At 44.8% G+C, this 144,179-nt stretch overlaps 1 protein-coding gene across 3 annotated transcripts; it reads right to left on the bottom strand.

Moving 5' to 3' along the window:
* Positions 1 to 36,566: 36,566 nt before the first annotated feature.
* On the bottom strand, positions 36,567 to 111,771 carry NXF1 (nuclear RNA export factor 1). Of its 3 annotated transcripts, none has more exons than XM_044269418.1 (21): positions 111,409 to 111,771; positions 83,462 to 83,657; positions 69,711 to 69,852; positions 69,354 to 69,437; positions 69,155 to 69,259; positions 67,699 to 67,776; positions 67,488 to 67,557; positions 67,319 to 67,407; positions 65,721 to 65,828; positions 57,179 to 57,288; positions 54,263 to 54,299; positions 54,049 to 54,117; positions 53,909 to 53,964; positions 50,959 to 51,069; positions 50,830 to 50,882; positions 50,611 to 50,726; positions 50,331 to 50,370; positions 49,389 to 49,461; positions 47,849 to 48,031; positions 47,664 to 47,724; positions 36,567 to 36,643 (listed from the first exon to the last, which is right to left on the bottom strand). In XM_044269418.1, the coding sequence occupies exons 1-21, from the start codon at positions 111,434 to 111,436 to the stop codon at positions 36,605 to 36,607; spliced, it is 1,848 nt and encodes a 615-aa protein (XP_044125353.1). In that variant the 5' UTR covers positions 111,437 to 111,771; the 3' UTR covers positions 36,567 to 36,604. The 3 variants fall into 3 exon arrangements, with proteins under 3 accessions (XP_044125353.1, XP_044125352.1, XP_044125350.1); XM_044269417.1 differs by having other exon boundaries at positions 50,830 to 50,885; positions 111,409 to 111,770; XM_044269415.1 differs by having other exon boundaries at positions 50,830 to 50,888; positions 111,409 to 111,765.
* Between the last annotated feature and the right edge of the window lie 32,408 nt (positions 111,772 to 144,179).

The raw sequence follows: 144,179 nt of genomic DNA, 5'->3' as shown, positions 1-144,179 counted from the left end.
TGCGTTTTTTTTGTATCTTATGTTTAAGGATCCACCTAAAGTAATCCACATGTCCGATTGTATATATCTGGTTGCATTTGGATCCTATATACATAATTACATCCAGTTTCATATATTAATAGAGACACAGTGTTTATTAAATATAAAAAATATATAAAAAAAAAAATATACAAAAATACACAATGTAAACTGAAATCCTTTATTAAAATCTATTGTATAATAAGGAGCTACTGTTTTAGGTCTAAAAATATAAAAATTATAAGATTATAAAATAATAAAATAAAATGCTTGTTTTTCGGTACTAGCTCTGTATATTATGGGGGTCATCCCCTGAGATGGTTCGGGCAGAATATATAGAAGGATGGTATAGATGGTATGGGGTCGGAGATCTCCTGCGCAGGGGGGGTCATAGTGCTGCTAAACAGCCCAACTAGTACCCCCCGTGGGCCGAAGACACCCGACCCATCACAGGAACCCAAATATTTCTAGCTCGGCATTTAGCCCTGCTGGGGCCAAACTGCCGAATTCGAAAATCTTCCTAGATTCTGCCCTAGACATTCGGGCATGTCTAGGGCAGAATCTAGGAAGATTTTCGAATTCGGCAGTTTGGCCCCAGCAGGGCTAAATGCCGAGCTAGAAATATTTGGGTTCCTGTGATGGGTCGGGTGTCTTCGGCCCACGGGGGGTACTAGTTGGGCTGTTTAGCAGCACTATGACCCCCCCTGCGCAGGAGATCTCCGACCCCATACCATCTATACCATCCTTCTATATATTCTGCCCGAACCATCTCAGGGGATGACCCCCATAATATACAGAGCTAGTACCGAAAAACAAGCATTTTATTTTATTATTTTATAATCTTATAATTTTTATATTTTTAGACCTAAAACAGTAGCTCCTTATTATACAATAGATTTTAATAAAGGATTTCAGTTTACATTGTGTATTTTTGTATATTTTTTTTTTTTATATATTTTTTATATTTAATAAACACTGTGTCTCTATTAATATATGAAACTGGATGTAATTATGTATATAGGATCCAAATGCAACCAGATATATACAATCGGACATGTGGATTACTTTAGGTGGATCCTTAAACATAAGATACAAAAAAAACGCATATTTGTATAAAAACCGCAGATATACCGCAGGAATACCGCAACACATGATAAACTTATCTACAGAATCCAGATTTTTAGGATCCATTTCGGGTTTAACCAGAAGCCCTTTGATTGAAAAATGGATAAAAAGCCGGCAAGTCAGTCAGATCCAAATTAACCACTGAGGAAGAAGGCAGTTCAGCCTTTGAAACGCGTCTGGTGAGGAACAATTGGACCTGACAAAAATACTGGCTATAACTTTCATTATCTACTGGACTAAGAAAGCGCTTTCTAAAGGACAATTGAATCACGGTTTCCAAAGCCAATCCGAACCACAGCGTCTGACGGGTGAGATCTTTACCACCAAGTACTAATTCAGACAGGTGGAACACCCATTCCAATTAAAGAAATCAGATGTGGATTTGCAGCGTGATACAGCTAGTACTCCCGTTTGCAGTCGGGTGCACACAGCATCGCTATTAGACAACGAAGCAGCCTTGGAGTGCGCTACCTAAAGACAAGTCTATTCTGAATCTATACCACGTGGGACGCCACGGTGGGAGCAGGACTGTACGTGAGTAAATCAATTCGGCTCCGCTACATTTGAACTAGCGCAACATTGGTAGATACATTTTGCACTATTGTCTAACCACTTTGCTGTGTTCGCTGTGGTCGGCTGGTCTGGGCTTACAAAAGTTGCCAAGGCAGATATCTGCTGAAGATTTTGTGCACCATTAGAGAATTGTGCAAATATAACGGACTTCTCAGATCATATGTCCTATTATTAAAGAAAGACTGTATTCCAGGAATAGAAATATCAGTGGGATGCAGCAATATTCACAATATTGTTGAATCTCCAGAGACACTTTCTTATTTAATTATCTCATAATCTACTTCACCCCGATTTATTATATAGGTATCACACCATACACTTATTATTGTTTTATATCACTATTGATTTAACTGTTATTCACTCCATTCACTCTAGTTTAATATCTCTGGGGAATCATTTGCTGTTAGCCACTGTTTTAGATAATAGTTACTAACCGATCTACATATTGTCCCATTATTGTAGCTGGACCGGATCTCTGGTTTTTATTAGCTATAACAGTGGATTATTTCATATTTTATGTGAGTTTTATTCATCTTATATTTAAATTAGGGATATAGCTCTGTTTAGGTTACAATATCAATTGTATATGGTAACATTATTGTTATTTATCTGTCCATATACGCTGTTATAATAAATTAATCTATCATTGTACACTGTCTGGGTCGCTTGCCTACTTTGTGAACCAGATATATGAGTGCCCATTCTTATTATATTACTATTGTTTTTGGTGATTGGGTACAACATCAGTTTGGTGCACCTTGCCATCTTAACTCAGAGGTGAGCCGTCCTTCATTTTTTCATATACCAAAAGAAGGACTTGACAGGCTCAGAAAAGTCAAAAATAGTGAGATATCTTGCAGAGGGATGCGGCACTCTTAAAATGGCAAAGCTTCTGAAGCGTGATCATCGAACAATCAAGCATTTCATTCAAAATAGTCAACAGGGTCGCAAGAAGCGTGTGGAAAAACCAAGGCGCAAAATAACTTCCCATGAACTGAGAAAAGTCAAGCGTGCAGCTGCCAAGATGCCACTTGCCACCAGTTTGGCCATATTTCAGAGCTGCAACATCACTGGAGTGCCCAAAAGCACAAGGTGTGCAATACTCAGAGACATGGCCAAGGTAAGAAAGGCTGAAAGACGACCACCACTGAACAAGACACACAAGCTGAAACGTCAAGACTGGGCCAAGAAATATCTCAAGACTGATTTTTCTAAGGATTTATGGACTGATGAAATGAGAGTGAGTCTTGATGGGCCAGATGGATGGGCCCGTGGCTGGATTAGTAAAGGGCAGAGAGCTCCAGTCCGACTCAGACGCCAACAAGGAGGAGGTGGAGTACTGGTTTGGGCTGGAATCATCAAAGATGAGCTTGTGGGGCCTTTTCGGGTTGAGGATGGAGTCAAGCTCAACTCCCAGTCCTACTGCCAGTTTCTGGAAGACACCTTCTTCAAGCAGTGGTACAGGAAGAAGTCTGCATCCTTCAAGAAAAACATGATTTTCATGCAGGACAATGCTCCATCACACGCGTCCAAGTACTCCACAGCGTGGCTGGCAAGAAAGGGTATAAAAGAAGAAAAACTAATGACATGGCCTCCTTGTTCACCTGATCTGAACCCCATTGAGAACCTGTGGTCCATCATCAAATGTGAGATTTACAAGGAGGGAAAACAGTACACCTCTCTGAACAGTGTCTGGGAGGCTGTGGTTGCTGCTGCACGCAATGTTGATGGTGAAGTTCGGTGAACAGATCAAAACACTGACAGAATCCATGGATGGCAGGCTTTTGAGTGTCCTTGCAAAGAAAGGTGGCTATATTGGTCACTGATTTGGTTTTGTTTTGTTTTTGAATGTCAGAAATGTATATTTGTGAATGTTGAGATTTTATATTGGTTTCACTGCTAAAAATAAATAATTGAAATGGGTATATATTTGTTTTTTGTTAAGTTGCCTAATAATTATGCACAGTAATAGTCACCTGCACACACATATATCCCCCTAAAATAGCTAAAACTAAAAACAAAGTAAAAACTACTTCCAAAAATATTCAGGTTTGATATTAATGAGTTTTTTGGGTTCATTGAGAACATGGTTGTTGTTCAATAATAAAATTAATCCTCAAAAATACAACTTGCCTAATAATTCTGAACTCCCTATAGTGTGCGGTATATATTGCATGGCAGGAAAATGGACATGCTATGTGCATGTGACAGATATTTATCTGTTGTCCATACATACATGCTACTGACATAGTGCTGTGAAGTAACAAGTGCACCAATCAGTAGTATCTACTTTTGGGGGGGGCAGGCGGCGGAGGAAAAATAAAATAAAAATGTTTTTGTATCAATGTAGTTCTTATTCGCATACACAAATTTTTAGCAACACTCAATCTACATATAAATAAATTATACGTAGATCGAGTCTTGCTAAATATTGTTCTGCCATGCATGCAATATGAAATAAAATACAGTGCTGTATTACAATATTACTTACAGTGAGAATAACTTCTTTTAGAAATAGAATTCGCCCCATTTTCGATAGCCGATTTTACTTCAGACAGACTGCCAAACTCCACTTGTAGCAAAACCGAAACCAGGGCACATGACACGTGACACGATTACGTCACTCATAAGATCGCATCCTCACGCGATCATTCATAACGTTCCCGTTTTTTAGCTAAAAATCAGGAATTTGAATAACAAGATTGATTCCACCCTGCTTCTTTAAATATAGTGAATATTCGGAAAAACTAATGTAGAATCGATCAATTTAGCTAATATAGTGGTATAATCTTCTTTGTCGAATAGTTGTAACTTTTTTCTCTTCTAAACTTCAGATTGAAAAAAATTAAGACTCTAAAAAAAAAAGATTATAGCACTATATTAGCTAAATTGCTCTGTTTGTATTTTACAAATATTCGCTAAATTGCTATATATTCTTATTTTAGAATATGACGAATATTCAAAAAAATAATAATATATAGCAATATAATATATATAATTTTTTTTCAATATGAAAAAATGATTCCTTTCAGCTTAATTTGCTTGTGGGCCAATGACTCATTGGCCCACAAGCAAGAAGCAGTGAGGAATCATGTTTTCAGGTGTTTAAAAATCACGAATATTCGATATAGCGAATATATAGCACTATATTTGAAATATTAGTAAATTCTCAAAGTTGTGATATTCACTAAAAATATTTGTTATTCGAATATTCGCGCTTAACACTATTTAATATGACTTATGCGTTGACAGCACAGGCTGCAGATGGCAACACTATTGTCAGCAGCTGACATGTTAAAAAAAACAGCCCACACTGCGGAACCATGTGCAGGCGTCCTGGGAGCGCCAGATGTGACAGTGCATGGTGGATGGCTCTAGATACATTTGCAGTCCGCTTTTTGCCTCCTGTGCACTGCGAGTTCTGCCTGCTTCTCTTCCTTCTCCTCCCTATCTGCTGCTCTGTCTCTCCCTCTAAACTCCCCTCCTTTTCCTCTCTTGTGGGCACCCACGTGACATCCATCGACACGTCATCATTGTCACATTCACCACCGCTTACATTAGAGATCTCGGAGTAGGTAGCAACAGCGGGGACCACCCTCTTTAGGCTGATCTGGGTACTGTAGTCAGACCGCTGGGTGGCGGCCAGTGCTAACTACTCTTCCTCATCCGATGCCAAGAAAGGCTGTGCATCGGTAATGTCTGGGAATGGATGGGAAAAAAATTCCTCTGACTTGCGTGGAGGGGCTATGGTGGGGTCTTTGGGGTGCACACAGCAGAGTATGAGGAGGGTGCTGATACAGAGGATGAGGAGGGTGCAGAGGCGGAAGGCTGAGTGAGCCACTCAACCAACTCTGGTGCGTCCTTGGACGTAATGGCAAGCACCTTCTCCAACTTCCCACTTAGGCTCCGGCCTGGGGCACCTGCCTGACCCCTACCACCCTTGCGGAATCGCCTGCCTCTTCCTCTGCCTGTCATTTTCAAAATGAACCTGTGACAAAGTCCCTATAGAAGAGCAGTATTTGTAGTGCAGGTATATTGCACTATTGCAGGTATATCGCAGGCCTCAATAAATATTTTGTGGACTCCAGTATATCAATCCCCTCTATCAGTATTTTGTGGAAACAGGTATATAGAACCCAATAATGAGTTTTTTCTGGAAGCCGGTAAATCAAACCCCTTAAGGACTCAGCCCTATTTCACCTTAAGGACTTGGCCATTTTTTGCAAATCTGACCAGTGTCACTTTAAGTGCTGATAACTTTAAATTGCTTTGACTTATCCAGGCCATTCCGAGATAGTTTTTTCGTCACATATTGTACTACACTGGTAAAAGAAAGTTAAAAAAATCATTTTTATTTATAAAAAAATACCAAATTTACCCAAAATTTGTTAAAAAGTTTCAATTTCTCTACTTCTATAATACATAGAAATACCTCAAAAAAAAGTTATTACTTTACATTCCCCATATGTCTACTTCATGTTTGGATCATTTTGGGAATTATATTTTATTTTTTGGGGATGTTACAAGGCTTAGAAGTTTAGAAGCAAATCTTGAAATTTCAGAAATTTTCAAAAAAAAACATTTTTAGGGACCAGTTTAGGTCTGAAGCCACTTTGCGAGGCTTACATAATAGAAACCACCTAAAAATGACCCCATTCTATAAACTACACCCTCAAGGTATTCAAAACTGGATTTTACAAACTTTGTTAACCCTTTAGGTGTTCCACAAGAATTAATGGAAAATAGAGATACAATTTCAAAATTTCACTTTTTTGGCAGATTTTCCATTTTAATAATTTTTTTACAGTTACAAAGCAAGGATTAACAGCCAAGCCAAACTCAATATTTATGGCCCTGATTCTGTAGTTTACAGAAACACCCCATATGTGGTCGTAAACCGCTGTACGGGCACACGGCAGGGCGCAGAAGGAAAGGAATGCAATACGTTTTTTTGGAAGGCAGGTTTTGCTGGACTGTTTTTTTGACACCATATCCCACTTGAAGCCCCCCTGATGCACCCCTAGAGTAGTGACCCCATTTTAGAAACTACGGAATAGGGTGGCAGTATTGTTGGTAATAGTTTAGGGTACATATGATTTTTGGTTGCTCTATATTACACTTTTTGCGAGGCAAGTAACAAGAAATAGCTGTTTTGGCACTGTTTTTATTTTTTGCTATTTACAACATTCATCTGACAGGTTAGATCATGTTATATTTTTATAGACCAGGTTGTCACGGACTGCAATATCTAAAATGTATACTTTTTTTTTATTTATGTAAGTTTTACACATTGATTTAATTTTTGAAGCAAAAAAATAAATAAATCATGTTTTAATGTTTCCATAGTCTGAGAGCCAAATTTTTTTCAGTTTTTGGGCGATTACCCTGGGTAGGGTATGATTTTTGCGGGATGAGATGATGGTTTTATTGGCACTATTTTGGGGTGCGTGTGACTTTTTGATCGCTTGCTATTACACTTTTTGCAATGTAAGGTGACAAAAAATTGTTTATTTAGCACAGTTTTTGTTTTTTACAGTATTCATCTGAGGTCATGTGAGGTCATGTTTAGAGTTGAGCGGACACCTGGATGTTCGGGTTCGAGAAGTTCGGCCGAACTTCCCGAAAATGTTCGGGTTCGGGATCCGAACCCGATCCGAACTTCGTCCTGAACCCGAACCCCATTGAAGTCAATGGGGACCCGAACTTTTCGGCACTAAAAAGGCTGTAAAACAGCCCAGGAAAGGGCTAGAGGGCTGCAAAAGGCAGCAACATGTAGGTAAATCCCCTGCAAACAAATTTGGATAGGGAAATGAATTAAAATAAAAATTAAATAAATAAAAATTAACCAAAATCAATTGGACAGAGGTCCCATAGCAGAGAATCTGGCTTCACGTCACCCACCACTGGAACAGTCCATTCTCAGATATTTAGGCCCCGGCACCCAGGCAGAGGAGAGAGGTCCCGTAACAGAGAATCTGTCTTCATGTCAGCAGAGAATCAGTCTGCATGTCATAGCAGAGAATCAGGCTTCACGTCAGCCACCACTGCAACAGTCCATTGTCAGAAATTTAGGCCCAGCACCCAGGCAGAGGAGAGAAGTCCCGTAACAGAGAATCTGGCTTCATGTCAGCAGAGAATTAGTCTGCATGTCATAGCAGAGAATCAGGCTTCACGTCAGCCACCAATGCAACAGTCCATTGTCAGATATTTAGGCCCAGCACCCAGGCAGAGGAGAGAGGTCCCGTAACAGAGGATCTGGCTTCATGTCAGCAGAGAATCAGTCTGCATGTCATAGCAGAAAATCAGGCTTCACGTCAGCCACCACTGCAAAAGTCCATTGTCAGATATTTAGGCCCAGCACCCAGGCAGAGGAGAGAGGTCCCGTAACAGAGGATCTGGCTTCATGTCAGCAGAGAATCAGTCTGCATGTCATAGCAGAAAATCAGGCTTCACGTCAGCCACCACTGCAACAGTCCATTGTCATAAATTTAGGCCCAGCACCCAGGCAGAGGAGAGAGGTCCCGTAACAGAGAATCTGGCTTCATGTCAGCAGAGAATTAGTCTGCATGTCATAGCAGAGAATCAGGCTTCACATCAGCCACCAATGCAACAGTCCATTGTCAGATATTTAGGCCCAGCACCCAGGCAGAGGAGAGAGGTCCCGTAACAGAGGATCTGGCTTCATGTCAGCAGAGAATCAGTCTGCATGTCATAGCAGAAAATCAGGCTTCACGTCAGCCACCACTGCAACAGTCCATTGTCAGATATTTAGGCCCAGCACCCAGGCAGAGGAGAGAGGTCCCGTAACAGAGGATCTGGCTTCATGTCAGCAGAGAATCAGTCTGCATGTCATAGCAGAAAATTAGGCTTCACGTCAGCCACCACTGCAACAGTCCATTGTCAGATATTTAGGCCCAGCACCCAGGCAGAGAAGAGAGGTCCCGTAACAGAGAATCTGGCTTCATGTCAGCAGAGAATTAGTCTGCATGTCATAGCAGAGAATCAGGCTTCACGTCAGCCACCAATGCAACAGTCCATTGTCAAATATTTAGGCCCAGCACCCAGGCAGAGGAGAGAGGTCCCGTAACAGAGGATCTGGCTTCATGTCAGCAGAGAATCAGTCTGCATGTCATAGCAGAGAATCAGGCTTCACGTCAGCCACCACTGCAACAGTCCATTGTCATAAATTTAGGCCCAGCACCCAGGCAGAGGAGAGAGGTCCCGTAACAGACAATCTGGCTTCATGTCAGCAGAGAATCAGGCTTCACGTCACCCACCACTGTAAGAGTCAATTTTCATAAATTTAGGCCCAGCACCCAGGAGGAGGAGAGAGGTCCCGTAACAGACAATCTGGCTTCATGTCAGCAGAGAATTAGTCTGCATGTCATAGCAGAGAATGAGGCTTCACGTCAGCCACCACTGCAACAGTCCATTGGCATATATTTAGGCCCAGCACCCAGGCAGAGGAGAGAGGTCCCGTAACAGAGGATCTGGCTTCATGTCAGCAGAGAATCAGTCTGCATGTCATAGCAGAGAATCAGGCTTCACGTCACCCAACATTGGAACAGTCCATTGGCATATATTTAGGCCCCGGCACCCAGACAGAGGAGAGGTTCATTCAACTTTGGGTAGCCTCGCAATATAATGGTAAAATGAAAATAAAAATAGGATTGAATGAGGAAGTGCCCTGGAGTCCAATAATATATGTTTAAGGGGAGGTAGTTAATGTCTAATCTGGACAAGGGACGGACAGGTCCTGTGGGATCCATGCCTGGTTCATTTTTATGAACGTCAGCTTGTCCACATTGGCTGTAGACAGGCGGCTGCGTTTGTCTGTAATGACGCCCCCTGCCGTGCTGAATACACATTCAGACAAAACGCTGGCCGCCGGGCAGGCCAGCACCTCCAAGGCATAAAAGGCTAGCTCTGGCCACGTGGACAATTTAGAGACCCAGAAGTTGAATGGGGCCGAACCATCAGTCAGTACGTGGAGGGGTGTGCACACGTACTGTTCCACCATGTTAGTGAAATGTTGCCTCCTGCTAACACGTTGCGTATCAGGTGGTGGTGCAGTTAGCTTTGGCGTGTTGACAAAAGTTTTCCACATCTCTGCCATGCTAACGCTGCCCTCAGAGGAGCTGGCCGTGACAGAGCTGCCTTGGCGACCTCTTGCTCCTCCTCTGCCTTGAGCTTCCACTTGTTCCCCTGTGACATTTAGGAATGCTCTAAGTAGCGCGTCTACCAACGTGCGCTTGTACTCGCGCATCTTCCTATCACGCTCCAGTGCAGGAAGTAAGGTGGGCACATTGTCTTTGTAGCGTGGATCCAGCAGGGTGGCAACCCAGTAGTCCGCACAGGTTAAAATGTGGGCAACTCTGCTGTCGTTGCGCAGGCACTGCAGCATGTAGTCGCTCATGTGTGCCAGGCTGCCCAGGGGTAAGGACAAGCTGTCCTCTGTGGGAGGCGTATCGTCATCGTCCTGCCTTTCCCCCCCAGCCACGCACCAGTGATGGACCCAAGCTGCGTTGGGTGCCACCCCGCTGTGACCATGCTTCATCCTCCTCCTCCTCCACCTCCTCCTCATCCTCGCCTCCTTTGTACCTGGCCTCTGCTGTTGCCAAAAACCTCCCTCTGAGTCACTTCGAAGAGACTGGCCTTAAAGTGCTAAAAATGACCCTTCCTCCTCCTCCTGGGCCACCTCCTCTTCCATCATCGCCCTAAGTGTTTTCTCAAGGAGACATAGAAGTGGTATTGTAACGCTGATAACGGCGTCATCGCCACTGGCCATGTTGGTGGAGTACTCGAAACAGCGCAACAGGGCACACAGGTCTCGCATGGAGGCCCAGTCATTGGTGGTGAAGTGGTGCTGTTCTGTAGTGCGACTGACCCGTGCGTGCTGCAGCTGAAACTCCACTATGGCCTGCTGCTGCTCGCACAGTCTGTCCAGCATGTGCAAGGTGGAGTTCCACCTGGTGGGCACGTCGCATATGAGGCGGTGAGCGGGAAGGCCGAAGTTACGCTGTAGCGCAGACAGGCGAGCAGCAGAAGGATGTGAACGCCGGAAGCGCGAACAGACGGCCCACACTTTATGCAGCAGCTCTGACATGTCGGGGTAGTTGTGAATGAACTTCTGCACCACCAAATTCAGCACATGCGCCAAGCAAGGGATGTGCGTCAAATTGGCTAGTCCCAGAGCTGCAACGAGATTTCGCCCATTATCACACACCACCAGGCCGGGCTTGAGGCTCACCGGCAGCAACCACTCGTCAGTCTGTTGTTCTATACCCCGCCACAACTCCTGTGCGGTGTGGGGCCTGTCCCCCAAACATATGAGTTTCAGAATGGCCTGCTGACGTTTACCCCGGGCTGTGCTGAAGTTGGTGGTGAAGGTGTGTGGCTGACTGGATGAGCAGGTGGAAGAAGAGGAGGAGGAAGCCGAGAAGGAGTAGGTGGCAACAGGAGGCAAAGAATGTTGCCCTGCGATCCTTGGCAGCGGAAGGACGTGCGCCAAACAGCTCTCCACCTGGGGCCCAGCTGCCACTACATTTACCCAGTGTGCAGTTAGGGAGATATAGCGTCCCTGGCCGTGCTTACTGGTCCACGTATCTGTAGTTAGGTGGACCTTGCTACAGATGGCGTTGCGCAGTGCACACTTGATTTTATCGGATACTTGGTTGTGCAGGGAAGGCACGGCTCTCTTGGAGAAGTAGTGGCGGCTGGGAACAACATACTGTGGGACAGCAAGCGACATGAGCTGTTTGAAGCTGTCTGTGTCCACCAGCCTAAATGACAGCATTTCATAGGCCAGTAGTTTAGAAATGCTGGCATTCAGGGCCAGGGATCGAGGGTGGCTAGGTGTGAATTTACGCTTTCTCTCAAATGTTTGTGAGATGGAGAGCTGAACGCTGCCATGTGACATGGTTGAGGTGGTGGTGGTGTTGGTGGTACATCCCCTGTTTGCTGGGCGGCAGGTGCCAACGTTCCTCCAGAGACGGAGGAAGAGGCCGAGGCGGCAGCAGCAGAAGAGCCCGAGGCGGCAGCAGCAGAAGAGGTAGCAGGGGGAGCCTGAGTGACTTCCTTGGTTTTAAGGTGTTTACTCCACTGCAGTTCATGCTTTGCATGCAGGTGCCTGGTCATGCAGGTTGTGCTCAGGTTCAGAACGTTAATGCCTCGCTTCAGGCTCTGATGGCACAGCGTGCAAACCACTCGGGTCTTGTCGTCAGCACATTGTTTGAAGAAGTGCCATGCCAGGGAACTCCTTGAAGCTGCCTTTGGGGTGCTCGGTCCCAGATGGCGGCGGTCAGTAGCAGGCGGAGTCTCTTGGTGGGGGGGGGGGGGTGTTCTGCTTTTGCCCACTGCTCCCTCTTTTGCTACGCTGTTGGCTCAGTCTCACCACTGCCTTTTCCTCCGAACTGTGAAAGTCAGTGGCACGACCTTCATTCCATGTGGGGTCTAGGACCTCATCGTCCCCTGCATCGTCTTCCACCCAGTCTTGATCCCTGACCTCCTGTTCAGTCTGCACACTGCAGAAAGACGCAGCAGTTGGCACCTGTGTTTCGTCATCATCAGAGACATGCTGAGGTGGTATTCCCATGTCCTCATCATCAGGAAACATAAGTGGTTGTGCGTCAGTGCAGTCTATGTCTTCCACCGCTGGGGTAGGGCTAGGTGGATGCCCTTGGGAAACCCTGCCAGCAGAGTCTTCAAACAGCATAAGAGACTGCTGCATAACTTGAGGCTCAGACAGTCTCCCTGATATGCATGGGGGTGATGTGACAGACTGATGGGGTTGGTTTTCAGGCGCCATCTGTGCGCTTTCTGCAGAAGACTGGGTGGGAGATAATGTGAACGTGCTGGATCCACTGTCGGCCACCCAATTGACTAATGCCTGTACCTGCTCAGGGCCTTACCATCCTTAGAACGGCATTGGGCCCCACCATATATCGCTGTAAATTCTGGCGGCTACTGGGACCTGAGGTAGTTGGTACACTAGGACGTGTGGATGTGGCAGAACGGCCACGTCCTCTCCCAGCACCAGAGGGTCCACAAACACCACCACGACCATGTCCACGTCCGCGTCCCTTACTAGATGTTTTCCTCATTGTTATGGTTCACCACAACAACAAAAATATTATTTGGCCCAATGTATTGTATTCAAATTCAGCTGAATATAAATTTGAGGCCTAGTATTTAGGCGCTGGGTGACCGGTATGGATTTACTGACAGAATTAGACTTGGAAATGCACAGTAGCGTGTGTGTGAAGTTATTCTGAATGACCCTATGTGCACCTTGAATATTATATACCCTTTTAGGGATAGATTTCAAATAGCTCTGATATAGCAGAAACCACTAAATTATGAAATTGCTAAATTGGGAATTGTATTTCAACCCAGAACAAAAAATGTGCTTTGACGGACACTAAATAACTTGCCCAGCCAGAACAGTACAGCGGTAACGACAGATTTAGCGGGATATAAATTTGAGGCCTAGTATTTAGGAGCTGGGTGACCGGTATGGATTTACTGACAGAATTAGACTGGGATATGGGCAAAAAATAACCACACTATTGCTGGTTAAATGCACTTGGTGTGACAGCTTGACCAACCACACTACTGAGGGTTAAATGCACTTGGTGACGGGCGCAGCTTGCCCCTGATGTAGTATATGGCCAAAAAATGAACAGACTATTGCTGGTTAAATGCACTTGGTGTGACAGCTTGACCAACCACACTACTGAGGGTTAAATGCACTTGGTGACGGGCGCAGCTTGCCCCTGATGTAGTATATGGCCAAGAAATGAACAGACTATTGCTGGTTAAATGCACTTGGTGTGACAGCTTCACCCTGATGTAGGCTTTAGCCAAAAAACAACCACACCATTGAGGGTTAAATGCACTTGGTGACAGGCGCAGCTTACCCCTGATGTAGTATATGGCCAAAAAATGAACAGACTATTGCTGGTTAAATGCACTTGGTGTGACAGCTTCACCCTGATGTAGGCTTTAGCCAAAAAACAACCACACCATTGAGGGTTAAATGCACTTGGTCGCAGCTTGTGCTGGCGCACCACAAGACACAAAATGGCCGCCGATCACCCCAGAAAAAAGTGACTGACAAACGGTCTGGGCAGCCTAAAAACAGTGAGCAATTGAATTTCAGCAGCTCAATGATGCACAGCTGCAGATCGATCAATTAATCAAGTCCTTTGGAGGAGTTAATCTGCCTAATCTCGCCCTACTGTCGCAGCCGCAACCTCTCCCTACGCTAATCAGAGCAGAGCAGAGTGACGGACGGCGCTATGTGACTCCAGCTTAAATAGAGGCTGGGTCACATGGTGCTCTGGCCAATCACAGCCATGCCAATAGTAGGCATGGCTGTGACGGCCTCTTGGGGCAAGTAGTATGACGCTTGTTGATTGGCTGCTTTGCAGCCTTTCAAAAAGCGCCAAGAAAGCGTCACAAAAGCGCCAAGAAAGCGACGAACACCGAACCCGGACTTTTACGAACTATACAGTTCGAGTTCGCTCATCCCTAGTCATGTTTAATTAATTAATCTTTTAATTTTTGGTGGAGAAAACTTTTTTTTTTCACTTTGGTTTTTTGTCCCACTTTGGGGCTTGAACTTTTGGGGGTCTAATCCGCTTTACAATGCATTCCAATACTTCTGTATCGCACTGCCTTCCATGCCATCGGGACCCACCTACAGCCGCATGGGGACCCGATGGCATCGCCGCCGCAAACCTCAGGTAAATCCACAAACCGCAGGTCTGAACATGACTCCCCCCTGGCGTTGTGACAGAATGATTTCAGCGGACATCCTGTTCCTATTAACCCCTGCGCCGCAATCTAGTTTTAAAGTTATGACGTACTGGTACGTCATGGGTCCTTAAGGACTCTGGATACATGACGTACCGGTACGTCATAAGTCCTTAAGGGGTTAATATTTGGTGGAAGCTGGTGTATCGAAGGCTTTAATAAATATTTTGTAAAAGCCGGTGTATCACACTCCTCAATCAGTATTTTGAACCCTATAAAAGTCTCCCCGAAACGCGTTTTGCGTGAATCCTGGACAAATACCTCGAATCCAACAAGGAATATAGTGCACTATAATAAAGACGAATACTTTATTTCTCAACTAAGGACCTTAATACGTCACCCCGCCAGCACCTGGAAGCAAAGACTCGTGACCCTCACACAGAACCATCACATGACGAGGTAGCCACGAGATACACGAGGGGCGCCAACAACGCCGCAGCCAAGACGCCGGCATACAAGCGGAAGAAAGATCGGCAAAAAGTCCTATTAAACAGCGGTGCAGGCGGAGGTAAGCCCACACTTGTGGGTAAAATACTATGATACAAACTACCATGATATGAAGAGGTGAGGTGAACGAAAGAAAGAAAGAAAATAACATTATCCACCCACCGAAAGTTTGCGTTTGCCGTTAGTATAATTACAGCATCCTAACGATCGGAAATTGTATACAGCTATTTTAGCAACAGTGGCAATCCCTTACAGAGAATACTGAGTTTGTGGGGCGCTACTATAGAAAGTATTTGCAGACCGGGATATTTGTCATTTGAGATACTAACCATAAATTGTCAGTGGTCAACATCCATTTATATACATACTTTATTATTCCATGTACGTTATAACCCTCTTTTTTAAAGTAGTAACATATTGGATCACCAACCAGTTGACCAATTAATAGTGTATTTTCCATATATGAGTGCCATTCCTATATTTGTATATAGATTGAACTAAAGATTTGAGGGGTGTATCAAAATTGGATTAGAGCACCTATCCTGAGAAGGCGAAGGTGAGCGAATCTCTCTACCTACTATATCATAAGTATATCACACCCCTCTGTATGTCTCACCTATCGATAGCACACTTACAGTCAGGTCCCTAAATATTGGGACATCAACACAATTCTAACATTTTTGGCTCTATACACCACCACAATGGATTTGAAATGAAACAAACAAGATGTGCTTTAACTGCAGACTGTCAGCTTTATTTGAGGGCATTTACATCCAAATCAGGTGAACGGTGTAGGAATTACAACAGTTTGCATATGTGCCTCCCACTTGTGACAAAAGTAATGGGACATAATAATCATAAATCAAACTTTCACTTTTTAATACTTGGTTGCAAATCCTTTGCAGTTAATTACAGCCTGAAGTCTGGAACGCATAGACATCACCAGACGCTGGGTTTCGTCCCTGGTGATGCTCTGCCAGGCCTCTACTGCAACTGTCTTCAGTTCCTGCTTGTTCTTTGGGCATTTTCCTTTCAGTTTTGTCTTCAGCAAGTGAAATGCATGATCAATCGGATTCAGGTCCGGTGATTGACTTGGCCATTGCATAACATTTCACTTCTTTCCCTTAAACTCTTTGGTTGCTTTTGCAGTATGCTTTGGGTCATTGTCCATCTGCACTTTGAAGCGCCCTCCAATGAGTTCTGAAGCATTTGGCTGAATATGAGCAGATAATATTGTCCGAAACACTTCAGAATTCATCCTGCTGCTTTTGTCAGCAGTCACATCATCAATACATACAAGAGAACCAGTTGCATTGGCAGCCATACATGCCCACGCCATAACACTACCACCACCATGCTTCACTGATAAGATGGTATGCTTAGGATCATGAGCAGTTATTTTCCTTCTCCATACTCTTCTCTTCCCATCACTCTGGTACAAGTTGATCTTGGTCTCATCTGTCCATAGGATGTTGTTTCAGAACTGTGAAGGATTTTTTAGATGTTCTTTGGCAAACTCTATTTTGGCCTTTATGTTTTTGAGGCTCACTAATGGTTTACATCTTGTGGTAAACCCTCTGTATTAACTGTGGTGAAGTCTTCTCTTGATTTTTAACTTTGAAACACATGCACCTACCTCCTGGAGAGTGTTCTTGATCTGGCCAACTGTTGTGAAGGGTGTTTTCTTCACCAGGGAAAGAATTCTTCGGTCATTCACCACAGTTGTTTTCCGTGGTCTTCCGGGTCTTTTGGTGTTGCTGAGCGCACTGATGCATTCCTTCTTTTTAAGAATGTTCCAAACAGTTGTTTTGGCCATGCCTAATGTTTTTGCTATCTCTCTGATGGGTTTGTTTTGTTTTTTCAGCCTAATGATGGCTTGCTTTACTGATAGTGACAGCTCTTTTGATCTCATCTTGAGAGTTGACAGAAACAGATTCCAAATGCAAATAGCACACTTAAAATGAACTCTGGACCTTTTATCCGCTCATTGTAATTGGGATAATGAGGGAATACCTGGCTATGGAACAGCTGAGAATACCCTCAAATTAAAGCTGACAGTCTGCAGTTAAGGCCGAATGCACACAGCCATGAGCAGTCCGTGGAACCACGGGCTGGATTCCTGCTGAGCAGGAACGCACGGCGTCATTGGTTACTATGACGCCGTGCGCTCCCTCCTGCCACCGCAATACAGTACTACACTGGTATAGATCATACCGGTGCTTTACTGTATTGCGGCGGCGGCGGCAGCAGTGAGTGCACGGCGTCATAGCAACCAATGACGCCATGCGTTCCTGCTCTCAGCAGGAATCCAGCCCATGGTTCCACGGACCGCTCACGGCCGTGTGCATTCGGTCTAAAGCACATCTTGTTTGTTTCATTTCAAATCCATCATGGTGGTGTATAGAGGCAAAAATGTTAGAATTGTGTCGATGTCTCAATATTTACAGACCTGACTGTATGATAGCAATTATTATTATAGCAGATATTATTGTGAGGATTCCTCCTATTTCTCTTTGTTATATGGACGGTTTTGATTCATGTGTGTGGGTAGCACAGTGGCGTCCTAGGTTTGAATCCGATCAATGACAACTTCTGCATGGAGTTTGTATTTTCTCCCCATGTTTGCGTGGGTTTCCCACACTCCACAGGCATACTGACAGGGAACTTAGATTGTGAACCCCACTGGGGACCACTTGATGCTAATAGGTGTTTTGTGTGTTCAACTGACAGGAGAGAAGCTGAAGGGCGATGAGGGCTCTCCATGATGTTAGACACTTGCCAGGCCAAAATGGGGGCATTTTTTACACCTGTTGAGAGGTATAATAAACTTGACTATCGAGACATCATATGTAGTTGGTTGGTTGCTGCCTATGTGCGCCATCAAAAGAATGTACTTAATCAGCAGTCCGCAAAATGCTGCAGGTCCGTGGAGTGTTGTGGGGTAAATTACACTTTCAAGGAATGTACATAAAAAGTCCGGACCGCGCGTGTCATAAATAAAAGGTATAAAACAGAATTTTTTCTTTTTCTTCCTCCCTTCAAAAAGTAACCAAGGTCTGCAGATCTCCTATTAATGGATATCCTGCAACTTACAAAGAAAAACAATAGGGTAGATCCGTATGGTTGTTCTGCCCTGTGGTACACAGGTTGTACTTACACGGCACTCCAATATCGAGCTTATCACAGGTTTCCTCTGCAGTTTAGGGGCACACCTGACGAAGCTTAAGGAGCGAAACCTGGGTCGGGGAAGGAGTAAAGACGCTGGGATTTTTATGCGATTTTAAGTGCATATTTGTAAGTATGTACTAATAAACCTTTTTAAAATAGCTATCGGAGCTTCACTATGGTGGGAGCAACTTGTATCCACAGAAAATTGTGAATTTAAAGAAGTTGGGAATCCCAGTAGATTCACCAGGCGTATGCGGTAATCAAGACCGTGGTTGAACCCTGTGTAGCAGTGTGTGAACGTGCACCTTCCCTGCGGAGAACCAACTAAACTGCAGAGGAAACCTGTGATACGCTCGATATTGAAGGAGTGCCGTGTAAGTACAACCTGTGTACCACAGGGCAGAACAACCATACGGATCTACCCTATTGTTTTTCTTTGTAAGTTGCAGGATATCCATTAATAGGAGATCTGCAGACCTCGGTTACTTTTTGAAGGGAGGAAGAAAAAGAAAAAAATCTGTTTTATACCTTTTATTTATGACACGCGCGGTCCGGACTATGTGTGCCATCGCCTATCCTCATATCCTGTGATAACTACTGGGGGTGGGGGTGGCAGGAGCAACAGTAGCCCTGTCAGCAGTTAATTGAGTCTCTGATGAGCAGGATTCTTCACCCGCCAACTGAAGAAACCAGTCAGCAGCAGGACATGGGGCAGAACCTGAACCAGCAGGTACTGGGATATTTGGACCCTGTCACAACAGTTCCAAGATCTCTTGGACTACCAGGAAGCAAAACTAGAAATGTAGCCACAACTGGCTGAATTTGTCCTGGGCAGGCTTTCCTCTCCAGCCAGTAGTGTGGCATCAGAGTGGGCGTTTAGTGCGGCAGGGGGCATAGTTACCCCAAAGAGAACTAGACTTTCAACACAAAATGTTAAGATTAACCTTTATAAAGATGAATCAGGTGTGCATCAGCTAGGATTTCCACACACTGGTGCCTGATGCATCAGAATAGATCATTCTGGCAGTAATGTTCTGACTGAAGTATGCTGCCATATCAGAACATATGGCCCTTTACTTCTGGCCATCTGGGTCAACCACTATTCTGATGCTGCCACACACTGCATGCCATCTTCTACTTCTGCCACCATCTTGTGCTGTTACTGCTGTTGCCCGCCCCGTCCCGCCCTGTTGACTCCTCATGCTGTAGCCACCCTGGCCACTTGAAACTGACCAAATAAGTGAAGTGTGAACTGAGCTTTATAGTGACGTATAGACATTCTACATCTAACAGAAGTGATTCAAATATATATGCGTTTGCATTGCCACAACATGGATTCAAAGAATCTTTTTTTTTTCTCCACTACTATATTGGCTCACAGTGTTTTTCCCCCTTTACTAAAAGGCTGCTGTATGCTGTTGTTTTTTTTTTAAATCTAGGGATTAGCTAGGACTGTTTGTGGCCTGCACAACAATGTGCGCTTCAATATACTGACACACGGTAACGGTTTCACTACCAGAAAGGACTATCTATGCATGTTGCTGCAATTCAGTGATGTACACTAAGATATATCCTGGCCTGCAGGGAGAGTGTAACTGATTTAACACATTTCGTGACAAATTAATTCAGAAGAAAGCAATATTTTGGGAGAAATTCAAATTAGAGGCTGAATAAAATTTTTGAAAAATGTGCTCATCTCTAGTGGTAAACTGTTGTATGGCCCCATTGCAGAATCAGGATTAGATATGATGTCAGCTATGTTGTCTTAGGCAGACATCTTGTGTTCTCACTTGAGAAAAGAGTTAGACCTCTTTCACACCAGTGAGGTTTCCGTGAGGGGGCAATGCGTGAAGTGAACGCATAGCACCCCCACTGAATCCTGGCCCATTCAATTCAATGAGTCTGTGCACATTTTCAAGCATCATTTCTGCGTTGTGTGAGAATCGCAGCATGTTCTATATTCTGCATTTTTCATGAATATTGCATTAAAACTATAGTACCCGCATGGAAAAAACTGAAACACTGAACACAATTGGAGACAAAAATGATGTGGTGTGAGTTTCACTGAACGCATCCTGACACAATCCGTATCATTCTGGTGAAAGGGGCCTTAAAGGGAGTCTGTCACCGCCATATGGCCATATACAGTGCTTACATTGTCCTATAGCACGCCTATACATGAATGTAATGGTACCATTGTTATTTTCTTTAGACTTGCAGAAGCTGGAAAAACAAAGTTTAATTCCTATGCAAATGAGCACTCGCAAGTGTCCAGGGGCGGCGTTCACTGTGTTGGAGCCAAGGCTGCTCTGCCTTTTTTCATTGTTTCCCCGCCTCAGCCTCTGCCCACCCTCCTATTCTCTTGCGTCATCCTTCGGTCCGGCCGAGATGCTGTGCACTGCCTCGCCAGGCCAGAGCATGCGCACTGCGATGCCCATTGTAGGCACGGCATCGCTTTAAGTACTGCGCATGCACCGGCAAACGCCACATTGCCGCTGGTTTTGCGTTGTTCGCAGGAGCATGCGCAGTAGTTGCGCTGCCATGCCAACAATTGGCATCGCAGTGTGCATGCCCCGATCCAGTGAAGCAATCGCGGGATCTCGGCCGGACCGAAGGATGACGCAAGAGAATAGGAGGGTGGGCATGTGCAGAGGCTGGGAAACAATGAAAAAAGGCAGAGCAGCCTGGGCTCCAACACAGTGAATGCTGCCCCTGGGCACTTGCGGGGCTAATTTGCATATGAATCAAAGTTGGTTTTTCCAGCTTCTGCAAGTGTAAAAGAAAATGACAAAAGGTACCATTACATTCATGTATAGGTGCGCAATGTAAGCACTGTATATGGCCATATGGCGGTGACAAACCAGGGCTGTGAAGTCGGTAGATAAATGCTCCGACTCCTCAGTTTTTGGTACTTCTGACGACTCACCGACTATTTAATATGCAAAGGTATTTTATACATTCCTTGAAGGAAAGAAAGGCAACATACATGTCATTACCACAGAACTACTGGCCAGGAAGCTGCTGCCTTCTCCTTTGTGTGCTGATCTTCTGCTGAAGACAGGGCAGTGGGAGGATCCAGGAAGGGTCAGGGGAAGGGCCTTTATTTTAAAACATGATTTCCCTAGTAGAATCCCATAGTCATGTTTAAAGTTTAAGCTAACAATCTGCATTTACAAGGTTTTATAGCCTTAGCTGAATGACAGCAGTTTTTCAAATGGTTTACAGCTTCAGTCTTGAACTATTGACCATCCATTCCCTTCACTTATACATGTGTCTGGTCCTGCAAGAAACATATTTACTTAATCAGTTATCAGTGAGAGGCTAGGTTAACCATGGGCGTTGCGTTCAATGTAACAGCGGAACACAACACAATGGAAAATGTAAGTATTGCCGCTGCTTAACTGTGCGTTGCATGCCAGATAGTGAAGCATATGAAAAGCATGCTTGGTCACTTAACGTGTTCATTTTGGGGTAACGTGACGCACTGCATACATTGGCAATAAAAAAGAGAAATTCTGCTTCGGAGCAAGTCCATAAATGGAAACGGTCTCATAAGTATTATAATTCTTCTTTAATGGAAACAACGTGTTTCGGGGAGTGAAACTTCCCCTTCATCAGGTTTCGTAGTATTACAATAGACATACAAATATAGGTGCAGAACAACAAAAAAGACAACAAAAAAAACGAGCACCCGGGGCCCGCCCCCTAGGGGCGGAGCTACCAACAGGTGTCACTTCAGACATCAGATAAACTCAATCTAATCAAATCTCAGTTTCGTTTATATAAATCTTACTATGGTGTGATCCCATATAATTTTGTGCAAGTTCAATAAAAAACGAGCATCCTAAACATTTATTTCATGTAAAAACGTTTGTGTATTTAACCCATATACATCATGTGACTGCAGGAGGTCACATGATCGGACTGCAGACCGGAGACATGCGCATCCTCTGATGATCGGCTCTCTCTCATATGGAAATGCAGGGGGAGAAGGAGAGAGGCCGATCACCGTGGGCTCCTGTCTCTGTATGTGTGAATACTTTGCTGTCTGCGGGACGCCGCCGGCCAGGGGGCGTGTCGATCTGTGACGTCATGACCATGTGATCGCAACCTTGCGGTCACATGTTGCCAGGACAACGGGAATGCTTTAGTTTCAGGCCACAATTAGGTGATGTGAAAGAGCTCTGCCCGGGTATATCAAGGGGATTCAATAGACCAGGTTATGGCTCTGTATATTGATTTAGGATAACGCTGTATATTATATATGCTTGGAGTGCATACTAAAATCATAGTCACTATAAATGAGGGGGGAAAAAAAAATGAATGAAAGGTTATCAGATAATTAATAGATAATTGATAAATAGGGTGTATATATACAAACCGGATTCCCAAAAAGTTGGGACACTCTACAAATCGTGAATAAAAACTGAATGCAATGATGTGGAGGTGCCAACTTCTAATATTTTATTCAGAAAAGAACAAATCAATGAACAAAAAAAGTTTAAACTGAGAAAATGTACCATTTTAAGCGAAAAATATGTTGAATCAGAATTTCATGGTGTCAACAAATCCCCAAAAAGTTGAGACAAGGCCATTTTCACCACTGTGTGGCATCTCCCCTTCTTCTTACAACACTCAACAGACATCTGGGGACCGAGGAGACCAGTTTCTCAAGTTTAGAAATAGGAATGCTCTCCCATTCTTGTCTAATACAGGCCTCTAACTGTTCAATCGTCTTGGGCCTTCTTTGTTGCACCTTCCTCTTTATGATGCGCCAAATGTTCTCTATAGGCGAAAGATCTGGACTGCAGACTGGCCATTTCAGTACCCGGATCCTTCTCCTACGCAGCCATGATGTTGTGATTGATGCAGAATGTGGTCTGGCATTATCTTGTTGAAAAATGCAGGGTCTTCCCTGAAAGAGATGACGTCTGGATGGGAGCATATGTTGTTCTAGAACCTGAATATATTTTTCTGCATTGATGGTGCCTTTCCAGACATGCAAGCTGCCCATGCCACACGCACTCATGCAACCCCATACCATCAGAGATGCAGGCTTCTGAACTAAGCGTTGATAACAACTTGGGTTGTCCTTGTCCTCTTTGGTCCGGATGACATGGCGTCCCAGATTTCCAAAAAGAACTTCGAATCGTGACTCGTCTGACCACAGAACAGTCTTCCATTTTGCCATACTCCATTTTAAATGATCCCTGGCCCAGTGAAAACGCCTGAGCTTGTGGATCTTGCTTAGAAATGGCTTCTTCTTTGCACTGTAGAGTTTCAGCTGGCAACGGCAGATGGCACTGTGGATTGTGTTCACTGACAATGGTTTCTGGAAGTATTCCTGAGCCCATTCTGTGATTTCCTTTACAGTAGCATTCCTGTTTGTGGTGCAGTGTCGTTTAAGGGCCCGGAGATCACGGGCATCCAGTATGGTTTTACGGCCTTGACCCTTACGCACAGAGATTGTTCTAGATTCTCTGAATCTTCGGATGATGTTATGCACAGTTGATGATGATAGATGCAAAGTCTTTGCAATTTTTCGCTGGGTAACACCTTTCTGATATTGCTCCACTATCTTTCCACGCAACATTGTGGGAATTGGTGATCCTCTACCCATCTTGGCTTCTGAGAGACACTGCCACTCTGAGAAGCTCTTCTTATACCCAATCATGTTGCCAATTGACCTAATTAGTGTTAATTGGTCTTCCAGCTCTTCATTATGCTCAAATTTACTTTTTCCAGCCTCTTATTGCTACTTGTCCCAACTTTTTGGGGATTTGTTGACACCGTGAAAATTTGAACCAACGTATTTTTCCTTTAAAATGATACATTTACTTGGATTAAACGTTTGGTCATCTACGTTCTATTACAAATAAAATATTGACATTTGCCATCTCCACATCATTGCATTCAGTTTTTATTCACAATTTGTTTAGTGTCCTAACTTTTTGGGAATCCGGTTTGTAATTAATAGATATGAATAAAATCCAATAGCACTATTTGAGTAAAAATCAATATGCTCGCCATATAGTGAAGCATATGAAAAGCATGCTTCTTCATGGTCACATAAAGTGTTTGTTTTGCGGTAAAGTGACGCACTGCATGCATTGGCCTTTATTCTTACAGTAGAGAAGTACCGCATTTTTCGCAAAAGTGGAGGAATAGCAGTGTGTCTTATGGGGCGAATGCTATGACCGACTGGTGAATAGGCTGAGAGGGAGGAGGGGCAGGGGGCCGGCGTCTGTTTCTGTAATGGCAGCGGGGCCCAGTGCAGTCACTATTCTACTACACCAGGCCCTGCTCACTGTAGTATACAGTGATCATATCTAACTTGAGGGTATTGTTAAAGTATTCCAATCATATTAAATCTAGCGCTGTACTACTTACTACTAACTTCTTGGCAGTGAGCAGGCCGGGTGGGCGCTCGTAGCGTAGCTCACTACATCACGTGCCTGCTCCGCCCACTTTATGAATGAAGCAGGCATCAGGCCCCGCTGCCATTACAGAAACAGATGCCGGCCCCCATTCACTACACAGGGACACTTATGTTCAAAACCCACCTTTTGGTTCAAAATATATTTTTTTTCTAATTTGCCTCCTCAAAGACCTAGGTGCGTCTTATGGGCAGGTGAGTCTTATAACTTTTTGTGAATTGGGGCATTTAAACTTGCTTTTTTTTAAATTCCAATTTAAATCTGGTAGGAGTCGGTTCATTTTTTGCCGACTCCAGGTACCCAAAATTGCCTCCGACTCCACAGCCCTGTGACAGAGTCCCTTGAAAGCCAAGAAAACTTGGTTAGTAAATTTTATTTTGTTAATAAAATAGAGGTCCTTAAGTATTTGATTAAAATGGTCATTATGTAATGTTATCTTTAGAATGTAGATAATATTTGCATTAGTGAAGGAGGTCTTGGCCAGGATAAATGTACTTATCAATTGAAACTGAAGTAGGCCATTAACAGGTAATGGCTATGAATAGTAAAATATTTTTGAAGTCATATTATGTATATAAAGTTAAAGAGAACCTTTCACCTGTAAAAACAATGTGAACTAAGTAGGCAGACATGGAGAGCGGCGCCCGGGGATCTCACTGCACTTACTATTATCCCCGGGCGCCGCTCCGATCTCCCGTTATGTCCTCCAGTATCTTCCCTCTGTAATTTATAGTAGGCGGTGTCTGCCCTTGTCCTGTGGGCGTCTCCTTCTCCTAGGCTGCAGCACTGGCCAATCGCAGCGCACAGCTCACAGCCTGGGAGAAAAAAACCTCCCAGGCTGTGAGCTGTGCGCTGCGATTGGCCAGTTTTTTGCAGAACGAGTTGCCATTATCATTGGTTCTATACATATCAAATTTTAATCACTTTTTACATTCTCCATTTTAAATGATCCCTGGCCCAGTGAAAACGCCTGAGCTTGTGGATCTTGCTTAGAAATGGCTTCTTCTTTGCACTGTAGAGTTTCAGCTGGCAACGGCAGATGGCACTGTGGATTGTGTTCACTGACAATGGTTTCTGGAAGTATTCCTGAGCCCATTCTGTGATTTCCTTTACAGTAGCATTCCTGTTTGTGGTGCAGTGTCGTTTAAGGGCCCGGAGATCACGGGCATCCAGTATGGTTTTACGGCCTTGACCCTTACGCACAGAGATTGTTCTAGATTTTCTGAATCTTCGGATGATGTTATGCACAGTTGATGATGATAGATGCAAAGTCTTTGCAATTTTTCGCTGGGTAACACCTTTCTGATATTGCGCCACTATCTTTCCACGCAACATTGTGGGAATTGGTGATCCTCTACCCATCTTGGCTTCTGAGAGACACTGCCACTCTGAGAAGCTCTTCTTATACCCAATCATGTTGCCAATTGACCTAATTAGTGTTAATTGGTCTTCCAGCTCTTCATTATGCTCAAATTTACTTTTTCCAGCCTCTTATTGCTACTTGTCCCAACTTTTTGGGGATTTGTTGACACCGTGAAAATTTGAACCAACGTATTTTTCCTTTAAAATGATACATTTACTTGGATTAAACGTTTGGTCATCTACGTTCTATTACAAATAAAATATTGACATTTGCCATCTCCACATCATTGCATTCAGTTTTTATTCACAATTTGTTTAGTGTCCTAACTTTTTGGGAATCCGGTTTGTAATTAATAGATATGAATAAAATCCAATAGCACTATTTGAGTAAAAATCAATATGCTCGCCATATAGTGAAGCATATGAAAAGCATGCTTCTTCATGGTCACATAAAGTGTTTGTTTTGCGGTAAAGTGACGCACTGCATGCATTGGCCTTTATTCTTACAGTAGAGAAGTACCGCATTTTTCGCAAAAGTGGAGGAATAGCAGTGTGTCTTATGGGGCGAATGCTATGACCGACTGGTGAATAGGCTGAGAGGGAGGAGGGGCAGGGGGCCGGCGTCTGTTTCTGTAATGGCAGCGGGGCCCAGTGCAGTCACTATTCTACTACACCAGGCCCTGCTCACTGTAGTATACAGTGATCATATCTAACATGAGGGTATTGTTAAAGTATTCCAATCATATTAAATCTAGCGCTGTACTACTTACTACTAACTTCTTGGCAGTGAGCAGGCCGGGTGGGCGCTCGTAGCGTAGCTCACTACATCACGTGCCTGCTCCGCCCACTTTATGAATGAAGCAGGCATCAGGCCCCGCTGCCATTACAGAAACAGATGCCGGCCCCCATTCACTACACAGGGACACATGTTCAAAACCCACCTTTTGGTTCAAAATATATTTTTTTTCTAATTTGCCTCCTCAAAGACCTAGGTGCGTCTTATGGGCAGGTGAGTCTTATAACTTTTTGTGAATTGGGACATTTAAACTTGCTTTTTTTTAAATTCCAATTTAAATCTGGTAGGAGTCGGTTCATTTTTTGCCGACTCCAGGTACCCAAAATTGCCTCCGACTCCACAGCCCTGTGACAGAGTCCCTTGAAAGCCAAGAAAACTTGGTTAGTAAATTTTATTTTGTTAATAAAATAGAGGTCCTTAAGTATTTGATTAAAATGGTCATTATGTAATGTTATCTTTAGAATGTAGATAATATTTGCATTAGTGAAGGAGGTCTTGGCCAGGATAAATGTACTTATCAATTGAAACTGAAGTAGGCCATTAACAGGTAATGGCTATGAATAGTAAAATATTTTTGAAGTCATATTATGTATATAAAGTTAAAGAGAACCTTTCACCTGTAAAAACAATGTGAACTAAGTAGGCAGACATGGAGAGCGGCGCCCGGGGATCTCACTGCACTTACTATTATCCCCGGGCGCCGCTCCGATCTCCCGTTATGTCCTCCAGTATCTTCCCTCTGTAATTTATAGTAGGCGGTGTCTGCCCTTGTCCTGTGGGCGTCTCCTTCTCCTAGGCTGCAGCACTGGCCAATCGCAGCGCACAGCTCACAGCCTGGGAGAAAAAAACCTCCCAGGCTGTGAGCTGTGCGCTGCGATTGGCCAGTTTTTTGCAGAACGAGTTGCCATTATCATTGGTTCTATACATATCAAATTTTAATCACTTTTTACATAGTTTGTAAGGCAAAAAAAAAAAAAAAAAAAAAAAAAAAAAAAAAAAAAGGACATCCGTCCATCTAGTTCAGCCTGTTATCCTGCAAGTTAATCCAGAGGGAGACCCAAAAACAAAACAAAAAACACCTGAGGTAGAAGCCAATTTTCCTCATTTTAGGGGGTGGGTGGGAGTTCCTTCCCGACTCTAAACAGAATAACTCTCTGGATCAACTACCTCTCTAGAAATCTAAAAAAGTATAACCTGTAATATTACTACTCTCCTCAAATACATCCAGGCCCCTCTTGAGCTCTGAATTCACCGCCACCACCTGCTCAGGCAGAAAGTTCTAGTCTCATTGCTCTTACAGTAAAGAATCCTCTGCTATGTTTGTCCACTCGTCACAGTCATAAATAGATGGGAGAGATCTCTGTACTGACCCAGATATGGTTTATACATAGTTATTAGATCGCCCCTTGGGTCATCTTTAGTCTAAAATGAATAAAATCTTTCAGGGTACTGTAGTCCACCCATTCCAGTTGCCCTCCTCTAAACTCTTTCCAGTTTGCCATGTCTGCCTTGTTCACAGGAGCCAGCCCAGAACTGTACACAGTACTCCATGTGTGATTTGTAAAGTGGCAGGACTATATCATCACCGGCATCTATGCCCCTTTTGATGTGACCCATCATCTTATTGGCCTTGACGGCAGCAGCTGTCCATGGTGGGTGTCAACATTTAGTAATTTTTGTGGACAGCAAACTTAAGTCCTTTTCCATATCAGTGTTTTAGCATTTAGTATGTACGGGTGACTTGCACTATTTCTTCTCATGTGCATAACATTACATGTGTCAGTTTAAACCTCATCTGCCACTTCTCTGCCCGTGCCTCCAATCTATCCAGATCCATCTGAAACCGTATACTGTCCTCTTTCGTGTTAGAGATGAGCAAATTTCATACTTTGAAATTCAATTGCGGTTCGTTTTGTGGTATTTAGTGTATTGTGTTATGGATTCTGTTACCACTGACCATAACACAATTCTATGACTGGAGGCATTCAGTTATTCATTCCGTCATAATAGAAGTCTATGGCCTGCATAACGGATCTGTCCCATTTCCGTTATGCAGGAGAGGACTCCAGCATAACGGGACGGATCTGTTATACAGCCAATAGACTTCTATTATGACGGAATGCCTCTAAAGGAATTCTGTTATGGAACTGCGTTATGGTCAGTGGTAACGGAATCCATAACGCAATTCACTAAATACCACAAAACGAACCGCAAATTTCAATATATTAAATTCTCTTATCTCTAGTGTTAATTACTTTACAAAATTTAGTGTCATCTGCAGAAATTGATATTTTACTGTACACGCCTTCTACAAGTTCATTAATAAAAATATATGACATCCATCAATTTGCCAATGGCAAGTCTTGAACTTGCCTCGTGATTAAATTAGTTTGACAGGACTGATGCCTCGTGAAAAAGTGCTGATACGGTGTTATATGCTTATTTTCACCAAAATACTCAAAGACACCATCTCTTAGAAAACCTTCAGTTTACTCAACAGATATTACTTAATGACCTATAGATTTCAGGCTCCGATTTTGACTCCTTTTTGAGTACTGGCACCACATTTGCTAAGCACCAATCCTGTCTAATGCGCCTTGTCAATAGAGTCCTCAAATATAAGTCTGTCTATGACACTACTTAATTCTCTTAGGATACAGGGGTGTTTGCTATCTGGACGTGGCGATTTGTCCATACTAATCTTTTTAAGATGCTGCTGCACTTCTTCCTGGGTTAGACAGGCCACTTTCAAAGGGGAATTTACTTTAACACTGTCTTATCTGACAGTTCATTTTCCTCAGTGAACACACTGTCTCCAGCTTGGCTTCTTTTATGTTTTTTACATATTCAATTTTTTCAATGCTTCCTCACTTCCCGTTTAACAGATTGAAATGCTTTTTGTCATTTATTGCTCCCTTTACATTTATAGTAATCCACATAGTTTTTTTTCTTGTTCCTCACCCTTTTATTCCCATTAGCTATGTACCTCTCACAATTAGAGTTTAGGATGGTTTTAAAAATGCCCAATTTTGTGGCTGCATTTTTATTCTTGAGGACATTGTCCCAGTTGGTGAGGCAGATGGCCTTTCTTAGCTTGTCAAATTTAGCTTTTTCGGAACTTTGGTATTTTTGTGCCTCCCTTTTTTTTTTTTTGTCTCCCACCCTGCACATCTGTTGTTCTGTCAGGTCTATTGGTTAATACCAAGTCCAGTATGGCTGTGCCTATAGTCAGATCTTGAACCATTTGGGAAAGAGTAATTGTCTTTGGTTATAGCCAAAAACCTGTTTCCTTTACAAGATCTACGGGTTTCAGTTTCCCAGTCTATATCTGGGAAACTTAATATGGTGGATTGTGATCTCTGCAATGGAAACACCCTTTTGCTTGGTTTTCCTTCCTTTGAAGGATATCTGGCTTTCTCTGTGTTGAAGACCCATAACTGGGGCTCCACAGTTTATACTGTTTCCCAGGGAGCTTTGCACTTTGGATTGCTGTGTTGAGACTCTTTAATGAGGCTTCACTGTGTTTTCTTTAGCTGGTCTCCTTAAGAACAGCTATTGTTTTGTTTGAGTAGTCTCCAAGGCATTGCTCCTGGTTAGCCAGAATCCTACTCCAAAACCCCAAAACAGCTGTCTGTGGATGGCTAACCAGCTTAGGTCTTCCCCGTCACATCCTTAAAGCTTGTAAAAGAGCGGGATCTTGACATAGGGGCCACTTAATATGGTGGATCTGGTGATCTCTAATGGAGAAAGCCTTTTGCTTGGTTTTCCTTCCTGAAAACTGAGGCTCCACAGTTATTTTGCACAAGTCTATATCTGGGTACTTGGCGTCCCCAATAATGACCTCATTATTTGCAGACTCATCTATTTCCTTTAGTAGTAGATTTTATGTGGACTGTTATATTAGGTGGCTTATAACAAACCCCTAAGTATAAAGTATTTTATTATTGTTTTTGCCTCAATGTTTTTCTAGCCATGTCTCAGTTATCCCTTCTATGTCATAGTCCTTCTTACACATCACTAATTCCAGTTCCTCGGTTTTATTAGTCAGGCTTCTGGGATTAGTAAACATACAATTTAGAGCTTTTTGCATACTTTTTTTTTTACCCTACACCTTTCCTTATGAACTGTTCTGGTCCTTCCTGCTATTCCTCCCCTAGTTCCATTACCTTGTCCCTCTTCCTCCTTCTATAATGTAATTGGGAAGCAGGATAAAGAAAAGGCAGCGATTCTTCCATTGCTACATGTACATGTGCGGGTAAAATTACATGTTATCTTTTTTCTGCTGGTCAGTAAAATTACAGTGATGCCAATTTGATATATATATTTTTTTTCATCATAAAGCCTTTTTGAAAATAAAATAAAAACATTTCCGCCAATGGTTTGTGTGAGGTCTCATTTTTTTTGTTGGATAAGGCGATTGTTTGATTGCTACTAATTTGAGGTACATATGATTTTTTGTTCGCTCGATATTATGCTTTTTGTGAGGCAAGGTGTCCAAAAATGGCAGTTCTGACAGTTTTATGTGTTCCACTGTAGAGATATATCATGTAATATTTTTATAGAGCACGTCATTAAGAGTCTATTGTCTTATGTATGGGCTCATTTTATGCGGAAAGAGTTGATGTTTTTACTGTCCCCATATTGGGGTACACAATTTTTTGATCTTTCGACATACTTTTTGTGAGGCGCCAATTTAATTATTGTTTTTACAGCTTCAACTGAAAAACGGTAGAGTGATATTTTTATAGAGCATTTACAGTTACAAATGCAGTAATAAAATAAAAAATAGACATTAGTTAATAAAAATAGCTTGATGAGAAAAGGACACTTTTTTTACTCAAAACTATGGGACTTTACATTTTGGGAGTCTGATCTCCATTTAAATGCAGTACTATACATGCTATATTGTACTGCATGGAAACTATCAGTTTCACACTGACAGTGTGCCTATGAGACCCATACTGGGCTTCATAGGCTTCTGCATGACATACCCCAGGGGCCTTTGCAAGGCCTGGGGTTGTCATGGCAGCCAAAAGGTACCCTATCATAGAGCTGGGGGCCGATGGAGAGACAGAGGGACCACCTCCCTCTGCGAACCTCCTATATGTCACGGCCAACACTGACAGAGGTATATAAGGGGTTAATCCGTTGGCATCTGCGTTTACAACGATGCTGGTAGATACAGAGGTGGTCGGCAGTCACAGCCAGGCCCCTGCACCGATCATGTGCGCACAACTACTGTGCCGGCCTCCTAAGCATGATGTACTATTACGTCTATTTGTGGGAAGTCACTTCCCACTGTGACTTAATAGTACGTTAAATTTTGGTTAAGAGGTGTATCCCAACGCTTTTGCCTACAAGATGGAAGTATAGTACAATAGACCTGTGATCAGATAGGAACTGACTGTATGATAAAACACTGCGATGCAGTCAGGTTGGGTCAGGGGATGAAATACGGACCATGTGACCTGGATAGAACACAGTTCTGTGAATCATCCCCAACACAGATATTTGTTTACAGACTTTCACTTCCCCATTAAATAGGAAAAATGGCCATCAAAAGGCTGGAAATCCAGATAGTTCCATCCTATGGAAGTTTAGCCTCAATGTTATCTTCCAGTAGATTCAATTTTAATTAAAGCTTATTCGATCTAGGCTTGCCATGTCTAGAAGTTTAAAATGCTGTAAAAAAAAACACATTTTTACCAAAGGGGAAAAAACAAAATACATTTATTTACAGTTTCACAGTGAGCTAGTTAACTTTATAAAGATCAAAATTGAAATACAAATAATCAAAACTGTTACAATGCTTTGGAAAGGCAGATATGGTGTTGACCATTCTGTAGTTTTGCAGTAAAATACTGAACTATTAGTGAGATCAATACACAACTTGTTGGTGAGAACAATGAACAATTCATCAATGACAGGTGTGGAAGGTGGAACAAGAGTTTCCAAAAAACGGTGTTAAAAAATTATTTTAAAGAGACACCACCATTCTTACCCATAGCAACCAGGGGCCAGGAAATGCAATGGAAAAACTAAAATATAGATTTATTGGTTGCTATGGGCAAAAATGTTAGTATGTCAGAATGTGTTTAATTATATAGCAGGAAAATACAGTCTCTGTAAGAATGGTACACAGCAAAACCCACAGTTTGGAGAATATACTGCTATTCCAGTAGAACAGCCAACTTATTTGTCACACATACATTACTCATGGCAATAAAGGAGATTGAAAAGAGTCAATAGCAGTAATGCAGCAATACAAATTAGGCAAGAAGAAAAAAATATATATTCTGCAGCCTACACTTCAACAAATAACACGCTTCTTACCAAATAAAGTATGTAATACATTTTCTACAATATAACATTTAATCCCTCCACTGGCAAAATTACTAGACTGATTGTCAGGGAAGAAACAAAGCCACTAACTTCCCAGACAGCTCCCCTGTCACATACATGCATTCACACAAACATATTCCTAATAAATCACTGACCCAATTTCACACCCCCAATCATTTGTCTCACTTGACAGACGCCCCACCTTCTAAATACTCATTCAGGCATGCACACCACCATACACATGGCACTCTACTAAACATACAGAATCACTTCGACTCATCCCTCCTAAAGGACACACAACCCGGCATTCACAGCGAAGTATATCAAAAGAGGACAAGGATATTTTGCATGAGAATGGAATAAATGCATATCAGAAACTCAATGTCGTACTTTTGCACAGGCGTACAATACAATACAAAGATCAGTATTTGAAAGCCAAAGCAAGGAGTGGGTCCAAAATACAGAAGAGGCACATATCTTTCATTATACCTTTTTCCCTTTAGGGTCCACTCCTGATTTTGGCCTGCAAATACTGATGCAGCGTGTGAACGTGGCCTTAGATTGGGTTTACATGTACAGATTATGGTCCATGTCAGAAGAATATTACAACAATTATTGGAACACTGGTCCAAGCTGGATATTTCTACACAAGTAAAAAATACATTTAGTATGGAACAAATATTTATTCCCAATTGTCGGGGTCCTCTTTAGCCATTTGTCTACATGCAAATACTATTGCAGATAGAACAACATTTTGTGCAAGCTAAATAATGACTAGATAGAAGAAATTGTATCATTTTGATTGGTCATCTAAATTATACTAAATCAGAGTGATAACAGGTACATGTAAACCCAGACACACACATCTGATATTGTGGGAACATAAATTTAAAAATAGAAAATTAAAACAGTACATTATAGCCTAACACATACATACACTTATATCCCTGGAATTATGGGAAAAAGAGAAGGAAAAAAACAGCTGTAGGCCTTAGGTCTTATTCACACATCTGTGTCCGTGATGAAATCTGTGATAGTCATTGACTCATCCATTAAGATTTCCGTGAAGAATCCGTGTTTGGTCTCTGTCCGTTTTTTGCTCTCTGTGTTCCACAGACGCAGCACAGCTAAATATTAATTTTCAGAACGTCTCGTATAAAAGGTCCTTGAAACACAGGCGAACCACGGATGGCGTACATGTTTGATCCATGTTTTCCACAAACCCATAGAATTTAATGCTTGTGATGAATCCGTAAACATACAAAAACAGGGCATGATTCTGCGCGAAAACGACAGACTGCATAGATGTGTGAATACACACGTTAAAATAAATGGATGTGTGTGCTGCCCGTGGAGAAAACAGGCAGTACAAGTCCATGAATCACTGATGTGTGAATATGGCCTAACACACTCCACAACCACATAGAATGTAGAATAAGGCTGGGGTGCACAGCGACATGTGTCACGTGACATCGCATGTAACATCTCTCACGGTTGTGAAATCACATACAACTGTTGCAAAAAATCCTACACTGTTGGACTTTTGCATACCTAAAATGCGAATCACATGTGACTGCCGTGTATCAGCAACCTGCAGACAGGTTGCACAAAGTTTTGGTTCTTGCGACTTTTTAGAGGCATACTGTTGTGACATATGTTGCTGCGTAGCCCCAGCCATATGCAGACACATGCACACCAAGTACCCCCCTTCAGTACATTGATCTAGATACCCCCACCCCAATCAGCCTGAACACACATGCATTAGTCACTGTCAAGATACACCCCCCTCACCCAACTTTAATCATTTGAATACACCAGTTTTAATAAAAGAAAAATTACTAAAATATAAAAAAAGGACAATTAAAACTAGCTGACATAATAAAAGGGTTTGACACAAAACAAATACTATTGTTGTAGGCAGAACGACTATCTGTAAAGCTAGAGGGCAGAGCATCACTGCAAAAAAGTCTAAAGACACAATGTTCAATATGACATGCAAAGGACTAAGGCTACTTTCACACTAGCGTTTTTACTGGATCCGGCAGGGTTCAGCAAAAACGCTTCCGTTACTGATAATAGCCAAGACAGATCAGTCATGAACTCCATTGAAAGTCAATGGAGGACGGATCAGTTTTCTACTGTGGCAGATTGTGTCAGAGAAAACAGATCTGTCCCCATTGACTTACACTGGGGGTCCGCATCCACAGGATGGAAAGCAAACTACAACATGTTGCAGTTTGCTCTACGGTATGGGAACGCAACTAAACGGAACAGAATGCATTTTGGAGCATTCCGTTCTGTTCAGTTTTGTCCCCATTGACAATGAATGGGGACAAAACTGAAGCGTTTTTTCAGGTATGACAGACCTCAATACCGGAAAACCAAACCCCTAGAGTAAGTATAGCCGAAGGTTCATTGTTTATCGTTCTTAAATATACCTTTTTTTCATTCCATATGCAGTTATAAATAAACAAATTTATTGTAATTAAAAAAATTAAAACAAGATCCATGGAATTCGGTTTGTAGTCCGAAAACTATACAGTACTGCTCCTAGTGTCACTGCAGAAGGTTTCAATCTTGTAGGTCTAGGAGCAGTCTCATCTTTAAGATGAGACAAGAAACAAGTTAATCACAAATGATCAATAATTAGTGCAAATGAAGAGTGCCCAGAAAAACCAACCAGCTTGAATCTGATGAGCTGCTATGGGCTATTCCTTCATTTTTCTTCTGCACTAATTTTCCATGCAAAAATAAATAGGGGGAGTTTTATTAAGAGTGGTGCAAGGGAAAGCTAGCCTACAGCAACCAATGGAATTGATCCTTTACATTTCCAAAGAAGCTGTAAAAAATGAACGGTGCATATTGCTGCTATGTGCAGCTAAACCAGTTCTCCTCTGCCCCACTTTAGGTAACAACACCCCCCCCCCCCCCAAGACTTTATACTATCTAAGCAACAATTACCACTTTTCTTTGTTTTTAAATAAAGTAAAAGTTGCACGTTTTACTTTCATGTCATGCATTGATCCAACCAGTGATATTCCGGACTGAAAAGAAATACAGGGTGTCCTTGCCACTGGCTGCCTTATGTTAGTCTGTCCTGGTATTCCCTGTAAATTAAAAATGTTAAACGACAGGAAATATCCACAATGCAGCCAAAATGCAGCAGGGAGAATTCTGTGAACCATGTGAAAATCTCTCACGTAGAAGAAATGTAGACACCTGTATTCTTCATCTAATCTTTAAATCAATGTGTTAAGAGTCAGGCAAGTAGGCACGACTATTCAGTCTTTCCAGGGGAACAACAGATGCCACTTATCGTTCAAAATATATGTACACATGAAAACTGTTCTGTAGTCGGATGTGGTTTAATGTTCAAACTGGGGATTAATAGCTCCCAGTGAAGTGGGAATTAGACACGCAGTTCCTTGAATCCAAAAATTCCTGTTTATATGGCATATACAGAATTTATATTTTTTACTTTAAAAAGGAGCAAAGATGAAGGAAAGATTAAAGTGGAGAGTCACTTGATGAAGGCAACTTCTGGGATTTTACCCTCTGCCTGTGAAAGGAAATACAACACATTATAGATGTAAAGAATAGGTAAACTGCTATAAACAATAACAGGAAAACAAAATAAAGACCGGGTCAATATTTTTTTGAATATATAGAATATCCCTGCCCAACTGCATATCCACCCTCCCTGGCTTTAAAGAGGACCTTTCACCGATTAGGACACTGAACTAAGAATACAGACCTGTAGAGCAGCGCCCGGGGATCTCACTGCACTTACAATTATCCCTGGGCACCGCTCCGTTTTCCTGCTATGCCCTCCGGTATCTCCGGTCACAAAGTTATGGTAGGCGGAGTCTGCCCTTGTTCTTCTGTAGCGTTTGCCAATCGCATTGCAGAGCTCACAGCCTGGGAGAAAATAACCTCCCAGGCTGTGAGCTCTGCGCTGCGATTGGCCAGCGCTAGAGCAGAACAAGGGCAGACTCCGCCTACCATAACTTAGGGACTGAAATCTCCGCCTACTATAACTTAGTGAGCGGAGATACCGGAGGGAATAGCAGGAGAACGGAGCGGCGCCCAGGGATAATAGTAAGTGCCGTGAGATCCCTGGGCGCCGCTCTACATGTCTGTAGTCTAAGTCCATATTGTAATAATCGGTGAAAAGTCCTCTTTAATAAAACCGCCTTAATACACATTTCAAAGCGACACTAGTGAAATTGAAATTTCCCATATTACACTCAGCCTTCCCTATAAACCTGTGTCTCCTCCAGAGCTGTGCTCCGCTCACTTGCCTCATTCATGCTAACACCCCATGTTTAGGCTTGCTTTCATACAGTTCTTGAAGCCAAAGACAGAAACAGATTACAAACTGAGAACACATATCAAGCAAAGACTGTTTCTCCTTCAAATGCTGCATAAAAATCTTGAGCATGGAAACCCAATCTGACAGTGATACATTTAGAAATATGCACAAATCTCGGAAGCCTTAAGTACATATTAACCTCTGAACTAATTTTAACCATAAGGGCCAGTGAAATTATTTATCAATCCGTTTATTTAATCTATATTTTCAAACTTTTTCATTTTTTTCTATCTAGTGGTATGACATCTTATCAAACAAGATGTTATGCCTAATCCACATGACAGTGTTCGATTGACAGCGATTTTGAGCCAAAAACCAGCCATGAGTAAAAACAATGGTGCAAATATTTCCATCATACCTTAGTATGCTGCCACATGTCAAGACTGACAAAACAATGATCAAAACGTTAACGTGTGAATTAAAACTAAAGTCTGTATTAGACAGGCAGATCAACAAGCGCTTCCCTCCAGGCAAATCGCTTGCTAGGTAGCGGAGGAGACCGATGCCATTACATGCAGCCATTACCTCCGTAACATGGAGAGAAGTGATCACTATGCCATCGCTCATCCCCATACTGCCTAGTGGTTTGTCAGTGGCAAATCACCATTAGACAGCACCATTTGCTGCCGGCAAGTGCTGATTTTTAAGCATGCTTAAAAATCTTAACTGCCTGGAGAACGAGCAGCGGCAGTATTGCACTGGCCTATCTTTTGGCCCATAATTGCATTCTCATGAATTATTGTAGTGTAATTCTGCTGCCGAACATTTATGCAAAAGCTTGTTAGCGATTACTGGCCAAAGTATTGGCCAGTGTAATACAGTCTAAAGTGAGTGCTCCAGGGACAGAAATAAAAAGACTGCGCAGGCACAGAAATGAACTATTTTAGAAATAACTAATTCAGTAAGAGACATAAGTAAGGACCAGGCAAGCAGAAGAAGAAGTACAGCTACCCTCCACAGAAAGTACCAGTATTCAGTGTCTATGGAACTGAATATGGATTTTTACATAGTAATGGATAGCACCCAGAATCTGGTAACTGAATTTATTGCAGAGTACCATCAACTCATGTCAGCCTTACAAAAAAAAAACCAAAAAAAAAAAAACAGTTGCACTTTAATTTGTACTGTAGACAAAATCCTGATATTTTTATATTTTGGATAATTATTTTCCTTTACAATGCGCAGATAGGGGACTAGAGGATTTAAGACATGGAGAGAGGGGACCTTCACAGACTGGGAAAAGTATTTCAATATTTCTCAAAAACACTTTGCCAAGCTTTATTTTCCCATTTGTATTATTATTAGCATTATTATAGGGGATTCCCACAATACAAACATATCACCTATCCAGGGGAACTAAATATCTCAGAGAATGGAGCCCCTTGCACAGTGCCCGATTATTATCAGCAGTCCTTTAACAAGTGAATGGAGCAGTAATGTGCAAGTTCAACCTGCTGCTCTATTCATTTGAGGGAATGGGACCCTTTTATTGTGATAGTTGGGGTCCCAGCTTTAGATATTAACCCTTCCTATGCTGTGGATAGGGCAGGGGGTGGCAACCTCTGGCACTGCAGCTCCCAGTAAGTACACTTGTACAGCTGTTCTTTGAGCTTCTATAGAAGAAGTGAATAGCGCATGCTGGGAGTTGTACTTTCACAACGGCTGGATTGTCTGAGGTTGTGTATCCCTGGCAATATGGGATAAGTCTGCATTGTGGGAAACCATCATTTATACAAGAATGAGGGTAGAAAATGCCATATAATGAAGCGTTAGAAAATATATACAACTACTCACAAAAAGTTAGGGATATTGGCGTGTAGAAGAAATTTCAGGATGAACGTAAAATGCACTCTAACCTTTACAGGTAAACTTAATGTAACTTTCTCTAAACTTCTGAATGCACATGTCTAGCTGTTCAATGTTTCAGGACTTTTTGCACAACTTGCTGTTCTCCAACAAGGAACGTAACAGCAAAATTAATCTGGTGTTTTATCTAGGGTTGGGCGATATACCGGTATCACGATATACCGCGGTATTAAAAAAACGGCGATATGGCGATATCGCCGTTTCCTAAATACCGCGGTATTTTCTGACATCATCAAAGCGGTCAGACCTCTTCTAAACGTGCGTCCGCCCGCCCCTGCACCTTGCATAGCGCTGGGTAATTACTTCCTCTCGCTCCTGGCCTGCCTCCTTCTTGCTCCGCCTCCCTTAGTCAAGTCTCCACCCACCATCTGACGTCGTCATCCACCAGTGCCGGCTCTGTGTGTGGCGAACTGGCGATCCCCTGTGTGAGTACTGGTGTCTCTGGAGAGACTTTTTCTGCGGCTGTCTCACTAGTGTGTGCTCTGTCTGATGACGAAATTATAAACCTACTACTTCCTGCAGCGGCCGCCCTGACTCTCCCTCCTCCTCGCTCCCATAAGACCTTATTATAACGCTCCTTGTGGCCCCCCATACAGTGTAACGCCTCCTTGTGGCCCCCCATACAGTGTAACGCCTCCTTGTGGCCCCCCATACAGTGTAACACCTCCTTGTGGCCCCCCATACAGTGTAACGCCTCCTTGTGGCCCCCCATACAGTGTAACGCCTCCTTGTGGCCCCCCAGACAGTGTAACGCCTCCTTGTGGCCCCCCATACAGTGTAACGCCTCCTTGTGGCCCCCCATACAGTGTAACGCCTCCTTGTGGCCCCCCATACAGTGTAACGCCTCCTTGTGGCCCCCCATACAGTGTAACGACATCTCCCTGTGGCTGCCCCCATACAGTGTAACGACATCTCCCTGTGGCTGCCCCCATACAGTGTAACGACGTCTCCCTGTGGCTGCCCCCATACAGTGTAACGACGTCTCCCTGTGGCTGCCCCCATACAGTGTAACGACGTCTCCCTGTGGCTGCCCCCATACAGTGTAACAACGTCTCCCTGTGGCTGCCCCCATACAGTGTAACGTCTCCCTGTGGCTGCCCCCATACAGTGTAACGTCTCCCTGTGGCTGCCCCCATACAGTGTAACGTCTCCCTGTGGCTGCCCCATACAGTGTAACGTCTCCCTGTGGCTGCCCCATACAGTGTAACGTCTCCCTGTGGCTGCCCCCATACAGTGTAACGTCTCCCTGTGGCTGCCCCCATACAGTGTAACGTCTCCCTGTGGCTGCCCCCATACAGTGTAACGTCTCCTTGTGGCTGCCCCCATACAGTGTAACGTCTCCTTGTGGCTGCCCCATACAGTATAACGTCTCCTTGTGGCTGCCCCCATACAGTGTAACGTCTCCTTGTGGCTGCCCCCATACAGTGTAACGTCTCCTTGTGGCTGCCCCCATACAGTGTAACGTCTCCTTGTGGCTGCCCCCATACAGTGTAACGTCTCCTTGTGGCTGCCCCCATACAGTGTAACGTCTCCTTGTGGCTGCCCCCATACAGTGTAACGTCTCCCTGTGGCTGTCCCCATACAGTATAACGCCTTGTGTTTTTTTTTCTTTTAAATGGGCATTTATCGCGATATATATCGTTATCGCGATAACTTTTTTAATATCGTTATCGTCTGAATATTTTTGATATCGTCCAACCCTAGTTTTATCCACGATTTGCCCAATAAACTTCTTGGTTCAATTAGAATTGGTATTTAAAAAGTCCTCCTCATCATGCTGTTAACATTTTGACATCATGAGACAAAGACAGCACCTAACATTTGATCAACAGTACCTGTCTATTGCGAGGTTTCAAGCAGGATGTTCTCAGATGGAAGTGGCCACTGAGCTCAGCGTGTCATCAGTAGGTTGCAAAAGAGATACAGAATAACTGGTAGAGTCACTGAAAGGGAAGTACTTTGGCCACATCCCACACCAATAACCGCTTTATTGTGAACAATGACCTGAAGAAGCGGATGATGGATGCCATACAACTCCAGGCACATTTAAAAGTGTCACGTCCGACCATTCAAAACTGTTTAAATCCGTGTGGTCTGCTTGCTAGACGACCTGCAAGGGTACCTGACCACACCACCAGGCACAGGCATCATCATCTTGCAATGTCTTGGGAACATCGACTCTGGACAAGGGACAAGTGGGCCTCACTGATGAAAGTCAATTCAAGCCAAGCAGAAATGATGGCCGCCAACGATGTCAAGGCGATCGCTATGCAATTAGCTATTGTCACCTTTGGTGGTGTTTACAGTGTGGGCAGGTATGTCTAGTCAATACAGAACTCCCCTACACTTTGTGAATAGTACAGTGACAAGCTCATACTACCTGAACAACATAATACAGTCATTGTGTCTCTGCATGAACAACACAGGCCCAATTTGATTTTCATGGACGACAATGTGCCAGCTCATTGAGGTTGCATCATTAGGGAACAGCTGCTGGAGACTGGAGTACCTCAAATGGAGTGGCATGCACTTTCTCCAGACCTGAATCCCATTAAAAACCCATGGGATCAGCTGAGTCGCCGTGTAGATGGCTCATAACTCTGTACACCAGAACCTCAATGACCTGAGGGCCGCCCTTCAAAAAGAGTGGGATGCCATGCCTCAGCAGACAATAAGTTTAATTGTCAAGCATGATATGTCATTGTCAAGTTGTAATTGATGCTCAAGGCCACATAAGTTATTGAGACATTGACATTTTTTGTGGGGGTATACCCACTACTGTTCGCCTTTGTTTTAATAAAATTGTTTGAGATTAGAAATCACAATTGCAAGCTTCTTCTTGAATGCTCTACTTTTACAATATATCACTGTAGCGTGAACATTTTGCATAAATTTCACCCAAAAGCCAAATATCCCTAAGGCCTCTTTCAGACGGGCGTCGTGGGAAAAGGTGCTGGCGCGTTGCGGGAACATGTGCGATTTTTCCGCGCGAGTGCAAAACATTGTAATGTGTTTTGCACTCGCGTGAGAAAAATTGGCATGTTTGGTACCCAAACTTCTTCACAGAAGTTCGGGCTTGGGATCGGTGTTCTGTAGATTGTATTATTTTCCCTTATAACATGGTTATAAGGGAAAATAATAGCATTCTGAATACAGAATGCATAGTAAAATAACGCTGGAGGGGTTAAAAAATAATTTAACTCACCTTAATCCACTTGATCGCACAGCTGGCATCTCTTCTGTCTGTCTTCCTTTGCTGTATGCAGGAACAGGACCTGTGGTGACGTCACTCCGGTCATCACATGATCTTTTACCATGGTGATGGATCATGTGATGGACCATGTGATGACTGGAGTGACGTCACCACAGGTCCTGTTCCTGCACAGAACACAGACAGAAGAGATGCCGGCTGCGCGATCAAGTGGATTAAGGCGCGTTACATTTTTATTTTTTTTACCCCCTCCAGCGCTATTTTACTATGCATTCTGTATTCAGAATGCTATTATTTTAAAATAATAATAATGATCGGGTCTCCATCCCGATCTTCTCCTAGCAACAGTGCGTGAAAATTGCACCACATCTGCTTTTGATTTTCACGCAACCCCATTCATTTCTATGGGGCCTGCGTTACGGGAAAAAACGCAGAATATAGAGCATGCTGCGATTTTCATGCAACGCACAAGTGATGCGTGAAAATCACCGCTCATGTGAACAGCCCCATAGAAATGAATGGGTCGGGATTCAGTGCGGGTGCAATGCGTTCAACTCATGCATCGCATCCGTGCGGAATACTCTCCCGTGTGAAAGGGGCCTAACTTTTTGTGAGTAGTGCCTTCTACAGCCTACAGGTTTCATCTACTTCAGGTTTTGCAGACTAGCAAGACTTGTTCTGACAGCTCAATTTGAACCACGCTTGATAGCTCATAATTAAACGTAATCGGTCATCACAATTCTGGACTATTATCTGAAGCAATACATACAGTACAGACCAAAAGTTTGGACACACCTTCTCATTCAAAGAGTTTTCTTTATTTTCATGACTAGGAAAATTGTAGATTCACACTGAAGGCATCAAAACTATGAATTAACACATGTGGAATTATATACATAACAAAAAAGTGTCAAACAACTGAAAATATGTCATATTCTAGGTTCTTCAAAGTAGCCACCTTTTGCTTTGATTACTGCTTTGCACACTCTTGGCATTCTCTTGATGAGCTTCAAGAGGTAGTCACCTGAAATGGTTTTCCAACAGTCTTGAAGGAGTTCCCAGAGATGCTTAGCACTTGTTGGCCCTTTTGCCTTCACTCTGCGGTCCAGCTCACCCCAAACCATCTCGATTGGGTTCAGGTCCGGTGACTGTTGAGGCCAGGTCATCTGGCACAGCACCCCATCACTCTCCTTCATGGTCAAATAGCCCTTACACAGCCTAAAGGTGTGTTTGGGGTCATTGTCCTGTTGAAAAATAAATGATGGTCCAACTAAACGCAAACCGGATGGAATAGCATGTCGCTGCAAGATGCTGTGGTAGCCATGCTGGTTCAGTATGCCTTCAATTTTGAATGAATCCCCAACAGTGTCACCAGTAAAGCAACCCCACACCATCACACCTCCGCCTCCATGCTTCACGGTGGGAACCAGGCATGTAGAGTCCATCCGTTCACCTTTTCTGCGTCACACAAAGACACGGTGGTTGGAACCAAAGATCTCAACTTTGGACTCATCAGACCAAAGCACAGATTTCCATTGGTCTAATGTCCATTCCTTGTGTTCTTTAGCCCAAACAAGTCTCTTCTGCTTGTTGCCTGTCCTTAGCAGTGGTTTCCTAGCAGATATTCTACCATGAAGGCCTGATTCACACAGTCTCCTCTTAAAGGGCTTCTGTCGCCCCACTAAAGTAGTCTTTTTTTGGGGTGGGGGGAGGCAAGTTAAATTCCTTATACTGCGATATGAAAATATAATGCTCTTACTTACTTTCCTTCAGCAGTTTCTTCTAAGGCTGCTTTCACACTAGCGTTCGCTGGTCCGCTCGTGAGCTCCGTTTGAAGGAGCTCACGAGCGGACCCGAACGCAGCCGTCCAGCCCTGATGCAGTCTGAATGGAGCGGATCCGCTCAGACTGCATCAGTCTGGCGGCGTTCAGCCTCCGCTCGCCTCCGCACGGACAGGCGGACAGCTGAACGCTGCTTGCAGCGTTCGGGTGTCCGCCTGGCCGTGCGGAGGCGTGCGGATTCGTCCAGACTTTCAATGTAAGTCAATGGGGACGGATCCGTTTGAAGATGCCACAATGTGGCTCAATCTTCAAGCGGATCCGTCCCCCATTGACTTTACATTGAAAGTCTGGACGGATCCGTACTAGGCTATTTTCACACTTAGCTGTTATATGCTAAAAATAATGCAGACGGATCCGTTCTGAACGGAGCCTCCGTCTGCATTATTATGAGCGGATCCGTTCAGAACGGATCCGCCCGAACGCTAGTGTGAAAGTAGCCTAAAAACGAACTTTATAATATGTAAACGAGGTCTCTACCAGCAAGTAGGGCGTCTACTTGCTCTTCGGCGCTGCCAAAAATCACCCCCCTCATCCTGTTGATTGACAGGGCCAGCCGCGATCTCCTCCTCCGGCCGGCCCGGTCAGCATTTCAAAAATCGCACACTCCTTAGAACTCCCTCAGTGCGCCTGCGCCGATGACATCACCGAAAGAGAAGACGGCAAGCCTCCTCATCTCAGAGCGCCTGCGCCGAATGAACACAGGCGAATGAACACAGGTTCTAGAGATGCGTCTGCTAGAACTCTGTGTGGCATTGACCTGGTCTCTAATCTGAGCTGCTGTTAACCTGCGATTTCTGAGGCTGGTGACTCGGATTAACTTATTCTCCGCAGCAGAGGTGACTCTTGGTCTTCCTTTCCTGGGGCGGTCCACATGCGAGCCAGTTTCTTTGTAGCGCTTGATGGTTTTTGTGACTGCACTTGGGGACACTTTCAAAGTTTTCCCAATTTTTTGGACTGACTGACCTTCATTTCTTAAAGTAATGATGGCCACTCGTTTTTCTTTACTTAGAATTTGTATTATTGCAAGAAAAAAAAGCAGCTAACAGTCTATTCAGTAGGACTATCAGCTGTATATCCACCTGACTTCTCCACAACGCAACTGATGGTCCCAACCCTATTTATAAGGCAAGAAATCCCACTTATTAAACCTGACAGGGCACACCTGCGAAGTGAAAACCATTTCAGGTGACTACCTCTTGAAGCTCATCAAGAGAATGCCAAGTGTGTGCAAAGCAGTAATCAAAGCAAAAAGGTGGCTACTTTGAAGAACCTAGAATATGACATTTTCAGTTGTTATACACTTTTTTGTTATGTATATAATTCCACATGTGTTAATTCATAGTTTTGATGCCTTCAGTGTGAATCTACAATTTTCATAGTCATGAAAATAAAGAAAACTCTTTGAATGAGAAGGTGTGTCCAAACTTTTGGTCTGTACTGTATGTAGTATTGCACAGCAGTACTAACAAAGCATCTTAGTATCGTTTTGAACCCTGAAAGCGGGTCAATGGAGGGCAGTAGGAACATTACAAATAGCAACCTGGACTCTCTATAGCAGGCGTGCTCAACCTGCGGCCCTCAAGCTGTTGTAAAACTACAAGTCCCACAGTGCCCTGCTGTAGGCTGTTCGGGCATGCTGGGAGTTGTAGTTTTACAAAAGCTGGAGGTCCGCAGGTTGAGCATGCCTGCTTTATAGTCTAAGACTGTGGCGACATATTCCTTTTAAAAAGTACCTGCTTATCTCTCCAGAAAAGTGAATTTTAGTAACTACTTGCATCCCCTTGTAATAACAATTTCGAAGCATCTATTCTTATGACTCTATAATGTCCCACTCATTTATTATTGCTGTTAGATGAATTACTTACAGTTTGCATTAAAAAGTCCAGCTGGGTGTTATCAGTTGGGAGTGTGTCTCTGCACAGTCTTACACTATCCAGTCAGTGCTGCCAGTGTCAGACTGTGCAAGGACACACCCCTAACCGATAACACCCATCTGGACCTTAGATTCAAATAGCAGTTGAAGAAAATGCTAAAGAGATGTGAATACCCCTTTAAAGTTCAGAAAGGCAAGAAGCTTAAAAGGGTTGTGAACCCAGATATATCCCCTTTTTTACCCAGGCAGGCCCATTGAGATGAGCATCAGAACATGCTCTCCCTTGCCCTGCGCTGAATCACATGGGGGAAAACGCTTTTTCACTTGATCCGGTGAAGTACCGGGTATCTACTAGGCAGAGGCTTCTTCTAGCTATGCTCCCGGTAACATCACCGCCACTAATGTAAAACAGGCCAGGGCAGCGCTAAAGCTGCCCATTAGTGCTGGTGACATCACCGGGAACACTGCTAGGTGAAGTCTCCGCCTAGCAATGTAAGGCTACTTTCACATTAGCGTTTTTCTTTTCCGGCATAGAGTTCCGTCACAGGGGCTCTATACCGGAAAAGAACTGATCAGGCATATCCCCATGCATTCTGAATGGAGAGTAATCCGTTCAGGATGCATCAGGTGGTCTTCAGTTCAGTCATTTTGACTGATCAGGCAAAAGAGAAAACCGTAGCATGCGACTGTTTTATCTCCAGCGGAAAAAAACGGAAGACTTGCCTGAATGCCGGATCCGGAATTCTTTTTTCCATAGGAATGTATTAGTGCCGGATCGGGCATTCAAAATACCGGAACGCCGGATCAGTCCTTCCTGTCTGCGCATGCGCAGACCTTTAAAAATGAGAAAAGAAGAAATACCGGATCCGTTTTGTCTGATGACACCGGAAAAACGGATCCGGTATTGCAATGCATTTTTCTGACTATTCAGGAATTTTTCAGACTGATCAGGATCCTGATCAGTCTGGAAAAATGACATGCGTTTGCATACAGTTTGGCTCCCGGAATCAAACAACGCAAGTGTGAATATACCCTTAAATAACTAAACCTTTGATGAAAAACAAAGAGGCAACAGCACTAATTAGACGCTCTGTGCCTTTGCCTTTAATTGGATAGGCAAGTACAAATCCATAGAAGGTATATGGGGTCTGTACTCCATATGCTTGAAAAGCCAGACAGAGCAAATGAAAATCAAAAGAGAAACTGCTCTGAGTAGTGCTGCTGCCCATCAAAGGTTTTAGTTACCCTTTAACTTGTGAGTTCTTAAAAATAATTTTATGTTAAGTCCTAAGTGACAGTTCAGTGAAATCACAGCGTCTGTCACCAGATTATGCTGTCCTGTGGGCAGCGTCAAAGGACCTGATGGGTCGAAGAATTTACACAAGACAAATATAGTCTCCCTCAACCTGTACATACCTTGAGCTTCATAAAAATCTGTGCTGCCTGTTCAAAGTCCCAACCATTGTCCTGAAGACACCTGTTAGGACATATGTATGGTTATAAAGTGAGAAAGTATCGAAACACAACTCTAGGGCACATTCAAACAACTGTAATGTAGAGCTGTACATTATGTGCCAGAATAGAGGGAAAATAATTCTTACTTTTGAGACCATTCTGCATTCATTCCTGAGAACAGTGAAAATGCTTGCACCATATCTTGGGGCACAGGTGCATGGACAGGTACTGGGCTGCTGGAAGGAGTAGGAGCTGGTGTGGCAAATGCTTTCCGAATCTCTTCTGTGGTGGCATTCCTTATGAATTGATCATCATTCACCAAGAGGAGCCTGACAACAAAGATACTTGTCAACCAATGTTATCAATAAAGTATCACATTAAGGGTCCATTCACACATCCGTAAGTGTTTTGCGGACCCGCAAAACAAAGAAACCTGCAATGTGCGATCCACAATTTGCGGACCACACATCACAGACACTATAATAGAAAATGCCTTTTCTGGTCCGCAATTGCGGATAAGAATAGGACATATTAAAACAAATATTTTTTTTTATCGGTAACGGAATTGCGGATCTCGAAAATACGGATGCGGATCCCGAAAATGCAGATTCGTATCCGTTACAGCCCCATTGAAAGTGAATGGGTCCGCAAATTGCGGACGTGTGAATGGACCCTTAAGCTGCATATTAAATTTGCATTTCTAGTCTTAAAGTGAAGGCTTATCAGTGTGTCATCACTTTGTAACATGGAAAAAAACACTTTAAAAGGGAGTAAGTCCCTGCCCATGCCAAACTGCTGATGGGAGGGCACTAAAACATACCTTTTGGTGAGTTTTTATCATCAATAGCAGTGTAAAGTGTCCTCAAACAATTCAGTTCAGTTATTCCTGTGCCCCTGTTCATAATTTTTTATAAATTCTCTAGTGAATGGTGTCGGTCTGGCGGCACGGCGAAATAGCGGAAGGACGGACCCGACAGGGTGAACAGCCTGTCGGATCCGTCCTGCCACAAGTGTGAAAGTAGCCTGATATGATGGAAAAGAACTGATGTATTGAATACAATCGCCAGCAAAACCGATTTATCATGCATGCAAAAACATGAGTCTCTTGCTGAACAGACCCTGACATGTTCTGTATTGCTCATGTGAAAGAGCCCTTAGCAATTCATTCACAACTGATACCAAGAATAATAAAGGAACAGTACAATATAGAGGCATAAAACTATATCATAGATTGTAAGCTCTTGCGAGCAAGGCCCTCACTCCTAGCGTTTCAGTTGTATATTAGCCAGTTACGTTGTGATATCTTTTGTTTTGTACATGAACCCCCTGAATTTGTAAAGCGCTGCGGAATATGGTGGGGCTATATAGATAATTATTATTACATACTCCAGAATTGTTATTACATAAGCAAGTTACTAAAACAAATATCAAGTGAGGTGGTCTTTACTAAACACCATGCTAGTGTAAAAAATGGGGTCATTTATCAAACTGGTGTAAAGTAGAAATGGCTTAGGTGACCATAGCAACCAATCAGATATCACCTTTCATTTTCCAAAGGAGCTGTCAAAAATTAAAGGCACAATCTGATTGGTTGCTATGGGCAACTGAGCCAGTTCTACTTTACACCAGTTTGATAAATGACCCCATAAGTCTAAGTTAACATAACTGTTCAGCTGTCCAACTTACCCTCCATCAGTGCCTGGCACAGCTATGAACACCCGTGTAAAAGCACGTACAGGATCACTAGACTGCCCCTCAACTAAAGGAGTAAGAAAAATAGATCAGTACATATTTTTGTTTTTCAGGTGTGTTTTTTTATGCTTCTTTATTAAATTAGACACATTAAAGGGGTTGCAAAATTCAGTAAGTTGCATTTATCATGTAGAGAAATTTAAAACAAGCCACTTAGTAATGTATTGTTATTATCGATATTGCTACTTTCACACTCAGTTGATGCGGATCAGTCATGGATCCGTTCAGATAATACAACTGTCTGCATCCGTTTGCATCACCTTTAACATAGCCATAACATGAACACCACTAAAAGTCAATGGGGGGCGGATCCGTTTTCTATTGTGCCATATTGTGTCAGTTAAAAACAGATCCGTCCCTATTGACTTACATTGTGTGTCAGGACGTATCCGTTTGCCTCCGCATAGTCAGCAAGAAAGCAGCGCTTTGGTGTCCGCCTCCGGAACGGAATGGAGGCGGAGGCAAACTCATGCATTCTGAACGAATCCGAATGCATTAGGGCAAAACTGATCCGTTTAGGACTGGTTGGGAGAGCCCATGACGGATCTCACAAACTGAAACCAAAACGCCAGTGTGAAAGTAGCCTTAAACTACAAGGTTGGAATCATCTTAGTCACCAAAGTGTCAAAAAGATCATAACTGTACCCAAAAGGGGAAGCGTGCCGAATATGCATCTCTCTACCTAGCTATGCAAATGTTTGCAAGGAGCTTCACTCTGGAGATCTACTTCACAAAATAATTACATTTGGGAAATTAATTAGGTATGATGTCAGATGACAGGACATATTACCCTTCTACATTGTGTATTACACTACTGTGAAGTGAATGTGGCAGTACACTTGAATCATCTCTACACTACTGCATGCAAACACTCACCTTTAAATACACCGTTCACCACAAAACACAGTAGTGTGTTCTGTAAGAAGGAAAAAAATATCTAATTAGTGAGCTATAACAAGAAATACAGAGTAACCCTAGACCTGCAAAAACACGAACAAGTGGCTTAAAAAGAAAGTGAAAAGTGGTCTGGGTCAGAGAGAAGGGAAAAATAATAATACTGATAGTATATAGAGGACAGTATCAATGTGATATACCCATCCTCTATTTGGAGAAAAGAAAACAACCTAGAACCCCAAAGATTAAAAAGTATACTCACAGACTGAGCAGTAATGTCTACAACAAATGAATTGAGATCATGCTGTGTACGAGGGAGCTCATTTAAGAAGCTAACAACATTAAGGCGCTTGTGTTTCAGTAGTTTAAAGCGTCGCCCTAAGAAGAAAGGGTTGAAATTAAATGTGTTGTTTTTTACTATAATCTATTCTGACACTTGTTTCACACAGCATTAAATATTGCAAGAAAAGACTACTCCTACCTGGATCACGTAATCTTTTTAGATTTCTGCTGTTGTTAAAATACTCTCCAAGACTGCTTCTGTCAAAATACAAGCCACATCAGAGAAAACAAAAACTGAGGGAGGAAGGGAGGAAGGAGCATCACTCACCTAGAGGGATTCTGTCCTTGCCCACAAGCAATGCTGAGCGAACAGCAAGCCTCATCGTGGTATACATTAAGGAGGCCTTCACGATCTTCACTGTCATAGCACACGTAATATCTGAAAAAGTTAAATAATAAATAAAAGCACAAGTCACACAAAAGTACTGCATAGTCCGCTCATTGCTATAGCAAACTCCGTCCAGCAATAACAGAATCAACCTTTTTCTTGGAGCTGGTGTCTCTAAATGCAATCTAGGTTTACTTCATTCTCCCACACACCGCACCGACCTCTCCTGCTTTACAATCATAAGTATTTTTGTGAGCAAAACTAAAATGGGACCTGGTCACCTGGGACCTGGTCACGTGGTCTCCCAACAAGTTTAAAATGTACCCATCATTTTTCAGTAGTAAATATGCATACACAAGTTTTATCAATATCTTCTTGAGAGGAAAAGTGGCATTATGTAAAACTGAAACAAAATAAAAGTAGACACATTTGATATCTTCGTGTCCGTAACAACCGCTCTATAAAAAGAAATTAGCACATGATCTAAAGCTGTCAGGCGAACGCATAAAAAAATAAAATAAATGCTGTGCCAGAACAGCCATTTTTGGTTACCTTGTCAAAGCAATAAAAAAATCATATGTGTCACCTTATCCAGCAATGGGGGTCACTTTTTGGGAGTCTCTACTAGGGATGCATCATGAGGTCTTTAAATGTCATATGGCAACCTAAATTATCCCAGGGAAATCTGCCCTCTAAATCCTTATGGCGTTCCTTCCCTTCAAATCATAAAGTAAAATGTATTCCAAGAAAACAAACTCAGAATGGTTTGGATAAGTAAAAGCATTCCAAAGTTGTCAAATATACAAAAAACCACCTGGCCCTTAAGGAGAAAAATGGCACGGTCCTTAAAGGGGTTAGCCAATTTCAAGAACCCCCCCCAGAAGTGCCAGGCCCCTCACTAGTAATATACTTTCCCGCACCACCACTGCTTCTCCCTGTACACAGATGAAAACATCCGTTTTTAAATTGCACAAAAATCTTTGCATAGTAAATATAAATAAACTTTATTGACAATGTAAAAATACATACATGAAGATAAAAAAAAAAGGCAGCACAAAGGTGGAACACAAGGGAGAGGAATAGGAGCCAAGGAGGGGCTGGCAGGTCAGCACACCAGAAATCAGGGAAAAATATATTAAAGGGACACTGACAGGCCCAATAAGCATATATATCAGTACAGGTCTTATAAAGTGTATTAAAATCATCTAAGTATCCCCCCTGTCCACCTTATAAATACAGTAAACTGAAGTTTTATAACCTGCTTGAATCGTGTTCAATCTCCACTTGCGCCCAGCCAGCCGCCCCCAACTGCCGTTTTAAAGCGCCGCCCAGCTCATCAATATTCACTTTGCTGGGCGGCTTCTGCTGTCCCCACTCTGAAGCGCTGCGCTGAACAGTGTCTGGCGCATGCGCATAATGCAGAGGCTGAAGCGGCCTCTAAGATGCAGACTGTACGCAGGCGCGATGTGATCCCGGCCAGTGAGGGTGCCGGGCGCATGCGCTGAAGATGAGACAGAGGCCGGTGCCCATAGGATTGTATTGGGCATGCGCCGGATCTTGTGAAGTCGGGGACAGTAGCAGCCGCCCAGCGAAGTGAATATTGATGAGCTGGGCGGCGCTTCAAAGCGGCAGTTGGGGCGAGGCCGGCTGGGCGCTTGTTGGGATGAAACGCCGCCCCTTGGGCAGATTGAAGACGATTCAAGCAGGTTATAAAACTTCAGTTTACTGTATTTATAAGGTGGACAGGGGGGATACTTAGATGATTTTAATACACTTTATAAGACCTGTACTGTCATATATATACCTAAATATGCTTATTGGGCCTGTCAGTGTCCCTTTAAGATAATCAGATGCTGGTCACCAAGACACCTCAAGACAATAAGCCCCAAGCAATGGCAAATTGAGACAAATGTGAGGATAAACAGACTTGGTGATTAAGAGAAAATGATAAGCATACCCTGAGTGGTTTGACGATCTCTCAGCCACCTCCTGACCCAACGCCGTTTCGCCAGTCAATCTGGCTTTTTCTGGGGATGTGAAATAATGAACAAACACTCCCCTAATATACTGCCCACACAGGTGTGTGAAAGGATTAATTAAAAACTTAGGTAACACCCCCATCAGTAGTCGTGGAGCTCCATGACTACTGATGGAGGTGTTAGGAGGTATTACCTAAGTTTTTAATTAATCCTAACACCTCCATGTTTACCTTAATATATTTTTCCCTGATTCCCTGATTTCCCCTCCTTGGGTCCTATTCCTCTCCCTTGTGTCCCACCTTTGTGCTGATTTTTTTTTTTATCTTCATGTATGTATTTTTACATTGTCAATAAAGTTTATTTATATTTACTATGCAAAGATTTTTGTGCAATTTCTTTGGTTATACTATATGTATAGTTTCATTTGAAAAAGGAGACTGGTGATGGTTTGTTGATGTGGACGTATTTTCTCATATGTATGCAAACATTTTCACACTTTTTAATATAGAGAGGGGGGGGGGGGATTCAGTTGCCTCTTTTTTTGCACTTTTTCACTTATAATTCAGGCATCCAAAGGGACCCCAGTTAGAGGAGAACAGTCTCTATATTTTGAGTGCTATGTACTGAGCAAATGAGAAGACAGAAGCAATAATAACCGGCTTCTGCCATCTGTTTGGAACGGGACAAGCTTTAATCTTGTGACGTACACAGTATGTATGGCTTTCCAGATTAAAATCCAGTGCCAGGCTCTGCAAATGTATGGCGATTGGTCACTAAGAGGAGCTGCACTGTGGCTCAATCTGGTCAATACTGATTATGGTAAAAATGACTGGTTCATTTCGAGTAAATGACCAGCGTTTTCACAATGCTCTCTGTCAGTTAATGCTGCCCTACATAGGGCATCTACTCACTGTTGAAGAAATCGCAAAACCAATGCTTTAATATCATCTGTTGCAAGATAACTGCCCTGAAAAATGAAGACAGAAACCAATTATTAGTCATTGATCATAAAGTAGTGAACTAAAGAGAAAAAACTAAGGCAGGACCTTACCTTGCAAGGAGGGAGTGTTGTGGGGGTTTCTACATCAAAGGTGATTGGAGGAGGAAGGTCATGTCCATCCTATTAAAGTGAAAGAATAGAAGATATACCAGGGGTGAAAATTCAAGGAAGAAAGAAGAACACTGTATATTAATATTACTGCCACTAGATGCCAACTATCACTGATAAAACATCTACATATACAGACAATACATAGTGATCTCACCAGTCGCAGGAGTTTGGGAAAACGTTCTCGCAAGGCACTGTCATCCAGGGCAAAATCCGCAGGTCGACGGACAAATAAACAGGAATAAGGAGAATATTAGTTCTGGCAAACAGTAAGCCCAGCCCCACCGTGGCCATGCCTCTACAATACCCTGATAGTAGGGAATGTGGAACTACAGCCACAGCTCTGCTGAAGAACACCTTTGCATGCTCTAGGGTATGTAAACTGTCCCATTTGGTGATTAGCTCTGAACTTGTTTGATTATTCATGGAAGACAATGGCATACAACTTCCAGAAACAGACTATAAAGTGCAAATTATTGACACTTCTTGCTCAATAACCAAAATTATATGCAAAGAAAATACTGCTTTCTAGAATACTACTAGCAAGGTCAGCTAACACTGGACTAAGACATGACAGCAATCCACTAGGCTTCTTCTCAGCAGGGTCCTACAATGAGTACAACACAGGGAGGAAGCACAAGTACAGTGGCTGCTGATATGGTGACTATACCACTGGACATATAACTCCTTTCATCATCTTGGTTTGGTCACTGATTTGCATTACTTATAGTGAGCTACCATACAAAGATAAAAATGTGTTCCTTAAAAAGTGATACGCAAAAACATTTGAGGCAATCTGAAAGGCGACTGGTGGATGAAATAAAACAAAAGAATGTAATGATGAATTAGAAGAAAACCAGCAGAAAAGAAGAAAACAAAAAATGATATATGATGTGCAAGTGGCAATGTGTGGCCTGGTATGGTGAAAAGCAGGAAAATGAAGGTGGCAGAATCGCCAGAAATGAACAGCAAGCGGTGATAACCACGGGTAGATCCTATGACAGTACTGGAAAACCACATGCTGCATGCTGCCCATCCACCTCCAACTCCTCCATATTACATCACTGTTCCACATTTATAAACAGGTTCCAGACAGGGTTGCCTTTTTCACTGCTCAGCCTCGGAGCACTATTGCCAGGGTTTGGAGGCTCATTAGCAGATATTTTTCCTCCTTAACTCTTTAAGGGCACAATGCCCATCCTCCTGGCAAGGAGGGTTCCAGAGACACATGGGTTACACAGGAGGACATGCTTTAGGCTTAACATTTCAACCGCCTCCTTCAGTCTTCATCTTCTCGTGGCTGTTATAAGGTCTGCCTTAGGTTGCTCCCGCCTGGGGAGACTTACCCGTCATGGACCAAGCAACCACAATGTGACACAAAAAATAAAAGCGGACGGAGACAGCAAGTTCTGAATGGAAATGGCTGGCACTGGAGTAACAAGTGACCTTGAGAGACAGCCAATAATGGAGTCCTCCTACCCAAGAATAGGGAGGAGCAAGAGGAAGACAGGGAGAGCAGCACGCACCAATTAATGGATAAAAACTGACAAAGGACATATTTCGTGGCATGAGCGAGCAATGATGTGTCATGGCATAAGAGTAAAATAAAATGGTACTGTAAAAGTAACAGAAAATGAGAGATCAATAAGGGTAAAAGGAGTATACTAAAAGAAGAAAACTGATAGATATGAGTGTTGCAAGTGTGCTTACAAAACAATATATATATATTTTCTAAAAAGATTCATATTACATAGGTAGCTCACATTGCTTTGTCACAATTACTAAATATGGATACTATAAGAAAACAGGTGCACAAGTGATGTATATATGTACACACATAGGATGAATATCATGGGGGGCACTACAAGTGGGTTTACAGTGCTCCCTAAGAGACTAATTATACGAAGGCACCCAAATGAAGCCAGCCAGTAAATGTGCCTCCATCTGCTGGAGTCTCACCAGGGAGCTGCCTCGGCATCCGAAGCCGCAGAAAGCTGACATTCTAGTACTTAAAATAAGAAGCAGATCATTTTCTCCACAACGTGATTAGCATAGGATACCAGCGTGTAATTCCAATGAAACATAATGCGTTACAAAATTTTCTTCTGCCAGTGAAAACCAGAGAATAACACACATCCTTTTTTCTAATCTCTTTTTATATTCCGAGATTTTTTTAATTCTATTTCCTAAACATAATTACGGGGGTCATCTTGTCTGAGCATTAACAGCATTTAGAAAACTGCTTTAAGGCAGCCCCATGGGCCATAGACACAATGGTCAAGAGGGGACCTCACTGACTTTATGGGAGAGTTTTCTGGGCATGCTCTGTGACCTGTGCAGAGGGCATTGTACAAGAAGAGACTAGATGAGACAGGATCCAGCATTCGCAATAGGTGATTGTCAGAGCTGTTCTGTCATCCCAATCCTGCCTGTAATATCACCTCTGTGTATAGATAAGATAACTGCAGTAAAGTGATCTGTACAGACCAAGTAGTGGCACCAATTAGGGTTAGTGGCCAGTGCAGAAACTGCAGGATTTGATAGTTTTGGAAAATTATAATCATCAAAAATATTTTAAACATAAAAACGTGATTTAAACTATAGGTAATTTTCTGATGACACGTTCAAGCAGTAACACTGAAATACATTGGAGACTTAATTAAGCTATTTAAGCCTCTGATGTGGTATTAAAAAAAAAGTCTCAAGTTGTGGCCCACGCCATATAGCAAAATAATTTGCAACTTTTTGAACTCAATAGTGGTGACAAATGGGGCAGAGCTTAGCACCTCCCGTGAGGTTATAGCTCAAATCCGTGCCACTCCGTGGCTTGCATAGATAGCCAAAGAGGCGACTAATATACTAAGAGGCATTTGACTTAACTCAGGTGCATTTTACTCCAGGGCAGAGGGAAAAGGACTGGTGTATGGGAACAAATCCCAACCATTAATTTAAATCAATCATCCAATAAGTTTGTCTGTATGTCTTAAGCAGAGCCGTACATCATTACCACAAAATACCACACAAAATTCTGCTCAATTAGCTTTGTCAAATCGGGCTACAGTGTCAGACTGACCTGATGTATGAAGTTTGGTCTCTGAAGAGTTTGCAGAGTGGATTCCCATCTAACCACAACATTTCCAATTTAAGGCCTTTTATCTTATCCAGGTCCTTTTCAGACCTCAGCTGTACACAGAAAACATAAGAAAGGCAATTTATAAATGGCTCCAAAAAACTGCCCCAGTGAAATCCTTTTAATATGCATACACAACCAGCAATGCTCGATTCCTAGTAGGAAAAACACTGGATTGTATCACTACTACAGAACAAGCTGCCCAAGTCACAGTAGACAAGTGGATGATCAGTGCATCGTGAAAGCATTGCAGAAATGTAGCTGATAGTAGGGGCATTGTGTTGCACCTAATATTTAACATCCTAGTGCATTCTAGTTAACATCCTAAGGCTCCATTCACACGTCCGTAGAGTGTTTTGCGGACTGCACATTGCCGGCACTAATCGAATATGCCTATTCTTGTAAATTTTGTTTTTATTAGCAAGCATAATAAAAGCGATAAAAGCTTACAAGAGTATAGAATGAGTATATAACAATCACCATTACAGATACATGTTTGTGAGCAATATATTCTATTATAAAACAGCAAAAAGATATTGTTTCCTAGTTCTGAGCAAAGAAAGAAAAATCACACGTAAAAAATAAAAATAAATAAAAAGAAAAACCCTTCTACTGATTAACATTAGTGTGTAATCTATTCAAGATTCGTATTCTTGTCCGCAATTGTGGACAAGAATAGGATATGTTCTATTTATTTTTTTCAGGAAGGGAATTGCGGACCCGGAAGTGTGGGTCTGGGCAGCACATTGTGCGGCCCCACAGAAATGAATGGGTGCGCGATTCCGTTCCGCAAAATGCGGAACGAAATTGCGGATGTGTGAATGGGGCCTAACAGCTACCCATAGGAGCACAGTTTTTCTTCTAGTCCAGAAGAAGTGCTGTGTAAGGGATGGGCTATAAAACAGTTGCATCAGTTAAGAGACTACCAACAGTTCTGAGACTGATACATACACAAGTGTGAAGTGAGTGCACATGTATTGTCTTGACTGAAATAAAAAATAAAAAATTAAAAATAAAAGCTCAATGGTGCATTTTTTATGGATATTGCTTTTTCATTAATTAATTTTTATGGAGAAAATACTGTCATATACTGTGTCTTAATGATGGTGCCTTTGATGCAGAGAGACATCGGGAGAGAGGTAAAGTCTTTCCTATAAAATTTCCCTACCTTTAGGGTAACCACATACTATTCTACCATAAATTGCCATGATTTGGCAGCAAGGCTCATTGGAACAGCAATTCATAGTAAAACCGCACATGTTTTCGTTACACAGTTCTTGGCCATGCAGCAAAAAGTGCAGTGTGACTGCCATGTCTGAAAATACAGACGTGTCTTATTTTTACTTTGCACTTGACTCAACATATCCTGAAATGTGTGAAGCGAGTTTACTAGCTTCAGGAAAAAAAATACATTTCGCAATTCCTGTGGGGAAACCCAGTAGGGTGTGAATTGCAGCCTGTCAAGGTTTTTGCCATTGTATTCAATTTGTTTTGGAAGAAATTGGACACATTCAAGAAAATGTAAAGGTGGAAGCATCTGCACACTTAGGGTAAATGCACACGTCCAGGATTTATGTGCGGACAAATCCGCACTGAAATCTACAGGGAAATCCATGCGGTCAATCTGCATCAATAGGTAAGGATTTTACTGTCCCCATTGAAGTGAATAGAGAAAATCCGGATCGGAAAAATAAAATAAACTGACATGTTTAAAAACTGAAAAAAATGTTCATCGCTTGCATGAGAATTTAAAATTCTCAAAGAATACAATTTACACGACCTACGGTGCGGATTTTCTGCACGCAAATTTGCACCCAATCCTGATCATGTGCATTTAGCCTTACCATCCAACTCCATGCTCCTTCAATAAGACACACAAAAGCACCATGCTTTCTTAAATGGCATAATAAAATAATTAAAAGCAGTCTCAAAGGGGGGAAAAAGTGCACAGAAAAGCATGTGTTTTTCAAATATGCCATTTACATGAGTGTTTTAGGCTACTTTCACACTTGGGTTGTTTGATTCCGGCAGGCAGTTCCGTCAATCTGTATGCAAATGGATACCATTTGTAGATGGATCCGGATGCAGATCCGTCTCACAAATGGATTGCAATACCGGATGCAGATCTCTCGGGTGGTCATTAAAAAATGATCTGGTATTTATCTTTTTCCCATTTTTTAAAGTGTTTCCGGAACACAAAGCCGGATCCGGCATTAATGCATTTCAATGGAAAAACGAGATTTTTGTGAACTCACCTTGTAAAATCTCTTTCTCGCTTTATTCATTGGGGGACACAGGACCATGGGTATAGCTTGCTGCTGCCACTAGGAGGCGACACTAGGCTGAAAGCTGTTTGCTCCTCCCCTGCAGGCTATACCCCCTCCAGCCTGGAGAGAGCATATCAGTTTGTGCTTCAGCAGTAGGAGAAACACACCGAAACAAAACAAAACAGGAAGACCACAGTCCAACCAAACAACCGAACCTGACCTCAGTCCCAACCGGTAACTTGGACCACTGGTCTCAGTAGAAACCAACAATGGGTGGGTGCTGTGTCCCCCAATGAATAAAGCGAGAAAGAGATTTTACAAGGTGAGTTCACAAAAATCTCGTTTTCTCGCCGATATCATTGGGGGACACAGGACCATGGGACGTCCTAAAGCAGTCCCCAGGGTGGGAAAACCGCTGACTCCACCTCCACAGTCGAGCCACTACACTGCGGCCTGTAAGATCCTACGGCCAAGAGCCGCATCCGCCGATGCGAACGAATGCACCTTGTAGAACTTGGTGAAGGTGTGCAACGAAGACCAAGTCGCTGCCTTACACAATTGAGACGCCGATGCGTGGTGAAAGTGTGCCCAAGAAGCCCAGACCGCCCTGGTCGAGTGAGCCGTGACGCCAGGCGGAGGAACCCTGCCTTTGGAGCGGTAGGCCTCGTGAATGGCCGATCTAATCCACCGAGCAATCGCCACCTTGGATGCCGCCAAACCCTTCCGAGGACCCTCCGGAACTAGGAACAGAGAGTCCGCTCGCAGAAAGGAGGCTACCGCGGCCAGGTAGATCCGTAAGGCCCGCACCACATCCAGACGATGAAGCGCCACTTCCCTAGGATGAGAAGGTTTAGGGCAAAGCGAGGGGAGGACAATGTCCTCATTGACATGGAACGCCGACACCACCTTCGGCAGAAACGACGGCACCGTCCGGAGCACCACCTTATCCTGATGGAACACCAAGAAAGGCTCCTTGCACGACAGTGCCGCCAGTTCCGACACCCGACGGATGGACGTAATGGCAACCAGGAATGCCACCTTCCACGACAACATGCGGAGGGAGACTTCCCTCAGGGGTTCAAACGGCTCGGACTGAAGTGCCACCAGCACCAAATTCAGGTCCCAGGAATGCAACGGCGGCCGATATGGAACCGCGGTGTGCGCAACACCCTGCATGAAGGTCTTGACGGGCCCCAGCACTGCCAGCGTACGCTGGAAAAAAATGGAAAGGGCCGAAACCTGCCCCTTCAGCGAACTTAGGGACAGACCCAGCTCCAAACCTGCTTGAAGAAAGGCCAACACCGTAGGGAGGGAAAAACTCCTGGAGGGGAGGTCCTTGTCCTCACAGAATTTCAAGAACGACCTCCACGTACGATAGTAGATTCTCGCCGAGGAGGGCTTCCGAGCCCTAATCATCGTTCGAACGACCGCATCCGAGAAACCCCTGTTCTTCAGCAGGAAGGTTTCAATAGCCACGCCGTCAAACGCAGCGTATGTAAACCCTGGTGGAAGACTGGGCCCTGCGAGAGCAGGTCGGGCCTGAGTGGAAGAGGCCACGGCGCGTCCCCCAGGAGCAGAACGAGCTCCGAGTACCAAGCTCGGCGCGGCCAGTCCGGGGCAATCAGGAGCGTTAGAACACCCTCCATCCTGATTCTGCGAAGAATCCGCGGTAGGAGCGGCAGTGGCGGGAATACATACAGAAAATTGAAGTCGCCCCACGGTGCCACGAGTGCGTCTACGTCGTAGGCCATCGGATCCCTTGCGCGAGACAGGAAGCACGGGAGTTTGTGATTCAACCGAGATGCCATTAGGTCCACTTCCGGGCGACCCCACCGGAGGCAAAGGTCCTCGAACACCTCCGGGTGGAGAGCCCACTCCCCCGAATCCACCGTCGTTCGGCTGAGGAAATCCGCCGTCCAATTGTCCACGCCTGGGATGAAGACCGCCGAGACCATCGGGACATGGGCTTCCGCCCACTGCAGAATCCTCGCGGCCTCGTCCATCACCGGTCCGCTGCGCGTCCCCCCCTGGTGATTGATGTAGGCGACCGCTGTGGCGTTGTCCGACTGTATCCTGACCGGACGGCCCCGCAAATCGGTGGTCCAATGGCAAAGGGAGAGGTAGATGGCCCGGAGCTCCAGGATATTGATGGGTAGTCTGGACTCCGACAGAGACCAGACACCTTGGGCTGTCCGAGTACCGAAGACCCCTCCCCAACCGCGGAGGCTGGCGTCGGTCGTAATCACCGTCCATGACACCGGCAGGAACGACTTCCCTGACGACAGGTTGTCCGGAATCATCCACCAGGCGAGAGCCTCGCGAACGGGCTGAGGCAGCGAGATCCTGATGTCCAGTGAATCCCGGGACTTGTCCCAGGAGGACAGGATGAGCCGCTGAAACACCCTGGTGTGGAACTGGGCGAACGGTACCGCCTCGAATGAGGCCACCATCAGCCCCAGAACTCGCATGCAGTTGCGAATCGATACCTTGCGATGCCGGTTGAGCAGAACCACTGCATTCTGAATGCCCAATCTCTTGTCCAGAGGGAGACGGACCACGGCGGCCTCGGAATCCAACGTCATACCCAGGAACCTGATCCGAGTGGTCGGAAACAGGCATGACTTCCTTCGGTTGAGAATCCAGCCGAAGCGAGTGAGCGTGCTCATCGTAATCCGAAGGCTGTCTGCGCATTGCGGCGCCGACGGGGCTTTGACTAAGATGTCGTCCAGGTATGGGAGAAGGGTAATGCCCCTGGACCGCAGAATCCCCAGAAGTGGTGCCAGAACCTTCGTGAACACCCGCGGGGCCGTCGCCAGACCGAATGGTAGCGCGACGAATTGGAAGTGATCCGACTGGATGGCAAATCGGAGGAAACGCTGGTGCATGGTAGCAATAGGTATGTGGAGATACGCATCCTGTACGTCCAAAGACGCCATGTGCTCCCCCTGCACCAACGAGGCTACAACGGAACGAAGGGATTCCATTCTGAACCTCTGAACCCGCAGATAGCGATTCAGAAGCTTGAGGTCCAGCACCGGTCTCACATCGCCCTCCTTCTTGGGGACCACAAACAGGTTGGAATAAAAACCTGTGAAACGCTCTTCTGGAGGTACCGGAGAAATAACCCCCCGCAGAAGTAAGGACTGGACGGCGTTCAAGAAAGCCGCGGCCCGGACGGGATCCCTGGGAGGCTGGGAAGGGAAGAAACGGTTGGGGGGAAGGGACCTGAATTCTATTTTGTAGCCCGAGGAAACTACCTCGAGCGCCCATGCGTCCGGAATGTGGGCGTGCCAAATGCCCTGGAACAGGAGAAGACGCCCCCCCACCTGAGAAGGTGGGGACAAACCTTCATGCGGAAGGCTGCTTACCTGGCGCTGTGCGAGGTTGCTGGGCACGTGGACGCCAAGCCTGCTGGGGCTTAAAGGATGGGCCCTTCCGCCGATCCTGGTTGGGTGGTCCCGCCGCGGAGGTGGGGGCTGAACGGGTGCCCGAGAAACGGCGAAAGGACTGGAAGCGTGAGGACGCAGGCCTGGACTGAAAAGGCCGCTTCGCTTTGGGTTGGGGCAGATGGGTGCTTTTGCCACCCGTAGCTTCTGAGATTATGACATCCAGTTTCGGCCCGAAAAGCCGAGCCCCAGAAAACAGAAGCTTTAGGAGAGAGCGTTTAGAGGAAGAATCAGCCTTCCAGGCCTTGAGCCATAACTCCCTGCGTACCGAGGTGGCGAGAGCTGAGGCACGAGCGACCATCGATCCAGCATCCAGTGCCGCTTCACAGATATATTTTCCCGCATGTGAAATTTGGAGCGCAGACAATTCGAGCTCAGCAGGCGGGAGGTTGGACAAAATGTCCTGGCTTAACCGGACGGACCACTCCGAAACCGCCTTGGCTACCCAGGCGGACGCGAAAATCGGACGCAGCGCCGAACCGCTCGCCGTAAAGATTGACTTGGAGAGCGACTCTACGCGACGGTCCACCGGGTCCTGGAGTGACGAACCATCCGCTACCGGAATGGTCGTAGATTTTGCCAGTCGAGCCACCGGCGGATCCACCTTCGGCGGGGAGGACCACAGTTCCACTGTCTCGCGTGGAAAGGGGTAGAGAAGGTCCAGGCGCTTTGGGATAACAAAACGCAAACCTGGCTGGTCCCAAGCCTTGTTAACCACAATAGAAAAATCCTCGTGCAACGGGAAAGCCTTAGGAGTCTGTTTCGCACGCAGAAACGACACCCCTTGTTGGCTAGTGGAGGGAAGATCCTCCTGAACCCGGAAGGTATCCCTTATTGCCGAAATCAGGCTATCCACCATGGAAGCAATCTAAGAGTGCTCCAGATCCATATCCGCATCAGAATCCCCGAGCTCACCCTCTGACAGTGCGTCGCCTAGCAGGGAGGACGCCTGTGACTGGGATCCAGTAGCAGGGGGGGATGCAGAGGCGTCAGAGGAGGAACGGTTACCTGCTCTGGGGCGCTTACTAGGAGGTCTGCCCCTGGTTTGTGTGCAATGCGGTTGCGCGGATTGCACGGGTGGCGATTTATCTACCAAACGACCCAACAGAGAAAGGGTGGAATGGGAAACCTTAGAGAGGTCCTCCACTGCCCGAGACAGGGACCTTGCCCAGTCTGGTTCCCCCTGAACAGGGCGATCTAAGGCTTCTGTGGGCTGCAGTGTCCTAGGGGGATTGCTCTGCGCGGGCTTCTGACAAGCCGAGCACAGTGAGAGTGACTGGCCCCGAGGGAATTTGGCTGAACACACTGAACAGGCATAGTGAGTGGTCACACAGGTTGCCTGAGGGGGGTCAGTGGCTGGGTCAGACATGGTTTGATATCCTGCTGAACGGGGTATCTATCTCCTACCAGAGTGGAGCGGGAGCCAAGGTCCTGTGTCCACCACGCTGCGCTGAGAGGAAGAGGAAGTTTCAGCAGGGCGGGAGAATAAGCCACGCCCCCTGACAGCCCGGGAGCGGCAGGATAACGAAGAGGGCCGCAAGCGCCGCCCACCCCTGTGCACGTGACCGCAGCCGCGGCCAGCGTGCCTAAGTCCCCGATAATATGGCTGCTCAGAAGGGGCCGCTTCGCTGCAGCAGAGGGGAAGAGCCCGACACCGCCGTGCGGCCGCGAAGATCCCGGCGCGCCGCGAATAGCGCATCTGCCCTGCGCAGTGCCGTCTGCGACCGCACGGAAGACGCTGCCGTGCGCGATGCAGCGGCGAACAGAGGGAGACGGAGCGTACAGATCCGCGACAGGTGCCGGCGGAACTCACCGGGTGCGGGAGCGCGGGCGGGCGGGCAGGCAGACGGGCGGGCGCTCAGGGGCACTGGTGCCGTGCAGTACGGCACGCTGTTATACTGTGAGTGGGGGGGGGAGGCTAGGGGAGACGAGTCACTTACCTATCTTCATCTGTAGACTTCACCCTCAGTTGAAACACCAGCAGGACCACCCTACGACCGCTGGCACAAGGCAACAGGGGTCCGGGCAGAAGAGGGCTGAAGAAAGGGTAGTCCTGTAGCTGGGGGGAAGCAGGGGAGCGAGGCTGCCCTGGTCCGCTTTTTCTTCTTGGGGCGGCAAGGCGGTGGACGAGGTACACCGGCCCGCCTCCCGGGGGTGCAGGGACGCAAGCGACCCTGGACCCCCCATCCGGATTCTGGAAAAAATAAAAAATAAAATAATCAAAGTGCCACCCTGCAAAGCAGGGAGGTCTGCCTCCTACGACACTAAGCTAAAAACTGATATGCTCTCTCCAGGCTGGAGGGGGTATAGCCTGCAGGGGAGGAGCAAACAGCAGGGGAGCAGCAAGCTATACCCATGGTCCTGTGTCCCCCAATGATATGAGCGAGAAATAATGCATACGGCATTCGGGCAAGTGTTCAGGGATTTTGGATGGAGAAAATACCGCAGCATGCTGCAGTATTTTCTCCACCCAAAAACCGTACAGTGACTGAACTGAAGACATCCTGATACATACTGAACGAATTGCTCTCCATTCAGAATGCCTTTGGATAAAACCGATCAGTTTTTTTCCGGTAAAGAGCCCCTAGAACGGAACTCTATAGCGGAAGATTAACACTAGTGTGAAAGTACCCCAACTTTTTTTTTTTTTTCACAACTTTTCCCATTTCAATTTATTCATTCCAAATTTGTATGTGAGGCTTGTCTGCAACTTGTGTAAGCACAAATTAAGGCACAGTGTAGACCTGATCTTAGAGAAATTAAGGGACTCACCATGTTCTCAGACAGGTTAAGAATCTTCAGATTAGGAGCTTTATGATGAATTTCTGACATATGGTCAAGTTTATAGAGTTTGTTGTTACTAAGATCCAAAGACAGCAGCTGTTGTAGAAACAAAACAGTGAAAACATGGAGCTACAATGAGAACCAACTTTTTTCCCTCTTATTTAAAGCTTACATTTTCTTCATAAACATCTGAACTATATTTCAGATAAATCACTAAAATGTTTTCATGTTTTAATCATGGTAAATACAGGTAGGTCCCAACTAAGGGGGTCATTTATTATCCAGAAATACACCTATATTAGGCACATTTCTGGTGCAGCTTGAGGCGCAACTATGCGGCTTTCCCAGCTCACGGAAGGTCTAAAACGCTGGTCTTAATAAATGACCCCCTAAATATCAATGTTTGAACATTTTTTAGGACATGTGCAGTGTTCCTTCTAAGCTGCATGCCCAGGCTTGGACTTATACAGGTGAATACCCCAATGGGCCCATGAGAAAGATGCGCCCCTTGTCTTCCACCCCCCGCACAAGTGGCACATAATCACAAATACAGGGGAGGGACACAGAACTAGGCCTCAAGGCTTGGGAGAGGGAAAGGGTTACCTCCTAGGAAGCACCTAAACATAGCCCTGACTCCTGTCAGTATGTATAGTCCTTGAAGGTGTGAAAATACATATGCCGGAACCTAGACCCTAGGAGGCCTGAAATGCCCTAGGTAGTGGCAGGGAATGAGACTACTGGTTCCTTCCCAGGAGAACGAACCAGCGTCTCCCTGAAGCCTAGTAACAAGCACAGGGGAACAACCAAATACAAAGAGCAGTACAACTTATCTTATAGAAAATGGATGAGCAGGAACACCGGTAAGGTCCACACACCAACTCTTCCAAATCCAAGCAGAGAATATCAACAGCATGGTATGAAGTGTGAGATCAAACTAAGTAGTGAAGCAGTAATGACCTGCCAGCTGCACCTGACAAGAGGTGTGGTCATTACCAAATCACAACACTGAGAATCAAGAGACAGTCAGTCTCTCCAATCTTCTAACCTCTGTCACAGAAGGTACCGTGCCAATAATACAGTAGACTTACTGCACTACATATAGATAGGCAGTGTACAGCACCTCAACCAACCTTAATTCATATAAAAAAAACTGGGTAGAATATAAGAAACGACCTAGTTTATTATTATAGACACGTTCATGTAGCTAAGATAACTTCTAAGCTCAAAGTTACTGCAAGCACCCCATTATCAATCATCTTGTTGTTTCTTGCTGCTGTTTGAACAGGTAATGTTTGGATGTATCCGTACGGTGGGCCCCAAAAATAAAATTTTACTGGTAGGTCCTAGACAGCCCAGCCCGACGCTGTGCGCACCCGTGCAGCATCCAAGGTGCGCCTGCTCATGGCCGCTGGAGGCCGGGCCTGTAGTGCTCATAATGTCAGACGTCAGCATCAGGATATTCTGCGCTGGTGCCACCTCCCCACTCTTGCTGCTATCGGTTAACTTTTACAGACTGCATTTAAAACTAGCTTTGACTTCAAAGCCCTGCTTCTAGTCATATGCAATATACACAAAGAAAATCTCACCTCTGGCACATTCTCCTCAATTATTTGTAGCATGGCCTGCATACAAGCCTTCCGGTTCAGAATGATGTCTACCTTGTTTTCAACTAGGCCTATATCAAAGAAAAAGGAGAATGAGTAATATACGGAATAAGAGACAAAAGTGGAAGAAGAAACCAGTTTTTATTGTTACCTGGATCCAAACGTACGGCCTTCATATTGAGAGCTTGTTGAGCTCCATCATATCGTTTCTGCATACAGTTCTACAGGACAAAAGACCAAATAATAGAAATGAAAGACCAAATATTACAGGACCGGGTGAGCTAAGCCAGCTAAGAAAAACATCTGTGGGTAAAAGGCACTCACAGGTCACACAATAAACAATAACTGAATATCTGAAATACCTTTAAATGTACTATTTCTTCATCTGTCAAACTTTTCGGAAACGAAGGGGGAGGACAAGAATGTGTCAAAATCGTAACCTTAAATAAAAAGATACATAATACAACATTTTATCAGGGTATGTCTATAAGGCCTTATTCACACGTCAGTGATTTCCATCAGTGATTGTGAGCCAAAACCAGGATTGGGTCTACACACAGATCAGGCACACAGGCTTTCCTGCGCCTGTTACATGTTTAGAGCCACACCTGGTTTTGGCTCAAAATCAGTGATGGAAATTGCTGACTGTGTGAATAAAGCATAATACTGTAAGTGTTGTACATATATTTTCAACACGTGTGCGAATAGTCATAGTACAACAAAGAAAATGTTTGGGAATATTTGATTTTCTTTTGCTACATGACCCTTTACCACTTCTAAAGAACAAAAGTCAAGTTTCCAGACAGTTCAGAACTAGCAAGACATAAATTATACATAATTATGTCTTTATATACATAAATACTCTTATGAGCTACAGAACATACTCACATCTGAAGTCGATTCGCATAAAACTTTGTTCCAATACTGTATGGAGCAGGAGCTCCGTACAGTATTAGGCCTCATGGATGCGGCCGTGGTGTGTTTTGCGGTCCGCAAATCGCGGATCTGCAAAACATGGATGGCGTCCATGCGCCTTCCGCAATTTGCGGAACGGCACGGACAGCCTTCAATATAAATGCCAATTCTTGTCCTCAAATCTCGGACAAGAATAGGACATGTTATAGTTTTTTTTTTTTGCGGGGCCAAGGCTGGGGGCTGTTTTTTGGACTTTTGGTTGGTCAGTCGTCACAAAATAAATGTGTTATTTATTTAATTGGTATCGGTGGAGTACTTAAATAAAAGTATCGGTACTCATACAAAAAAAAAAAAAAAAAAATGGTATCGGGACATCCCTAGTTTGTACTGTAAATAAATAAATAAAATAAGAAACACATCTCCTGAACTCTGGTTCGGTTCCTGCTTCGTACAGTAATTTACTAAGCCTGTAGATGGCAGACATTTAGACAGGCTGTCTAGACCTGCACCAGGTTTATCACAGTGGCTCCGGATAAATGAGGTGCAGGGATAGATCCTTTCATCTGGCTCTATACCAATTATCAGCTTATTATGAGACATTTAATGCCAGAACCGTTGTGCAATTTAAGCAAAAAATGAAGCCTCTTAGACTCCAGCCCATTTCCCACTAGGCTGCATCCCTTTTTGAGCGAGACGGAAAAAAAGTGTAGAAACACATTAGTATATCTGGGTTTGTATCAAAATTGGCGCAAAGGAAAAGTGGAGCAGTTGCCCATGGTGACCAGATACCATACCACCACAATTGTTTCTAAGGTACTGTGGGAAATAAGAGCAACAAATAGTCTACTACTGGTTTTCTACACACCAAACTATTTTTTGCTGTGTTTATTACACTAATTTTACCTTGAAGTTTTCTCGGTCAGTGAATGTCCGTGAAATCTGTTTTAAGGCTTTTGCCACAGCAGAATCTTCCACGAAGAAGTGAGCTCGAGAATGGTCACAATGATACTATAAAAAAAAAAAAAAATACAATAAAAAGTGAAAGATGAAATACTTTTTTTTTTTTTTGCCATCCCAGACTATTCAATAACATATGACTTACCTCAACAGGTGTGAATGGTAGCGCACAGGCACTTTGTAAGAGACCTATTAGCCATCCCTTATCATATTTTTTCCCATGAGGAATCTGATTTTTAAAAAAAAATATGAAAAAAAATTGAAAGTTGTTAAAGCATTGCACAATGAGTATTATATACATTTTTCCTCTCAATTACACCAACTAAAACATGATGTTATTTTACACCATTAAAGCAATAAGTACTTGACAGAAACCAAACTCATCATGCTATATTATATAAAATATTCAGGCAAGAACACTGGAATTCTACTCTACTGTATATTACATTATTGTTCTGTTGATCATTGCAATCTATAATCTGTAATACTGTAATAGACTTACTGTGACTTTGAACCAGCTTTTGTCCTCTCTTGTCTCATTTCTAGGATGATGGGGAGTGTCTCTAGACATGTTCGCATGGGAGCTTACTCTGTCTCTCCCTGGTCTGTCATCTCTTTTTCTCCCTCCCCGACTGTAAGGATTGCTGGAGGTTTAATACAAAGAAAGCATTAAAAATACATCATACATATTGGTTAATTTGGATCTTCCCCCGTTCCCTGGCAACAACTATAGAGTTGATTTGGATAACACTTTCATAAGACAGCCACATTCCCAGTAAAACGCTAGGTATTCCGCCTGCAATAAATGATTGTCTAATAGGATTGATGGAAAAATAAGTAGACGCATAGTTAAAGGGGTTGTGTCACTTCCGCAAATAGCATTTATCATGTAGAGAAAGTTATTACAAGACACTTACTAATGTATTGCGATTGTCTATATTGTCTCCTTTGCTGGCTTTATTCATTTTCCCATCACATGATGCACTGCATGTATCCATGGTCATGACCACCCTGCAATCTATCAGCAGTGGCCTCTCTGGTGGCTGGGAAAGTGGGAGTGTGCATAGGCCGCTGCTTATTACTATAGTGTAAATGGAGTGGATTACAGCGTGGTCGTAACCAATGTTCCCTCTAAGCTGCAATTATTGTGCCCCCGCTCACAAGTTTAGAATGTCCGCTCAGAGTGCTGCTCACCCTGCTGGCAAAATACCTACACATGATGACTTCTTCAATACGTCCTTGTTCTGTTTGCAGCTCAGCGGGGCACCGCCTACCACATATTACCACGCTACTGCTGCCCCCTTTTTCTGACTGAAAGTAGGTCTGAGCATGCAGCAGCAGGGCAAGGTAACGTGGAGGCTGCATTCGCAGCGCCATCTCGGAGGCTAGAGTGGCTTTACCCTGTGTCAGGCTGACTGCCACCGTGTATGGGGGCACTGCGTGACTGCCGCCGTGTATGGGGGCACTGACGCCTATTGTTTATGGGGGAATTTTCTGGCTGGATGGTAAATTGGTAATTGGCACACTGTTTGGTGTAGGCTTGATTTTTTGCTAGTTCCTCTCACTCACATCATTGTGTTTTATCCTAATGAGAAAGATTTCATAATCAGGATTTGGAGAAGGGGCAGGGAGAGGCTGGTGCTGCTACTGAGGGGTTCATCCCAGTGTTCCCTGTAAGCCGAGTGCCCAGCAGCCTGGTACTGAACTAATGACCAACCTGTCCAGCTCCTGCTCCATCAGCCTTGGTGCCATGATCTCCCCCATGGTATGAGCCCCCTAGTAGCAGCACCAGCCTCTCCATGCTCTGCTATCCCTCTGCCCCTTCTCCAAATCCTAATTATGAAATCTCTCTCATTAGGCTAAAACACAACATGTGACTCAGCTCCTGGGTTGGTCACTGGTTAACTGTAGCATATATTGTCCATCATGTGCAGGATGCAGAGGGTGTGGTTTCATTTGAGACTGCATTTAGCCTAATTTTATTGCTCATTTACAGGGATTTTTTTATTGGGTTTCTAAATACAGTAAAAAAAAAAAAAAAAAAAATGTTAATTCGCCTTGTCCTATTCATGACAAATGCAATCATTGCAAATATATATATGTTTTTCTGAGTACGTTTTTTAAATTACAGTAAAAATTGCCCCGTCTTTTCAAAAAGAAAAAAAAAATATATAATATTATACATTTGATTACGTGACCACTGGTGGGAGGCCGATATTTCTACATGGACATGCGCACACTGGGAGGGAGGCAGGCCCGGTCATCTTTGATGTGGTTACCAGTCAGTTTCTCTGCGCTTGAGGAATCGCGTGACTTGATACTCCCAGGCATGCGCAGAGACTGAATGAGGACGCCACCAAGACCGCGATGCCGGCTCTTTACAAACTATCAGCTGACTGAGTTTTAATGTTATGGTATCAATGGGACACACCTGCACCAATTAGAAGTAACTACAGTACTTTTTATAATGTTGGGAAACTATGCAATTTAATATACTTTCTATATGTACTGTATCTTGTAACTTTTGCAGTATCAGCTATGAAATTTGCTCACTAATATGAACTACTGTTTTTATGAATTTTGGTTTTTCTATGTATAAATTGATCCGATTACAAGTTTAATTGATGCACCTTTAAATTGTACGCTTGTAACACATGTGCACATAGCTTGAGAAAGACAGCAACAAGATGTTGAAACGTCGCTGCTGACACTGGGTGAATAAAAAAAATATATTATATATATTACATACATACACACACAGACCAAAAGTTTGGACACCTCATTTAAAGAGTTTTCTTTATTTTCATGACTATGAAAATTGTAGATTCACACTGAAGGCATCAAAGCTATAAATTAACACGTGGAATTATATACATAACAAAAAAGTGTGAAGCAACTGAAAATATGTAATATTCTAGGTACTTCAAAGTAGCCACCTTTTGCTTTGATTACCGCTTTGCACACTCTTGATGAGCTTCAAGAGGTAGTCACCTGAAATGGTCTTCCAACAGTCTTGAAGGAGTTCCCAGAGATGCTTAGCACTTGTTGGCCCTTTTGCCTTCACTCTGCGGTCCAGCTCACCCCAAACCAACTCGATTGGGTTCTGGTCTGGTGACTGTGGAGGCCAGGTCATCTGGCGCAGCACCCAATCACAATCCTTCATGGTCAAATAGCCCTTACACAGCCTGGAGGTGTGTTTGGGGTCATTGTCCTGTTGAAAAATAAATGATGGTCCAACTAAACGCAAACCAGATGGAATAGCATGCCGCTGCAAGATGCTGTGGTAGCCATGCTGGTTCAGTATGCCTTCAATTTTGAATAAATCCCCAACAGTGTCACCAGAAAAGCACCCCCACACCATCACGCCTCCTCCTCCTCCATGCTTCACGGTGGGAACCAGGCATGTAGAGTCCATTCGTTCACCTTTTCTGCGTCGCACAAAGACACGGTGGTTGGAACCAAAGATCTCAAATTTGGACTCATCAGACCAAAGCACAGATTTCCACTGGTCTAATGTCCATTCCTTGTGTTCTTTACCCCAAACAAGTCTCTTCTGCTTGTTGCCTGTCCTTAGCAGTGGTTTCCTAGCAGATATTCTACCATGAAGGCCTGATTCACACAGTCTCCTCTTAACAGTTGTTCTAGAGATGTGTCTGCTGCTAGGACTCTGTGTGGCATTGACCTGGTCTCTAATCTGAGCTGCTGCAAACCTGCAATTTCTGAGGTTGGTGACTCGGATGAACTTATCCTCCACAGCAGAGGTGACTCTTGGTCTTCCTTTCCTGGGGCGGTCCGCATGTGAGCCAGTTTCTTTGTAGCGCTTGATTGTTTTTGTGACTGCACTTGGACACTTTCAAAGTTTTCCCCATTTTTCGGACTGACTGACCTTCATTTCTTAAAGTAATGATGGCCACTAGTTTTTCTTTACTTAGCTGCTTTTTTCTTGCCATAATACAAATTCTAACAGTCTATTCCAGGGATGTCAAACTCGTGGCCCTCCAGCTGTTGCAAAACTACAACTCCCATCATACCTGGGCATCCTACAGCTATCAAGGAATGCTGGGAGTTGTAGTTTTGCTACATCTGGAGGGCCATGAGTTTGACATCCATGGTCTATTCAGTAGGACTATCAGCTGTGTATCCACCTGACTTCTCCACAACGCAACTGATGGTCCCAACCCCATTTATAAGGCAAGAAATCCCACTTATTAAACCTGACAGGGCACACCTGTGAAGTGAAAACCATTTCAGGCGACTACCTCTTGAAGCTCATCAAGAGAATGCCAAGAGTGTGCAAAGCAGTAATCAAAGCAAAAGGTGGCTACTTTGAAGAACCTAGAATATGACATTTTCAGTTGTTTCACACTTTTGTCATGTATATAATTCCACGTGTTAATTCATAGTTTTGATGCCTTCAGTGTGAATCTACAATTTTCAGTCATGAAAAGAAAACTCTTTGAATGAGAAGGTGTGTCCAAACTTTTGGTCTGTGTGAGGCAGTGCAGTTTAGTCCAGGAGGCTAGTCAGTGCAGTCTAGCCTGCCTGAGTCCCTGAGCAAGAGGAGCTCAGGAGTAAATCCAGGGGAAGTTTGCCTCCTGAAGTTCCTTCAAAAGTGCAGTGCAGAGCCAAGTTTATTCCAACCAAACAGAGAGCTGAAGGGCAGAAGGATATTCTACAGCAAGGAGACATATACCAGAGGAAGGTTTCCCAAGCCAAGGATAAAGCCAGCAATAGGGCATACGGGCCTTGGAGAAAACCAGACAAGAACTGAGGAAAATACAGCCCGATCTGTAAGTGTTAGGCCTCTTTCACACGGGCGTCATTTTTTTTGCCCGGATAAGAGCCGGGTGCGTTGCGGGAAAATGCGCGATTTTTTCTGCGCAAGTGCAAAACATTGTCATGCGTTGCACTCGCGTGAGAAAAATCGCGCATGTTTGGTACCCAAACCCGAACTTCTTCATAGAAGTTCGGGCTTGGGATTGATGTTCTGAAGATTGTATTATTTTCCCTTATAACATGGTTATAAGCGAAAATAATAGCATTCTGAATACAGAATGCATAGTAAACCAGCGCTAGAGGGGTTAAAAAAAAATAAAAAAAAATTTAACTCACCTTAGTCCACTTGCTCGCGAAGCCCGGCATCTCCTTCTGTCTCCGCTGCTGATGAACAGGACCTGGGGTGAGCTGCTCCATTAAATACAAGTTAAGGACCTTCGATGACGTCACTCCGGTCATCACATGGTACGTCACATGATCTTTTACCATGGTGATTCACCATGGTAAAAGATCATGTGATGACCGGAGTGACGTCATCGAAGGTCCTTAAGCTCTATTTAATGGAGTAGCTCACCCCAGGTCCTGTTCATCAGCAGCGGAGACACAAGGAGATGCCGGCTTCGCGGATGCCATCCGATTTTCACACACCCCATTCATTTCTATGGGGCCTGCGTCACGTTGAAATCGGACAATATAGAGCATGCTGCGATTTCAACTGAACGCACAAGTGATGCGTTAAAAACATCGCTCATGTGCACAGCCCCATAGAAATGAATGGGTCAGGATTCAGTGCGGGTGCCATACGTTCGCCGCACGGATCGCACCCGCACGGAAAACTCGCCCGTGTGAAAGGGGCCTTAGACTACTTTCACACTAGCGTTCGGGGCTCCGCTTGCGAGTTCTGTTAGAAGGCTCTCACAAGCAGCCCCGAACGCATCTGTACGGCCCCAATGCATTCTGAGTGGATGCGCATCCGCTCAGAATGCCCGTCTGGCTCAGTTTGGCCTCCCCACCTTTCTCATTCCCAACTCGTGACCTCAGAGTGGCACACAGTAGGGGCAAAAAGGGGTACGTGAATGCAGGAGCGCACTACATAGTTACTTGGCTTCAACCAGGACTTTTACCCCCTTCATTGTACGATTCTGAACTGTTATTCACCATGGGAAGTTTATCCCACTCCGGATTATAGTTATTAGTTTATGTTTTACCTCTTGTCTCTAGGTACAGACCATGTCTCATATGCTTACATGCCAATAAGCTTACCCCAGTGTTCCATGTTACGAATGCCCCTTGGTACTCGGTAATCTGGGCGGCCCATCCTGAGTTGAACCTAATCACCCCCAGTGAAGTGTTGAGCTTCTCTACTATTGCCTATGGGTCTTAACTTGATATCAATCAACGATAAGGACCTTAACAGCCCACAAAAAAGATCCTACCTCTGGTCTGAAGCTGTGACAGCTAAAGCAGATATCCTCTGCATCTAAGAAACCCACATAGTGCACAAAGATGCTCCACCATCGCCAATTCCCTCATGTTATGCAAGCTCATTACCGCAAGAAGCAGAGGAGATTCATACTGGCTTTCAATAACTCAGTTTCCTTTTTCCCTAGTACCCCAATTACTGCCCCAAATGGCAGATTTATTATACAGGTGTGCTCAGTGAACAATATCACCTAAACTATTGTGGTGGTTTATGCTCCAAATAAACACCAAATCTATTTCTTGAACACAGTGCTAGCTAAGGCGAACAAGGTGAAGAGAGACCATCTAATTGTATGCAGTGACTTCAATATCACTCCTGATGCCTCAAATCAATTCCTCATCCACCACCAGAAGCTCCTACCCAGTACTCCACCCTCTGCTTCTGCAGGAAGAACTATATGACGTGTGGCGGTTACACCATGCATCTAAGAAAGATTACTCTTTCTGCTCACAAGTACATGGAACCTACTCACATATTGACCTGTTTCTTGTTGGTAGATATTTACTCCAATTATCCTCTAAGTCCACCATAGGAACCGCGCCGCCATTACCCTCACAATAAAAGAAGCATTCAACCACAAAGACACCTTATGGTGCTGCAGCCCCTACATCATATCAAATCCAGCATTCAGAATTGAATTAGAGAAGGCCATTTCCGAATACTTTCTATTAAATAGCTTGTTGGTCTCCAGCTCATATAGCCTTTGGAATGCCAATAAGGCGGTCATCCGAGGTATTTTTATTAAAGTAGGCCACCAAGCCAAAAAACTAGAGAACAAAAGGATCCAAGAAATACTTTCCCAACTAACCTTCAAGGATTGCCTCCTGGTCACATATGAAAGAAACCTTGCTAAATATTATTCAAAACTATAAAATCTTAAAGACTCTCGAGACCCAAAAGGCCACTCCATCAGAGATCAATATGTTCCTGAATAAACTTAACCTCCCATCATTAAACACCACCCAGAGAGATCTACTATCACAGCCTGTCACTCAATTAGAATTCACTAAAATAATATATCTTCCCTCCCTGCACATAAGTCACCAGGCCCTGATGGCCTGTCAAATCTCTATTACAAAACCTTCCAGAACCTCCTTTCCGCTTATTTGACCCAAGTTTTCAATAAGGCCTTCTCTGAAGGCGCCTTCCCTGAAGGCGCCTTCCCTGATGAGATGCTTTCAGCCACAATAGTGGCTCTACCGAAACCAGGCAAAACTACGGATAAGCCTCAGAACTACAGGCCCATCTCCCTATTAAATACGGACCTAAAAATCGATGCCAAAATACTTGCAAATAGACTGTCCGAGGTTCTGCCATCTCTAGTAGACCCAGACCAGTGTTCGTAAGAGGTAGACAGATAACATAACGCACGCCGGGTTCTCAACCCGATTGACTGGGTTAACCGTAAAAGGGAATAAGCCTTGCTAATGACCCTGGATGCAGAGAAGGCGTTCGACCGCCTTAATTGATCGTTTGGCTTCTCCGTGTTACGAGTGTTGAGGCTTGGAGAGTGCTTTGTAACAGCTATAGGGGCCTTTTATGGTAGGCCTTCAGGTAGAGCATTTATAAATGGAGCTCTATCCACACCTTTCTTGCTATCAAATGGCACTAGACAGGGCTGCCTTCTCTCGCCTTTAATTTTTATCCTTGCCATGGAACCCCTAGCCCAAGCAATAAGACTACACCCAGACATCTCCAGTATACAAATAGGCGATGAGAACCACTGTATCTCACTTTACACAGATGTTCTTTTAGCTCTATCCTCACCTCAAAAAGCCCTAACTGCAGCCTTTTCTGTCATAGAAGAATATAGCCATCTGTCATATTAAAGTAATTGAGACCAAGTCACAAATCTTGCCCTTAAATATTCCAAGTTGTACCTTACAGTCCCTGAAACTGAAATTTTACCTAGATTGGAGGCAGGACAAAGTCCAATACTTGGGTATATCCATTTCCCCGGTCCTCTCCCGCTTATACCAACTGAACTACATTCCTTTACCGGAAATAATTAAACAAGACACATCTACCTACGGCAAACAAGAAACCAAAGGGGAAGGGGGGCAGTGTTAGGTCTCCCTAATTTACAGGGCTACTTCCTGGCCTCCCAAATGCAGGCCCTGAGAAATTGGTGGTCGATGGAAATCTCTGCCCCATGGGTTCAAATAAAAGCCACCCAGACTCCTACTAAACAGCTGAGAGCCCTCTTGATCAATAGTATCAGCGTATCCCCAGAATTGCCCACTTTAATGGAGGCATCAATATTTCATTGGCGTACATTCCACCAAAAAAGTCCCCACATACCAATGCCACTGCCCAGCATTTCTCCAATACAGCCACTGGAACTCCATTTCCAGGACTTGGTGCTGCGCACATGGAGGAAAAGAGGTATCAAATTTATGAGCCAGCTTTATCAGAAGGACACCTTAAAATCCTTCCTACAACTCCAAGAAGAGTTCCAAATTCCTAAAGGAGAGCTGTTTAAGTACCTCCAGGCAGGGCTGTGGAGTCTGAGACTGAGTCGAGGAGTTGGAGGTAATTTTGGGTACCTGGAGTCAGCAAAAAATGAACCGACTCCTGCTAGATTTAAATTGGAATAAAAATTAAAAAAAAGTTTAAATGTCCCAATTCACATGGTATGGCACTGTTATGGGGGCACCCGTGAATGGCACATATATAGCATCCTATCTTATATCCAATCATCCCCCCCCCCCCCCCCATAACAGTGCCCACCCGGGCTCCTGACTGCCAAGAAGTTAGTAGTACAGCGCTAGATTTAAGATGATTGGAATACTTTAACAATACCCACATTAGATATGATTACTGTATACTACAGTGAGCGGGGCCCAGTGTAGTAGAATACAGTGACTGCAGCGGGCCCCACTGCCATTACAGAAACAGATGCCGGCCCCCAGCACCTCCTCCCACTCAGCCTATTCACCGGATGGTCGCAGCATTCTCCCCATAAGACGCACTGCTACTGTAAGAATAAAGGCCAATGCATGCAGTGCGTCACGTTACCGCAAAACGAACACGTTAAGTGACCATGAAGAAGCATGCTTTTCATATGCGTCACTATATGGCACGCAACGCACAGTTAAGGAGCGGCAATACTCACATTTTCTATTGTGTTGTGTTCCGCTGTTACAGGGAACGCAACGCCCATAGTTAACCTAGCCTCTCACTGATAACTGATTAAGTAAATGTTTTTTGCAGGACTAGACACTTGTATAAGTGAAGGGAATGAATGGTCAATAGTTCAAGACTGAAGCTGTAAACCATTTGAAAAACTGCTGTCATTCAGCTAAGGCTACTTTCACACTTGTGTTTGGAGTGGATCCGTCTGGTGTCTGCACAGACGGATCCGCTCCTATAATGCAAACGATGCGATCCGTTCAGAACGGATCCGTCTGCATTATCTCTCAGAAAAAATTCTAAGTGTGAAAGTTAGTCAGACGGATCCGTCCAGACTTTGCATTGAAAGTCAATGGGGGACAGATCAGTTTGAAATTGCACCATATTGTGTGAACTTTAAACGGATCCGTCCCCATTGACTTACATTGACTCACAGAAGTTTGGGTTAGGTGTTGTGTAGATTTTATTTTTTTCCCTTATAACATGGTTATAAAGGGAAAATAATAGCATTCTTAATAATAGCATGCTTAACTACCTCCCGACCGCCTAACGCGCCGATGCGTCCGGGAGGTGGTTGATTTACTCCTCCTGGACGCATCGGCGCGTCATCTCGCGATACCCAAGATTTCCTGTGAACGCGCGCACGCAGGCGCGCGCACTCACAGGAACAGAAGGTAAGCGAGTGGATCTCCAGCCTGCCAGCGGCGATCGCTCGCTGGCAGGCTGGAGATGTGATTTTTTTTAAACGTAACAGGTATATTAGACGCTGTTTTGATAACAGCGTCTAATATACCTGCTACCTGCTCCTCTGGTGGTCCCTTTTGTTAGGATCGACCACCAGAGGACACAGGTAGCTCTGTAAAGTCGCGCCAAACACCACACTACACCCCCCCCCCTGTCACTTATTAACCTCTTATAAACCCCCGATCACCCCATATAAACATGTTATATGTAAGGACTTGTTTTATTTGTCTTAGTTATCTGCTTATTGTTCTTAAAATCTTCATTTTCTCATATCTTAGATGACATTTTTGGGCTTTGGAACCAATTACTCAACTTACAATGGTTTCAACAAACAATGGTCATCCCAGAACCAATTAATATTGTATTTTGAACGACCACTGTACATCATTTGTGATGCTGAATGCATCAGTGTACAGACAGACGCTGGATCTGTGCACATGTATCTGTTGTGTCAGACTCCCGGCCTAAAACCCCTGGATGAACAAAACAGATACACGTGGAGCTGGTCTTAGGGAGGGTCACGTTTTGATGCTTTTAATTGTATTAATAAAAGCTACTTTTTTTCTGTGATTTCTTTGGCTATACTCCAGATAGCTATTAGAACTCTTCCCTGATAATATTGGGTCCTGTGATTAGCTTGAAGAGTTGTATCTGTAACGATTATTAGTCCACCGATCTGGACATGCATTCCTAGCAGTGGCATTGTTGGCGTATTTAACAAGAGAATAGTTATGAACGTTCATGTTATTACTTCAGATGAAAATTACAAGGAAAGCAAAAGCCACATGTACAGAGGTCGCACTAAATTTGTTCAGGAAGAGTAAAAATACTCCTGTTAGCCTTTTTTTTTTAGTTTTTTTTTTTTAGCCGAAAAGGGGTACGAAAGTTGCAGTAATTCAAATAAATAATACATAGGTAAACATAACGTTAGTTGATATTTCTGTAGAGAAACCATCTACTCTATATCTCTTACATGCAGAAATAGCAAATTTAGAACATTTAAAATGTATCCAACACCATAGACCGGTGCCTCCGCAACAGAGCCACACACTGTGCCTCCGCAACAGAGCCACACACTGTGCCTCCGCAACAGAGCCACACACTGTGCCTCCGCAACAGAGCCACACACTGTGCCTCCGCAACAGAGCCACACACTGTGCCTCCGCAACAGAGCCACACACTGTGCCTCCGCAACAGAGCCACACACTGTGCCTCCGCAACAGAGCCACACACTGTGCCTCCGCAACAGAGCCACACACTGTGCCTCCGCAACAGAGCCACACACTGTGCCTCCGCAACAGAGCCACACAGGGTGCCTCCGCAACAGAGCCACACAGGGTGCCTCCGCAACAGAGCCACACAGGGTGCTTCCGCAACAGAGCCACACAGGGTGCTTCCACAACAGAGCCACACAGGGTGCTTCCACAACAGAGCCACACAGGGTGCTTCCACAACAGAGCCACACAGGGTGCTTCCACAACAGAGCCACACAGGGTGCTTCCACAACAGAGCCACACAGGGTGCTTCCACAACAGAGCCACACAGGGTGCTTCCACAACAGAGCCACACAGGGTGCTTCCACAACAGAGCCACACAGGGTGCTTCCACAACAGAGACACACGGCGCTTCCACAACAGAGCCACACAGGGTGCTTCCACAACAGAGACACACGGCGCTTCCACAACAGAGCCATAAACAATGCTTCAATAATAGTGCCCCATAACAGAGCCATAAACAATGCTTCCATAATAGTGCCCCATAACAGAGCCGTACACAGTGCTTCCATAATAGTGCCCCATAACAGCGCCATACACATCGCTTCCATAATAGTGCCCCATAACAGAGCCATAAACAATGCTTCCATCATAGTGCCCCATAACAGAGCCGTACACAGCGCTACCATAATAGTGCCCCATACACATCGCTTCCATAATAGTGCCCCATAACAGAGCTATAAACAAACAATGCTTCCATAATAGTGCCCCATAACAGAGCCGTACACAGCGCTTCCATAATAGTGCCACGTAACAGCGCCATACACAGTGCTTCCATAATAGTGCCACATAACAGCGCCATACACAGCGCTTCCATAATAGTGCCACACAGCACTTCCATGATAGTGCCCCATAACAGAGCCATAAATAATGCTTCCATAATAGTGCCCCATAACAGAGCCGTACACATCGCTTCCATAATAGTGCCCCATACACATCGCTTCCATAATAGTGCCCCATAACAGAGCTATAAACAATGCTTCCATAATAGTGCCCCATAACAGAGCCGTACACAGCGCTTCCATAATAGTGCCACATAACAGCGCCATACACATTGCTTCCATAATAGTGCCACATAACAGCGCCATACACAGCGCTTCCATAATAGTGCCACACAGCACTTCCATGATAGTGCCCCATAACAGAGCCATAAATAATGCTTCCATAATAGTGCCCCATAACAGAGCCGTACACAGTGCTTCCATAATAGTGCCGCATAACAGCGCCATACACAGCGCTTCCATAATAGTGCCACATAACAGCCATAGACAGTGCTTCCATAACAGGGCCATACACAGTGCATCCATAACAGTGCCCTACAAGAGAGCCATAGACAGAGGCATACACAGTGCTTCTATGACTGTGCCATAACACAGCTAGTCACAGTGTTTTCATAAACAATACACACAATACTGCCATACACAATGTTTCCTATGCAGTTGCGCCATTATAGGGCTAGCCGTGGTTCTTCCATATGAAGCGTTTACTAAACCATTCATCTATAGCCGAGCAGTGTTCCCTTAAACGGGTCAGCCACATAAGTACACCATAACAGTGTCAGTGACTGTGTCCCCCATTTTTATTTATTTTATGCACTTTTATACTACTATATTCCGCAGGGATTTACAGACATTAGCATCGCACTGTCCCCAATTGGGCTCACAATCTAAGCTCTCTATCAGTATGTCTTTGGATTGTGGGAGAAAACCAGAGAACCTGGAGGAAACCCACACAAACTCCATGCAGACCTTGTCCTCGATAACAGTACCACCAAATTATACAAGCAAACGAAGAAGGACCCAATTTACAGTACAGGGCACTGCATTCTGTGGGGTTCAATATTAGACAATGCTAACATGTGTCAGCTGAGAACATGCAGGTGAGATTATACAAGAGGCACCACTATGTGCAAGATAAGTACTGGCCGAGTAGCAGCCCATAAAAGTAACCGCACATGTGCTTCCTGGAAACACGCGCTACACATCCCATCTTCTGCTGTACTGGTCCACCTAATAACTGGGCTGCAGTGGGATGTTTTGGGCACCAGCAGTATTACTATGCTGCCCGTGCTGTTCATGGTGTGCTCATTAAAGGGGTCGTCTGGGTTCAGAGCTGAACCCGGACATATCCCCTTCTACCCCCACTCAGCCCCTCTGAAAACTTCCTGCTCCGATGCTCTCCCTTACCCTGTGCTGCATTGCGCAGGGCGGGGGCTTTTCCTGGAGATCAGGTGATGTCACCAGAAACATTGCTAGGCAGAAGCCTCCACCTAGCAGTGTAACAAAACAGGCAAGGGAGAGCATCGGAAATACTCTGCCAGAGCGGCTGAGTGGGGGAAGAAGGGGACTGGCATCGATGACACTTAGAGGCGTTATTGCAACCTCTGCTTGTACATATGAATATATAAGTTATAGTTAAGGCTGTGCAATGTGAGGACAACCATCACAAAGAAAAGCCTGCCCACATTGCCTTTAGGCTACCCGCACTCACATGCATGCCATCTTGCAGAAATTCAGCACATACTTCAGCAGCGTGTTACTTTCCGTTTTTTATGCAGATCTCACCATTCAATTGAACAGGGTGAAATCCACACAAAATGGACTGCTCAAACAGTTCATATGCTGCAGATATCAAAATCCACACAGCAATTTCAGCATGGAACGAAAAATCAAAGAGTACATGAGATCTAATATCATACACTTTCCCTGTACTGTATGTCACTGTGATTTTTCCGTTCGAGAATCTGCAACGTGTGTAGATGGCCTCATCCATGCAGAGGAGTGGAAGTAAATATCTGAAGAACCCACAAAACTCGCCTCACTCCAGTACTATTTGCCTACTCACAATCTTGGACGAGCAGCGTCATGTACATCACTCATAGCAGTATCTCCATCATCATCATCCAATCTGGAACGGGGGTTCGGTGGGTAACCACGATTCTGATATTTAGGAGGACCTTCACTATACATTTTGCCCTGGAAGGGGCCACGTCCTTTTCTCTTTTTCATGAAATGTCCTCCAGCAAACCGGTCATCATGATCTGTAGACAAAAAAAAGTATAAGACAGGACAAAACAATATATAACTTAAAATGTGTTTCCTTTCTGTGCAAGCAATGGCATACAGCTGTGACATGCCATCACTCAGTCCTGAGCTGGAGGCTGAGAGCGGGTACCCAAACATTGACCATGAGAGTTAAGGGCAGTAGAGGGCCCCACAGTATATTGCCCCTACATGCTCCCATAAATCCTCTAACTGCAACCCTGTTCTATTCAAATCTGTGCACATGGGTGGACAGGAGCAGCACTGTAATGGGATGCATTTAAAGGGGTTATCCAACCCCAAAAATGCCAATGCCCCTCACACAGATTGTACTTTCCTCGCTCCCCGGCACCCACATAGCTTCTGTTGCATCTCCCCATCACGCGGGGGTTTTGAACCACGTAACGGGGAGATGCAGTAGCAGCCATGTGGGCAGCAGAAGCAACGCAGGTGCTGGGTAAGTACAATCTGTGCGAAAGGCCCGGGCATTTGGGGGGGCATTTTTGGGGTTGAATAACCCCTGTACAGCTGTATTCGGCAGATGATAGTCAACAAGAATTCATATGAATGCTCATTAGCAATCATCTTGCAGTGTAATACTGCCGCTGATTGCCCCATGAACATGCAAACGGTCAGCAAATTATGGATTGACCGATTATCGAATTTACCGATATTATCGGCCAGTATTCACGATTTTCAAGGTTATTGGCTAGTGGCTCGGCAAACAGCAACAGCCTATTCCTCCTGAGTGTCCTCCCCAGAGTCAAGCAGCCAGCACAGCAGATGCATGGCTACTTTGCCACCAATGATAATTTTAATACAAATACAGGAGGCAGTTAACCTGTATTAAAGGTTAATCATCATGGGGGGCACAGTATTAAATAAACTTGTAAAGAAGACCGCAACACTCTCCAGCCTTGAATTTCCAGAGGTTTGTTCACCAGAAAAAATGCGACGTTTTGACCAGTTTTCAAGCCTTGGGAAAAAAAAATAAAAAATAAAAAAAAAGACCACACAGGTCGAAACGTTGCATTTTTGATGGTGAATAAACCTCTGGAAATTCAAGGCTGGAGAGTACTGCGGTCTTTACGAGTTTATCTATATTTGGGGGAGCTCAAGACTACTCCCGACACGGCTAGCACCACCACATTAAGGAACGGTATTTACCCTTTTTTTCTGCTGTGCTGCTACACTTTTTTTTTTTTTTTTTTTTTTACATATCTCCCCAGTATTAAAGTCATTGGTGGCAGTGGCCACAGGGTCCCCTCCTCTCCCCCCACCCAAAGTAATTTAATTGGTGGCAGTTCTGACCGGAGCCCCAGCAGTGCAATCGTGGGGCTCCGATCGGTTACCACGGCAGCCAGGACTATACTGAAGCCCTGGTTGCCATGGTGAGCTCCCTGCTGCTGTGTGTACTATGCACAGGGCAGCAGGGACAGTGTGAGGTCCTATTCACCCTAATAGAGTTATATTAGGGTGAATAGGGAATATTGGTATACGTTATCGGCTATCAGACTGAAAGTTCACAGGTTATCAGTATTTGTATCAGTAATAATAATAATAATAATAATAATACTGCAAATTATGGATCTGCAAAACACAGATACCGTCCGTGAGCACTCCGCCCTCTAAGAACTGCCATAAAAATAGCACATTTTATTTTGTTTTCTTTTTTTTGTGGGGCCTTCTTTTTTTTGTGGGGCCACAGGAAGGAAGGGTGTGCGGATGTGGACAGTACACAGAGTGCTGTCCGCATCTTTTGCGGCCCCATTGAAATTAATGGGCCCAACTCTGCAAAAAATGAGGATCGGTGAATGAGTGTGAATGAGCCCTCAAACTGAAATAACAAGCAGTCATGACAGACCCCTATGAGCTGGAGCATCAGAAAGACTTCACTTCGATACATATGTAATGTTTGCTTTGGTCACAGCTGAAACATTAAAATGTGCAGACATTACATAGGACTGCTTGGAAAATTTGAAAACAAGTTTGCATGTGTAAGAAAACAAACTAAAATAGAGCAAAGCAATCAAGTTGACGTATCCCAGCGGTCAAAGCTGAATGTGCGCTATTTTGGTTAAACAAAGTGTAACTTAACCATAGACATGACAGAGATAGAAAAGTTAGAATGTCACTGGAAAAAGGAGGAAAATTATCCATGCCAAAAATCATACATCTATTCTCACTAAAACCACCGACATGCATGCAAACTGTGCAAGCACGACATGTATACCTGCCGAGAATGTACATGCACCATAACAAGGTCGTATATACTGCATTAGGAGGAGGTGTAGACATGAAATGCAGTGCAATCTGCAGGCAGCATGTTATAGAGCAGGAGGAGCTGAGCAGATTGATACATCGTTTGGATGGAAAAGATTCAGCAAAAACGTTAAATTTATTCATTAGAGGGTTTTTCCAACTTAATATAGGTTTTTAAATCTCCCAATCCCGCGAGTGTCGAATGAAGCATACTTCACGGATACGTTTGTATTATCTTTAACATAGCCAAAACGGATCAGTCTTGAACACTACAGAAGGTCAATGGGGGATGGATCAATCTTCTATTGTGCCAGATTGTGTCAGTGAAAATGGATCCGTCCCCATCGACTTACATTGTGTGTAAGGATCAGTTTGGCTCAGTTTCGTCAGACAGACACCAAAATGCTGCAAACCGTGTTCTGGTGTCCGCCTCCAGAGCGGAATGGAGGCGGAACGGAGCCAAACTGATGCATTCTGAGCGCATTATTTTCCATTCAGAATGCATTAAGGGCAAAACTGATCCGTTTTGGACCGCTTGTGAGAGCCCTGAACTGATCTTACAAACGGAAACCAAAACGCCTGTGTGAAAGTAGCCTTAACCTGTTCCATGACTCCCTGTTCTGGCTTTGTGGGTACACCACTTTTTTTTTACCGTCTTAAGTACCTATGTAAAATTCCAGAATGGACCCGACACGTGCGCCACTGCAGCCAACAACTAGCCACAGTGATGATGTACCTTCCTTCACGCTCACATGCCCGCTGGGTCACAACAACAACTGTACAATCTCCACAGATGTGCAATTTACGCTGGAAAAAACTAAAACAAAAAAACTGTGCACTTGTTAGTTAGGCCTCTTTCACACTTGCGTTGTCCGGATCCGGCGTGTACTCCACTTGCCGGAATTACACGCCGGATCCGGAAAAACGCAAGTGTACTGAAAGCATTTGAAGACGGATCCGTCTTCAAAATGCTTTCAGTGTTACTATGGCAGCCAGGACGCTATTAAAGTCCTGGTTGCCATAGTAGGAGCGGGGAGCGGTATACTTACAGTCCGCGTGGCTCCCGGGGCGCTCCAGAGTGACGTCAGAGCGCCCCATGCGCATGGATGACGTGCCATGCGATCACGTCATCCATGCGCCTGGGGCACCCTGACTTCACTCTGGAGCACCCCGGGAGCCGCACGGACGGTAAGTATGCTGCTCCCCACTACACTTTACCATGGCTGCCAGGACTTTAGCATCCCAGCAGCCATGGTAGCCATTCAGAAAAAGCTAAACGTCGGATCCGGCAATGCGCCGAAACAACGTTTAGCTTAAGGCCGGATCCGGATCAATGCCTTTCAATGGGCATTAATTCCGGATCCGGCCTTGTGGCAAGTCTTCAGGATTTTTGGCTGGAGCAAAAAGCGCAGCATGCTGCGGTATTTTCTCCGGCCAAAAAACGTTCCGTTCCGGAACTGAAGACATTCTGATGCATGTCCATTTTACTCCATTCAGAATGCATTAGGATAAAACTGATCAGGATTCTTCCGGAATAGAGCCCCGACGACGGAACTCTATGCCGGAAGAAAAGAACGCAGGTGTGAAAGAGCCCTTAATGTAAGAATTGTCAGGCTGCCTGTTTAAAAGGGGAGAAGCACAAGCGTGTTTATAAAACGCAACCCTACAGCCATACTGAATTCAGGCAGAAACCAAAGTTTGTGTGGAAAGTCAATTGGTGTCTGCAGGGTGGAAGTCTTCATTATAAAATGCACCACTCCCCCGACTGCTTCCTCATACAGCTCTTTGCTTGTGATCAGTGCAGGCAGGAGAGGACGCAGGCACTTTTTAGCAAAATTTCACATCATCTTTGAAATGTCACCTTATTTTTTTTAGGATGTTAGATGGCTTACAATTTTAGAAGCAAATTTTACATTTTTAAGAAAAATTTCCTAAACCCAATTTTTTAAAGGACATCACTTTGAGGGGCTTACATACCCATATAATGGAAACCACCCATAAATTACCTCATTTTCAAAACTACACCCCTCAAAACTGATTCTACAGACTGTTAACCCTTTAGGTGTTCCACAAACATTAAAGGGGTTCTACACTTTGTTTAAACTGATGATCTATCCACTGGATAGATCATCAGCTTCTGATCGGGGGTCCAACACCCCTGACCCCTGATGATCAGCTGTTTGAGAAGGCAGCAGCGCCGTTGACTTCTCACTGTTTACCGCTGGCCGAGTGACGTCACAACTTGTATCAACTGGCCTGGGCGGGGCTAAGCTCCATTGAAGGGAACAGAGCTTAGCCACGCCCAGGCCAGTGACACTAGTGCTGACGTCACTGGGCCTGCGGTAAACCGTGAGAAGGGCGCAGATGTGTTTTTGGAGGGCATATTTTACTGTAATGGTCTTTGAGCACTGTGTCATGTTTGAAGAGACACGGAATACAGTAAATACACCCAAAAAGTTATCCCATTTTGGAATCTACACCCATTACGTAATTTTTTTTTGTGTTTTACCCCACAGACGTTTCATAGAATTTAGAAATGCATGGCTGTGAAAATGTAAAATTTCATTTTTAGACAGAGCCTCATGTGTTCCCTTAACTCCTCCCACACGAGGCTGCTCACATGACTGACATCATCACAGGTCCTGTACCCACAATGTCCTGTTTAATCTGGAGCTGCTCCGAGTGAGGGAGATGGCAGTGAGGGGCGGTTCTTCTCAGAATGGGGGCTGGGCTTCCTCCATGACAGACCTCACCGGACTATAAAAAGACCATGTGTAGAAATGCGCATAATGCTGCATTCACATGTCAGTGTTTTGATCAGCGATTTCCATCAGTGATTGTGAGCCAAAACCAGGACTGAAGCCTCCACAGATATAAGGTATAAGGGAAAGATCTGCATCTGTTCTGTGTTTAGAGCCGCACCTGGTTTTGGCTCACTATAACTAATGGAAATCACTGACCAAACACTGATGTGTGAAAGTGGCAGGTGTTTTTTTTTTCAGGGAGTAAAATGCCCCAATACCGGCATCCCCTGATCACACCCTTCTCCATTCACAACCTGCCCCCTTCATAATTACACCTCTGAACCTGATCTATCAGCATCTACCGCACCCAATGGTGATTAGCTCATGGCTTGGCCATTGTACAAAACAAGCATTTCTACCTTTTGTCTCACTCCCATCTCCTCAGATTGTAAGCTCTTGTGAGCAGAGCCATCATTCCTCGTTTTAATTGTTGACTAGCTTGTTGCTATGTTATGTATGACTCTACTTGAACACCCTGATTGTAAAGTTCTGCCGAATATATTGCTGCTATATAAAAGATTATAATTAATACACCAGCACCAGTGTTTTCACCAATGCTAGCTGATACAGCAGGGGCCCAGCTGTCAGTAACAGTGGGGCTCCTGCACTTGCCCGATCAGTAAAAAAAATAAATAAAAATTTAGAGATAGAGAGTTATAGAAATAAAAAGTTTTGAGTATAAAAAAAAGTGCCCCAAAAAAAGCAACATATTGGGTGTCACTGCATCTGTAACGAAAGGCTCTTTAATAAGATCAGATGGGGCGTGGCCAGCGATGGAGGAGCGAGATCGAACTATGGGTGAGCTCCGCTGCACCCTTATCTATATTAAATGGTACCTGTCACCTCTACTATGCTGCCATCGGGTCCCCATTCGCTGTGGGGTGGGGGGGGTAGACCTGATGGCATGGAAGGCAGAGCGATGTCAAAGGAAAGACTTCCAGTGAAGAGCCTGCGATCTCACAGGCCCCGGAAGCTGTATGAGTAATACTCACTGTATTACTCATACAGCCAATGCATTACAATACAGAAGTATTGGAATGCATTGTTAAGGATTAGACCCCCAAAAGTTCAAGTCCCAAAGCGGGACAAAAAAAATAAAAAATAAAAAAGTGAAAAAAATTTTAGTTTTCCTCCCCAAAAAATTAAAAGTTTAAAGTAAAAATAAACAAAAATGTTAATTTTCCTCAAATAAAGTAAGAAAAAAATTGGTAAAAATAAAATAATATGGGGGGGGGCGGGGGTACACATTAGGCATCGCTGCATCCTCCGTATCGACCGGCTCTATAAAAATATCACATGACCTAACCCCTCAGATAAACACCGTATCTAATAAAACCTTTTTTTTCCACCTTACATCACAAAAAGTGTAATAGCAAGCGATCAAAATGTCATACGCACCCCAAAATAGTGCCAATAAAACAGTCATCTGATCCCGCAAAAATCATACCCTACCCAAGGTAATCGCCCAAAAACTGAAAAGATTTTGCTACAGAATCAGGCCATAAATATTGAGTTTTGTTTGGCTGTTAACCCTTGCTTTGTAACTGGAAAAAAATTTAAATGGGAAATCTGCCCAAAAAGTGAAATTTTGAAATTGTATCTCTATTTTCCATTAATTCTTGTGGAACACCTAAAGGGTTAACGACGTTTGTAAAATCAGTTTTGAATACCTTGAGGGGTGTAGTTTATAGAATGGGTGGGTGGTTTCTATTATGTAAGCCTCGCAAAGTGACTTCAGACCTGTACTGGTCCTTAAAAATTGGGTTTTTAAAAATTTCCGAAAAATTTCAAGATTTGCTTCTAAACTTCTAAGCCTTGGGGGATGTTACACCCCAAAAATAAAACATCATTCCCAAAATGGTCCAAACATGAAGTAGACATACGGGGAATGTAAATTAATAACTATTTTTGGAGGTATTACTATGTATTATAGAAGTAGAGAAATTGAAACTTGGAAATTTGCTATTTCTTACAAATTTTGGGTAAATTTTGTATTTTTTTATAAATGAAAATGATTTTTTTTTACTTCATTTTACCAGTGTTATGAAGTACAATATGTGTCGAAAAAAAAACTCTCTCAGAATGGCCTGGATAAGTCAAAGCGTTTTAAAGTTATCAGCACTTAAAGTGACACTGGTCAGATTAGCAAAAAATGGCCAAGTCCTTAAGGTGAAATAGGGCTAAGTCCTTAAGGGGTTAAGTCTTCACCTGCTCCCCATGATGGCGAAAACTATAAAAAAGGGTCGAGCTCGTCCATCCCTTTGCTTCCCAAGGCGACTTGAGCACCTGCTTTGTCAGGCACTCCGGCGTCGAAGCTAAAAAAAAAAAAAAAAAAAAAAAAAAAAAAAAAAAATACGCCGGAGTGCATTCCTCAAGATGGTGGCAGCTCCCTCACCACGCGGCTTGCATATGCCGCCCGCTTAGCAAACGGCAACCCCTCTGTGCCAATCCTGGCCCGCCCTGAGGAAGAGGCAACACCCGGACTTGATTGGAAGTCACCTCACCGGGCTTCTCCGCCTGTGAATCATGAACACACTGGACCCCACAAGGCCAAAACCCCTACTGGCACGGAGGGCGAAGACGCTCACTAGATGAGGATGGCTGTGCATCTCCTCTGGCACACCAAAAGTATCCTCACCCCCTTCACCTTACTGCCCACTACCACCCCTCCTCACCCTCCAGTGTCCACGTAAAGGCCTGGGGCACAAGCCTTCTGGCCACAGACATCTGACAGCTACTCTACTCACCCCTGCAATTCTCCACCGAGCCCTCCCTTATCTCCATACCCAAGCTCTGAAGCACTAGAATTCAAAAGCGCTGGATGCGCACAGCAACAACATAGCCTCTCCCCTCCCTTGGGCCCATACAGACGGCATACCAAGGGACCCCTATCCCGACAGTCTCCCCTTGTCCTCCTCTGGTGGCGTCTCCCCACTGGTCTACAGGGTCATCGTGTGACAGCTCTCGATCATTGGCAATAGGGCACCCACACAATGCCCACCTTCAAGAACCCACGGCCCCTGGTCCCCTTCTCTCTACCTCTTCTGCTCATATCCCTGCATGCCAAATGCATGTGGAGACTCAACCATTCACCACAGTGATTGATGAAGATTCTAGACCACCCACTGCGTGGATTTGCGCACCCTTATTTGCTCTTTGCCCTCAAAAGAGGATTTTTCTAGCTTGAGTCCAATATACATATTACAAGAATGCAAGCAGGAATTTATCCAGTTCCAGACAGAATTATCTACTCTTACCAATCAGGTGGGTGCTGGCTGACGTGAAAGCCCTTCAAGCTGTAACTTGGGTGCAAGAGATGCAAAGTCACACCCTTCAACAACACTTGATGACCTAGAAAACTGTGGATGCCGCAATAATCTCCACTGCAGATCTCCTCTCTGGCCTCTTATCGATATTTAATGACATCCTAAAGCGCCGCAGCACGCCGCCTATTGAAATTGCTAGGGCACACCATGCATTGCGTCCACCAGCACCTGAGGGCCCAAGACCTAGAGAGGTTATTTGCTGGATCTACCTATACGTTGTGAAGGAGAAAATTCTCTTTAAGGTCCGTCAGTGCCATTCTCTATCTTTTGAAGGGGCCTCCATTATGATCCTCCAGGACCTTCCCCGTTATACTCTGGCTAAACAAGCGATCTTGAAACCCCTCCTCAACCTGACAGAGGACTTCCATACCTTTGGGGACTCCCTTTTGCTCTAATAGCCGGCCATAAAGGTCGTACAGCCACTCCTTCCAGGTTTCCTTAACAGCCTCAACCTGCCACTGCTGGAGATAGGACGATGGCCCTGCATTACTCCACCCGATCCTACTCCCACGCAGTGATTTCCAGTCTCAAGCTTCTACAAATGGAGCTCCTAGAATACCAGCCCGATCATCCAAAGGATGCAGACGCTGATCCATCAGTCCGCTGCTGAGTTCCCAGTCATCAGCCTTGACTTCAGAACGCCATGCTGTTATTGACCAAGTTGCCTTTCTTTTTCAGTGCAACCTTTTCTCCTTACTCTCACCAGGTTTTTTCCTTATTTTTATTTTATTTTTTTTTATCCCATGTAGCAGGCGAGGCTTTCCATTATTGTTTTTCTTGGCGACAAGTTTTGCCTTTGGGGGTGACAGTCAGTTCTTTTTTTGACTGCCACTTTATCCACGTACATTCCCTTGGGAATATCTTTTTTTTTTCCTCGCCCCCTCCTTTCTTTTACTCCCTCTCTACTGTTTTACTCCAGTGTCTCTCTCTCGTCATTCCTACCATGACGTCTCAAAATTGCATCATTCAACGCGAAGGGACTCAACACTCCTGAAAAACTAACTCAAGTTCTCCACCACTTTCACCGCCAAAAGGTACATCTCATTTGCTTTCAGGAAACTCATTTCAGGGTGGGATCTGTTCCTGGTATTCGACAAACATTATAAAATCTGGCATTTTGTGAACGATGTGCTCAACAAGTCTAAGGGAGTTGCTATAGCAATTCACAAATCCTTGGCTTATCCATTGCTGGATTGTACAGTCGATGCAGATGCTAGGTACTTGATCCTCTCCCTGTGTATTGGTGATCGAGAATTCACATTCCTGAGTATATATGCACCCAACCAGAATCAGGTCGCCTTTCTGGTTGCCCTGGTTAACAAAGCCCTTCCCCCTACTGAAAAGTACAGTCATCTTCTGCGGAGATTTAAATCTCACCCTTGACCCTACCCTTAACTCCTCAAGACGTGCTTCCATCTCTTGCCAGGCGATCAAAAGAGTTAGAGGGACTTTCTCGCAATTGCAGCTTAGCGACCCTTGGGGTATAAAGCGCTGTGCAGACAAAGACTACACCTTTTAATCTTCACTGCACTCTTCTTATAGTCATATTGACTACATTTTGCTCCAACGCCAAGCCATTTCCTGATTAGAATCTACAACTATAGGCTCCATTCTCTGGTCAGACCATCCCCAATACATTGCTTGTTAAATCTTCACTTTTCTCTAGAAGTGAATGGATGTGGAAGCTTAATTATGCTCTCCTTCTTGATCTAGTTTGTGCCACTGATGTGTCTCAAACCATCTAACTTTTTGGCTGGCCACTCAGTGGATATTACCTCTCTACCCACACAGTGGCAGGCTCTTAAGTGTGTTCTTCAGGGCACTCTCATCAAGCATGGGGCTCGTGTCAAGAAGGAGAGAGCTCATAACCTTTTTATTGCCCAGAAGAAGGTCGCTTCACTGGAGCTGGCCCACAAGCGTGCACTTACTGAACCTATTTTACAAGGCCTCAGGATGCTGGCTTTGAAGCCAAGCGCCATTATTATTATTATTTATTATTTAAGCGCCATTCATTCCATAGCGCTGTACATATGATAAGCGGTGCACATACATAACAGACAATTGTACTAATCATAAACAAGATGAGTTACAAACTGGTACAGAAGGAGAGAGGGCCCTGCCCGTGAGGGCTTACAATCTACATGGTATGGGAGAAGGACACAGTAGGTGCAGGTTGAGTTGGTAATGGCGGTATAGAGGCAGCAGGGTCATTGGTTGTAGGCTTGTCTGAAGAGGTTGGTTTTCAGGTTTCTTTTGAAGGATTCCACTGTAGGTGAGAGTCTGATATGTTGGGGTAGCGAGTTCCAGAGTATGGGGGATGCACGGGAGAAATCTTGGAGTCGATTGTGGGAAGAGGCGATAAGAGGAGAGGAGAGAAGGAGGTCTTGTGAGGATCGGAGAGTGCGTGTGGGGATGTATCAGGAAAGTAGCTCAGAGATGTAGGGAGGGGACAGGTTATGGACGACCTTGTATGCGTTTGTCATTACTTTGAAGTGGATTCGTTGGGCAATGGGGAGCCAGTGAAGGGATTGGCAGAGGGGAGAGGCAGAGGAGTAATAAGGTGAGAGGTGGATTAGTCGGGCAGCAGAGTTGAGGATAGATTGGAGGGGTGCGAGGGTGCTAGATGGAAGGCCACAGAGGAGAATGTTGCAGTAGTCTAGGCGGGAGATAATGAGGGCATGTACGAGCATTTTCGCAGATTCAAAGTTAAGGAAAGCACGGATGCGGGAGATGTTTTTGAGTTGGAGGCGGCAGGTGGTGGAAAGGGCTTGGATGTGCAGTCGGAAGGAAAGGGCAGAATCTAAGGTCACTCCAAGGCAGCGGGCTTTTTTGACTGGGGATAATGTGCAGCCATTGATAGTGATAGATAGGTCTGTTGGGGGGGTTGAACAAGATGGGAGAAAGATTATGAATTCTGTCTTATCCATGTTAAGTTTAAGAAAGCGAGAGGCGAAGAAGGATGATATAGAAGATAGACATTGTGGGATTCTTGATAGTAAGGTGGTGATGTCTGGACCAGAAAGGTAGATTTGTGTGTCATCAGCATAGGAGTGATACTGAAAGCCATGGGACTCTATGAGCTGTCCCAGGCCAAAAGTGTAGATTGAGAAGAGCAGGGGTCCTAGGACAGAGCCTTGCGGGACACCAACAGAGAGGGCATGAGACGAGGAGGTGGTGCGGGAGTGGGAGGCGCTAAACGTCCGGTCTGTGAGGTATGATGTGATCCAAGAGAGAGCCAGGTCAGTGATGCCAAGAGATGAGAGAGTTTGCAACAGAAGGGTGTGGTCAACAGTGTCGAAGGCAGTTACAAAACTGTTATTCACCCTGTTAGTCTGAATGGATGAAGCACATGGTGAGAACAATGGATGGCGGCCATTTTAACTCACAGACACTGTTTGGACTTTTCTACACGGTGCCATTCTGGTATTTGGTGCCCAGAGACATCATTCAGTAGTTTGAAACTACCAAACAAGGGACACGTTTATTAGTGACTATTTTCTGTATAACTTGTATATTTTCGGTGTAACTGGCATAAAACTGTATCTTCCAGACTACTGAACGGATCTGGGTGAATTTCGGATATGTGGTTCACCCAGATCCCCCGGTTCTGAGGATATACTTGTTATGGGGTTATTGCATGTTTTGGGGTTCCTGTGATATGTTTTATAAAACTGTATTTCTCTGCCTGTGATAATTATATTCGCCCTTGTATTCAGTAATCTTATCACAGACAGGAGGATTTTGCGTGGGAGTGTATGGGTTTAATGTACGGATTGATTGGTTGTATTTCAAACCCCTGTGGGCAGTACTATGTTGGGGGATTGTAAATAAAAGAGTCTGTATGCCCCAGGGCAGTCAGACCTAGTTTGACCATCAAATCGCAGCCTCGCCTCGTTTTGTGGGGGAAAGATTATCCAAGCTGTAAGATAGCTAGTGGGATTGTTCTACATTTACAGGATCCTTCTGGATATCGAGACGAAGCGGCTCCTCTCTCTCTCCCTAAACAGAGATCCAGACTATCCAAGCGGTCCAGCTTCCAGCTAGCCTGGGAGTAACCGAGCATTCACATCAACAAATGACCCAAACTTGCTGTAGCAAGTTTTATGAATATGGGAATAAATGTAGACGCTTGCTGGCCAGGGCTCTTATGGGTCAATTAGCATCCTCGCATATCCAAGTCATTACCTGAATGGTACACACCAGTGTATTGCATCTACGTTCCATTCCTTTTACTCTGCTCTGTATGATCTGCCAACCCAAGAGACTTTCTCCCATCCTCTGCCGCACGGTTAATGGTGGAGCAATCAGCTAGCCTTGTGGCTTCATTCACTGACAGTGAACTTCAGGAAGTTCCTAAATCTCTTCCTGGGGGCAAGAGGCCGAGCCCATATAGGTTTTCTCAGATAGAGTAGCCCTGTTCCTTCCCGGGTCTTTAACGCGGTGTCACTTGGGCTCCCCTTCCAGTCACAGTCTACTGAAGCACATGTAACGGTCATTCCCAAAGGATCCACAGATATGTGCGAGCCATCACCTGATATCTCTCTTAAAAGGGAACCTGTCACCAGTTTTATGGTGTCCTAACTAAGGGCAACATAAATGACTGATTCTCTTAGCAAAATGCTGGGTCACTTTCTTTAATTGACCCAGTCAATCTGCCAACATCTTGTATTGGAAAGCTCCAGCTGATAATGATGAGACATGAATATTTATGAGCTCCTGACTCTCCCCGCCTACCAGCTGCAGATTGACCGTTTTTTTCCCCATATGAATCAGCAGCAGGTGGGCAGGGGAGTGGCTATAGCTCTGAATTAAATAAACGCTGGACTCACTGATATCACGCTGGACTCAAATCAGCTCATTAGCATGCAGCATCTTTGTGTGTATATTATGAGGTAACCATCTGTCACACCATTAAATGAATACAACTAAGGCACTTTTTATTAGTTAATGATTGTATATAATTAGTTAGATTATAATCAAATATCCACATGACAGGTTCCCTTTAAATGTTGACCTTAAAATGTATGCCAAACTTCTGGAAAATCGCCTGAACGTTTTCCTGCCATCTCTCATTCATCCTGACCAGGTGGGATTTGTGCCGGGGAGGGAGGCCAGGGACAACAACTTGAAGACATTGGATATTATCCACTATGCTTAGACCCACTACATCCCCATCACTATCCTCTCTCTTGTCAGAAAGAAGGCCTTTGATTGCATCTCTTGGCCCTCCATACACTCTACCCTCTCTCACACTGGTCTAGGCCCCTGGTTCACATGCAATATTCTCAGTCCATATCAGGGGTGGCCAACCTTACACCCCCATTTTGGGGCCTGGTCTAACTTCAATATAAACATTTTCAAAATCTAACGCCCTGAATATTACCCTGGGGCGGATATAGTTTCTTCTCTCAAAGCCTCATTTCCTTTTTCGTGGCCTACCAATGGCATAACATACCATGTCTATACTACAGCACCACATCACCAGCCCTGGTTATTTTATCAGATCTCCCGGGGTGCTCTCCACTCATCACTACAGCAACACAACAACAGATGTGCACTACTGCCACCATCATCCATTTACCAGAAGAGTGCAGTCATCACTTTCATGAGGTGAACTGACATTTGTCACTGATGTCTACGTACTTTCTCACAGAGACTGGGATGCGTCCAAATCGTGTCTAGTCCAGGTGGACTCCAATCAAAGTGTAGAAACATCTCAAAGATGATGAAGAGCTAAATGTCAAGTGTCTTAGTAAGGCTGCTTTCACACTAGCGTTCGCTGGTCCGCTCGTGAGCTCCGTTTGAAGGAGCTCACGAGCGGACCCGAACGCAGCCGTCCAGCCCTGATGCAGTCTGAATGGAGCGGATCCGCTCAGACTGCATCACTCTGGCGGCGTTCAGCCTCCGCTCCGCTCGCCTCCGCACGGACAGGCGGACAGCTGAACGCTGCTTGCAGCGTTCGGGTGTCCGCCTGGCCGTGCGGAGGCGTGCGGATCCGTCCAGACTTTCAATGTAAGTCAATGGGGACGGATCCGTTTGAAGATGCCACAATGTGGCTCAATCTTCAAGCGGATCCGTCCCCCATTGACTTTACATTGAAAGTCTGGACGGATCCGTACTAGGCTATTTTCACACTTAGCTGTTATATGCTAAAAATAATGCAGACGGATCCGTTCTGAACGGAGCCTCCGTCTGCATTATTATGAGCGGATCCGTTCAGAACGGATCCGCCCGAACGCTAGTGTGAAAGTAGCCTAAGGCTACTTTCACACTTGCGTTCAGAGCAGATCTGTCTGGTGTCTGCACAGACGGATCCGCTCCTATAATGCAGACGGTGGGATCCGTTCAGAACGGATTCGTCTGCATTATAGTTTAGAAAAAATTCTAAGTGTGAAAGTTGCTCAGACGGTTCCGTCCAGACTTTACATTGAAAGTCAAGTCAATGGGGGACAGATCCGTTCGAAAATTGAGCCATATTGTGTCAACTTCAAACGGATCCATCCCCATTGACTTAAATTTTCAGTCTGGACGGATCCGTTTGCCTCCGCACGGCCAGGCGGACACCCGAACGCTGCAAGCAGCGTTCGGGTGTCCGCCTGCTGAGAGGAGCTGAGGACAGACTGCGCCAGACTGATGCATTCTGAGCGGATCCGCCTCCACTCAGAATGCATTAGGGCTGGGCGGATGTGTTCGGGGCCGCTTGTGAGAGCCTTCAAACGTAACTCACAAGCGGAGCCCCGAACGCTAGTGTGAAAGTATGAGCAGCTGAATGTTTAATGTTTCCTTTTTAATACATTTGCAAATATAAAATGTGAAATGCATTCTATATCTGAAATTATCTGTCTGACCTTAAAATCTAGTAAATAATAGAATGATGGCCTATAAATTAATATCTGCAGCATGGATAGCTATAAGCAGTTAGAGGGCAGCTAGGTGACACGGGCACTGACTCAGCACCGAGGCTTTATCTGGGAAAGTAGGCTGCGTTACATAAAGGGTTTTAAGGAAACTAGTAATGCGCATATCAGCTTCTATACACGAGCTGCTTTATCATCCGGCTGTGGTCCAGGATGTTTCAGTTTTCACATCAAGTCAAATAGATGTCACTGTACATTAGAACAGGACCGCCTGATAAAGTAGGTATTAGTGATAGTAGTGAATGTATGCTCACCCACCTCAGTGAGCTGTAGAAGAGAACCTCATCGCTGCAGCCAAGAAGGTGGCACCACAGAGCGGCCGGGAGGATGACAACTGTGGAATCTTGGGTGATAGAACCCAATCTCATAAGCGTTCACGTAGCAACCACTTTTAACCCCTTCGAGACCAGCCTGTAGTGGGCCTTATTGACCATGCAATTTTTTTTTCCATTTTCTCAATGCCTTCTGAGAGCTATATGTAGCCATATGGGGGCTTGTTTTTTGTTATAGTTTATAATGGTGCCTTTTTTGGAGTAAACATAATAAAAATGAAAATCGGTATGTTAACTTTCTGGGAGGACATAAATAACATAACTTTATTCTCTGGGTCACTACAATTACAGTGATACCCAAAAAATAAAATATTTTTGCATCGCTGAACTAGGGTTGTTGCGATACCAAAATTTTGATTCGCTTTCGATACCATAAAAAAAAGTATTTCAATACTCGATACCACGCAAAAAAATAGCGTGCATTCCGCATTTTATGGAACGGCCGGCCCATAATAGAACAGTGAAATCCTATTTTTGGGGGGGACAGGTTGACAAAAAAAAAAAAAAAAAAGGGGGGAGGGGGGCGAATAGCGTGGTTTTTATTTTTACCTTTTCTGTTATGGCGTTCACCGCATAGGAGATATTTTTTTTAAATAGTTCGCATTTTTTTGGGCTTGGCGATATGTGATGTTTGTTTATTTTATATTTTTACTTTTTATTTAATAACTATTTCCCCCCTTAGGGGCTAGAACCTGGGATTTTTTCATCCCTTGTCCTATTCAGTCTGATAGATCTCTATTAGGGTGACTAGGACCTCACACTGTCCCTGCTGCCCTGTGCCTAGTGCACACAGAAGCAGGGATCTGACCATGACAGCCAGGGCTTCAGTAGCGTCCTGGCTGCCATGGTAACCAATCAGAGCCCCAGGCTTACACTGCTGGGGCTCCAATCAGAAGGTGCCACTGCTACCAATGAGGAAGGGAGGGGACCTTGTGGCCACCAATGACTTTAATACTGGGGGGTTGGGGGCGCACTGCACCAACAATGTTTTTAGTACAGTAACCTTTTAATTAAAATACAGAAGGCGGGTGCCAGCGGCACAATCACATAGCTGGCACCCAACCTCTATGACAGGGCACTGCGATCCGCGGCAGTTAACCCCTCAGATGCCGCACCTGAGGGGTTAACTGCCGCGGATCGCAGTGCCCTGTCATAGAGGTTGGGTGCCAGCTATGCGATTCTGCCGCCGGCGCCCACCTCCTGCATTTGTATTAACCTCTTCAGGACACATGACGTACCGGTACGGCATGTTGTCCTGGCGGACGGTAATCGGAACAAGGTGCCTGCTCAAATCATTGAGCAGGCACCTTGGCTCAATGCCCAGGGGGGGTCCTGTGAAAAACATTTTATGCGCTCAACCCAAGCTTGTTAGAACAATGTATGAATTCTGCAACAAAACCTGCAGCGTGTAAAGGCATCCTTAGGCCTCCTGCAGACAAACGTGCGCTTCCCGTTGCCGTATTGCGGACCGCATCTGCGGTTCCGTAATACATGGGTGCAGTTACGTGGGCATTTCGCATCACGGATGCGGACCCATTCACTCCAACTGGTCCGCAAATCCAGAGATGTGGAAAGGTGCGGGACGGAAGCACAGAACGGAAACCTATGGGAGCACTACGTCCTGTACTTCTGTTCCATAAAAAGATAGGACATGTCCTATCTTTTTGCAGAAAGGCCGGATCGCAGACCCATTAAAGTGAACCGCGGACCTGCTGCGGCTGCCCCACAGATGGTTTTCGTGCATTGTGCAGTGCAGCAGGACCACTGGGAGCACACCTTCATGAGCAGGAGGCCTTAGAAGAATATTTTGTTGGGCTTTTCCTGCTTCCCCATCTTCAATCAAATCTGCTCCCAAAAAAGAACATGTCACTTTTCAAGCATTTTTTAAACCAGCTACTGAATAGCCTCTTTAGTTTTACACTGTGTGCACAAGGTGGGTTTTTTAACATTAAAGTCAATAGGAAAACGGTTGGCGAGCCCATTAGTGTCCAGCCTGCTTTGGGCCTTAAAGGGGTTGTCCGGCTTCAGAGCTGAACCTGGACATACCCATAATTTCACCAAGGCAGCCCCCCTGACTTGAGCATCAGAGCAGTTCATGCTCCCATGCTCTCCTTTGCCCTGGGCTCTTTTATTTACAATAACACACTGCCGGGCCGTTTTACTGACTAGGGCAGTGCTAAAGCCCGCCCATCAGTGCCGGTGATGTCACCAGGCTTCCTGGCAGCCCCAAGGAGAGCTCGGTATGTGACCAGATAAAAAAAAAAATGCCTTTGAAGTGCCTGATTTAGCCTGGGTGAAAATTGTACAGGTTCAGCTCTGAACCCGGACAACCCCTTTAATGACCAGGCAATTTTTTTCTTTAATTGTCACCTTCTAAGAGCTATAACTTTTTTATTTTTCTGTCTATGTAGATGTATGAGGGCTTGTTTTTTGCAGGGCAAGTTGTAGCTTTTAAAGGGAACCTGTCACCGGGATTTTGTGTATAGAGCTGAGGACATGGGTTGCTAGATGGCATCTAGCACATCCGCAATACACAGTCCCCATAGCTCTGTGTGCTTTTATTGTGTAAACAACCCGATTTGATACATATGCAAATTAACCTGATATGAGTCCTGTACGTGAGATGAGTCAGGGACAGGACTCATCTCAGGTTAATTTGCATATGTATTAAATCGTTTTTTTTACACAATAAAAGCACACAGAGCTATGGGGACTGGGTATTGCAGATGTGCTAGGGGCGATCTAGCAGCCCATGTCCTCAGCTCTATACCCCAAATCCAGGTGACAGGTTCCCTTTAATGGTGTCATTCTGGAGTATGAACGTCCGGTATTTTCGGGGACTTGGTTATAGTAGGAGGAGTCTGCCCTTGTTCTGCTGGGCGTCTCCTCCTCCTAGGCTGCAGCGCTGGCCAATCGCAGAGCTCACAGCCTGGGAGTTTTTCTTTTTCTCCCAGGCTGTGAGCTCTGCGCTGCGATTGGCCAGCGCTACAGCCTAGGAGGAGGAGGAGGAGACGCCCAGCAAAACAAGGGCAGACTCCTCCTACTATAACCAAGTCCCCGAACATAACGGAGGACATAACGGGAGAACAGAGTGGCGCCCAGGGATAATAGTAAGTGCAGTGAGATCCCTGGGCGCCGCTGTATATGTCAGGATACTTCGTTCACAATGTTTTTCCAGGTGAAAGGTCCTCTTTAACCACCTCCGGACCGCCTAACGCAGATGTGCGGTCCGGAGGTGGCAGCCCTGCGCTCAACGACGCATATACGCGTCATCTCGCGAGGGCCGGGATTTCCTGTGAACGCGCGCACACAGGCGCGCGCGCTCACAGGAACGGAAGGTAAGTGAGTGGATCTCCAGCCTGCCAGCGGCGATCGCTCGCTGGCAGGCTGGAGATCCGAATTTTTTAACCCCTAACAGGTATATTAGACGCTGTTTTCATAACAGCGTCTAATATACCTCCTACCTGGTCCTCTGGTGGTCTCTTTTGTTAGGATCGACCACCAGAGGACTCAGGTAGGTCAGTACAGTCGCACCAAACACCACACTACACTACACCCCCCCCCCCCGTCACTTATTAACCCCTTATAAACCCCTGATCACCCATGATCACCCCATATAAACTCCCTGATCACCCCCCTGTCATTGATCACCGCCCTGTCAGGCTCCGTTCAGACGTCCGTATGATTTTTACGGATCCACGGATACATGGATCGGATCCGCAAAAAGCATACGGACGTCTGAATGGAGCCTTACAGGGGGGTGATCAATGACAGGCGGGTGATCACCCATATACACTCCCTGATCACCCCCCTGTCATTGATCACCCCCCTGTCATTGATCACCCCCCTGTCATTGATCACCCCCCTGTCATTGATCACCCCCCTGTCATTGATCACCCCCCTGTCATTGATCACCCCCCTGTCATTGATCACCCCCCTGTAAGGCTCCATTCAGACGTCCGCATGATTTTTACGGATCCATGGATACATGGATCGGATCCGCAAAACACATGCGGACGTCTGAATGGAGCCTTACAGGGGGTGATCAATGACAGGCGGGTGATCACCCATATACACTCCCTGATCACCCCCCTGTCATTGATAAAACACATGCGGACGTCTGAATGGAGCCTTACAGGGGGGTTATCAATGACAGGGGGGTGATCAGGGAGTGTATATGGGTGATCAGCCGCCTGTCATTGATCAACCCCTGTAAGGCTCCATTCAGACGTCCGCATGTGTTTTGTGGATCCGATCCATGTATCCATGGATCCGTAAAAATCATGCGGACGTCTGAATGGAGCCTTACAGGGGGGTGATCAATGACAGGCGGGTGATCACCCATATACACTCCCTGATCACCCCCTGTCATTGATAACCCCCCTGTAAGGCTCCATTCAGACGTCCGCATGTGTTTTGTGGATCCGATCCATGTATCCATGGATCCGTAAAAAATCATGCGGATGTCTGAATGGAGCCTTACAGGGGGGGGTGATCATTGACAGGGGGGTGATCACCCTGATCACCCCCTGTCATTGATAACCCCCCTGTAAGGCTCCATTCAGACGTCCGCATGTGTTTTGTGGATCCGATCCATGTATCCATGGATCCGTAAAAAATCATGCGGATGTCTGAATGGAGCCTTACAGGGGGGGTGATGATTGACAGGGGGGTGATCACCCCCTGTCATTGATAACCCCCCTGTAAGGCTCCATTCAGACGTCCGCATGTGTTTTGCGGATCCATGGATACATGGCGAGTTCCTAGAATTTTTTATTTTTTGTCGCAAGTTAGTGGAATATGAGACTTTGTAAGGAAAAAAGAGAAGAAAAAAAAATAAATCTTTTTCCGCTAACTTGTGACAAAAAATAAAAAATTCTAGGAACTTGCCATGCGCCTCACGGAATACCTTGGGGTGTCTTCTTTCCAAAATGGGGTCACTTGTGGCGTAGTTATACTGCCCTGGCAATTTAGGGGCCCAAATTTGTGAGAAGTACCTTGCAATCAAAATGTGTAAAAAATGGCCTGCAAAATCCGAAAGGTGCACTTTGGAATATGTGCCCCTTTGCCCACCTTGGCAGCAAAAAAGTGTGACACATGTGGTATCGCCGTACTCAGGAGAAGTTGGGGAATGTGTTTTGGGGTGTCATTTTACATATACCCATGCTGGATGAGAAAAATATCTTGGCAAAAGACAACTTTTCCCATTTTTTTATACAAAGTTGGCATTTGACCAAGATATTTTTCTCACCCAGCATGGGTATATGTAAAATGACACCCCAAAACACATTCCCCAACTTCTCCTGAGTACGGCGATACCAGATGTGTGACACTTTTTTGCTGCCAAGGTGGGCAAAGGGGCACATATTCCAAAGTGCACCTTTTGGATTTCACCGGTCATTTTTTACACATTTTGATTGCAAAGTACTTCTCACACATTTGGGCCCCTAAATTGCCAGGGCAGTATAACTACCCCACAAGTGACCCCATTTTGGAAAGAAGACACCCCAAGGTATTCTGTGAGGGGCATGGTGAGTTCCTAGAATTTTTTATTTTTTGTCGCAAGTTAGTGGAATATGAGACTTTGTAAGAAAAAAAAAATCATCATCATTTTCCTCTAACTTGTGACAAAAAATAAAAAGTTCTATGAACTCACTATGCCCATCAGTGATTACCTTAGGGTGTCTACTTTCCGAAATGGGGTCATTTGCGGGGGTTTTCTACTGTCTGGGCATTGTAGAACCTCAGGAAACATGACAGGTGCTCAGAAAGTCAGCTGTTTCAAAAAGCGGAAATTCACATTTTTGTACCATAGTTTGTAAATGCTATAACTTTTACCCAAACCATTTTTTTTTTTTGCCCAAACATTTTTTTTTATCAAAGACATGTAGAACAATAAATTTGGCGAAAAATTTATATATGGATGTCGTTTTTTTTGCAAAATTTTACAGCTGAAAGTGAAAAATGTCATTTTTTTGCAAAAAAAAACGTTACATTTTGATTAATAACAAAAAAAGTAAAAATGTCAGCAGCAATAAAATACCACCAAATGAAAGCTCTATTAGTGAGAAGAAAAGGAGGTAAAATTCATTTGGGTGATAAGTTGCATGACCGAGCGATAAACGGTGAAAGGAGTGTAGTGCCGAAGTGTAAAAAGTGCTCTGGTCATGAAGGGGGTTTCAGCTAGCGGGGCTGAAGTGGTTAAGTGATTGGGGGGGGAAACACAGCAAACCATCCATTTTTACTTTTTTCCCTGTTTCGCTGTTTGCCGTATGAGATAAATATTTCTATACTATAATAGTACCGGTGTTTCCGCACACAGCTATGCCCATGTTTATTTTTATTATTTTATCGTTTATGTATTTTAATTTTTTGGAAAAGGGAATTTTTTTTTTGTTTTGTTTTTTACACACACACACACACACACACACACACACCTGTTAATAGTTCCTATAGGAAATTAGAACAAGCAACCATTAGATTGATTTTCTCATAGATCCCAATACATTAGCAGAAATATCTGCAGCACGGTTGCTCAGTGGTTAGCACTGGTGTCTTGTAGCGATGGGGTCCAAGTTTCAAATTTGACCAAGGACAACATCTGGAGTTTGTATGTCTCTCGAAAGACATACTGAGGAACTTAAAGGGAACCCGTCACCGGTATATTTTGTGTATAGAGCTGAGGACGTGGGTTGCTAGATGGCCGCTAGCACATCCGCAATACTCAGTCCCCATAGCTCTGTGTGCTTTCATTGTTTAAAAAAACAATTTGATATATATGCAAATTAACCTGAGATGAGTCCGGGAAAGGACTCATATCAGGTTAATTTGCATATAGATCAAATCGTGTTTTTTACACAATAAAAACACACAGAGCTATGGGGACTGGGTATTGCGGATGTGCTAGCGGCCATCTAGCAGCCCACGTCCTCAGCTCCATACACATGTTCCTATGGAGATCTGCCACAGGCAGGCTTTCCATAGAGACTAATGTGATACAGTCTCTTGTGATTTAGAAGGACAGAGGCTGCCGCACACTGCATCTGTATTCTCTGATCCTCTCCAGGGCGGAGCTGGTGCATGGTCGGATGCCAGATGACCACGGAATCTGGGGGGTTTAATGTTTGCAATCGACATTATCGTCAATGGCAGACATTAAAGGGGTTATCCAATCCTATAAAAAGCCCCCCTAATATGCCAGGCCCCCCACACTGAATATACTTACCTGGGTACCCACAACACCGCTGCTTCTGCCTGTGCGCGAATGATAACATTCGGTGTCGAAGGGGGGGGAGCAGCCAATGGCAGGCGGCGATGGGGACAAGAATCCCTAGCGTCACCGCCTACCATTGGCTGCTCCCCTCCGACACCAGATGTTTTCATCTGTGCATGGGGAGGAGCAGCAGTGGCTGTGCGGGGACCAGGAGCAGTGCAGGGAGCAGTGACCCAGGTAAGAATATTTAGTGGGGAGGGGGCAGCATACTGAGGGGCTTTTTAAAGGAAAAGGGTGAAATCTGGGGCAAATTTGCTACAAAATTCAAATCTGCTATAAAATGCAGAAACACAGCAAAAACAGCATGAAAATCCACAAACTTCACTGCCTTGTGCATCTACCTGAATGGTCTTACAGTGTATTATTTCGGTCTAATGGACAGGCTGCCGCAGAGCAGCTCCTTATGGGACTTTATGGTTGGGATCTAATTGTTCTGTATACATCCTACAGCAAATTACCATTGTGATTAGTTATCTTGGGAATATATTATGCAAGTCCTGAACTGGCACTGGGTGTGCTGTACCGATTTCTTGGTAGTCTGTTGGGACGTTGTTGTTTTTGTCAATTCTAGCCTTAATATGCGATGATACAGTAACATAAAATTGATGTGCAGGAGTATTGCGGTGTAACCGAGATGAAAATCTCATCTACTTAGCTACCACAGTATCAGCGTGCATCACGCACCATGTGCATATTCCCTTAGGCTTTGTTACAGGGACGAATATACAGTATTTGACAGACTGCAGCCATACACACCAGACCCCAATATATGTCAATCCGTCATCATTTGTGTAGAAAAGGACCCTTCCTAGCTGGCAGAGACAAGGACTGCCAGGTTAAAGCTCCACATGACCCATCTTTTCTACCCTACTTTTCTTGGGACAAAATGGGCAAACGTGTGTTTTTTTTTATTATACACTGTGTCCTCACAAGGTCAAACCAGACTAACAGGAAATGTGTATTTATTTTTTATTCACGATTTCACCTGTAACTAGTACCTCAGTTACTGGGGGAATAAAACCCCCAGAGAGGTGGTACAGGGCTGTACGACCTCAATGCACAGCTGATCTGGGTCTGATAAGAACCAGCAGCTTGCGCAGACTGCCGGCAATCACACGACCTCTGGGACCAGAGCAAGAAGTGGCAGTTCCACTTTGTGATCTCTATGAACAGCACTTGTTGAGCAATGGACAGTGAAAAACCTCCCCTGCCTTCTCTATAGAAAGCCTGGCTGTCACTGACCCAATAGATACTTTTGTCCCGGTATCGCGATTTCCATTTTTTCTATACTGGCCTACGCTGCTGCGCAGTCTAGTTTCACATAACATGAGTGCGCTGCTCTCAGCGCGCTCATGTTCCCTAAGCAGCACAGGGGAGAAGGAGTCACTCTCTCCCTCCCCCTGTGCTGCCACCAATGGGGATAGAGGGCGCACTGCGCCACCAATGATAGGAGGACTTTTTTTATGAGTTCAGACTTAGTTAAGTTAGCAGGACATGTAGAGCGGCGCCCAGGGATCTCCCTGCACCTACTTCTATTCCTGGGCGCCGCTTCGTTCGCCCGCTGTGCCCCAGTTACAGTCTCCTGGTCTGTATGCTAATTACTACTATCGGAGCGATGGGGAGGAGACATCAGCTTCTCTAGTGGGAGTTCCACAGCTCTACATGTCCTGCTAACTAAACCAAGTCCGAACCCACAAAAGGTAGTCTTTAACGTTTAATACAGGAGGCAGGTGCCGGCAGCAGAAACGCATAGCGGCACCCTGCCTCTGACAGGGAGCTGCGATCAGCGGCAATTAACCCCTCAGGTGTGGCACCTGAGGGTTTAACTGCCGCTGATTTGCTGCCAGTACCCGCCTCCTGTATTAGAGGTTAATTATCATTGGTGGCACAGTGCCCCCCCCCCCCTCAGTATTATAATAATTGGTAGCAGTGGCCACAGGGTCCCCTCTTTTTCAGTGGTGGTGCAGTGGCAGTGTAAGCCTGGGGCTCTGATCGGTTACCATGGCAGCCAGGACGCTACTGAACCCCTGGCTGTCATGGTCGGCTCCCTGCTGCTGTGTGTACTATGCACAGGGCAGCAGGGACAGTGTGAGGTCCCATTCACCCTAATAGAGATCTATCAGGCTGAATAGGACAAGGGATGAAAAAATCCCAGGTTCTAGTCCCTAAGGGGGGGAAATAGTTCTTAAAAAGTAAAAAACACATCAAAATATTAAGTATAAATTACATCTAAAATATATAAACAATAAATAAGCATATTACATAGAAAATATTAAAATAGAAAAAAAAAAATCTATGCGGTTAACACCAGAACAGAAGAAAAATATAAAAAACGGTGCGATTCATCATTTTTTAAAAATGTGGAATGCACGTGGCTTTTTTGGTTTATTTTTTACACATGGTATCAAATATCACAATACTTTTTTATGGTATCGAAATCAAATAAATTTGGTAACGCAACAACTCTAATGGGGTTCACACTAAACTTGCTATCTCAGACACAACCTACTAGTTTTGGGTTGTGAGGGAAAACTAGAGGCAACTCACACGAACAGAACATTTAAACGCCATGCAGACGTCACCAAGGCCACGTGACACAGAGGTTGCTTCTTTCTGCGGCTGATAATGTGACGTATCAGATGACTGAAAGGACCACCGGCTGCACCTCACCACCCATTCGTGTCAAATTGTCGCCATCGTCTAGGGCAGTGGTCCCCAACCACCGGTCCGCGGCCCAGGACCGGGCCCTGGATTATTGTTTGCCGGGCCGCGAAAATACAGACAAGTAGAAATGCAGGAGCCGGCAATCTCCATACCAGTATGACCATCCCTCAGGCAGCTGCTCCCAGCCAATCCCAGTGCTTCTTTCATGTACACCTGATGTGAGAGCAGCTATAACAGGCCCACTGATTAGTTAGTGGTAAGACAAATGCTGATTGGGGCGGGGCTTAGCACAGTCGGAAGTGTAGTGTTTTCAGGTTAGTGTTGCTTGCTGTACATTACTCGGGCTGGTGACTACCTGCAGTGCATGACCCTGTGTGCTGTGTGGGCCCGAGCTGCTGTCATGGGGTTGTCACTTTTACTGCCTGAGGTAGGCGATGCTCTGTGTTTGCATCATACAATAAGTTAGTTAAAGAAGCAACCTATGGCCTTAAGTGCACTACAAAGCCCAGCAAGCCCTCAGCTATTTATGCCATGCAGACACTGAATAGATATTGTATGGGGGGAGGGGGGGGAATTGTTGCCACGTGCAATATAATGTCATCATTTGGCCCACCCCATGCAGTATAATGTCACCTTGTCCCCAGCTGCCTCATACAGTATAATGTCTTTGTGGCCCCATGCAATATAATGTCCCCTTGTGGCCCCATACAGTATAATGTCACCTTGGCCCCAGCCGCCTCATACATAGTGTTATATATTTTAATATGCACCTTGTGTTTTGTTATGCGCGTGAATCAGTCAGTGCCGACCAGATCCCCCCGGTCCCTGGGAAAATTGTCTTGCATGAAACCGGTCCTTGGTGCAAAAAAGGTTGGGGACCACTGGTCTAGGGGCAGTACTGACATCCTATGATGGCCCCTAGTGGTCACATGATCCCCAGCCACGTTGACAGCTTGTTTTAGTAGGTGGATCCAAAGCAATAATGCGGTATCTTAGAGAGGAGACGCGGCACAGCAGGAGGGCGCTGGGAAGATCATAAAAGTCCTGCCCCTAACCCAGTCATTCAGGAGGGCAACAAGTAGCAGAGCGGGTAATGGAGGAGATCTAAGAACGTCACGGACACTTCCAGAGGCTCCCAGATAAACCCTTTAAAATGGTGGCCAGCCATTCCATTAATGACCACTATTGGACAGCAATCACCCCCAAATACATGTGAAGTCAGACTACTCTCCCAACATGTCTGATCCTGACATCGGGAAGCCCCCAGACACTAGATGATCGGTCAGTACATCTAACTTGTATGGACAGGGTCACACTGGCATTAAAGCGATAACATAAAAAGAAAAAAGACACACAGAAAAAAAAAAAAAACAGGCACCGTCCGGTACCCACTTTCTAGGGACTCTGAATGTGTGCCAGGGTAAGGATGGTGACCATGTGCACCCCTCCATCATACAATGGCACCAGAGCATAGTACCTCAGCAGTTCCAACCCTGATGACGGCCCATACAATGGCTCCAGAGCATAGTACCTCAGCAGTTCCAACCCTGATGACGGCCCATACAATGGCTCCGGAGAACAGTCCCTTAGCAGTACCAACCCTGATGACGGCCCATACAATGGCTCCAGAGCATAGTACCTCAGCAGTTCCAACCCTGATGACGGCCCATACAATGGCTCCAGAGCATAGTCCCTCAGCAGTACCAACCCTGATGACGGCCCATACAATGGCTCCGGAGCATAGTCCCTCAACAGTACCAACCCTGATGACGGCCCATACAATGGCTCCAGAGCATAGTCCCTCAGCAGCACCAACCCTGATGACGGCCCATACAATGGCTCCAGAGCATAGTCCCTCAGCAGTACCAACCCTGATGACGGCCCATACAATGGCTCCGGAGAACAGTCCCTCAGCAGTTCCAACCCTGATGACAGCCCATACAATGGCTCCGGAGCATAGTCCCTCAGCAGTACCAACCCTGATGCCGGCCATACAATGGCTCCGGAGCACAGTCCCTCAGCAGTAGCCTCCCTACAGGCCGGGTCCCCGAGTGTGCCTACGTACACAGAGGGTAAGCCCCTGCTCATGACACGGTCCCTCCATCCTACACGGCTCGATAACAATACTCAGAGGAATTACCTCAGTCCGAGACATGGAACTCATAAACTTACCAATATACGACCTGCCACCATCCGCCATCTCTAGCTCGTTGGAATACAGGCTCCAAATTCTCGTCACTTCCTCCTTGAAGAGCCCGCCTACACCTCTCCACGAATGGCATGGGCAACCTGCCGACCCCTCACCGGACGTGACGCAGGAGGGCTGCAGGCAGCGCGGTTACAGGTCGTCTCTAAAGGCTACGGGCCCTGGAGGAAAGTGCAGTTCAGGGAGAAGACAGCAGTCACGTGCTCTCCTCCTGTGCCGCCGCCATGTTAGCAGGGTCTAGACTGGCACGTCCTCCCTACACAGTTCAGTAGTGAGGATGCTGAGGGAAGGACCTGCCCATAGAGTCTCCATTCCACTCCTCTCCGCACAGGGCAGGCTAAACTGGAGGATGGAGACATGAGGCACATTTCTCATTATTGCTGCAGCCCGGTTAATTAACAGCATACATACCTCCCGACTATTTGGACAAAGAGGGACACTTATGGGTCGTTATGTGAAAGTCCATTTTTCCAGCATATTTGTACCTGTCAATGGTTTTCTTTTAGACTAGGGCACAACTTATCAGAATATAGAAGTTTCTAAAACCCAAATCACATTAAATAATGAAATATTATACAAGGCTTTAACCACTTCAGCCCCCTAGCTTAAACCCCCTTAATGACCAGACCACTTTTTACACTTCGGCACTACACTACTTTCACGGTTTATTGCTCGGTCATACAACTTACCACCCAAATAAATTTTACCTCCTTTGTTCTCACTAATAGAGCTTTCATTGGGTGGTATTTCATTGCTGCTGACATTTTTACTTTTTTTGTTATTAATCGAAATTGACCAAAGTTTTTGCAAAAAAATGACATTTTTCACTTTCAGTTGTAATTTTCTTTTTTTTTTAAAACGACTTCTATATATACATTTTTCTCAAAATGTATTGTTCTACATGTCTTTGATTAAATAAAAAATAGTTTGGGTAAAAAAAAAAAAAATAGTTTGGGTAAAAGTTATACCGTTTACAAACTATGGTACAAAAATGTGAATTTCCGCTTTTTGGAGCACCTGTCATGTTTCCTGAGGTTCTACAATGGCCAGACATTACAAACACCCCACAAATGACCCCATTTCGGAAAGTAGAAACCCTAAGGTATTCGCTGATGGGCATAGTGAGTTCATAGAACTTTTTTATTTTTTGTCACAAGTTAGTGGAAAATGATGATTTTTATTATTTTTTTTCCTTACAAAGTCTCATATTCCACTAACTTGTGACAGAATAAAAACTTCCATGAACTCACTATGCCCATCGCTAAATACCTTGGGGTGTCTTCTTTCCAAAATGGGGTCACTTGTGGGGTAGTTATACTGCCCTGGCATTTTAGGGGCCCTAATGCGTGAGAAGTAGTTTGAAATCAAAATGTGTAAAAAATGCCCTGTAAAATCCTAAAGGTGCTCTTTGGAATGTGGGCCCCTTTGCCCACCTAGGCTGCAAAAAAGTGTCACACATGTATCGCCGAAGTTGGGCAATGTGTTTTGGGGTGTCTTTTTACATATACCCATGCTAGGTGAGAGAAATATCTCGGCAAAAGACAACTTTTACCATTTTGATTTATACAAAGTTGGCATTTGACCAAGATATTTATCTCACCCAGCATGGGTATATGTAAAATGACACCCCAAAACACATTGCCCAACTTCTCCTGAGTACGGCGATACCACGTGTGACACTTTTTTGCAGCCTAGGTGCGCAAAGGTGCCCAAATTCCTTTTAGGAGGGCATTTTTAGACATTTGGATCCCAGACTTCTTCCCACGCTTTAGGGCCCCTAAAATGCCAGGGCAGTATAAATACCCCACATGTGACCCCATTTTGGAAAGAAGACACCCCAATGTATTCAATGAGGGGCATGGCGAGTTCATAGAAATTTTTTATTTATTTTTTGGCACAAGTTAGCGGAAATTGATTTTTTTTTGTTTTTTTCTTACAAAGTCTCCCTTTCCGCTAACTTGGGACAATTTCAATCTTTCAATTTCAATATGCCCCTCAGCGAATACCTTGGGGTGTCTTCTTTCCAAAATGGGGTCATTTGTGGGGTGTTTGTACTGCCCTGGCATTTGAGGGTCTCTGCAATTATTACATGTATGGCCAGCATTAGGAGTTTCTGCTATTCTCCTTATATTGAGCATACGGGTAATGAGATTTTATTTTTTTCTGTTCAGCCTCTGAGCTGAAAGAAAAAGTGAACGGCACAGATTTCTTCATTCGCATCGATCAATGTGGATGAAAAAATCTCTGCCGAAAAAAAAAAAGGAGGGGAAAGGTGTCTGCCAGGACATAGGAGCTCCGCCCAACATCCAAACCCACTTAGCTCGTATGCCCTGGCAAACCAGATTTCTCCATTCACCTCAATCGATGTGGATGAATAAATCATTGCCTGGATTTGTATTTTTTATATACAAAGTGTTTGCCAAAGCATATGAACACCGCCACCTCCTCAGCTCATATGCCTCTGCAAACGTATCTTTTACTGCAGAGGAGAAATCTTGTCTTGCAGCGCATCAGTGCTGCAGCTAGTCGATCGGTTGGTCCACCTGGAAGGTAAAAAAAGCAAAAAAAAAAAAAAACAAGCCGCAACGCAATAAATTTATTAACTTTATAATAACATTTGAACGGAACATATAAACTTTATTTAACTTTTTGAACAGAACGTTAACTTTTTTGTTTACCGGTGATTTTTTTTTTTTTTTTACCTTTATAGGACAAACCTCTCCTTCCCCATGGGACAATGTGCAAAGCGCAAATCGCCCAAAGATGTGGCGAAGAACATTATGCACTTTGTCCCAGGTGAAAGGAGAGGTTTGCAGCAGCTGTGAGTGAATGGGCCCTAATAGCCCTGTGTGCCTGTCCTGTGTAACGCAATCCCTATGCTAAGTGTACCTGTGTGTGGTACTTCCGGAAACACTCCCCAAAGCATAGGGCAGGGTGGTCAGGAGGGAAATAGCGGGTGTCACGCCTTATTCCACTCCTGCTAAAGACACAACATCTTTTTCGGGGTGACGGTTGGGTTGAGGTACCAGCAATGACATTGGGGAAATGTCGCTCGTGTAGACGGCTCACTACACTGGTGGTTGGGGCCACGGAACCTCCTGGATACAGGAGGTTCTCGATGATCTCTTCCTGAAATTTGAGGAAGGATCCTGTTCTCCCAGACTTACTGTAGAGAACAAAACTATTATATACAGCCAATTGAATCAAATATACAGACACCTTCTTATACCAGCGTCGGGAAGCTAAATAAGGAGCCAACATCTGGTCATTGAAGTCCACCTCTCCCATGAGCGAATTATAGTCGTGGACACAGGGGCTTTTCAATGACACTAGTTGCTCGTTCTATTTGTATTGTTGTGTCTGCGTGAATGGAGGAGAGCATGTAAACGTCACGCTTGTCTCTCTATTTCACCGCGAGCAGTTCTTCGTTATACAAGGCAGCCCTCTCCCCCCTTGCAAGACGGGTGGTAACGAGCCGTTGGGGGAAGCCCCGGCGACTAGGTCGCACGGTGCCACAGCAGCCAATCTGTTCTAGGTACAAATGCCTGAAGAGGGGCACACTTGTGTAGAAATTGTCCATATAAAGATGGTACCCCTTGCCAAATAAGGGTGACACCAAGTCCCAGACTGTCTTCCCACTGCTCCCCAGGTAGTCAGGGCAACCGACCGGCTCCAGGGTCTGATCTTTACCCTCATAGATCCGAAATTTGTGGGTATAGCCTGTGGCCCTTTCACAGAGCTTATACAATTTGACCCCATACCGGGCGCGCTTGCTTGGGATGTATTGTTTGAAGCCAAGGCGCCCGGTAAAATGTATAAGGGACTCGTCTATGCAGATGTTTTGCTCAGGGGTATAAAAATCTGCAAATTTGTTGTTGAAGTGGTCTATGAGGGGGCGAATTTTGTGGAGCCGGTCAAAAGCTGGGTGGCCTCTGGGACGAGAGGTGCTGTTGTCGCTAAAGTGCAGGAAACGCAGGATGGCCTCAAATCGTGCCCTGGACATGGCAGCAAAGAACATGGGCATGTGATGAATTGGGTTCGTGGACCAATATGACCGCAATTCATGCTTTTTAGTTAGATCCATGTTGAGGAGAAGGCCCAGAAAATGTTTTAATTCGGAAACTTGGATGGGTTTCCACCGGAAAGGCTGGGCATAATAGCTTCCCGGGTTGGCGGCTATAAATTGAGTGGCATACCGATTTGTTTCTGCCACGACTATGTCCAAAAGCTCTGCAGTCAAGAACAGCTAAAAAAAATCCCAGTGCCGAACCGATCTGAGCTATCTCAACCCGAACTCCAGACTGGGTGGTGAAAGAGGGAACTAATGGTGCGGCTGAAGTTGGGGACTGCCAATCAGGGTTTGCCAGCACCTTAGGGGCTCTACGGGCCTGTCTGTGCGGTGGCTGCGACGGGGTAACTTCTGCACGTGCCACCGCACCAGCTTCAACTGCCCTTCTGGTGCTCGCCACTTCACCATGTTGTACGGCAGTGCTGGTACTAGGTCTAGGGTGGGCTGCGCTGCTGGTGTATGCCTCATCACGTAATCCGACAGCGCCAGCCCCCTCTGCTGCCCTTGAAGCGGATCCTGCGCAACCTGTGGTCTAGCAACATGGGGCCAGGTACGCCTGGTGGTATCGGGGACCTCAACCTCCTCGTCCGAACTTTGGGTCAGACTGCCACTGCTTTCTACAGGTTCATATTCTGACCTGCTGGATTCGTCAGATGAGGGTTCCCATTCCTCATCCGACTGGGTCAGAAGCCTGTAGACCTTTTCAGAAGAATTAAAGAACTAAATTTAGGGGGTATACCCTGAGACTACCCAAGAAAGAAAGCAAGCCTGTCTTACAAATGGGAGGCTAGCGAAGTACCGGAAGCCGCTGCGGTTGATAAAAAAAATCTCAAAACTGATTTTTTTTTTTTATCGCCGCAGCGCTTGTGAAGTGATAAAAAAAAAAAAAATTTTGTCACTGCGGCGGGGTGGGCGTGGGTGAACGCACATGTGGGCGACCGATCAGGCCTGATCGGGCAAACACTGCGTTTTGGGGGCGAACTAAGGTGGCACATACTATTATAGATCTGACTGTGATCAGTTTTGATCACTTACAGATACTATAAAAGTACAAATGCTGATTAGCGATACGCTAATCAGTGACTGCGGTGCGGTGGGCTGGGTGCTAAACGATCGCTAACTACCTAACCAAGGGGCCTAAACTATCCTAAAACCTAACTGTCAATACTAGTGAAAAAAAAGTGACAGTTTACACTGATCACTTTTTTCCCTTTCACTAGGTGATTGACAGGGGTGATCAAGGGTTTAATTGGGGTGATCTGGGGCTATGTGTGGTGTTTGGTGTGTACTCACTGTGATGTCTGCTCCTCTGCTGGAACCAACTGACGAAAAGGACCAGCAGAGAAGCTATTTAACACCTTATATTTATAAATATAAAGTGTTAACTAGCTTCTGATTTGGTTTTTTGAAAATCATCAGCCTGCCAGCAACGATCATTGGATGGCAGGCTGATGAAATACTCCTCTAACTTTTGCTGGCCTGCAATGCGCCTCCGGACCGCGATCCTGCGTTAGGTGGTCCGGAGGCGGTTAATGACCAGACCACTTTTTACAATTCTGCACTACACTACTTTCACGGTTTATTGCTCGGTCATACAACTTACCCACCAAAAGAATATTACCTCCTTTTCTTCTCACCAATAGTGCTTTCGTTTGGTGGTATTTCATTGCTGCTGACATTTTTACTTTTTTTATATTAATCAAAATTGACTGAAATTTTTGCAAAAAAATTACATTTTTCACTTTCTGTTGTAAATTTTTTCTAATAAAACTACATTTCTATATACATTTTTCTCTGAATTTATTGTTCTACATGTCTTTGATTTAAAAAAATGCAATAAGTATATATGTATTGGTTTGGATAAAAGTTATAGCATTTACAAACTATGGTGCAAAAAAATCTATTTACGCACTTTGACTTTCTGAGCACCTGTAGAAATACCCCACAAATTACCCCAGTTCGGAAAATAGACACCCTAAGGTATTCGCTGATGGGCATAGTTCATGGAAGATTTTATTTTGTCACAAGTTAGCGGAAAATGATTTTTATTTTATTTTTTCTTACAAAGTCTCATATTCCACTAACTTGTGACAAAAAATAAAATTTTACATGAACTCACCATACCCCTCACGGAATACCTTGGGGTGTCTTCTTTCCAAAATGGGGTCACTTGGGGGGTATTTATACTTCACTGGCATTTTAGGGGCCCTAAAGCGTGAGAAGAAGTCTGGAATATAAATGTCTAAAAAATTTTAAGCATTTGGATTCCGTGAGGGGTATGGTGAGTTCATGTGAGATTTTATTTTTTGTCACAAGTTAGTGGAATATGAGACTCTAAGAAAAAAAAATCAATTTCCGCTAACTTGTGCCCAAAAAAATCTTCTATGAAGTCGCCATGCCCCTCAAAAGTGATCTTTATAGCGCCGCAGCGATTTTACAGTGTTTTTGCAGTGATCAGGAAAAAAAATTCTGTCACCGCAGTGCGGCGGACTGAACGCAAGTGTGCGCACAAGATCAGGCCTGATCGGGCGAACACTGCGTTTTTTGTAGAGCCTATAGAATATGTCCTATTCTTGTCCGCAATTGCGGTCAGTCGGGAATGCTCTCAGGAGCGCGTCTACCAGGCCACCCAGTAGTCAGCACACGTTAAAATGTGGGCAACTCTGCTGTCGTTGCGCAGGCACTGCAGCATGTAGTCGTTCATGTGTGCCAGGCTGCCCAGAGGTAAGGACAAGCTGTCCTCTGTGAGAGGCATATCGTCTGCGTCCTCCATATCCCCCCAGCCACGCACCAATGATGGGCCCGAGCTGCGTTGGATGCCACCCTGCTGTGAACATGCTTCATCCTCGTCCTCCAGTAGTGGGCCCTGGCTGGCCAAATTTGTACCTGGCCTCTGTTTTGCAAAAATCCTCTTTCTAAAAGACTGGCTTGAAAGTGTTAGAGATGACCCCTCTTCCTCGTCCTGGGCCACATCCTCTTCCATCATCGTCCTAAGTGTTTTCTCAAATCAGACATAGAAGTGGTATTGTAACGCTGATAATGGCGTCATCACCACTGGCCATGTTTGTGGAGTACTCGAAACAGGGCACACAGGTCTCGCATGGAGGCCCAGTCATTGGTGGTGTAGTGCTGTTCCACAGTGCAACTCACACGTGTGTGCTGCAGCTGAAACTCCACTATGGCCTGCTGCTGCTCGCACAGTCTCTCGAGCATGTGCAAGGTGGAGTTCCACCTGGTGGGCACATCGCATATGAGGCGGTGAGCGGGAAGGCTGAAGTTACGCTGCAAAGCAGATAGCCGAGCGGCGGCAGGATGAGAACGCCGGAAGCGCGCACAGACGGCCTGCATTTTACACAGTAGCTCTGACATGTCGGGGTAGTTGTGAATGAATTTCTGCACCACCAAATTCCGCACATGCGCCAGGCAAGGGATGTGCGTCAGACCGGCTAGTCCCAGAGCTGCAACGAGATTTCGCCCATTATCGCACACCACCAGGCCAGGCTTGAGGCTCACTGGCAGCAAACACTCGTCGGTCTGTTCTATACCCCGCCACAACTCCTGTGCGGTGTAGGGCCTGTCCCCCAAACACATCAGTTTCAGTACAGCCTGCTGACGTTTACCCCTGGCTGTGCTGAAGTTGGTGGTTGAGGTCTGTCGCTGACTGGATAAGGAGGTGGTGGAAGAGGAGGAGGAAGCCGAGTAGGAAGAGGAGGCAACAGGAGGCAAAGAATGATGCCCTGCGATCCTTGGCGGCGGAAGGACGTGCGCCAAACAGCTCTCTGCCTGGGGCCCAGCCGCCACTACATTTACCCAGTGTGCAGTTAGGGAGATATAGCGTCCCTGGCCGTGCTTACTGGTCCACACAGATGGCGTTGCGCAGTGCACACTTGATGTTATCCAATACTTGGTTGTTCAGGGAAGGCACGGCTCTCCTGGAGAAGTAGTGGCGGCTGGGAACGACGTACTGTGGGACAGCAAGCGACAAGAGCTGTTTGAAGCTGTCCGTCTCCACCAGCCTGAATGACTGCATTTCAAATGCCAGTAGTTTAGAAATGCTGGCATTCGGGGCCAGGGATCTAGGGTGGCTAGGTGGGAATTTAAGCTTTCTATCAAAGGTTTGTGAGATGGGGAGCTGAACGCTTCCGTGTGACATGGTGGAGATGCTTGGTGATGGAGGTGGTGTTGTTGGTGCACATCCTCTGTTTGCTGGGTGGCAGGTGCCAACGTTCCTCCAGAGGCCAAGGAAGAGGCCGGGGCAGCAGGAGGGGCCTGAGCCCTTTCTTGGTTTTGAAGGTGCTTACTCCACTGCAGCCCGTGTCTTGCATGTAGATACCTGGTCATGCAGGTTGTGCTAAGGTTCAGAACGTTAATGCCTCGCGTCAGGCTCTGATGGCACAGCGTGCAAACCACTCGGGTCTTGTCGTCAGCACATTGTGTGATGAAGTGCCATGCCAGGGAACTCCTTGAAGCTGCCTTTGGGCTCGGTCCCTGGTGACGGTGGCCAGTAGCAGGCAAACTGTTTTGGCTCTGCTTTTGTACCCTGCTCCCGCTTTTGCTATGCTGTTGACTCGGTCTTACCACTTCCTCTTCCTCCGAACTCTGAAAGTCAGTGGCACGACCTTCATTCCATGTGGGGTCTCGTCCCCTGCATTGTCTTCCTTCCTGACCTCCTTTTCGGTCTGCACACTGCAGAAAGACGCAGTTGGCACCTGTGTTTCGTCATCATCAGAGACATGCTGACGTGGTATTCCCATGTCCTCATCAGGAAACATAAGTGGTTGTGTGTCAGTGCATTGTCTTCCACCCCTGGGGAAAGGCTAGGTGGATGCCTGTGGGAAACCCTGCCAGCAGAGTCTTCAAACAGCATAAGAGACTGCTGCATGACTTGAGGCTCAGACAAATTCCTTGATATGCACGGGGGTGATGTGATGGGCATGGGTTTAAGGCGCCACCTGTGCACTTTCTGCAGAAGACTGGGTGGGAGATAATGTGAACGTGCTGGATCCACTGTCGGCCACCAAATTGACTAGCGCCTGTACTTGCTCAGGCCTTACCATCCTTAGAACGGCATTGGGCCCGACCAAATATCGCTGTAGATTCTGGTGGCTACTGGGACCTGAGGTAGTAGGTTCAGTAGGACGTGTAGCTGTGGCAGTACGGCCACGTCCTCTCCCTGCATCAGAGGCTCCACCAACACCACCACCATGACCGCGTCCCTTATTATATGTTTGCCTCATAGCGTTCACAAAGTAAAAAGTGGTTAAGTCTGTTAAAAATAATTAACCGCCAATAAAAACCCTGATGTAGGGTATTGCACTCAGTTATTTTTTAAACTCTATATGACAGCAGTATTTGTGGCATAAATGTGACAGTCACTTATGCATGTGTAATCCCAGATGTGCACTATATTAGAGGGTTTTTTCACCCCAGTAACCAAAAAGCCGTATTTCTGGCCTAAATGTGACAGTCACTTATGCACGTCTTATCCCAGATGTGCAGTATATTAGAGGTTTTTTTCACCCCAGTAAGCAAAAAGATGTATTTCTGGACTTGAAGACATGCAGATAGCCTGTGCTGGTGCACTATTGTTGCATAAAATGGCAAAAAAAGAACGCAGTGGTAAACAATGGCAGCGCCATAGGGAAGTGTATGAAGTAGCAAAGTACATTGTCAGAGAAAAGGGTGAACAAACCAAGAACAATGTTACAACAAATTGATAAACCTAAAAACATAGGGGGAGATTTATCAAAAATCTGTACAGAGGAACAGTTGACAGTTGCCCATAACAACCAAACAGATTACTTTGTTAATTTTTAAGAGGCTTTTTTTTTCTCTACAAATTAAGGGTAGGGTCACACTGAGCACATACGCAGCATATTTGAAACCGCGAGAAATGTGCCGGGCAGCAGAAAATACGCTGTGTATGCGCCAGGAGCAGACACACAGGGCTTTTCTCCGCTGTGTCTGCAGTGAGGTTTGGAGGTGGTCCCACGCATCACAGTTACGTTGGTGTTCTCGGCCCGCTTTCGAACCTTACTGCACACACAGGGCCGTGGAGGGAAAGCCCTGTGTGTCTGCTCCTAGCGCATACGCAGTGTATTTCCCGCTGTCCGTCAAATTTCTCGCAGCCTCAAATACGTTGAGTATGCGCTTAGTATGCGCTACCGTAAGGGTGTATTCAAACGTACTGTATCCTGCACATATTTGGAACTATAGATTTGATGCTGTGTTCAGTCATACTATAGAAAACAGTTATAATCCAAGGTAATTTTCATTTTACAATATGCTACTCTACCCAGGGAACACTTGTGGTAAAGGTTACTTTTCCTACAAAACACAGATTTACCTGCAAATATACTTATATTTTACTTTCCATTATAGTCTATGGGCATTCCATTGTGTCATTCCCCTGGTCATTTCATAGAAACCTATGATAATCCCACTTAATCTCAATTTTAAATAATCCCACTGAACTTGAAGAGTAAACCTGCTAAAGATTTACTTGATATGTTAAATGGTTCAGACTAGTGATGAACGAACATCTGCCGGGACGGTTTGCGAATGTGATTGCGATCAAATGTTCACGAACCGCAAGTTTGCGGCGGGTCCCCTTCATTTTAATGGCAGGCAAACCTGAAAAACGTTCAGCTCATATTTGCAGCCAAGAAATAATTACTAGAAGTGCACAAATAGTCCCACAACATGGAGAGTGACACACTAGATATATTATTCAAATTTGCGATCTCCATTCATTATTTCTTTCAATGCAAAATATCGGCAATATAATTTTTGCGTACGCGGGCCACTGGTATATCACATCAGTTCAAATTATTTTTTCCAGTACAAGTTGTCACTGTGTGTAGCAGAGGGAACACAGCAAAACCGCAAACAAATGCTGCTGTACCCAAATGCACTATATAGAAAGTATATTATTTGTATATAAAACCCCGCTTCTATCAGTTTTTTGGGGGGCGACTGGTATATCACACCAGTTATAATTATTTTTTCTAATTGCGTTTGTCACTCTGTGTAGAAGCAGTATCGCTGCAGAAAGGCTCACCACTGCTGCACAATACAAATCCACTATAATATGCTTTCTATGTTAGTATATTATAAGTGTATTATACCCCTATATACTGCACACCTATCAATAGTACACCTATACCAGTCCTTAACCCCTTTTTCACCTTAAGGACTTGGCAATTTTTAGCATTTTTTATAAGTGCTGATAACTTTAAAACGCTTTGACTTATCCAGGCCATTCTGAGAATGGTTTTTTTTCGTAACATATTGTACTTCATGACAATGGTAAAATGAAGTAAAAAAATAATAATTTTATTTATAAAAAAAATAGCAAATTTACCCAAAAAATTGTAAAAAAAATAGCAAATTTCCAAGTTTCAATTTCTCTACTTCTATAATACATAGTAATATATCTAAAAATAGTTATTACTTTACATTCCCCATATGTCGACTTCATGTTTGGATCATTTTGGGAATGATATTTTTTTTTTTTGAGGATGTTACAAGGCTTAGAAGTTTAGAAGCAAATCTTGAAATTTTTCAGAAATGTTCAAAAACCCAATTTTTAGGGACCAGTTCAGGTCTGAAGTCACTTTGCGAGGCTTACGTAATAGATACCACCCAAAAATGACCCCATCTCAGAAACTACACCCCTCAAGGTATTCCAAACTGATTTACAAACATTGTTAACCCTTTAGGTGTTCCACAAGAATTAATAGAAAATAGAGATACAATTTGAAAATTTCACACTTTTGCCAGATTTTCCATTTTAATACTTTTTTTCCAGTTACAAAGCAAGGGTTAACAGCCAAACCAAACTCAATATTTATGGCCCTGATACTTTAGTTTACAGAAACACCCCATATGTGGTCGTAAACCGCTGTACGGGCACACGGCAGGGCGCAGAAGGAAAGGAATGCCATAAGTTTTTTGGAAAGCAGGTTTTGCTGGACTGTTTTTTTTTTGACACCATGTCCCATTTGAAGCCCCCCTGATGCACCCCTAGAGTAGAAACTCCATAAAAGTGACCCCATCTAAGAAACTACACCCCTGAAGGTATTCAAAACTGATTTTACAAATGTTGTTAACCCTTTAGGTGTTCCACAAGAATTAATGGAAAATAGAGATACAATTTAAAAATTTCACTTTTTTGGTAGATTTTCCATTAAATTTTTTTTTTTCCAGTTACAGAGCAAGGGTTAGCAGCCAAACCAAACTCAATATTTATGGCCCTGATTCTGAAGTTTACAGAAACACCCCATATGTGGTCGTAAACCGCTGTATGGGCACACGGCAGGGCGCAGAAGGAAAGTAATGCCATACAGTTTTTCAAAGGCGGGTTTTGCTGGACTGTTTTTTTTTTACACCATGTCCCATTTGAAGCCCCCCTGATGCACCCCTAGAGTAGAAACTCCCAAAAAGTGAACCCATTTTAGAAACTACGGAATAGGGTGGCAGTATTGTTGGTACTAGTTTAGGGTACATATGATTTTTGCTTGCTCTATATTACACTTTTTGTGAGGCAAGGTAACAAGAAATAGCTGTTTTGGCACCGTTTTTATTTTTTGCTATTTAGAACATTCGTCTGACAAGTTAGATCATGTGATATTTTTATAGACCAGGTTGTCACGGACGCTGCGATACCTAATATGTATATTTTCTTTATATTTATGCAAGTTTTACACAATGATTTCATTTTTGAACCCCCCCCCCCCCCCCCAAAAAAAAAATCATGTTTTAGTGTCTCCATATTCTGAGAGCCATAGTTTTTTCAGTTTTGGGGTGATTATCTTAGGTAGGGTCTCATTTTTTGCGGGATGAGATGACGGTTTGATTGGTACTATGTTGGGGTGCATATGACTTTTTGATCGCTTGCTATTACACTTTTTGTGATGTAAGGTGACAAAAAATGGTTTATTTAGCATGGTTTAAATTTTTTACTGTGTTCATCTCAGGGGTTAGGTCATGTGATATTTTTATAGAGCCGGTCGATACGGACGCGGCGATACCTAATATGTATACTTTTTATTTATTTATGTAAGTTTTACACAATAAGAGCTTTTTTATTTATTCATAATCTTTATTTAGTCGACAAGGCAGAATTATACAGGTACTACTTACAAGTTAGTGGCAGTAGTGACCATACATTGTCATAAACAACGGTTTATCCCTGCACAACGTCTACCTAGTACATCTCGTATGGCAGTAATAACCATAAAGGTAACAAATGACTAAAAAACAAACATAACCTGGATCACAGGAGGGTGTTGTCATGGAACCATGAACCAGACGTACAACAAGAGATAAGTGGAAATAAGAAGGCTTTATTGAAAGTCAAGCTGTAAGCAAAAGTCCAAACGGATGGCTAAACCGAAGCAGGGTCTTGCGTAGACAGAGGTCAGGAACCAGAAGGGTAGTCAGACGAAGCCTGGATCAGGAACCCGCAGGGTAGTCAGACGAAGCCAGGATCAGGAACCAACGGGGTAGTCAGACGAGGCCAGGATCAGGAACCAGAAGCAGCAGCAGTCTTAGAAGCATGTGAACACAGGAGGACCAAGCAAGGAACTGAAGCCACAGACCTCCTATATATATGAGCTAGGCATCCAGCTCCTCCCAGTGGGAAGGAGAAGCCGCAGGGTGGGAGGCTACAAGAAACCCAGAAACCAAGATGGCCGCCAGCACATGTCAAACGAAGGAGAACAGTAAGAAGGTAAGACCATGACAGTACCTCCCCCTCAAGGGCCCCTCCTCCGCGGAGTAAGGAACGGTTTCTGAGGGAAGCGTGCGTGGAAGGCTCGGAGCAAAGCAGGAGCATGGACATCTGCGGAGGGAACCCAGGAACGCTCCTCTGGACCATAACCACGCCAATGGACCAAAAACTGCAACCGACCGCGGACCAGGCGTGAGTCCAGGATATTGCTCACCTCATATTCCTCACGATTGCCCACTTGGACCGGACGGGGCCGAGGAACCGAGGAAGTGAAACGATTACACACCAATGGCTTCAACAAGGAGACATGAAACACGGTGGAGATCCGCATGCCAGGAGGAAGCGCAAGGGCATAGGCTACCGGGTTTACCCTGCGAAGCACTCGGAAGGGACCAACAAAGCGAGGCGCCAGCTTGGGAGTGGGCACTCGAAGGTTGAGGTTGCGGGTGGACAACCATACACGGTCTCCGACCTGGTAGGAAGGAGCGGGCGCTCGTCTGCGATCAGCCTGGAGTCTCTGGCGCTGCGCAGAGACCTCAAGGGACCTCTGGATCTGTACCCAAGAAGCACGTAGGACGGAAAGGTGATCCTCCACAGCCGGAATATCCTGGGGAGAGAATACCTCCGGTAACACAGGTTGGAACCCATAATTGGCCATGAAGGGAGACGTCCCAGAGGAAGAGTTCACCGCCGTGTTCCTGGCAAACTCAGCCCAAGGCAGGAGGTCAACCCAATTGTCTTGGTGATTGGAGACATAGCAACGAAGGAATTGCTCCAAGGCCTGATTGGATCGTTCTGCGGCCCCATTGGACTGAGGGTGGTAGGCCGAGGAGAAAGAGAGATGAATCCCCAACTGGGAGCAAAAGGCGCGCCAGAACCTGGACACAAACTGACTCTCCCGATCCGACACAATCTCCTTGGGCAAACCGTGCAACCGGAAGACCTCCCTGGCGAAAATCGTGGCCAACTCTTGTGCAGAGGGTAACTTCTTGAGAGGAACACAGTGGCACATTTTGGAAAACCGATCCACAATCATGAGAATGACCGTATGGCCTCGGGATGCAGGGAGGTCCACAATGAAATCCATCCCCAGGTGTGACCATGGGCGCTCCCCGGTGGCTATGGGTTGCAAAAGGCCCAACGGAAGGTGCCGAGGGGACTTACTCTGGGCACAAACGGAGCATGCCGCTACATATGCGGCGATGTCGGAACGTAGAGAAGGCCACCAGAACAGACGTGAAACAGCCCAGGACAGCTGATTCTTTCCAGGATGCCCCGCGGCCTTGGAGTTATGGTAGGTTCGCAACAACCGAGTGCGCAACTCCTCAGGCACAAAACACCTGCCGTTGGGTCTCCCAGAGGGAGCACCAGATTGAGCCGCCAAAATCTGCTCACCCAGGGGAGAGGTCAGGCTGGTGCGAATGGCGGCCAGGATCTGATTCGGAGGTATGACCGAAGTCGGAATCGACTCCTCCCCGGACAGCTCGGAGTACTGCCGTGATAAGGCATCCGCTCTGATGTTCTTGGAACCGGGTAGGTAGGAGACCACGTAATTAAAACGTGACAAGAACAGAGCCCATCTGGCCTGACGTGGTGTCAATCTCTTGGCCTCAGAAAGGTAGGTCAGATTCTTGTGGTCCGTCAGGATGAGAACCGGAACCACCGAACCCTCGAGCAAGTGCCTCCATTCTTTAAGGGCCTGCACGATGGCCAATAACTCCCTGTCACCAATCTGATAGTTTCACTCCGCGGAAGACAGTTTCCGGGAGTAAAACCCACAAGGAAGCAGAGGACCCTCTGGTGTTCTACGCTGAGACAGAAGGGCGCCTACTCCCGTCTCAGACGCGTCCACCTCGAGGACAAAGGGCAACCCAGGGTTGGGATGCAACAGAATCGGAGCCGACACAAAGGCGGACTTTAGAGCCTCAAAAGCTCGGATGGCCTCGAGCGGCCAGACCTGGAAATTACTGCCCTTCCTGGTCAGATCCGTGAGAGGCTTGGCTAGCATAGAAAAGTCCCTGATGAACTTCCGATAATAATTGGCGAAGCCCAAAAAGCGCTGCAGGGCACGGAGACCACTGGGCTGGGGCCACTGTAAGACAGCCGAAACCTTCTCAGGATCCATGGAGAACCCCTCAGCGGAAATGATGTAACCTAAGAAGGTTACCTGGGATCGGTGAAATTCGCATTTCTCAAGCTTACCGAACAGCCTGTTCTCTCGTAACCGTTGCAACACTCGTCTGACATCCATAATGTGGGCCTCCATGGATTCAGAATATACCAAGATGTCATCCAAATAGACCACCACACACTGCTGCAACAGGTCACGGAAAACATCGTTGATGAATTCCTGGAAGACTGCAGGCGCATTGCACAACCCAAAGGGCATAACCAAGGATTCATAATGACCGGTCCTGGTGTTAAACGCGGTCTTCCACTCATCGCCCGCCTTGATCCTTACCAGGTTATATGCCGCCCTCAGGTCGAGTTTGGTAAAGACCGTGGCCCCTTTGAGGCGATCGAACAGCTCGGAAATCAAGGGTATCGGGTAAGCGTTCTTGATCGTGATGCGATTGAGACCCCTGTAATCGATGCAAGGCCTCAACTCACCGCCCTTCTTTTTCACAAAGAAAAATCCAGCCCCTGCCGGGGACGAGGATTTGCGAATGTGTCCGCGTGAAAGCGCCTCCCTCACGTACTCCTCCATGGCCTCATTCTCCGCTACCGACAGTGGATAGACTTTGCCACGAGGAGGAACGGCACCAGATTGTAACTCTATGGCACAATCGTATGGGCGGTGCGGAGGTAGGGCAACCGCGCGCACCTTATCGAATACATCCCGGTACTCTTCGTATTCAGGAGGCAACAGAGAGTCCGAGGAAGTACACAGCAACTTGACAGGCCCATGGATGCAACTAGCCCCACACTGCGGTGACCACGAGAGGATCTCGGCCGATCTCCAATCGAAAGTCGGATTATGCTTCTGGAGCCAGGGGTACCCCAAGACCACCGAGTAGTGTGGAGACGAAATCACCTGGAGACAGACCGACTCTCTGTGAACGGCACCAATGGCTATCCCCACTGGAAGGGTCTCATGAGTCACGTGTGGCGGCAGAAGGGGTCTGCCGTCTATCGCCTCAAGAGCCAGTGGGGAACCTCGAGGCTGCAGAGGAATGGAATTGGCGGCAGCGAACACACTATCAATGAACAAACCACCAGCACCAGAGTCCACCAACGCCTGGGTCGTCACCGAGCCCCCGACCCAGGAGAGGACAACAGTGATCAGTGGTTTGTCAACACGGGAAACCGGGGACGAGGAGACTCCACCCAAGATCTGCCCCCGACAGGATCTCAGGTGCGAGCGTTTCCCGGACGGTTCGGACATGCCAACCGAAAATGCCCACCGAGACCACAGTACATGCATCGGCCCTCGCGTCTCCGGAGTACCCTCTCCCCCTCGGACAGGCGAGCAAACCCCAGCTGCATGGGTTCACCCCCAGACGAGTCATCCCCAGGAGGCGTGGGAGGAGAGGAAGGCACGGGTGGGACAGCAAACGTTGGCGCCAATCTGTTAGAAGACCTCCGCAGGCTCTCCTTAAAGGAAGGTCTCTCCCTGAGTCTGGTGTCAATCAAAATCAGGAAAGAAATAAGAGACTCGAGCTCCACTGGTAGGTCCTTAGCTGCAACCTCATCCTTCAAGGCATCCGAGAGACCATGAGAGAAAGCAGCGACCAGAGCCTCATTATTCCAGCCCACCTCTGCTGCCAGGGTACAAAACTCAATGGCGTATTCAGCTACGGATCGTGAACCCTGTCTGATGGACATAAGGAGCTTCGCAGCAGAGGCAGCACGAGCCGGCACATCGAATACCTTCCGAAGAGAAGCAACAAAACCGGAAAACTCGGCAACCACCGGATTGTTGTTCTCCCATAAAGGGCTGGCCCAGGCCAAGGCCTTGTCCGAGAGCAGCGAGATCAAGAAGCCCACCTTTGATCTCTCAGTGGGAAAGGCATGTGGCAGCAACTCGAAATAAATGCCCACCTGGTTAAGGAAACCTCGGCACTGAGTTGGCTCTCCCCCAAAGCGCTGTGGAAGGGGGGCAGAACCGGTCATACCCCGAGACACCACAGGCGCAGCAACAGGTGTCGAGGTAGACTCTGGCGCAACAACCGGAGCGGCAGTAGGAGCGAGCCCAGGAGCGACAACCGACCCATCGGCAACGGAAGCGAAATGAGCCGTGCGTTCAAGCAGGGTTTGCAACGCCACAGCGAACCGACCCAACAGGTGATCCTGCTGATCAAGTCTGGCAACCAGCGTAGGTAGCGAGGATGGCCCTGTACCGTCAAAATTCATGGCTTGGTCCTAATGTCATGGAACCATGAACCAGACGTACAACAAGAGATAAGTGGAAATAAGAAGGCTTTATTGAAAGTCAAGCTGTAAGCAAAAGTCCAAACGGATGGCTAAACCGAAGCAGGGTCTTGCGTAGACAGAGGTCAGGAACCAGAAGGGTAGTCAGACGAAGCCTGGATCAGGAACCCGCAGGGTAGTCAGACGAAGCCAGGATCAGGAACCAACGGGGTAGTCAGACGAGGCCAGGATCAGGAACCAGAAGCAGCAGCAGTCTTAGAAGCATGTGAACACAGGAGGACCAAGCAAGGAACTGAAGCCACAGACCTCCTATATATATGAGCTAGGCATTCAGCTCCTCCCAGTGGGAAGGAGAAGCCGCAGGGTGGGAGGCTACAAGAAACCCAGAAACCAAGATGGCCGCCAGCACATGTCAAACGAAGGAGAACAGTAAGAAGGTAAGACCATGACAGGTGTACATGTCAGTAACGCTATGTCTAGCTGGATGTTAGTAGAAGCGGGAGGTTGAAGAGATAGATAGACCTATGGCCGGCTTATCAATGAGAAGGCGCCATCTGCTATTAATATCCACATACCTAGCAATTGAAGAGGTCTAGGTCAAAGTGAGAGTCTTACTGAGACAGGGAGCATTAAGATATAGGAGTCAGCCCTTCCGACTCACACCACTTGAACCACGGGGCCCATTGTCTAAGGTACTTGTCATGAGAGAGAGACTCCCAGCTAGATAGTTCTTCAAATCTGCAAATTTCTCTTACTCTTTCTATCCACTCCCCTCTACTAGGTGCAACAGTAGAAAGCCAGTGACGTGGGACGAGGATTTTTGCCGCTGCTACCAGGTGTGAGACTAGCGAGAATTTGGAAAGAGGATAATCCCTGGTTGGTAGGTTTAGTAGCACTATCTGGGGAGTTAAAGGAGTTCCTATGGAGCATATAGATTGTATGTCCTTTGATACCGCTCCCCAGAAATCATTAATCTCCGAGCAAGTCCACCACACGTGGTAATTCGTGCCCCAATCCCCCTGGCATCTCCAGCAACATGGGGAGGAGGTGGGGTCTATTTTGTGTAAGATTGTGGGAGCTTGGTACCATTGGGTTACTAGCTTCTAAGAATTCTCCTGAATTCGGACACACCTAGAAAAGCCGTGGGAATTCCGGAGAATCGCCTCTATGTCAGATGCCTCCAGGGGAACCCCCATATCCCTCTCCCATTGGGAGATGAAGTGGGGTATATGCCTAGAGGAAGCCACTAGGATTTTAATATATATTAAGGAGAGTAATTTCTTTGCTGGGGTGCTGGACATCAGAAGTGCATCGTACCAGAAGGGGAGATAGTTGAGTTGTGTCAGGTCTAAATATTGTCTGCAGAAGAAACTAAAATGAGCATAATGCGAATCGGCATAAGGGGAGAAGGTTGAGGCTGAAGGTCAAGCAAGGTCGACAGAGTCAGCCATGTAGAAAGAATACCCTGAAAAAAGGGCGAGGCGTTTGGTGGGACTAAACGATGTCCCTGTGTGGTTGGAATGTTGGCAGGTCGAACTTTCCATAAGCTAGCTACCTCCGCTGGAGAGAGAATCAGTCTTGTAATTTGGCAGCCTAACTTACGGTTATTGGGGTTTAATATTTCTGAGTGTAGCCGCAGAAGGGAGGATAAATAATAGAACTTAAAATCAGGCAGACCCACCCCACCTTTGTTTTTCTGACGGGTCAGTAAAACATATGATAGTCGAGGCTTGGATTGTTTCCAGACAAAAGAAGTAAGGAGTTTTCGCAAAGCCTTGAAGTAGGGATCAGGCACAAACACCGGGAACGCCTGTATAGTATAAAGGATTTTAGGGAGAATATATGTCTTTATCATGTGAACCCTGCCAAGCCAAGACATGAAGGGGATACGCAGGTCTTTCAATTGTTTTATTTACCTCGGTCAGGATAAGGGTATAATTAAGGTCACAAAGTTGCGAAGGGTTAGAGGAAATATTTATCCCCAAGTAACGAATATGTGAAGAAGCCCATTGAAATGGGTAATTAGTGGCTAAGTTTGTAACAGTAGATTGGGGAATATTAATGGCTAAAGCATTACATTTTGCAAGGTTTATTTTAAAATTGGACATATCCCCGAAACACTCCAACAGATTGAGTAGAGCAGGGAAGGCTTCAGTAGGGTTCGACAACATCAGTAGCATATCGTCCGCAAAAGCTGCGACTTTATGCGACACTGGGCCCACCTGTAGCCCAGCTACTGAATCGTCCTGTCGTATCGCCTGAATCAGTGTCTCCAGGCAAAGGATGAAAAGCAACGGGGAAAGTGGGCAGCCTTGTCGGGTCCCATTAGTTATAGGGAACAAGGGGGATAATAGCCCATTCACACGAACTCTCACATGGGGGGGAGGAGTACAGGGAGAGCACAGCAGAAACGAAAGTTAGGGGAAAGCCGTACCGAATCAGGGCGGCTTGCATAAAACCCCAATCCACCCTGTCAAATGCTTTTTCAGCATCTGTACTGAGCAGAGCAAGAGGGGACTTAAATTTAAGCGCAAAGTCTATGGCCTGTAAAACACGGAATGTGCTGTCCCTGCACTCTCTACCCCCAACAAAACCTGTTTGCTCTGGAGACACCAACCCAGGCAACCACAGGGCCATCCTATGGGCCAAAATGTTTGCCCACAGCTTCAGGTCTGCGTTAAGCAGCGAAATAGGCCTGTAGCTTGCCGGAGATTCTGGGTTTTTGTCAGGTTTAGGTATGACAACTATATAAGCCTCTAAATTTTGCTTCGCAGGGAGGGCTCCAGAAAGCAGCGAATTAAAATATTTAACTATGTAGGGTCCAATGGTTGGAAAGAATTTCTTATAATAATTCACGGGAAGCCCATCCGGGCCCGAGCTTTTGCCTTTAGGGACAGAAGTTAAAACTTTGCTGACTTCCTCTAAAGTAATTGGTGTGACTAGAGAGGCCTTGGCTTCCTCAGGTAAAACTGGTAGATCGAGGCCGTCCAAAAAGGTTTTTATTGATTGAGAACGGAGGGTAGCCTCTGGCTCACAAATTCCTGTTCTAATGTTATAGAGGGACTGGTAATATCTCGCGAAAATATCAGCTATACCTGAGGAAGAGGTGTGTTTTTTACCCTCTGTGTCTACCATCTGACCAATGAAAGAGCGTTGAATCTGCTTCTTTACCATAGCTGACATGAGCTTGTTGCCTTTATCGCCGTGTGCGTATTGTCTGTGTCTAAGGCGTAAAAATGCCTGTGCTGCTTTCACATTCAATACAGATTTTAACTAATTTCTTAATGCGGACAATTTGATGAGCAGATCAGGGGCCAGGGAACTTTTATGGGCCACCTCTAATTCCGAAATTTTGGTAAGAAGTGAGGCGACTTGTTCCTGTCGCTTCTTCTTAAGGTAAGAGCCAAGGGAGATCAATTCCCCACGGATTACAGATTTATGGACCTCCCATATAGAAGCCGGGGAAACGTCGGGCGTATCATTAGTTTGAAAATAGTCTGACAGTTTCTCGCATAAAGCTGTAACATGTGAGGAGGAATCTAAAATCGTAGGGTTTAACTGCCAAGACCATTCACTCCCTTCCGTTCCTGGGATGGTTATTACACACACTACAGGGGCATGATCAGAAACAGTTATCCCCAATATATCTGACCTACTTACATTAATAAGTAATCTATCAGGTATTAACCAGTAGTGCAATCTGTGATAGGACTTGTGGGGGACCGAATTGATAATATAATTTATATCATCGCCATGTGTAGCCCTCCACACGTCACATAACCCCATGTCAAGTATTTGCTTACTCAGTTTCCTCAAAGATGAATGTGGGACAGCAGATCTTCCTGTTGAGGAATCAAGTGCTGGATTCAAGGTGAGATTTAGGTCTCCACCTATGAGCAAGAGACCTGAGGAAAATTGCGAAATGGTAGTAAGCATTTTACACAGCCACTTCACCGTGTCCTTATTTGGCGCGTATAAATTGCAGACCGTAATCTCTCTGGAGCCCAATTTACCGCTTAATAATATATATCTCCCCTCCGGGTCCGAAATAAAAGCCGTCATAACATACGGTAGATTTCTGTGTATACCTATGCTGACTCCTCTCGAGGCAGTGTCAAAGCAGGAATGATACCAAGTGGAGTAACCTGATTTGTTCATGTGAGGGGCACGCCCTTTCTTGTAGTGGGTCTCCTGTAATAGCAGGAAGTCTGCCGACTCCCTCCTCATCAATTGCATAATTCGGCTTCTTTTGACCGGGTTATTGCATCCCTTAACATTAAGGGAGGCTACTGTTAGACTCACCGGTGCCATATAGGACCTTCAGAGAAAAGCCTGCCTGCAAGTGATATGCTCACCACATAAGTGATCCTAAACTGTGAAAACACATAGATAAACAGTGTAAACAGTATAAACATAATGGAGTATAGTAGATGAATTATAAGACAGAAGCTCCAGTTGAACTGGAGCGGGGGCAGATAACACGAACGAGAGGAAAAAGGTAGCCTGATCCGCCAAAACCCTCCACATAAAGCCCGCTAATGTTAGCTAATGGCAGAGTTCTCCTCTATGATGATTATGTAGGCACTTAATTAACCCCTCATAACGAATCTGCAATACTGGAGTGGCCAAGGTCACATGGGGTATCGGTATTGGGGTAAGGGGGGGGGGGTAGTATGTACCCCTACCGTCTACATCTACCTTGGCATGAAAGAGAAGTGAGTTGCTGAGGGTTAAACAAATCCTATTACATTATCTAGTGTGGGCTGTGTCTCGACTGAGTAATGTAAAAGACATTAGAGAATAGAGAAGGCATGCAAAGGAGATTCTGTTGACATACAATAGTTCAAACACTACCTTCTATGACTCCCTGTATGAAGATACCAGGACCCATAGGACTAAAAGAACTACTACAATCAGCAGATACAGGTCTAGAATTAGGAATATTAATCTAACCAGGAGAAAACATAACACCGGATCTCCTTTATCTTGGAGATGAAGATGTTAGAACGGCCCTCCGCCTGCTGCTCAGTCATTGGAGTCCGGCGGGGAAGAGCGGTGGAATGTATGGGGCCTTTGTCTCCTGACCGTGGTCCAACCAGCTGGAATCTTGAGAGCGGGTAAGTCAGGTTCGTTGGGGACCGGTTGCCATGAAGGAATCTTCAATGGGGTCAGACCCAGGGGCTCCCACAGTTGTTCCAGGTCACTCGGGATACGGATGCTGTATCTCTTATTCCCTGCGATGATCAGAAGGCCGAATGGGAACAACCAGCGATAGTTGATCCCAGCCTCTCTAAGTGCAGCTGTCAGGGGCTTCATCATCCTTCTCTTCTGCAACGTGGCAGGCGAGATGTCCTGAAACACTTGGACCTCCGAACTGCCGATAAAGACGTCGGGTAAGTCTCGCACTTTTTTCAAAAGGACCTCTGTGTCTCTGTAACTCAAAAGTCCGCATATAATATCCCTCGGGTTCTCTGAGGGCGAAGGCTTGGGCCTGAGCGCACGATGGACGCGCTCTACTATAATGGTAGCGGCCCGATCCGCTCCCACGAGGAAGGTGAATAGCTCTTTCATAGTTTTGTTCAAGTTTTCCTTATCGGAAGCCTCTGGGTAGCCCCTTATCTGCAGGTTTTTCCTACGGCTCCTATTCTCTTGATCTTCTATCAAGGCGAAGGATTTATTCAGGGCTGACTCATAGGAGGCCAAGGATTTACTAACCGCAGCATTGAAGGCTTGTTGAACCTCACATTGCTGTTCCAGGCTTTCTACCCTGTCGCCAATATGGCGGACGTCAGCTTTAATGTGGGAGAGATCGGCGGCCAGCGGGGCTAAGGCTCTGCTCAGAGCTCTATCTAGGTATGCAGTGGTTAAGGGGGCTCCGGAACTCACCCCTGTAGAGACAGCCGTAATATCGTCTTCGGCGTCTGAGCCGTCCAGTCGGCCTCCGGCTTCTGAATCTTGCAATAGTGCTCCGGCCTGCGCCATCTTAGGTTGCCCTTTCTCCGCACGAGATCTCGATTTATTCAGGAATTTCTCCATGGATTTGTCCTGTTTGGCGTTTTTGCTTGTGCTAAACATCTCCCCAGTCAGTTCTTTGGGCTGTATCTTCACCATAGTAGGCAGAACGTGCTGTTAATAGGCTTATGGAGAGCTTGGTGGCGGGAGCTCTACTCAAAAGCGGCCGCCATGAAGCGAGGTCAGGCTCCGCCCCCATAAGAGCTTTTTTAAAACAAAAAAAATGATGTTTTAGTGTCTCCATATTCTGAGCCATAGTTTTTTAATTTTTTGGGCGATTGTCTCAGGTAGGAGCTCATTTTTTGCGGGATGAGGTGACCGTTAGATTGCTACTATTTTGGTGGGCAAACGCCTTTTTGATCGCTTGCTGTTGTACTTTTTGTGATGTAAGGTGACAAAAAAATGGTTCATTTAGCACAGTTTTTATTTTTTATTTTTTACAGTGTTCATCTGAGGGGTTAGCTCATAGGTTATGTTTATAGAGCCGGTCGATTCGGACACGGCGATACCTAATATGTATACTTTTTTTTCCCCCCTATTTTTTTTAACTTTATTTGGGGAAAAAGTTTTTGTTTATTTTTACTTGAAACTTTAAAAAATTTTTTGGGGGGGGGGGACTTTATTTTCTCAACTTTTTTTTACTTTCTTATTTGTCCTACTTTGGGAGTTGAACTTTTGGGGGTCTAATCCCCTTTACAATGCATTTCAATACTTCTGTATTGGAATGCATTGGCTGTATGAGTAATACAGTGTGTATTACTCATACAGCTTCCTGCCTGTGAGATCCAGGGGGCTAGATCTCACAGGCTCGTCACCGGAAGGCAGCGCGAAGCCTCAGGAAGGCTGCCTTCCATGCCATTGGGTCCCCTCTACAGCCCCATGGGGACCCGATGGCACCACCGTCTGAATTGACCTGCGGTTTGCGGCGATTGCCAATGCGGGGGGGGTCACATGACTCCCCGGCGTTGTGACAGGATGCCCGCTGAACGATTTCAGCGGACATCCTGTTCCGATTAACCCCTGCTGCACCGCAATGTAGTTTTAAACTTAGGACGTACCTGTACGTCCTGGGTCCTTAAGGACTCTGCAAACATGGCGTACCGGTACATCCTAAGTCCATAAGGGGTTAAAGGGACTTTTGTGGACCTATTTGATAGCGTTTGTGTCCCTAACAGTCTGTCCCTGCTCCACACAGCAACCTCTCCCTACACTGACAAATGTCCATGGGCTGAAATGTCTAAATTGGTGTCCTGTACCACCTGATGGATGTGTCATGGGTCAAAGTTCTTCACAATGTAAAAGAACATGGCGGACATGAATATCTCCATATGTTCGCATGTTCGGCGAAATCGCGAACTGGCAAAGTTCGCTGCAAACCGACCGCCGGGTGAACAGCAAGGCCATCTCTAGTTCAGACTCCAAATACAATTTTGCCTCCCATTATAGTCTATGGGCATTCCATTATGTCATTCTGTAAAGGGAGAATATTAATCACCAGTATTTATGCAAATATCAATAATTAATATTCATAAATAGGAGCCGTCTACCGATGACTCCGCCTATTTATAACTTTATTAAAGATAACACTCACTTTGCCTTACGCTAATCACTAAACTAGCTGCAAGCGCCTAACTGAGCTAGCTACCGCTAATAACCACACATTACATAGTAGGTATAATACAAATAATACAAGATATTTATTATCAACCTACAGTACACAATACACACAATACAGTACCATAAATACAACACTAAATGCACTATTCAATCCCAAGTTCCACCCACAAACTAACTAATACACACACACACACAATAGCAGCCCACCCCACCTGGCTCTAAAACTATCCCTAAGGGAGTAACAAGGGGTTAATACACACTCAGCTGTTGCTGGGGAGTGCAGGGCAGCCGTGTAGGGGTATCAAGGGGTACCAGGAGTAGATGATGGGGTGATATATACCAGGGGAGGTATAAGGGTTGAATAACAGGGGTGTCGCCGTCTTTAGGTCACTCCCCTCAGCAACCGTGGACTGTGCTTCTTTCTTTCTCTTTGTCAGTGTTGCTCTTCTGGCGTCAGCCACCCCCTATGTCAGTGCCAGTCTTTCGGTGTCAGTCACTCCCAATGATTCCGAAATGACTTTATCCTCAATACATGTAGCACCTCATTCTGGGGTACAGACAGCCGTAGGCTGGCCTTTTAACACAAGTACGACATCCATCTTGATTGAAGACTCCGTTGTTGGAGAGGTTCTCCCATGGGCAGATATGTAGGTCTTTACAAGGCAGGTCAGACTTTCTGATGAGAGGTGATGTCATAGTTCCTAAATTCTAACTGCAGGAAAGAACCCCGCACTACTACTATTCAGTCCAACCCTTACAAATGTCACCGTTGTTGAGGTTAAAGTTGCAAATACCTTAGTAAAGGAGGGGCCTGTCCCTAGGGAATCTATTCTTCCCCACTCACACAAACAGGTCACATCCCTCCTAATAAAGCCAAATTCAATTTAGTGTATGTACCCATAGAGACTCAGGCAACCTGGCATGTCTCTCTACACTTCCAAAGACACCGGTAGGTAACATGCCCCCCTGTCAATGGGAAATGACTATAGGATACAAGTGTGCGTCCAGCCATATTGTAGTATGGCTGTCACCCAACTGCACCTAGAGTGTTCATGGGTACACAAGGAACTTATATGTAAATAATCAATATATATATATATATATATATATATATATATACACACGCCATACTATGAGGTCACATGGTGGCCTTGAATTACATCCCGAACCCTCATAGGAAACCCAACTACAATATAATATATACATACACATAATACTATGAGGTCACAGGATGGCTTTGGATTTTCATCCTGAACCCTCATAGGAAACAGTATGTCCATACAATCTCTGGCTTCAGGACTTTGTTGGAGCTAAGTCCTGAGCCTCCTACGATTAACTTCGTGAAGTTTTGTCTGGTTATGGTTTAGTTGTTCTGCAAGTCTCTTGACCCTCCTGTAGATTAGACACAGTCCCATATACATGACGACTACTAGAACCAGAAGAACTATCACCGGGTGTATCAATAGGTTGAAAAACGAGGTTGCCTTAGGACTGTATCCAAAAAGACTCTACTACCATGAAATCTTTGAGTCCTTGTCCAATGCTGTGGCAACCGCAGTGATTTCTGTCCAGTCATAGGCAAGTCGGATGGTGGCCTGTTTTTCCGTCTCCCGAAGATGTTGTATAATTTCCTCCTCTTGGCTGAAGTACAACAGGAGCTGTTTAACTTCTTTGCCGAAGCCAATCTGGAGGAATCTTCTGGAGTCTTACAGGAACATCGGGGAGAATGTTGAGTCTTTTTTCCGGGGTAATCGGGGTTCTTCCTTGCTGCTCTGCGACATCCAGACTAGAATGGGACTAAGGGTCCCGAAGATGTTGTATAATTTCCTCCTCTTGGCTGAAGTACAACAGGAGCTGTTTAACTTCTTTGCCGAAGCCAATCTGGAGGAATCTTCTGGAGTCTTACAGGAACATCGGGGAGAATGTTGAGTCTTTTTTCCGGGGTAATCAGGGTTCTTCCTTGCTGCTCTGCGACATCCAGACTAGAATGGGACTAAGGGTACAGTACGCTCCGGGGAGAAGAACTCCTTGCTCGGTACAATTAAGTCCATAAATTGTATATGATCCGTTACTCCCTTGGTACCAACACCAATACCCCTGTCCTAAGTATTTGAAAGAGGACGAGGGTATTGGGTTGGCCTTCATCTCACAGGTCCCCTCAGTGTTCCAACACTGGTGTCTAAGCACCCGATCCCGACTACCCTGAGAGAGGATGGCATCCTCTCTCAACTAACATCCCGTGTCAAGCAAAGCCTTCTTCAAAGGTTAGAACACTTGAGGGGAGCTGGGGATGAAGTACCGTTCGGTTGTTCATCACCGTTCCTAAATTGATGGCACTGTATGCCTGTCTGAGGCGACCGGACACAGGTGCAAAGGACGAAGCAGTGCAGGTTAAATTTCGACATCCATGCGACTGAACCACCCACCAGTTGGTATGATTGATGGCGAAAGGAGAGATCAATGGACGTATTCGCTGACGGAGGTTGAATGGGAAGTGGCCGCTGTGTAACGCTGAGACAATATGTTTAAGGTTGTCCGAGAGTTCGCTTTGGACCTGCGTACACGCCAGAGCAAGCTGAGCCCGATCCAGCTCTTCCAAGAGACCCACAACTAACCTCCTAAACTTCTCACATATAGCAGAAGATAGAGAGGTGGTTGCATCTATGTGCGAATGTTGTAAACCCTCTAAGACGTGGTTTACATCAAGCTGGGTCTTGAATCCTTCCCCGGAGTGTCATGCAACCTCCCCAAGCTTACTTCTCAGGACTTCCATATCCATAGTGTTCAGGGCGCCCATAGCCACTAGATCTCTCCTCCCCATGTTCTTCCTATGTTGGGAGTCGTCTTTTCTTACCTCTTGCCCCGCCTCTATCCATACCATGTCAATTTGGTTCCTAACTAACTCCTCACACCTGTGACCCCATTGGTCAACTCGGAAGTCATCTACGGAAATCTCCAGGTAAACAAGATTAATTTGGCATCCGTGATGATCTTCCAGGGGGATGACTCCCAATTGATGGATAGGGGCGGTGCAAGAGTCCGAATGCGGTTTTACCGGTTGGAGATCTTCTGTATCGTAGGGGACTCTCACCACTGTTACACAGATCTGCCCCCTTCCTTTGAACGGATACCACTGTTCGTTTTCTCCAGCCTGTAACACTAGCTTAAATGGACGGCACTCACAACAAATAGGATCTATGGATATTATTTATTAAGTTATAAGGATAAGGGAGTTTAAAAATACCAGATGGTAATTAACATATAGTTATATACCTATTCTGTATGATTTTAATAAAAAATTAGGATGTGTGCACTCATTGGAAAATAAATAATAAATAGATAAATATTGGTCCCTATAAAAAAAAATTATGTCCATAAAAAATGTAAATTAATGTCCATGTAAAAAGATTAATATTAATTAATGTCCATATGTGATTAGGAATTCATATAGTCCATGACAAAAGTCCATATAATAAAAAAAAAGGGGTCCTTAAAGAAATTCATAAAAAATTCATATAGTTCAAAAATTATAAAATGAAGCAAGACTGGATTAAATATCATGAAAGGCAGTTAATATAAATGGTTAAATGGTCCCAATATTTGTCTCTTTGGATATAAAATGATTGGTGATCCCTTATAATAAAAATAATGAATAGGAGTAGTTGTCAGTGCAAGTAAATCGTTCCTGTATTTGCTCCTATATAGGAGCTTGCATTTGTATTGAGGCCGGATCTCCACCTGGAAAAAAAAGATTTCACATGGGTACGTTACCACTCCTATTTGCTTCTGCGGCCGTCCGGGTGGTAGGTGGCGTCCTTCTCACTGTGCACGTGGGTTACACGAGTATCCCCGTCGCGCGCATTCTTTCTTCCGGTGACGTCACTTCCAGGTGATGAAGATTTTCGTGGTCGGCGTGTCACGTGTTTGTAACCCCACAGTTGGTGTGCCATGTGTTCTGTTGACCGGGATTCTTTAAAAAAAAAATTTTTTGCTATGATACTGGCCAGTATAATTAGAAATATGGGACTTAAGGCTGCTCTCTCCCCATAAGCGTTTCAGAGCCTTCAGCTCCTTCTTCAGTGGGTATGAGTAGCCATAGTCCTTTTGCCCATATATATTCTCTTGTCATTATTGATTAATTGATTGATTAGGAGGAGGGGATTGTAGGCTCCGCCTCTGATTTTAGTAAAACATGGACTGGGATTCAGATAGGTTGATTATTAAATAAGAAGAATATATAAAATAGTAAATATAAAATAGTAAATATAAAATATAGATAGATGGAATAGGAATTAGGTTGTCTATAAATAGGTATATAGATGGGTAATTAAGTGGATAACACAATATAAAATCAACAGAAACGTATCGATTTAAAAATGTATTAAGAATATATAAAAAATATAAAAAAAATATATTAGTCTGTTTCTTCAATTAATTAGACTGCTGGAAATGTGCATGTTCTTTACTAAATGCATTTTAATCTTGATGGATGTATCTTTTCTTTTTCTTATTTAATAATCAACCTATCTGAATCCCAGTCCATGTTTTACTAAAATCAGAGGAGGAGCCTACAATCCCCTCCTCCTAATCAATCAATTAATCAATAATGATAAGAGAATATATATGGACAAAAGGACTATGGCTACTCATACCCACTGAAAAAGGAGCTGAAGGCTCTGAAACGCGTATGGGGAAAGAGCAGCCTTAAGTCCCATATTTCTAATTATACTGGCCAGTATACTGAAGGATTGCGGATAATACAAAAAAAACCTCAATTTTTTCAAGAATCCTGCTCAACAGAACACGTGGCACGCCAACTGTGGGGTTACATACACATAACACGCCGACCGCGAAAATCTTCATCACCCGGAAGTGACGTCACCAGAAGAAAGAAAGTGCGCGACGGCGATACTCGTGTAACCCACGTGCACAGTGTGAAGGACGCCACCTACCACCTGGATGGCCGCAGAAGCACATAGCAGTGGTAACGTACCCATGTGAAATCTTTTTCTTCCAGGTGGAGATCCAGCCTCAATACAAATGCAAGCTCCTATATAGGAGCATATACAGGAACGATTTACTTGCACTGACAATTACTCCTATTCATTCTTTTTATTATAAGGGATCACCAATCCTTTTATATCCAAAGAGACTAATATTGGAACCATTTAACCATTTATATGAACTGCCTTTCGTGATATTTAATCCAGTCTTGCTTCTTTTTATAATTTTTCAACTATATGAACTTATAATATTTTGAACTATATGAAATTTTTATGATTTTTTTTTATGAATTTCTTTAAGGACCCCGTTTTTTGATTATATGGACTTTTGTGATGGACTATATGAATTCCTAATCACATATAGACATTAATTAATATTTATCTTTTTACATGGACATTAATTTACATTTTTTATGGCAATTTTTTTTATATATATCTATTTATTTTTTTATATATCTATTTATTATTTATTTTCTAAGGAGTGCACATATTCTGATTTTTATTAAAATCATACAGAATAGGTATATAACTATATGTTAATTACCATCTGGTATTTTTAAACTCCCTTATCCTTATAACGTAATAAATAATATCCATAGATCCCATTTGTTGCGAGTGCCGGCCATTTATTCCTTTTCTAATTCCACCACCCCGAAGCTTTGGGTTAGCTTCTTTGGACTGAGCACAGCCTCAATTCTGCTACTAGAAGTGAGCCACCATAACTGTGCATTTTAAATCTCCTTAACCCATTCCTGGTTGAGCTCCTTCTGATAGTGAGAATGGACATTTGGGGATATATGGAAAATAAATGCAAGAATGCACTATGTAGACAACTTAGGCAGAAATGGGAAATCAAATCACTCAACCAATACTTAGCCATAGACTGTATCCCAAAAGGACTACTACTAACAAAGGAACCAGCAGAAGATCTAATTAATGAAACCTTTAAACGAGAATGGGAAACCCTCCTTAAGACCCAATCAAGAATACTAATAGAACTTATAATTAAAAGACGGACAGAAATACTGGAAGACACGATTGAACAAATATCAAAGCTAAGGGAATCAATAGATAGACTACAACATGATGAGTATTTCAACATGTGGCAAAAGAGGATATGTACAGGCCTAAATAAAAAGCTAAAACAACACAAACAAACATTCTACCAAACTGAACATCCAAGTAGCCCACAAGAACGGATAGAAAGAACACCAAGTCTGATTCAAGAAAACATTGCAACTAAACCAAAGAGAAACAAACAAGACCAAATTAGAAATAATATACAAACAAGATAGAATGGTCCCATTAACAATCACTATGAAGCTTTAGATTCACCACATTTTTTAGACCAAACTCTGCCACACCACAGGACTAGGTCACACTACCATTCACGATCACCGAAACGGCACACGAGAGCACAAACCCCAGTACATCACTACAACTTAAGACACAGAAACAACGCACAAAGAGAGACAACCATCCAGGATCAACACGAAATGAGACGAATAAATGCCCCTCACAGACAACAACAACATTGGAATCACCAACAAACAGAACAACCAATGAGGAACACAAACAGAACTCAGGAATACAGACCACAAAGAAGATACGACGAGGGAGACATAGAAAGAAAACCACTGAGGCTTCACAACACATACCAGACACGTTAAGTAACAGTAAATCTCAGTAGCACGACACATAAAAACGACTTTTAAATAAGGGACAAAAATTTTCCCCTACCCACAACCTAGACAAATTTAGCACATATATAGGGGTGGAAAAATTCATTACAAAACTATGTTTAAAGAAATATTTTCTAAAAAACAACAACACATGAACCAATAAGACCTTCTGCTTTTTGCCACACAGAGTTAAAATTGAAATCAAAGAAATACCCCAAACAAGAAATGGGGGATGACATAGCGACCTTCC

This window comes from Bufo gargarizans, chromosome 10 (genome assembly GCF_014858855.1).
Source record: "Bufo gargarizans isolate SCDJY-AF-19 chromosome 10, ASM1485885v1, whole genome shotgun sequence".
Classification (NCBI taxonomy): domain Eukaryota; kingdom Metazoa; phylum Chordata; class Amphibia; order Anura; family Bufonidae; genus Bufo; species Bufo gargarizans.
Note: the sequence above shows the minus strand (reverse complement) of the source record. Positions and strands in the feature narration are given on the sequence as shown.

What these genes read in the sequence shown, in the direction of transcription:
- NXF1 (XM_044269415.1), bottom strand. Translation starts at nt 111,436, where the DNA reads ATGGCGGATGGTGGCAGGTCGTATATTG. An exon ending in GACCAAACTTCATACATCAG is followed by an intron (nt 54,300 to 57,178) that starts GTCAGTCTGACA and finishes CCTGGATGACAG; the next exon opens with TGCCTTGCGAGAACGTTTTC. An exon ending in GTGCCAGGCACTGATGGAGG is followed by an intron (nt 48,032 to 49,388) that starts GTAAGTTGGACA and finishes CTTTGTTGTCAG; the next exon opens with GCTCCTCTTGGTGAATGATG.